The following is a 121,805-nucleotide window of genomic DNA, read 5'->3' on the forward strand; positions in this document are numbered from 1 at the left end:
GTGAGTATCTTTTCGTCAGTTAAACTTTCGCCATGTTTCACATCTTTAGTTTTTTTGTGACCTTGGTTCTTCCTTGTGTATTTTAAAATCATCTTCAGAGTATTCATCCATCAATTCTTCAAAATCAAGTTAATCTATAATATCAGAATCGCTATATTCGCTCATGATGTCGGATACACTAGTTATGCTGTTAAGTGAAGGCTGGCGTTACCGCACTTACCCAAGATTATAATAGGACGTGCGGTAGCTTCTTATTAGGACGACGCTAAATTTACTTACTTAAATATAATTTAATTAATTAGTTTATTATGTACATCTAAATTATATATAATTTAAGTTTCTTTACAGATTGAGAATCACTGCCAATTACTATGAAAAAGTTAAGTGGGCTATTGCGGAATGAATATATATATCGGAATAACCCCAAAGGGGTATTTCCGTAAAAAAAATAAAAACACAGCTAGGACGTTGTGTTTCTCTCACAAATTCGTAAAAAACGATAATCTATCGTAAAAGCAATCACTTATTCAAATAACTTACCAGAATTCCGAGATATGTAAGTTGCGGTAATTACGAATCAGCAAAAATGGCGCGAAAAACACTTCTCCGAAAAAAACTTGATGGTATGCACGCATTGTTGACACTAGTGACTAGCGACGACTGACGAGGCGAGCACAATGAATATGGCGTCTAGACTAAATGTTGCCAAAAGGAAAATATCGCTTCGATTGGTAGAATTTTTGAACTTTCGGAATATACCCATATTCGGAATTACCCCAATGCACCTTATTTACTTATAATTCTAATATTATTCGCAAATCTGCACGTGTTATTGCTGGCCATCAAGGACATGACGTCCAAGATACAGAAGAAAACTAAACATCGCGAAACCGACAAAAAAGTACAGTCCTGTTAAACCTTGTATGTTAATTCTTAATACATTTTGTTTCCAACCAGTGAGCTGATTTTTTTATTCGAATGATATTTTTGTTATTAGGTACTAAGCTTAGGTACCTATTTCTATATAATATACTTAATACATGATTCTCCTCGATTTGCCGCCCTTCAAGAAACTGCCGCCTCCAAGCGACGCTCAATCTGCCTACCCCCACGGGACGTCACTGACTGAATAAAAGTTGATAAGTATCTTACTAATTATCTTACTTATTGATAAAAATTAAATGGTTGGTATCTAAGGTATCTATAAACTGAAATCATGACAATGACTGACAAACACTTAGGTGATGTGAACAATAGTCTTGCATCTCTTTGAGAAGTTTGGGTAAGTCAGGTTGTATGTTGTTGTTTTTAAAAAGACGACTTCCCAATTTACTCTGGCTAAAGTTCATGCTTGAAAAAGATTGTTCGCATAAATGCCGTTTAGGGAAAAACAGCAAAAGTTTTTAAACTGATCATATTATGTCCATATTATTGTACCTTGTTATGCAGAAGATTTACGTACTCACTCTGCATTTAAACTAAAAAATCGTTTAATTGGCGATGTTTAAGAAAATTAGCTATAATTATTCGTGGGTCGGGATGTGAAGTCAGATAAGTCACAAATTGTCATTTTGAGATATAGCAAAAACAAAATTCAAAAAATTCCCTACATTCCCCTTATAGTTATGTTTTTTTATGAGTAGCAAATCAAAGTAAGTACATGTAATTGGCTTTCAATTAAATGTCATAGAAGTATTCTAACTATTTTGTTTCATTAAAACTTAATTGGTTTAAAAAAGGGATTTGACTTATCCAAAGAGATTGGACTTATCTGGATTTGCACAAATAATGATTGACTTACCTACCTTACTACGCATGAATAATATTATTATGTTTCCATAGTAAATCCGACTATTATTAGCAATAAAACACACATTTTATACATAAATCTTATTGGTTTATTGAGCAAAATATATAAAATTAAAATCAGCATTTTTATAACTTTTTTTTAAAACTTTTAAAATTTCACTATTCCCGGTTCATGTTTATTGAATTGAAGCCACTTAACATCTCTCCAAACAAACTTATTCCCATCTGTGTCTATTTTTCTAAGTTGCAAAGGTCCTTCTAATCGATCCGAGTAGTTAAAAAAATCTGCACGAGTCATTTCAGTGACTTTAAAAAGATTTTTTTTTGCAGCCTCGCACATTAATTTCGCCCAATCATGAGGTTGTTCGATCATTCCACCAAATGTCTTTTTCTTCTTCTAAATTATGCGATGGTCACTATCGCACTCCATATTATGTGTGTGGCCAGAGACTAGAAATTTGTGATCAATTTTGTTTAAAGTCTCAGAATGTTTCACTGCTATCATGTATCCCCTCGGTTAAGTATTTGAACAGGCATGAAGCGATATCGTTAGCTCGTTAGCTACTCTATCAGCAAGAGCCTCATGCCATATCAAAAGTGATACATTCAATTTCTCTATTTTCTTTAGCCAAAATAATATCACGTTTAAGATAACGTTGAGCCTTTTCTGCTAAGGCAAGCTGCGTATCATGCTTTGCTTTAAGATCTATCCTTTTATCTTGGTCCATTTCATTCACAACTTGAATTTTGAGTTTGTCGCATAGATTACAAGTAACTTGTCCTCCTCAGATTAAGCGAAGTGTAAAAAATTCTTTTAAATGAAGCAACACTTATCTACTGCGTTTTCTTTTTCCTCGTCTTTATATAGTTCAAATAACTTTGCCAAAGTAATTTCCGGAGGTAAAAACTTTGCCTCGGTAGATTCTCTACAGTAATGCGATTGATATACAGGAATCTGTTTTATAAATTTTATAACGGACTGCGTTGCTGTAAGTGGCAGTTTATTAAATCCTCCCTGGTTGATTCCTCGCTGATCTTTGAGCGGACCAAGTGAAGAACATTTTGTAAGGTACGTGTGAACTGTGCCAGCAGAAATTTGTAATGTCTGACAAAACATCGGACGACAGACTACAGACGAACCCAGTGTGTATGTTCGCGTTTGAATTTTTAGATATTGATCGTGCCATTTCAACAATGCGTCGTCCTCGGCTATCTATTTTTATAAGACTACAATAAAGTACACTTTCTTGTAGACGAGCACAAATATCTGAAGATATCTATTAAAAAATAACAATAGCGACAAAACGTAACACAACCGTCGCTAAAAAACTTTGACGCGAATGACAATGCTTTATTGGCGGGAGCGCAACTGTCAAATTAGGTACCTACATAGAAATTACGTGTATAATGACGTGACCATGTAGAGAATCACGGGTCTGCAGTATGCGTTTATGCCGCCTAGCTAGGCTTCAACAGATTGCGTTTTATGTTGTATTTGAAACTGATTGAAATGCAGTAAGCGATCAACTATCTTTGGTTGTTTTCTGTGTAACATGTGTTTCAATATATTCTATCAACAATACTAATGCTGAAAATAGACAATAGGCTTGGTCATTTTATGCAGATTTAATAAAATGAATATTTGCTTATAAAATTTAATGTAGAATATGATCAACTGACTTTAACTGTTTTATGCAGAATTCAAAATCATCCATATTTTATCGTAATAGTAACTAGAGTGGTGTGATTGTTTTCTGCTGATCACACAAGTGTCCGACTTGTATGATCAGCAGAATATTTCTATAGTACTTTATTTCAAGAATAATTTTTTTGCGGCTTGAAAATTTTCAGCAGAACGTAGAGAAAACCTTCTCGCATCTGATCTATATCATAACTCATTTATTTTATTTTTTGTGGACTGGCTACTTTCTGCATAACTACGTCCACATAGCAATATCCCTGGTAATTATCAAATCCATGCACTGTCAAATAATTTAACATCCATAGCTGTCGTTTGTAAAAGGCCGGGGAAATTTCAACAGCTGGTGTGTGCAGACATTGCTGCATGTCAAATGTTACAATTTGGCAAGAGGGATCTTGCAAGCTGTACTCTTTATCACAACTCTTAGCTGAATATGCAGTCAGCTTCGTCATGATGCTCTTTCAATTCCTCACATTTCTTCTTCTTTTTTTTTTGGCCAAACAAACATTTTATGATTTTACTTATTTATTCATCATGGTTTTACTTATTTATTAACAAATAAAAATTTACATACTATTGTCCGGCAACTTCATCTTGGCTACGTGGCAAAACTGTGAACTACAATCGAACTTCCGGTTTCAAATAAGGAACGCCCCCAAATTATTCATTACATTTTTGATAGTCGTATTGGAGGCATCTATCTATTTACGTAATTTGAAGCTTTTATATTCAAAAGATGTCTAAAACAAGACGAAGTGATGTTCGAAATATTATTAGTAAACTTTTGATGTATTGTGAAAGAAGAAAAAGAGTTGCATTTAAAAGGCGAGCCTATACAATACTTAATCAAGCCCATATCACGGGTGGTGGCTATGTCAGGTATGTCAAAATTCATTGTTGTAATACTAGAAATATTTTCCCAAATACTGGGAATTATGTGTGTTTATTATATAGTTGTGTGTATCGTAATATGTTTTATTAATATTTTTAGACGTATTATAATTAAGTATAAATAATCATTTAAGTACACTGGCAGAGATGTAAAATTTACAAAAATGCTTAAAATTATATAGATACTTATACGAAGTGTATCATTAATTTACAGGAATATCCCCAAGGACAGTTTCGAGAATCAAGAAAGAAATGACTACAGCGAGTGCCTCCTCGTAACGCCTGGAAAAAAACGCCGTGGGAAAAATAAGATTGCATTGGACAGTATGGACTTATGTACCATACGTCAAAAAGTGCAGGAGTTTTATACTGTCCGCAAACAAGTTCCGGTGCTGCGAACTATACTGGTTTCTTTAAGAGAGTGCATGGACTTTCAAGGGAGCAAAGAATTTTTACGGCGATGGTTACATAAGCTAGGGTTTAAATTTATAAAAAGCCTTTCTAAAAGAAATGTTATCATAGAGCAGGGGTTCCCAACCTTTTTGTACTCTAGAGCACATTCTAAAATATCGGTAGGGTGGCGGGCACCACCTATTTTTAATCGACAAACTCCTTCAATAACTTCTCATTTTTCCATAATTTATTTTCTTATATTCATAATTTATTAATAAATAATAAACAAAAATGTTTCAAAATAATAAAACTATTATTCAAATTCCATACACACGGAGAAATGTATTTACAAAACGTAAACAAAGAAAACAAAAAACACAAATACAAAGAAAACATTTTATAAAAAAATAGAATATCAATATGTCAATGTGATCTTTGGCATTGCATATCATTGGCCAGTGCCTCATAATTAGGAGAGTATGACGACAATCCTGTTACAAACAATCATAAAGATGCTCATCGGTGAGTCGAGATCTATATCTTGATTTTATTTTATTAAGTTCATGTTTGAAAACAATGATTCGCATAAATATGTCGAACCGAAAAATGATTCAATTTTATATGCCGCTTTTTTCACAAATGGGAACTTTTCTCTGTCCACTGTATTCCAAAAGTCCTCTGATATTAAAGATTTAAGTAAAATATCATTCTTAAGCTCCAAAATTTCTAACTCTAGTTCTTCTGTTTTACCTTGAACAAAATCTGCAATACATGCGGCCATTTCCATTACATTTATTTGGCAAGTTAAAGGATTGATACAGAAGGAAACAATTGGCTCGATATCTGTAAACTGCAAAAATCTCTCTTTAAATTATTTTTTTAACACTTGAAGATGCTTAATAAATAATGACACGTTTAATTCATTGTTACCTAGCATTTTATTCATATGTGTGAAATGCACGAGAGCGTGAAAATTCTGTCTCTGTCGAATAGTGGCGGGCACATACGAATCGTTCCGCGGGCGCCATGGTGCCCGCGGGCACGGGGTTGGGAACCCCTGTCATAGAGAGACACGACATAGTTGCGTGGAGAGGTAGATATTTCAACACTATGCGATATAATCGACTTGGTGATAATCGTCCTGTGTCCTATGTAGATGAAACATACGTGCACGCATCCTATGTTATGAATAAATGTTGGAATAGTGATGATATTAGAGGAGTTTTGAAACCGGAATCCGCTGGTCCTCGATTATGCATAATACATGTTGGGAGTGAAAATGGGTTTAACAATAATGGATTGGTAGTATTTAAACCTAAATCAAAATCTGGAGACTACCATGACGATATGAATACAGCTAATTTTAAACAATGGGTGGAAACACGCCTTGTTCCAAACATTCCCACAAATTCTATAATAGTTATCGATAATGCCCCTTACCATAGCGTTAAAATAAATAAACCGCCAACTATGGCCAATAAAAAAAGCGTTATGAAAGAATGGCTGAAAGAAAATAATATTATATTCGAAGAAAATATGGTTAAAATTAAATTAAAAGAAATAATTGATAGAAATAAACCACCGCCAAAGTATTTATTCGACGAGCTGACAAAGAAAAAGGCTCAACAGTAGATCGTCTACCACCGTACCACTGTGATCTTAACCCAATAGAATTTATGTGGTCACTTGTGAAAAGAAGAATTGCAAGTAATAATGTTGATTACCAAGCAGCTGACATGCAGAGGCTAACAGAAGATGCTTTTGGAACGATCACACCGGACGATTGGAAAAAACAATTTGATCACACAATACATTTGGAAGAGGATTATATGGTAAAAGATATATGTTGTGAGACTACGAGTGACCGAAGTTTAGTTTTTAGTGTCGATTTTGATAGCAGTAGTGAAAGTGAATTAGTATCGAGTGATGGCGAAGCCAATATGTCTGGTATAGAATACCTCACATGATGATTGGTTTAATCAATTTTTAATGTCGTGTCCTTGGAAATGTACTTTTAAAAGTTGTGTTGATGACCTTAAATAATAATGATGTTATCAATTATCTTAATCTTATTTGTATTTACGGTTAGTTAATTAGTTGTCCTTGTACTTTTAAACTGATAAGTAGGTACATATTGTTTTAAAATTTATAATGTTAGGTGGATATAATTTAATTTACTTATAGAAAAATATTTTCACAGCAGGTATGTGTTTCTACAACAATTTTACTAAAAATACGATTTTAAGTAGTCATTTTTAAATTATAAAAAATGTAATTAGGTCATCAATATAATATTGAATATGTTATATCTTTCACTTCTACTTATTTAGTCATAATTTGTGTTCTCCTAATTATTTAATTCATAAATACCTGCAGCAATATTATCAGTTAATGTGGGTTCAATGATAGATTTCCTTCCAAATTCAATAATAAATTACGCTGTATTAATTAACCAAATATAATAGTAATTAGGTGAAATTATATGAAATATTTTTTCTATTGATACTTATCGAACAATAATTAGACTTATAAATTAATTACTTACTGATAATAGAATTGATATAAATTTAAAACCTAATTTCGCAGGATTTGTTTTCTCAAAAAATGACAACACTGAGAAATATTCTATACGCGACACAGGCGACTTCCTGTTGTCGCCTTAATAATGTTGTCGTACAGTAGGTACATAGTTATTTATAAAAGCAATAACATTGTTATATAAATGAATTCCATGCTTCATCTTTCGTACTTTTGATTTTTCTATAAATTCATGCCCGCCTTGCATTCACACCTCGACACACGGGTCTTTACCTAAAATAAACATTCGACAGCTAATCAAGAAATTCAACTAATTGTTTATTAAACCGCTTGTTTGTGAGATCAGGGTTATATTTAGGACTATACAAATTTGACAATTATTAGCACAGGGAGAAGCCCAAGTGCTGAAGTGTGACAATGAGTCATTTTGTGTTTTTTGAGAGTACAGATTTCCAGAAATCTTTTAAAACACACATACCATTGATGTGGTTTTCACCAGTATGTCGCATTCTATGTATTTTAAGATTACCAATTTGCAGAAATATTATAAAATACCAATAGCATTGATGTGGTTTTTCACCACGTGTCATTTTATGCCTTTATGTGATTAAAATTTGGATGTATATTTTTAAACACACATCACATTGATGTAGTTTTTCGTCAGTTTTTGCCATTTTATGTTTTTTTAGAGTACTAATAACAAGAAATCCAAAAAAAAAACACATCGGATTAATGAGGTTTTTCAGCAGTATGATGTGTCATTTTATGTTTTTTGAGAGAACCAATTTGATTGAATTTTTTAGAGCACACATCGCATTGATGTGGTTTTTCACCAGTATGCGTCATTTTGTGTATTTTGAGATGACTGATTTTCAGAAATCTTTTAAAACACAAATTGCATTTATGTGGTTTTTCACCAGTATGTGTCATTTTATGTTTTTTGAGACAACCGCTTTTCACCAGTGGTTTTTCACCAGTATGCGTCATTTTATGTACTTTGAGATTACCGATTTGCAGAAATTTTTTAAAACACACTTCGCATTGATGAGATTTTTCAGCAGTATGTGTCATTTTATGTTGTTTGAGATGATCGATTCGCAGGAATTTTTTAGAGCACACATCGCATTGATGTGGTTTTTCACCAGTATGCGTCATTTTATGTACTTTGAGATGCCAGATTTGCAGAAATTTTTTAAAACACACTTCGCATTGATGAGATTTTTCAGCAGTATGTGTCATTTTATGTTTTTTGAGATGATCGATTAGCAGAAATCTTTTAAAACACACATCGCATTGATGTGGTTTTTCACCAGTATGTATCAATTTATGTTTTTTGAGATAACCGGTTTGCAGAAATCTTTTAAAACACACATTGCATTGATGTGTTTTTTCACCAGTATGCGTCATTTTATGTCTTTTGAGATAACTGATTTTCAGAAATCTTTTAAAACACACATTGCATTGATGTGGTTTTTCACCTACCATCTTGTGACTAACACGCTTAATTTTATGTGAGCGATCATTCGATTGATATAGTTTTTCCTTTGTATGAGTCTTATCTGATTTAAAATGCTGAGACTTCATGCATGAAATGTAGTGACTATTCAGATGATTTACAGATTCAAACACTCCACAACAATCATTGCAAATAAAGTTATGTGGAAAATATGTAACTCTTCTCAAATTAATTCGAACCACCTTTGGCAAGTATAAATTCTGAACTTCTTTTTTTAAGTTCTGTTCGTCGATAGTTATCTCTGAATGCTGTATCATCATATTTTTGATTTTATCGGTTGCTTGAGTTATGTTGTTAGTGGCCAGATCATTGTTAAGTGTATCTTTACTAACGATGTCCAGTGGATTACTGTGACGTGCTGTGAAACATTGCCGTGTAGAAATCTGTAAAAAAGGTTGGTTCATTTAATTCAAAATTAATATAAAAAAATATGATTGTGTTCCTTAATGTTGCATAAATACTATATTGTGTTGATTGCTATAAATAATGGGGTTTTTTTTAAGATTGAAAAAATAGAACCAATCTGTGATACTGCGCTCACTAGAAATTTATGATGATCATACTAGAGCAACGCTACCAAATTATGAAAATTTACTTTAAAAAACAGACGTCAATTCGCGAAACTTATAATCCCATTTGATTGCAAAATTGCGTTCTGCGAAGAGGCTCATTTTTGCATAACGGGTTAATTAACACTCCCGTAGCTGTGAGGTTGCTACTATTACACAGTTGGTAATTGACACGGCCACAAAATGCAGGCCTTCAGCTAGCATTTTTGTGACGATTTTATGACGTCACAAGTGTTTGGGTCCAACCGTTGATGTCGATTATACACCAAAGTACGGGGCCTACCTCGAGACAAAGCTAAAAGAAACATGTGATAAGTCCTATAGTTCAGTCTAAGTGACTTACAGCGACTCAGAGTGAACTGTGGATGATTTTTTTTTAGGCTGACCAAATGGTCTTTGTAAGAAAAAAAAAATATTTAAAAGTCTACAATATAAGGTTAGAAATAAACAATTTTATGTAAACAACTTAAGCGATATCATTAGCTAAATGCTGTAAACTAAAGCTAATTTATAACTGTATCCTTTGCATTATGTAAAATTATTCTGCGTGTGTGATATTTTGAAACCGCGCGACAAAAAAATGTAAGAGTTCAAACCGCTATGAGATAAAGGGAGAAGCCTCTTTAATAAATACATCCATGCGAGTGAGCGAGCCACTCCTCGGAGTAGAATTAACTTATGAAAATACTTTAATTAATTAAAATATGATATCGGATAATGTTGTAAAGAAAATCAAATGCTTAGATATTGTAAATATTGGCTGCGTAGACCTAATGTAAATAATAAAGTAGTAATTTTGGTCGTAATAAAGTACGTGCGTATTTAGTACATACTTATATAGTGAATAAATAGAAATATAATTATAAGATTATCTACATTACATATTAATTTTTGCAAAAATAAATATACGCACAAAAATTCATGAGTAGGTGAAGGATTAAAATATGTAATAATCTATGGTTAGAAAATAAAATCAATAACGTGATTATCTATTTTTGGGCGATGTAAAATTTAATAAAAATGGTAACATTTGTATAGAATACGATTGGCTGAATGTGAATACATTTCCGATCAATGGGCGACTAGTATAAAATCAAACGTAAATGTCGTCATATAACTGGAATATGATTCGTCATAAATGTTGTCATTTTTCCTCTGTACCCCTCGGACAGCGTCCAGGCTACTGAGTTAAAATTTTTATTAAAAGAGTGGGAAAGAATTGCCTGCAGGCAAAGATCGTGTCAATCCCTCTGCCGAGAAAATGTTGAAAATATTCACTCGGGAAGAAAAGTCGAGATTTAGCCGCATAAATGCATTTATTTGTTTTTCGTGAGAAAGCCCTTGCCACGATTAGACTTCGAAAGGCATTTAAAGTGTTAAGATATCGTAATTGCTTCGATTATCCCGCGTTTATTATTCAAATAAAATATTTTTTTGTTAGTCGGTACCTACGTGTTAATTTATTTATTTAATACTGGGTCGAGAATCAAAATTATTACCCTCAATTGGGACGCAGATCAAAAAGGTTAAGAAACGGTAATCTATCGGACTAAAGACTCATGATTTCAATTTCAATTTAATTTTTTTCAATTACTTATAATTTATTTATTTTTTTAATATAGTGTGGATATTACAAATTATAGGTTTAATATGTTCACAAGATGACATGAAACATTATTATAAAGATGAAAAAGTAAATCAAAAGCGATAAAAATGAAAATATAAAAGGAGAAATTATTATAAACATACAAAAGCAGTGAAAATACAAGTATACATCAATAGAAGTTTAAAGAAGTACACAGAGTTTGCTAAAGAGACCTTATTTTAAAAATTTATTCAATAGCGTCAACCTAAACTCACTTACGCAAGTGGAATATATCAACACTCGAATCAATTTGGTTAAACATAGTTATCGCCCCTCGCAATTGCCATTTATTATCAGTGGCAGGTTGGTTCTTCACCTTAGGAGAATAAACAACTGATGCTCTCTATTTCTAAAATACTTATCAGGGGCACAGGTAAGCACTGCCCAGAGTGACAGAGATCTCCTTATACCTCGTATAAGTACAAAAAATATGTAGCTTGTTAAAGATCTCTTATAAATAAATTGCAGACTGCAGTATGTTAGCAACTGAGTAAGTCAGTTAGATGAATCCACGGATGGTATCCATACAACCTCGAGTAAGGGAGTCTCAAGAATTTCTTCAAATTGAACGTATGTACCTGATGAATTGGTCTGTAATCTGAATGCGAGCATCCCGGTTGAGGATCTTCAGCGTAGAATGGTTGCAATATAATATCTTCAGTAAACTCTCGCTTGATTTCGACTGATGGAAGGTAAATCTCATGTTTACTATCAGTGAGGCCTATGACAGGGAACTGTAAGTAACAAAATTTATTCAAGAAAACAAAACATTGTGGACATAGCAAATCTAAATTAAAGACGTACACAACATGAGATATACATTATAACAAATATTACCCTCACAAGAGAGAAGATAATATAGAAAATAATAACAAAAAAATTAAATAAAATCAAAACATATTTATGTATAATAATTTTACAATATTCGTTTAAAAGTTCAAAATGTGCTACGGGATGTGATCATCAGTCTGATTACATTTAAAACACCAAGAAAAACGACGTTACACACTTTTTTCCGTAGCGGAAGTTTACCGCGATGTCACGTAATAGTACACGACATGCACCATAATATATTTCGTGCTTTACTGATCACATTTTTGACATAGGTATCGACTATAAACAGCTGTCAAATTACCTACTGACTGAAAAACATTGTATCTATGTTAAATTATTGTTCTACTATGGTTTGATCGATGCAATGTCTCTTTATCAACAACAGGTTATTTTACTAGGGCCATCCGCTAACGTGAATACTTAAAAAAGACGAGACTGAAACTCCAGTATTTAGCTAATGTATTTCAATGGCGGCTCGCTGACCGTAAGACTGGAATCTCTCAGTTTCAAAACGTCCGCGACAGAAACCCAAGAGACGCGACTTGCTAGTCTCCCAGTCTCTCAGTTTCCGGTCACCCATAAAACAGTGGTACCAATATCAGTAGATTCGATAAAAAAATATATTTCGTTACAAAAATTCGTAGCACTGAACTGAACTAAACAAGCAATAACAAGTCAAGACGTCAAAAATAAAATTTGGGCGAACCGATTTTTAGTTTAAAATATGTGGCAGATGTTGAGAATACTCCTGCCTGTACAATTACAGGCCGCCAGAATATTACCGTAAAGATATTACGGAAAAAGCTTAGAATGAAGTAGGAAATATAATGGGTTTGACAGTTTGAGGTTATGAGATTATTAGGTTTCAGTAGCGCCGTGTGCGAAGCCAGTTTGTCAGATTTCAGTTTCTTCGTGAGCTGATGGCCTTAGTATTAGGTATATCTGTTAATCAACTGATTTCGTAAATTTGAAGGAAAAATGTTTTTTGTTCCATCCGGTTATAAGAGAATATATCCCAACAATAGAACACTCCGTTTAAAAATTTACTGCACATTTGTCGACAAAATTATAAATATCCGTGCCTAAACAAAATATTAGGAATCCACTTACCCCTTTTAAGGGGACACATTTGCTGTCGTCTTCGATATTTTCCTGTTTGACTGTCACGTCAAATCGACCCTCGCTTTTGAAGTGATTTATGTCTATCCATTGGTATGCAGCGTCTTTGCTTAACTCCGCCGTTTCGTCAGACAATATTTCATCTATTGTTTCGGTTTTTATATCCATTTTATGGTGTATTTGATATCAAAAAGCAGTAAATACCTTCACGACCTCAGACCACGTGTTTTATTCGCAAGACTCTATGGTTTTCTGGCTTGACCATAGACATTTGGACTGCGATCACAATTTATAATTGTCTATGCTGTGTGGGGAACTTTTTATAAAACCACGAAAACATGACAATAAAAATAGTAAACTAAGCAGGTACCTACCTACCTACCACTCTAAGCTATTTTTCTCACTTTAAATGTTCTGATTAGGTAACTACCTAATAACTAATGTTATAAAACAAACTTACCCAATGATTGTGATCGACAATAAATAATTCTCTTTAAGTCTTTCAGACAAAGACTTAATTAATTAGCAATTATCTGGTCCTAAATAATACCTAATTAATATATATATGAATTAATAATATATGCTATGCATTTTAATATATTTTTTTTTAATTTTGGACTCGCTGCCATTCATTTTGGAGAGAGAACGTCTAGCAGGGAACACGTCAATTTGTTTCGTGATGGCGACGGGGGTTTTAATTCTTAAATCGTATAAAGATGAATAAAAACGACACCCATTTACTTGAAAAAGAAAAGATGTCAATGAATATATTTTTTATTGTTACTGATACATAGAATAATAAAGAAAATATTAAATGGACGTTTGATGGATTTATATGACAAAATATATTTCGTTTAGCTTGCGTCATTTGCACACGCGACCCGCAATCCGCGCATCGCCTAGCCACGATCTTTTTAGACCGTGCCACAACTGAGGTATAGCCTTAAAGGAAGCCAGGCGAGAACCGCGCTAATTTTCATTGCCGAATTTCGCAAAATTCGTGAATTTTAATGTAAAATGTAATGAGGCCGACGAAACCGGTTCAGAATAAACAAAAGTGAAATAAGTACCTACCTACGATAAAAAAATCGTTTTCTGAAATTAAATTAACAAAGCTTTTTGTTATTTATATGTTTTATTTTATTGATTGTCGTTTCACAAAACGCAAAGATTATCTGCCAATTTTACGAAAATGGATTTTGAATGTCGAGTAGATAGTTAGATAGATATCTGTATTCAAAAATTCTGAAAAAAAGCGATCATAGGTACCTATAAGTCACGGTTCCCTGCGTGAGATAATATAATGGACACAAAATCTTACATGGCTATTAAGCGCGAACCAAATTGAGGTGCATGTAATGGTGCATGACGCCTATTGCCACGGGCTGCTACGAAGGGCAAACTCATTAGTCAACAGAGCCAAATACCAACAGTACATTTATGTCTTAATTAAACTATAGGTACACTGAATACAGTGACGTCCCTAGACAAAATTCCGCCCCTAGGCAGCGCTAAATTGCCGCCCCATTTTTATACAGCATTTTTTGTCATCCTTACATCACCCCAATGTTTAAGAAATGTATTGTATGGATACATTACTAACAAAATATAATATACCAATTTAAATGCCATCTCCACTTCAATAATCAATATTGTGAGTCCACGGTATCAGATACATTAAAAAATACACCTGACAACTTTCAAAACACGCAAGCTAGGTATATACGTATGTATCTACTTATAATTCTAATATAATTCGCAAATCTGCACGTGTTATTGCTAGCCATCAAGGACGTGACGTCCAAGGTCAACAGAAGAAAATTAAACATCGCGAAACCGACAAAATAATACAGTCCTGTTAAACCTTGTAGGTATGTTACTTCTTAATACATTTTCTTTCCAACCAGTGAGCTGATTTTTTTAATCGAATGATATTTTCGTTATTAGGTACTAAGTTTAGGTACCTATTTCTTTATAATATAGGTACCTAATGATTCTCCTCGATTTGCCACCCTTCAAGTAACTGCCTCCCCCAAGTGACGCTCAATCTGCCTACCCCCACGGGACGGCACTGACTGAATAAAACTTGATAAGTGGCTTACTAATTATCTTACTTATTGATAAAAATTAAATTGTTAGTACCTTAGGTTTCTATAAACTGAAATCATGACAATGACTGACAAACACTTGTCAATAGTCTGTGAACAATAGTCTTGCATCTCTTTGAGAAGTTTGGGTAAGTCAGGTTGAATGTTGTTGTTTTGAAAAAGACGACTTCCCAATTTACTCTGGTTAAAGTTCATGCTTGAAAAAGATTGTTCGCATAAATGCCGTTTAGGGAAAAACAGCAAAAGTTTTTAAACTGATCATATTATGTCCATATTATTGTACCTTGTTAAGCAGAAGATTTACGAACTCACTCTGCATTTAAACTAAAAAATCGTTTAATTGGCGATGTTTAAGAACATTAGCTATAATTCGTGGGTCGGGATGTGAAGTCAGATAAGTCACAAATTGTCATTTTGAGAAATAGCAAAAACAAAATTCAAAAAATTCCCCACATTCCCCTAAGTATAGTTATGTATTTTTATGAGTAACAAATCAAAGTAAGTACATGTAATTGGCTTTCAATTAAGTGTCATAGAAGTATTCTAACTATTTTGTTTCATTAAAACTTAATTGGTTTAAAAAAGGGAATTGACTTATCCAAAATGATTGGACTTATCTGGATTTGCACAAATAATGATTGAATTACCTACCTTACTACGCATGAATAATATTATTATGTTTCCATAGTAAATCCGACTAATATTAGCAATAAAACACACATTTTATACATAAATCTTATTGGTTTATTGAGCAAAATATATAAAATTAAAATCAGCATTTTTATAACTTTTTTTAAAACTTTTAAAATTTCACTATTCCCGGTTCATGTTTGTTGAATTCAAGCCACTTAACATCTCTCCAAACAAACTTATTCCCATCTGTGTCTATTTTTATGAGTTGCAAAGGACCTTTTAATCGATCCGAGTAGTTAAAAAAATCTGCACGAGTCATTTCAGTGACTTTAAAAGGATTTTTTTTTGCAACCTCGCACATTAATTTCGCCCAATCATGAGGATGTTCGATCATTCCACCAAATGTCTTTTTCTTCTTCTAAATTATGCGATGGTCACTATCGCACCGAGTGAAGTGTCCGACTTGTATGATCAGCAGAATATTTCTATAGTATTTTATTTCAAAAATATTTTTTTTGCGGCTTGGATATTTTCAGCAGAACGTAGAGAAAACCTTCTCGCATCTGATCTATATCATAACTCATTTTTTTATTTTTTGTGGACTGGCTACTTTCTGCATAACTTCGTCCACATAGCAATATCCCTGGTTATTATCAAATTCATGCACTGTCAAATAATTTAACATTCATAGCTGTCGTTTGTAATAGGCCAGGGAACTTTCAACAACTGGTGTTTGCAGACATTGCTGCATGTCAAATGTTACAATTTGGCAAGAGGGATCTTGCTAGCTGTACTCTTTATCACAACTCTTAGCTGAATATGCAAAGTCAGCTTCGTCATGATGCTCTTTCAATTCCTCACATTTCTTCTTCTTTTTTTCATTTTTGGCAAGTATCCTTATTTGGCCAAACAAACGACATTTTATGATTTTACATATTTATTAATCATGGTTTTACTTATTTATTAACAAATAAAAATTTACATACTATTGTCCGGCAACTTCATCTTGGCTACGTGGCAAAACTGTGAACTACAATCGAACTTCCGGTTTCAAATCAGCAACGCCCCCAAATTATTCATTACATTTTTGACAGTCGTATTGGACGCATCTATCTATTTACGTAATTTGAAGCTTTTTATATTCAAAAGATGTCTAAAACAATACGAAGTGATGTTCGAAATATTATTAGTAAACTTTTGTTGTATTGTGAAGAAAAAGAGTCGCATTTTAAAGGCGAGCCAATACAATACCTAATCAAGCCCATATCACGGGTGGTGGCTATGTCTTTTTTGTCAAAATTCAGTGTTGTAATACTAGAAATATTTCCCCAAATTCTGGGAATTATGTTTGTTTGTTATATAGTTGTGTGTATCGTAATATGTTTTATTAATATTTTTAGACGTATAATAATTAGGTATAAATGATCATTTAAGTACACTGGCAGTGTAATAATAAATTGGCAAGAAGAATATTTTCAAGAATAAACATTATTGTAATTAAATCAATTATTACAGAGATGTAAAATATACAAAAATGCTTAAAATTATATAGATACTTATACGAAGTGTATCATTAATTTACAGGAATATTCCCAAGGACAGATTCGAGAATCAAGAAGAAATGACTACAGCGAGTGCCTCCTCTTCAAAAATCGTAACGCCTGGAAAAAATAAGATTGCATTGGACAGTATGGACCAAATCGTCAAAAACGTCAAAAAGTGCAGGAGTTTTATACTGTTCGCAAACAAGTTCCGACGCTGCGAACCTTACTTGTTTCTTTAAGAGAGTGCATGGACTTTCAAGGAAGCAAAGAATTTTTACGGCGATGGTTACATAAGCGAGGGTTTAAATTTATAAAAAGCCTTTCTAAAAGAAATGTTATCATAGAGAGACACGACATAGTTGCGTGGAGAGGTAGATATTTGAACACTATGCGAAATAATCGACTTGGTGATAATCGTCCTTTGTTCTATGTAGATGAACATGCGTGCACGCATCCTATGTTATGAATAAATGTTGGCATAGTGATGATATTAGAGGAGTTTTGAAACCGGAATCCGCTGGTCCTCGATTATGCATAATACATGCTGGGAGTGAAAATGGGTTTAATAATAATGGATTGGTAGTATTTAAATCTAAATCAAAATCTGGAGACTACCATGACGATATGAATACAACTAATTTTAAACAATGGGTGGAAACACGCCTTGTTCCAAACATTCCCACAAATTCTATAATAGTTATCGATAATGCCCCTTACCATAGCGTTAAAATAAATAAACCGCCAACTATGGCCAATAAAAAAAGCGTTACGAAAGAAAATATATATTCGAAGAAAATATGGGTAAAATTAAATTAAAAGAAATAATTGATAGAAATAAACCACCATACAACTGTGATCTTAACCCAATAGAATTTATGTGGTCACTTGTGAAAAGAAGAATTGCAAGTAATAATGTTGATTGCCGAGCAGCTGACATGCAGAGGCTAACAGAATATGCTTTTGGAACGATAACACCGGACGATTGGAAAAAACAATGTGAACACACAATACATTTGGAAGAGGATTATATGGTAAAAGATAGATGTTGTGAGACTACGAGTGACTAAAGTTTAGTTTTTAGTGTCGATTTTGATAGCAGTAGTGAAAGTGAATCAGTATCGAGTAATGATGAAGCCAATATGTCTGGTATAGAATACCTCACATGATGATTGGTTTAATCAATTTTTAATGTCGTGTCCTTGGAAATGTACTTTTAAAAGTTGTGTTGATGACCTTACATAATAATGATGTTATCAATTATTTTAATCTTATTTGTATTTACGGTTAGTTAATTAGTTGTCCTTGTACTTTTAAACCGATAAGTAGGTACATATTGTTTTAAAATTTATAATGTTAGGTGGATATAATTTAATTTACTTATAGAAAAATATTTTCACAGCAGGTATGTGTTTCTACAACAATTTTACTAAAAATACGATTTTAAGTAGTCATTTTTAAATTATAAAAAATGTAATTAGGTCATCAATATAATATTGAATATGTTATATCTTTCACTTCTACTTATTTAGTCATAATTTGTGTTCTCCTAATTATTTAATTCATAAATACCTGCAGCAATATTATCAGTTAATGTGGGTTCAATGATAGATTTCCTTCCAAATTCAATAATAAATTACGCTGTATTAATTAACCAAATATAATAGTAATGAGATGAAATTATATGAAATATTTTTTCTATTGATACTTATCGAACAATAATTAGACTTATAAATTAATTACTTACTGATAATAGAATTGATATAAATTAAAAACCTAATTTCGCAGGATTTGTTTTCTCAAAAAATGACAACACTGAGAAATATTCTATACGCGACACACGCGTTTTCCTGTTGTCGCCTAATAATGTTGTCGTACAGTAGGTACATAGTTATTTATAAAAGCAATAACATTGTTATATAAATCAATTCCATGCTTCATCTTTCGTACTTTTGATTTTCCTATAAATTCATGCCCGCCTTGCATTCAAACCTCGACACACGGGTCTTTACCTAAAATAAACATTCGACAGCTAATCAAGAAATTCAACTAATTTTTTATTAAACCGCTTGTTTGTGAGATCAGGGTTATATTTAGGACTATTCAAATTTGGCAATTATTAGCACAGGGAGAAGCGCAAGTGCTGAAGTGTGACAATGAGTCATTTGTGTTTTTTGAGAGTACAGATTTCCAGAAATCTTTTAAAACACACATACCATTGATGTGGTTTTCACCAGTATGTCGCATTCTATGTATTTTAAGATTACCAATTTGCAGAAATATTATAAAATACCAATAGCATTGATGTGATTTTTCACCACGTGTCATTTTATGCCTTTATGTGATTAAAATTTGGATGTATTTTTTTAAACACACATCACATTGATCTAGTTTTTCGTCAGTTTTTGCCATTTTATGTTTTTTTAGAGTACTAATAACAAGAAATCCAAAAAAAAACACACATCGGATTAATGAGGTTTTTCAGCAGTATGATGTGTCATTTTATGTCTTTTGTGACTACCAATTTGATTGAATTTTTTAGAGCACACATCTCATTGATGTGGTTTTTCACCAGCATGTGTCATTTTATGTCTTTTGAAATCACCAATTTGATTGAATTTTTAGAACACACATCGCATTGATGTGGTTTTTCACCAGTATGCGTCATCTTGTATTTTTTGAAAGTAACGATTTCCAGAATTTTTTTAGAACGCACATATCATTGATGTGGTTTATCACCAACATGTGTCATTTTATGTTCTTTGAGATGACCGGTTTGCAGAAATTTTTAAAACACACTTCGCATTGATAAGATTTTTAAGCAGAAAGTGCCAGTTTGTGATTTTTAAGACGAACGATTAGCAGAAATCTTTTAAAACACACTTCGCATTGATGAGATTTTTCAGCAGTATGTGTAATTTTATGTCTTTTGAGACTACCCATTTGATTGAATCTTTTAGAACACACATTGCATTGATGTGGTTTTTCACCAGCATGCGTCATTTTATGTCTTTTGAGATGACCGATTAGCAGAAATCTTTAAAACACACATCGCCTTGATGTGGTTTTTCAGCAGTATGTGTCATTTTATGTCTTGTGATATCACCGATTCACTCAATTTTTTTAAGACATATATCGCATTGATGAGGTTTTTCAGCAGTATGTGTCATTTTATGTGTTTTGAGATGACAGATTTGCAGAAATTTTTTAGAGCACATATCGCATTGATGTGGTCTTTCACCAGTATGTGTCATTTTATGTATTTTGAGAGAACCAATTTGATTGAATTTTTTAGAGCACACATCGCATTGATGTGGTTTTTCACCAGTATGCGTCATTTTGTGTTTTTTTAGAGTATCGATTAGCAGAAATCTTTTAAAACACACATCGCATTGATGTGGTTTTTCACCAGTATGTATCAATTTATGTTTTTTGAGATCACCGGTTTGCAGAAATCTTTTAAAACACACATTGCATTGATGTGGTTTTTCACCAGTATGCGTCATTTTATGTCTTTTGAGATGACTGATTAGCAGAAATTTTTTAAAACATATAACGCATTGATGTGATTTTTCACCAGTATGCGTCATTTTGTGTATTTTTAGAGTACCGATTCGCAGAAAACTTTTAAAACACACATTACATTGATGTGGTTTTTCACCAGTATGTGTCATTTTGTGTATTTTGAGATGACCGATTTTTAAAAATCTTTTAAAACACACATTGCATTGATGTGGTTTTTCACCAGTATGTGTCATTTTATGTTTTTTGAGACAACCGCTTTGATAGAATTTTTTAGAGCACACATCGCATTGATGTGGTTTTTCACCAGTATGTGTCATTTTATGTTTTTTGAGACAACCGCTTTGATAGAATTTTTTAGAGCACACATCGCATTGATGTGGTTTTTCACCAGTATGCGTCATTTTATGTACTTTGAGATTACCGATTTGCTGAAATTTTTTAAAACACACTTCGCATTGATGAGATTTTTCAGCAGTATGTGTCATTTTATGTTGTTTGAGATGATCGATTCGCAGGAATTTTTTAGAGCACACATCGCATTGATGTGGTTTTTCACCAGTATGCGTCATTTTATGTACTTTGAGATGCCAGATTTGCAGAAATTTTTTAAAACACACTTCGCATTGATGAGATTTTTCAGCAGTATGTGTCATTTTATGTTTTTTGAGATGATCGATTAGCAGAAATCTTTTAAAACACACATCGCATTGATGTGGTTTTTCACCAGTATGTATCAATTTATGTTTTTTGAGATAACCGGTTTGCAGAAATCTTTTAAAACACACATTGCATTGATGTGTTTTTTCACCAGTATGCGTCATTTTATGTTCTTTGAGATGACCGATTTTCAGAAATCTTTTAAAACACACATTGCATTGATGTGGTTTTTCACCTACCATCTTGTGACTAACACGCTTAATTTTATGTGAGCGATCATTCGATTGATATAGTTTTTCCTTTGTATGAGTCTTATCTGATTTAAAATGCTGAGACTTCATGCATGAAATGTAGTGACTATTCAGATGATTTACAGATTCAAACACTCCACAACAATCATTGCAAATAAAGTTATGTGGAAAATATGTAACTCTTCTCAAATTAATTCGAACCACCTTTGGCAAGTATAAATTCTGAACTTCTTTTTTTAAGTTCTGTTCGTCGATAGTTATCTCTGAATGCTGTATCATCATATTTTTGATTTTATCGGTTGCTTGTGTTATGTTGTTAGTGGCCAGGTCATTGTTAAGTGTATCTTTACTAACGATGTCCAGTGGATTACTGTGACGTGCTGTGAAACATTGCCGTGTAGAAATCTGTAAAAAAAGGTTGGTTCATTTAATTCAAAATTAATATAAAAAAATATGATTGTGTTCCTTAATGTTGCATAAATACTGTATTGTGTTGATTGCTATAAGTAATGGGGTTTTTTTTAAGATTGAAAAAATAGAACCAATCTGTGATACTGCGCTCACTAGAAATTTATGATGATCATACTAGAGCAACGCTACCAAATTATGAAAATTTACTTTAAAAAACAGACGTCAATTCGCGAAACTTATAATCCCATTTGATTGCAAAATTGCGTTCTGCGAAGAGGCTCATTTTTGCATAACGGGTTAATTAACACTCCCGTAGCTGTGAGGTTGCTACTATTACACAGTTGGTAATTGACACGGCCACAAAATGCAGGCCTTCAGCTAGCATTTTTTGTGACGATTTTATGACGTCACAAGTGTTTGGGTCCAACCGTTGATGTCGATTATACACCAAAGTACGGGGCCTACCTCGAGACAAAGCTAAAAGAAACATGTGATAAGTCCTATAGTTCAGTCTAAGTGACTTACAGCGACTCAGAGTGAACTGTGGATGATTTTTTTTTAGGCTGACCAAATGGTCTTTTTAAGAAAAAAAAAAATATTTAAAAGTCTACAATATAAGATTAGAAATAAACAATTTTATGTAAACAACTTAAGCGATATCATTAGCTAAATGCTGTAAACTAAAGCTAATTTATAACTGTATCCTTTGCATTATGTAAAATTATTCTGCGTGTGTGATATTTTGAAACCGCGCGACAAAAAAATGTAAGAGTTCAAACCGCTATGAGATAAAGGGAGAAGCCTCTTTAATAAATACATCCATGCGAGTGAGCGAGCCACTCCTCGGAGTAGAATTAACTTATGAAAATACTTTAATTAATTAAAATATGATATCGGATAATGTTGTAAAGAAAATCAAATGCTTAGATATTGTAAGTATTGGCTGCGTAGACCTAATGTAAATAATAAAGTAGTAATTTTGGTCGTAATAAAGTACGTGCGTATTTAGTACATACTTATATAGTGAATAAATAGAAATATAATTATAAGATTATCTACATTACATATTAATTTTTGCAAAAATAAATATACGCACAAAAATTCATGAGTAGGTGAAGGATTAAAATATGTAATAATCTCTGGTTAGAAAATAAAATCAATAACGTGATTATCTATTTTTGGGCAATGTAAAATTTAATAAAAATGGTAACATTTGTATAGAATACGATTGGCTGAATGTGAATACATTTCCGATCAATGGGCGACTAGTAAAAAATCAAACGTAAATGTCGTCATATAACTGGAATATGATTCGTCATAAATGTTGTCATTTTTCCTCTGTACCCCTCGGACAGCGTCCAGGCTACTGAGTTAAAATTTTTATTAAAAGAGTGGGAAAGAATTGCCTGCAGGCAAAGATCGTGTCAATCCCTCTGCGGAGAAAATGTTGAAAATATTCACTCGGGAAGAAAAGTCGAGATTTAGCCGCATAAATGCATTTATTTGTTTTTCGTGAGAAAGCCCTTGCCACGATTAGACTTCGAAAGGCATTTAAAGTGTAAAGATATCGTAATTGCTTCGATTATCCCGCGTTTATTATTCAAATAAAATATTTTTTTGTTAGTCGGTACCTACGTGTTAATTTATTTATTTAATACTGGGTCGAGAATCAAAATTATTACCCTCAATTGGGACGCAGATCAAAAAGGTTAAGAAACGGTAATCTATCGGACTAAAGACATGATTTCAATTTCAATTTAATTTTTTTCAATTACTTATAATTTATTTATTTTTTAATATAGTGTGGATATTACAAATTATAGGTTTAATATGTTCACAAGATGACATGAAACATTATTATAAAGATGAAAAAGTAAATCAAAAGCGATAAAAATGAAAATATAAAAGGAGAAATTATTATAAACATACAAAAGCAGTGAAAATACAAGTATACATCAATAGAAGTTTAAAGAAGTACACAGAGTTTGCTAAAGAGACCTTATTTTAAAAATTTATTCAATAGCGTCAACCTAAACTCACTTACGCAAGTGGAATATATCAACACCCGAATCAATTTGGTTAAACATAGTTATCGCCCCTCGCAATTGCCATTTATTATCAGTGGCAGGTTGGTTCTTCACCTTAGGAGAATAAACAACTGATGCTCTCTATTTCTAAAATACTTATCAGGGGCACAGGTAAGCACTGCCCAGAGTGACAGAGATCTCCTTATACCTCGTATAAGTACAAAAAATATGTAGCTTGTTAAAGATCTCTTATAAATAAATTGCAGACTGCAGTATGTTAGCAACTGAGTAAGTCAGTTAGATGAATCCACGGATGGTATCCATACAACCTCGAGTAAGGGAGTCTCAAGAATTTCTTCAAATTGAACGTATGTACCTGATGAATTGGTCTGTAATCTGAATGCGAGCATCCCGGTTGAGGATCTTCAGCGTAGAATGGTTGCAATATAATATCTTCAGTAAACTCTCGCTTGATTTCGACTGATGGAAGGTAAATCTCATGTTTACTATCAGTGAGGCCTATGACAGGCAACTGTAAGTAACAAAATTTATTCAAGAAAACAAAACATTGTGGACATAGCAAATCTAAATTAAAGACGTACACAACATGAGATATACATTATAACAAATATTACCCTCACAAGAGAGAAGATAATATAGAAAATAATAACAAAAAAATTAAATAAAATAAAAACATACTTATGTATAATAATTTTACAATATTCGTTTAAAAGTTCAAAATGTGCTACGGGATGGGATCATCAGTCTGATTACATTTAAAACACCAAGAAAAACGACGTTACACACTTTTTCCCGTAGCGGAAGTTTACCGCGATGTCACGTAATAGTACACGACATGCACCATAATATATTTCGTGCTTTACTGATCACATTTTTGACATAGGTATCGACTATAAACAGCTGTCAAATTACCTACTGACTGAAAAACATTGTATCTATGTTAAATTATTGTTCTACTATGGTTTGATCGATGCAATGTCTCTTTATCAACAACAGGTTATTTTACTAGGGCCATCCGCTAACGTGAATACTTAAAAAAGACGAGACTGAAACTCCAGTATTTAGCTAATGTATTTCAATGGCGGCTCGCTGACCGTAAGACTGGAATCTCTCAGTTTCAAAACGTCCGCGACAGAAACCCAAGAGACGCGACTTGCTAGTCTCCCAGTCTCTCAGTTTCCGGTCGCCCATAAAACAGTGGTACCAATATCAGTAGATTCGATAAAAAAATATATTTCGTTACAAAAATTCGTAGCACTGAACTGAACTAAACAAGCAATCACAAGTCAAGACGTCAAAAATAAAATTTGGGCGAACCGATTTTTAGTTTAAAATATGTGGCAGATGTTGAGAATACTCCTGCCTGTACAATTACAGGCCGCCAGAATATTACCGTAAAGATATTACGGAAAAAGCTTAGAATGAAGTAGGAAATATAATGGGTTTGACAGTTTGAGGTTATGAGATTATTAGGTTTCAGTAGCGCCGTGTGCGAAGCCAGTTTGTCAGATTTCAGTTTCTTCGTGAGCTGATGGCCTTAGTATTAGGTATATCTGTTAGTCAACTGATTTCGTAAATTTGAAGGAAAAACGTTTTTTGTTCCATCCGGTTATAAGAGAATATATCCCAACAATAGAACACTCCGTTTAAAAATTTACTGCACATTTGTCGACAAAATTATAAATATCCGTGCCTAAACAAAATATTAGGAATCCACTTACCCCTTTTAAGGGGACACATTTGCTGTCGTCTTCGATATTTTCCTGTTTGACTGTCACGTCAAATCGACCCTCGCTTTTGAAGTGATTTATGTCTATCCATTGGTATGCAGCGTCTTTGCTTAACTCCGCCGTTTCGTCAGACAATATTTCATCTATTGTTTCGGTTTTTATATCCATTTTATGGTGTATTTGATATCAAAAAGCAGTAAATACCTTCACGACCTCAGACCACGTGTTTTATTCGCAAGACTCTATGGTTTTCTGGCTTTGACCATAGACATTTGGACTGCGATCACAATTTATAATTGTCTATGCTGTGTGGGGAACTTTTTATAAAACCACGAAAACATGACAATAAAAATAGTAAACTAAGCAGGTACCTACCTACCTACCACTCTAAGCTATTTTTCTCACTTTAAATGTTCTGATTAGGTAACTACCTAATAACTAATGTTATAAAACAAACTTACCCAATGATTGTGATCGACAATAAATAATTCTCTTTAAGTCTTTCAGACAAAGACTTAATTAATTAGCAATTATCTGGTCCTAACTGATACCTAATTAATATATATATGAATTAATAATATATGCTATGCATTTTAATATATTTTTTTTTAAATTTTAGACTCGCTGCCATTCATTTCGGAGAGAGAACGTCTAGCAGGGAACACGTCAATTTGTTTCGTGATGGCGACGGGGGTATTAATTCTTAAATCGTATAAAGATGAATAAAAACGACACCCATTTACTTGAAAAAGAAAAGATGTCAATGAATATATTTTTTATTGTTACTGATAGAACAATAAAGAAAATATTAAATGGACGTTTGATGGATTTATATGACAAAATATATTTCGTTTAGCTTGCGTCATTTGCACACGCGACCCGCAATCCGCGCATCGCCTAGCCACGATCTTTTTAGACCGTGCCACAACTGAGGTATAGCCTTAAAGGAAGCCAGGCGAGAACCGCGCTAATTTTCATTGCCGAATTTCGCAAAATTCGTGAATTTTAATGTAAAATGTAATGAGGCCGACGAAACCGGTTCAGAATAAACAAAAGTGAAATAAGTACCTACCTACGATAAAAAAATCGTTTTCTGAAATTGAATTAACAAAGCTTTTTGTTATTTATATGTTTTATTTTATTGATTGTCGTTTCACAAAACGCAAAGATTATCTGCCAATTTTACGAAAATGGAATTTGAATGTCGAGTAGATAGGTAGATAGATATCTGTATTCAAAAACTCTGAAAAAAAGCGATCATAGGTACCTATAAGTCACGGTTCCCTGCGTGAGATAATATAATGGACACAAAATCTTACATGGCTATTAAGCGCGAACCAAATTGAGGTGCATGTAATGGTGCATGACGCCTATTGCCACGGGCTGCTGCGAAGGACAAACTCATTAGTCAATAGAGCCAAATACCAACAGTACATTTATGTCTTAATTAAACTATAGGTACACTGAATACAGTGACGTCCCTAGACAAAATGCCGCCCCTAGGCAGCGCTAAATTGCCGCCCCATTTTTATACAGTATTTTTTGTCATCCTTACATCACCCCAATGTTTAAGAAATGTATTGTATGGATACATTACTAACAATATATAATATACCACTAAATCCAATTTAAATGCCATCTCCACTTCAATAATCAATATTGTGAGTCCACGGTTTCAGATACATTAAAAAATACACCTGACAACTTTCAAAACACGCAAGCTAGGTATATACATATGTATCTATTTATAATTCTAATATAATTCTGCTGGCCATCAAGGACGTGACGTCCAAGGTCAACAGAAGTAAACTAAACATCGCGAAACCGACAAAAAAATACAGTCCTGTTAAACCTTGTAGGTATGTTACTTAATACATTTTCTTTCCAACGAGTGAGCTGATTTTTTTAATCGAATGATATTTTCGTTATTAGGTACTAAGTTTAGGTACCTATTTCTTTATAATATACCTAATGATTCTCCTTGATTTGCCACCCTTCAAGTAACTGCCCCCCTAAGTGACGCTCAATCTGCCTACCCCCACGGGACGTCACTGACTGAATAAAACTTGATAAGTGGCTTACTAATTATCTTACTTATTGATAAAAATTAAATTGTTAGTACCTTAGGTTTCTATAAACTGAAATCATGACAACGACTGACAAACACTTAGGTGATGTGAACAATAGTCTTGCATCTCTTTGAGAAGTTTGGGTAAGTCAGGTTGTATGTTGTTGTTTTTAAAAAGACGACTTCCCAATTTACTCTGGCTAAAGTTCATGCTTGAAAAAGATTGTTCGCATAAATGCCGTTTAGGGAAAAACAGCAAAAGTTTTTGAACTGATCATATTATGTCCATATTATTGTACCTTGTTATGCAGAAGATTTACGTACTCACTCTGCATTTAAACTAAAAAATCGTTTAATTGGCGATGTTTAAGAAAATTAGCTATAATTATTCGTGGGTCGGGATGTGAAGTCAGATAAGTCACAAATTGTCATTTTGAGATATAGCAAAAACAAAATTCAAAAAATTCCCTACATTCCCCTAATAGTTATGTTTTTTTATGAGTAGCAAATCAAAGTAAGTACATGTAATTGGCTTTCAATTAAATGTCATAGAAGTATTCTAACTATTTTGTTTCATTAAAACTTAATTGGTTTAAAAAAGGGATTTGACATATCCAAAGAGATTGGACTTATCTGGATTTGCACAAATAATGATTGACTTACCTACCTTACTACGCATGAATAATATTATTATGTTTCCATAGTAAATCCGACTATTATTAGCAATAAAACACACATTTTATACATAAATCTTATTGGTTTATTGAGCAAAATATATAAAATTAAAATCAGCATTTTTATAACTTTTTTTTTAAACTTTTAAAATTTCACTATTCCCGGTTCATGTTTATGAATTCAAGCCACTTAACATCTCTCCAAACAAACTTATTCCCATCTGTGTCTATTTTTCTAAGTTGCAAAGGTCCTTTTAATCGATCCGAGTAGTTAAAAAAATCTGCACGAGTCATTTCAGTGACTTTAAAAGGTTTTTTTTTTTGCAGCCTCGCACATTAATTTCGCCCAATCATGAGGTTGTTCGATCATTCCACCAAATGTCTTTTTCTTCTTCTAAATTATGCGATGGTCACTATCGCACTCCATATTATGTGTGTGGCCAGAGACTAGAAATTTGTGATCAATTTTGTTTAAAGTCTCAGAATGTTTCACTGCTATCATATTGTATCCCCTCGGTTAAGTATTTGAACAGGCATGAAGCGATATCGTTAGCTCGTTAGCTTCTCTATCAGCAAGAGCCTCATGCCATATCAAAAGTGATACATTCAATTTCTCTATTTTCTTTAGCCAAAATCATATCACGTTTAAGATAACGTTGAGCCTTTTCTGCTAAGGCAAGCTGCGTATCATGCTTTGCTTTAAGATCTATCCTTTTATCTTGGTCCATTTCATTCACAACTTGAATTTTGAGTTTGTCGCATAGATTACAAGTAACTTGTCCTCCTCAGATTAAACGAAGTGTAAAAAATTCTTTTAAATGAAGCAACACTATTATCTACTGCGTTTTCTTTTTCCTCGTCTTTATATAGTTCAAATAACTTTGCCAAAGTAATTTCCGGAGGTAAAAACTTTGCCTCGGTAGATTCTCTACAGTAATGCGATTGATATACAGGAATCTGTTTTATAAATTTTATAACGGACTGCGTTGCTGTAAGTGGCAGTTTATTAAATCCTCCCTGGTTGATTCCTCGCTGATCTTTGAGCGGACCAAGTGAAGAACATTTTGTAAGGTACGTGTGAACTGTGCCAGCAGAAATTTGTAATGTCTGACAAAACATCGGACGACAGACTACAGACGAACCCAGTGTGTATGTTCGCGTTTGAATTTTTAGATATTGATCGTGCCATTTCAACCATGCGTCGTCCTCGGCTATCCATTTTTATAAGACTACAATAAAGTACACTTTCTTGTAGACGAGCACAAATATCTGAAGATATTATCTATTAAAAAATAACAATAGCGACAAAACGTAACACAACCGTCGCTAAAAAACTTTGACGCGAATGACAATGCTTTATTGGCGGGAGCGCAACTGTCAAATTACATAGAAATTACGTGTATAATGACGTGACCATGTAGAGAATCACGGGTCTGCAGTATGCGTTTATGCCGCCTAGCTAGGCTTCAACAGATTGCGTTTTATGTTGTATTTGAAACTGATTGAAATGCAGTAAGCGATCAACTATCTTTGGTTGTTTTCTGTGTAACATGTGTTTCAATATATTCTATCAACAATACTAATGCTGAAAATAGACAATAGGCTTGGTCATTTTATGCAGATTTAATAAAATGAATATTTGCTTATAAAATTAAATGTAGAATATGATCAACTGACTTTGACTGTTTTATGCAGAATTCAAAATCATCCATATTTTATCGTAATAGTAACTAGAGTGGTGTGATTGTTTTCTGCTGATCACACAAGTGTCCGACTTGTATGATCAGCAGAATATTTCTATAGTACTTTATTTCAAGAATAATTTTTTTGCGGCTTGAAAATTTTCAGCAGAACGTAGAGAAAACCCTCTCGCATCTGATCTATATCATAACTCATTTATTTTATTTTTTGTGGACTGGCTACTTTCTGCATAACTACGTCCACATAGCAATATCCCTGGTAATTATCAAATCCATGCACTGTCAAATAATTTAACATCCATAGCTGTCGTTTGTAAAAGGCCGGGGAAATTTCAACAGCTGGTGTGTGCAACAGCGCATGTCAAATGTTACAATTTGGCAAGAGGGATCTTGCAAGCTGTACTCTTTATCACAACTCTTAGCTGAATATGCAGTCAGCTTCGTCATGATGCTCTTTCAATTCCTCACATTTCTTCTTTTTTTTTTTTGGCCAAACAAACATTTTATGATTTTACTTATTTATTAATCATGGTTTTACTTATTTATTAACAAATAAAAATTTACATACTATTGTCCGGCAACTTCATCTTGGCTACGTGGCAAAACTGTGAACTACAATCGAACTTCCGGTTTCAAATAAGGAACGCCCCCAAATTATTCATTACATTTTTGACAGTCGTATTGGAGGCATCTATCTATTTACGTAATTTGAAGCTTTTTTATTCAAAAGATGTCTAAAACAAGACGAAGTGATGTTCGAAATATTATTAGTAAACTTTTGATGTATTGTGAAAGAAGAAAAAGAGTTGCATTTAAAAGGCGAGCCTATACAATACTTAATCAAGCCCATATCACGGGTGGTGGCTATGTCAGGTATGTCAAAATTCATTGTTGTAATACTAGAAATATTTCCCCAAATACTGGGAATTATGTGTGTTTATTATATAGTTGTGTGTATCGTAATATGTTTTATTAATATTTTTAGACGTATTATAATTAAGTATAAATAATCATTTAAGTACACTGGCAGAGATGTAAAATTTACAAAAATGCTTAAAATTATATAGATACTTATACGAAGTGTATCATTAATTTACAGGAATATCCCCAAGGACAGTTTCGAGAATCAAGAAAGAAATGACTACAGCGAGTGCCTCCTCGTAACGCCTGGAAAAAAACGCCGTGGGAAAAATAAGATTGCATTGGACAGTATGGACTTATGTACCATACGTCAAAAAGTGCAGGAGTTTTATACTGTCCGCAAACAAGTTCCGGTGCTGCGAACCTTACTGGTTTCTTTAAGAGAGTGCATGGACTTTCAAGGGAGCAAAGAATTTTTACGGCGATGGTTACATAAGCTAGGGTTTAAATTTATAAAAAGCCTTTCTAAAAGAAATGTTATCATAGAGCAGGGGTTCCCAACCTTTTTGTACTCTAGAGCACATTCTAAAATATCGGTAGGGTGGCGGGCACCACCTATTTTTAATCGACAAACTCCTTCCATAACTTCTCATTTTTCCATAATTTATTTTCTTATATTCATAATTTATTAATAAATAATAAACAAAAATGTTTCAAAATAATAAAACTATTATTCAAATTCCATACACACGGAGAAATGTATTTACAAAACGTAAACAAAGAAAACAAAAAACACAAATACAAAGAAAACATTTTATAAAAAAATAGAATATCAATATGTCAATGTGATCTTTGGCATTGCATATCATTGGCCAGTGCCTCATAATTAGGAGAGTATGACGACAATCCTGTTACAAACAATCATAAAGATGCTCATCGGTGAGTCGAGATCTATATCTTGATTTTATTTTATTAAGTTCATGTTTGAAAACAATGATTCGCATAAATATGTCGAACCGAAAAATGATTCAATTTTATATGCCGCTTTTTTCACAAATGGGAACTTTTCTCTGTCCACTGTATTCCAAAAGTCCTCTGATATTAAAGATTTAAGTAAAATATCATTCTTAAGCTCCAAAATTTCTAACTCTAGTTCTTCTGTCTTACCTTGAACAAAATCTGCAATACATGCGGCCATTTCCATTACATTTATTTGGCAAGTAAAAGGATTGATACAGAAGGAAACAATTGGCTCGATATCTGTAAACTGCAAAAATCTCTCTTTAAATTGTTTTTTTAACACTTGAAGATGCTTAATAAATAATGACACGTTTAATTCATTGTTACCTAGCATTTTATTCATATGTGTGAAATGCACGAGAGCGTGAAAATTCTGTCTCTGTCGAATAGTGGCGGGCACATACGAATCGTTCCGCGGGCGCCATGGTGCCCGCGGGCACGGGGTTGGGAACCCCTGTCATAGAGAGACACGACATAGTTGCGTGGAGAGGTAGATATTTCAACACTATGTGATATAATCGACTTGGTGATAATCGTCCTGTGTCCTATGTAGATGAAACATACGTGCACGCATCCTATGTTATGAATAAATGTTGGCATAGTGATGATATTAGAGGAGTTTTGAAACCGGAATCCGCTGGTCCTCGATTATGCATAATACATGTTGGGAGTGAAAATGGGTTTAATAATAATGGATTGGTAGTATTTAAACCTAAATCAAAATCTGGAGACTACCATGACGATATGAATACAGCTAATTTTAAACAATGGGTGGAAACACGCCTTGTTCCAAACATTCCCACAAATTCTATAATAGTTATCGATAATGCCCCTTACCATAGCGTTAAAATAAATAAACCGCCAACTATGGCCAATAAAAAAAGCGTTATGAAAGAATGGCTGAAAGAAAATAATATTATATTCGAAGAAAATATGGTTAAAATTAAATTAAAAGAAATAATTGATAGAAATAAACCACCGCCAAAGTATTTATTCGACGAGCTGACAAAGAAAAAGGCTCAACAGTAGATCGTCTACCACCGTACCACTGTGATCTTAACCCAATAGAATTTATGTGGTCACTTGTGAAAAGAAGAATTGCAAGTAATAATGTTGATTACCGAGCAGCTGACATGCAGAGGCTAACAGAAGATGCTTTTGGAACGATCACACCGGACGATTGGAAAAAACAATGTGATCACACAATACATTTGGAAGAGGATTATATGGTAAAAGATATATGTTGTGAGACTACGAGTGACCAAAGTTTAGTTTTTAGTGTCGATTTTGATAGCAGTAGTGAAAGTGAATTAGTATCGAGTGATGGCGAAGCCAATATGTCTGGTATAGAATACCTCACATGATGATTGGTTTAATCAATTTTTAATGTCGTGTCCTTGGAAATGTACTTTTAAAAGTTGTGTTGATGACCTTACATAATAATGATGTTATCAATTATCTTAATCTTATTTGTATTTACGGTTAGTTAATTAGTTGTCCTTGTACTTTTAAACTGATAAGTAGGTACATATTGTTTTAAAATTTATAATGTTAGGTGGATATAATTTAATTTACTTATAGAAAAATATTTTCACAGCAGGTATGTGTTTCTACAACAATTTTACTAAAAATACGATTTTAAGTAGTCATTTTTAAATTATAAAAAATGTAATTAGGTCATCAATATAATATTGAATATGTTATATCTTTCACTTCTACTTATTTAGTCATAATTTGTGTTCTCCTAATTATTTAATTCATAAATACCTGCAGCAATATTATCAGTTAATGTGGGTTCAATGATAGATTTCTTCCAAATTCAATAATAAATTACGCTGTATTAATTAACCAAATAAATAGTAATGAGGTGAAATTATATGAAATATTTTTTCTATTGATACTTATCGAACAATAATTAGACTTATAAATTAATTACTTACTGATAATAGAATTGATATAAATTTAAAACCTAATTTCGCAGGATTTGTTTTCTCAAAAAATGACAACACTGAGAAATATTCTATACGCGACACATGCGACTTCCTGTTGTCGCCTTATTAATGTTGTCGTACAGTAGGTACATAGTTATTTATAAAAGCAATAACATTGTTATATAAATGAATTCCATGCTTCATCTTTCGTACTTTTGATTTTTCTATAAATTCATGCCCGCCTTGCATTCACACCTCGACACACGGGTCTTTACCTAAAATAAACATTCGACAGCTAATCAAGAAATTCAACTAATTGTTTATTAAACCGCTTGTTTGTGAGATCAGGGTTATATTTAGGACTATACAAATTTGACAATTATTAGCACAGGGAGAAGCCCAAGTGCTGAAGTGTGACAATGAGTCATTCTGTGTTTTTTGAGAGTACAGATTTCCAGAAATCTTTTAAAACACACATACCATTGATGTGGTTTTCACCAGTATGTCGCATTCTATGTATTTTAAGATTACCAATTTGCAGAAATATTATAAAATACCAATAGCATTGATGTGATTTTTCACCACGTGTCATTTTATGCCTTTATGTGATTAAAATTTGGATGTATTTTTTTTAACACACATCACATTGATGTAGTTTTTCGTCAGTTTTTGCCATTTTATGTTTTTTTAGAGTATTAATAACAAGAAATCCAAAAAAAAACACACATCGGATTAATGAGGTTTTTCAGCAGTATGATGTGTCATTTTATGTCTTTTGTGACTACCAATTTGATTGAATTTTTTAGAGCACACATCTCATTGATGTGGTTTTTCACCAGCATGTGTCATTTTATGTCTTTTGAAATCACCAATTTGCTTGAATTTTTTAGAACACACATCGCATTGATGTGGTTTTTCACCAACATGTGTCATTTTATGTTCTTTGAGATGACCGGTTTGCAGAAATTTTTAAAACACACTTCGCATTGATGTGGTTTTTCAGCAGTATGTGTCATTTTATGTCTTGTGATATCACCAATTCGCTCAATTTTTTTAAGACATATATCGCATTGATGAGGTTTTTCAGCAGTATGTGTCATTTTATGTGTTTTGAGATGACAGATTTGCAGAAATTTTTTAGAGCACATATCGCATTGATGTGGTCTTTCACCATTATGTGTCATTTTATGTATTTTGAGAGAACCAATTTGATTGAATTTTTTAGAGCACACATCGCATTGATGTGGTTTTTCACCAGTATGCGTCATTTTGTGTTTTTTTAGAGTATCGATTAGCAGAAATCTTTTAAAACACACATCGCATTGATGTGGTTTTTCACCAGTATGTATCAATTTATGTTTTTTGAGATCACCGGTTTGCAGAAATCTTTTAAAACACACATTGCATTGATGTGGTTTTTCACCAGTATGCGTCATTTTATGTCTTTTGAGATGACTGATTAGCAGAAATTTTTTAAAACATATAACGCATTGATGTGATTTTTCACCAGTATGCGTCATTTTGTGTATTTTTAGAGTACCGATTCGCAGAAATCTTTTAAAACACACATTACATTGATGTGGTTTTTCACCAGTATGTGTCATTTTGTGTATTTTGAGATGACTGATTTTCAGAAATCTTTTAAAACACACATTGCATTGATGTGGTTTTTCACCAGTATGTGTCATTTTATGTTTTTTGAGACAACCGCTTTGATAGAATTTTTTAGAGCACACATCGCATTGATGTGGTTTTTCACCAGTATGTGTCATTTTATGTTTTTTGAGACAACCGCTTTGATAGAATTTTTTAGAGCACAAATCACATTGATGTGGTTTTTCACCAGTATGCGTCATTTTATGTACTTTGAGATTACCGATTTGCAGAAATTTTTTAAAACACACTTCGCATTGATGAGATTTTTCAGCAGTATGTGTCATTTTATGTTGTTTGAGATGATCGATTCGCAGGAATTTTTTAGAGCACACATCGCATTGATGTGGTTTTTCACCAGTATGCGTCATTTTATGTACTTTGAGATGCCAGATTTGCAGAAATTTTTTAAAACACACTTCGCATTGATGATATTTTTCAGCAGTATGTGTCATTTTATGTTTTTTGAGATGATCGATTAGCAGAAATCTTTTAAAACACACATCGCATTGATGTGGTTTTTCACCAGTATGTATCAATTTATGTTTTTTGAGATAACCGGTTTGCAGAAATCTTTTAAAACACACATTGCATTGATGTGTTTTTTCACCAGTATGCGTCATTTTATGTTCTTTGAGATGACCGATTTTCAGAAATCTTTTAAAACACACAATGCATTGATGTGGTTTTTCACCTACCATCTTGTGACTAACACGCTTAATTTTATGTGAGCGATCATTCGATTGATATAGTTTTTCCTTTGTATGAGTCTTATCTGATTTAAAATGCTGAGACTTCATGCATGAAATGTAGTGACTATTCAGATGATTTACAGATTCAAACACTCCACAACAATCATTGCAAATAAAGTTATGTGGAAAATATGTAACTCTTCTCAAATTAATTCGAACCACCTTTGGCAAGTATAAATTCTGAACTTCTTTTTTTAAGTTCTGTTCGTCGATAGTTATCTCTGAATGCTGTATCATCATATTTTTGATTTTATCGGTTGCTTGTGTTATGTTGTTAGTGGCCAGGTCATTGTTAAGTGTATCTTTACTAACGATGTCCAGTGGATTACTGTGACGTGCTGTGAAACATTGCCGTGTAGAAATCTGTAAAAAAAGGTTGGTTCATTTAATTCAAAATTAATATATAAAAATATGATTGTGTTCCTTAATGTTGCATAAATACTATATTGTGTTGATTGCTATAAATAATGGGGTTTTTTTTAAGATTGAAAAAATAGAACCAATCTGTGATACTGCGCTCACTAGAAATTTATGATGATCATACTAGTGCAACGCTACCAAATTATGAAAATTTACTTTAAAAAACAGACGTCAATTCGCGAAACTTATAATCCCATTTGATTGCAAAATTGCGTTCTGCGAAGAGGCTCATTTTTGCATAACGGGTTAATTAACACTCCCGTAGCTGTGAGGTTGCTACTATTACACAGTTGGTAATTGACACGGCCACAAAATGCAGGCCTTCAGCTAGCATTTTTTGTGACGATTTTATGACGTCACAAGTGTTTGGGTCCAACCGTTGATGTCGATTATACACCAAAGTACGGGGCCTACCTCGAGACAAAGCTAAAAGAAACATGTGATAAGTCCTATAGTTCAGTCTAAGAGACTTACAGCGACTCAGAGTGAACTGTGGATGATTTTTTTTTAGGCTGACCAAATGGTCTTTGTAAGAAAAAAAAAATATTTAAAAGTCTACAATATAAGGTTAGAAATAAACAATTTTATGTAAACAACTTAAGCGATATCATTAGCTAAATGCTGTAAACTAAAGCTAATTTATAACTGTATCCTTTGCATTATGTAAAATTATTCTGCGTGTGTGATATTTTGAAACCGCGCGACAAAAAAATGTAAGAGTTCAAACCGCTATGAGATAAAGGGAGAAGCCTCTTTAATAAATACATCCATGCGAGTGAGCGAGCCACTCCTCGGAGTAGAATTAACTTATGAAAATACTTTAATTAATTAAAATATGATATCGGATAATGTTGTAAAGAAAATCAAATGCTTAGATATTGTAAGTATTGGCTGCGTAGACCTAATGTAAATAATAAAATAGTAATTTTGGTCGTAATAAAGTACGTGCGTATTTAGTACATACTTATATAGTGAATAAATAGAAATATAATTATAAGATTATCTACATTACATATTAATTTTTGCAAAAATAAATATACGCACAAAAATTCATGAGTAGGTGAAGGATTAAAATATGTAATAATCTCTGGTTAGAAAATAAAATCAATAACGTGATTATCTATTTTTGGGCAATGTAAAATTTAATAAAAATGGTAACATTTGTATAGAATACGAGTGGCTGAATGTGAATACATTTCCGATCAATGGGCGACTAGTATAAAATCAAACGTAAATGTCCTCATATAACTGAAATATAGTTCGCCATAAATGTTGTCATTTTTCCTCTGTACCCCTCGGACAGCGTCCAGGCTACTGAGTTAAAATTTTTAATAAAAGAACGGGAAAAAATTGTTCGCAGGCAAAGATCGTGTCAATCCCTCTGCGGAGAAAAAGTTGAAAATATTCACTTGGGAAGAAAAGCCGAGATTTAGCCGCATAAATGCATTTATTTGTTTTTCGTGAGAAAGCCCTTGCCACGATTAGACTTCGAAAGGCATTTAAAGTGTAAAGATATCGTAATTGCTTCGATTATCCCGCGTTTATTATTCAAATAAAATATTTTTTTGTTAGTCGGTACCTACGTGTTAATTTATTTATTTAATACTGGGTCGAGAATCAAAATTATTACCCTCAATTGGGACGCAGATCAAAAAGGTTAAGAAACGGTAATCTATCGGACTAAAGACATGATTTCAATTTCAATTTAATTTTTTTCAATTACTTATAATTTATTTATTTTTTAATATAGTGTGGATATTACAAATTATAGGTTTAATATGTTCACAAGATGACATGAAACATTATTATAAAGATGAAAAAATAAATCAAAAGCGATAAAAATGAAAATATAAAAGGAGAAATTATTATAAACATACAAAAGCAGTGAAAATACAAGTATACATCAATAGAAGTTTAAAGAAGTACACAGAGTTTGCTAAAGAGACCTTATTTTAAAAATTTATTTAATAGCGTCAACCTAAACTCACTTACGCAAGTGGAATATATCAACACCCGAATCAATTTGGTTAAACATAGTTATCGCCCCTCGCAATTGCCATTTATTATCAGTGGCAGGTTGGTTCTTCACCTTAGGAGAATAAACAACTGATGCTCTCTATTTCTAAAATACTTATCAGGGGCACAGGTAAGCACTGCCCAGAGTGACAGAGATCTCCTTATACCTCGTATAAGTACAAAAAATATGTAGCTTGTTAAAGATCTCTTATAAATAAATTGCAGACTGCAGTATGTTAGCAACTAAGTAAGTCAGTTAGATGAATCCACGGATGGTATCCATACAACCTCGAGTAAAGGAGTCTCAAGAATTTCTTCAAATTGAACGTATGTACCTGATGAATTGGTCTGTAATCTGAATGCGAGCATCCCGGTTGAGGATCTTCAGCGTAGAATGGTTGCAATATAATATCTTCAGTAAACTCTCGCTTGATTTCGACTGATGGAAGGTAAATCTCATGTTTACTATCAGTGAGGCCTATGACAGGGAACTGTAAGTAACAAAATTTATTCAAGAAAACAATACATTGTGGACATAGCAAATCTAAATTAAAGACGTACACAACATGAGATATACATTATAACAAATATTACCCTCACAAGAGAGAAGATAATATAGAAAATAATAACAAAAAAATTAAATAAAATAAAAACATACTTATGTATAATAATTTTACAATATTCGTTTAAAAGTTCAAAATGTGCTACGGGATGGGATCATCAGTCTGATTACATTTAAAACACCAAGAAAAACGACGTTACACACTTTTTTCCGTAGCGGAAGTTTACCGCGATGTCACGTAATAGTACACGACATGCACCATAATATATTTCGTGCTTTACTGATCACATTTTTGACATAGGTATCGACTATAAACAGCTGTCAAATTACCTACTGACTGAAAAACATTGTATCTATGTTAAATTATTGTTCTACTATGGTTTGATCGATGCAATGTCTCTTTATCAACAACAGGTTATTTTACTACGGCCATCCGCTAACGTGAATACTTAAAAAAGACGAGACTGAAACTCCAGTATTTAGCTAATGTATTTCAATGGCGGCTCGCTGACCTAAAGACTGGAATCTCTCAGTTTCAAAACGTCCGCGACAGAAACCCAAGAGACGCGACTTGCTAGTCTCCCAGTCTCTCAGTTTCCGGTCACCCATAAAACAGTGGTACCAATATCAGTAGATTCGATAAAAAAATATATTTCGTTACAAAAATTCGTAGCACTGAACTGAACTAAACAAGCAATAACAAGTCAAGACGTCAAAAATAAAATTTGGGCGAACCGATTTTTAGTTTAAAATATGTGGCAGATGTTGAGAATACTCCTGCCTGTACAATTACAGGCCGCCAGAATATTACCGTAAAGATATTACGGAAAAAGCTTAGAATGAAGTAGGAAATATAATGGGTTTGACAGTTTGAGGTTATGAGATTATTAGGTTTCAGTAGCGCCGTGTGCGAAGCCAGTTTGTCAGATTTCAGTTTCTTCGTGAGCTGATGGCCTTAGTATTAGGTATATCTGTTAGTCAACTGATTTCGTAAATTTGAAGGAAAAACGTTTTTTGTTCCATCCGGTTATAAGAGAATATATCCCAACAATAGAACACTACGTTTAAAAATTTACTGCACATTTGTCGACAAAATTATAAATATCCGTGCCTAAACAAAATATTAGGAATCCACTTACCCCTTTTAAGGGGACACATTTGCTGTCGTCTTCGATATTTTCCTGTTTGACTGTCACGTCAAATCGACCCTCGCTTTTGAAGTCATTTATGTCTTTCCATTGGTATGCAGCGTCTTTGCTTAACTCCGCCGTTTCGTCAGACAATATTTCATCTATTGTTTCGGTTTTTATATCCATTTTATGGTGTATTTGATATCAAAAAGCAGTAAATACCTTCACGACCTCAGACCACGTGTTTTATTCGCAAGACTCTATGGTTTTCTGGCTTTGACCATAGACATTTGGACTGCGATCACAATTTATAAATGTCTATGCTGTGTGGGGAACTTTTTATAAAACCACGAAAACATGACAATAAAAATAGTAAACTAAGCAGGTACCTACCTACCTACCACTTTAAGCTATTTTTCTCACTTTAAATGTTCTGATTAGGTAACTACCTAATAACTAATGTTATAAAACAAACTTACCCAATGATTGTGATCGACAATAAATAATTCTCTTTAAGTCTTTCAGACAAAGACTTAATTAATTAGCAATTATCTGGTCCTAACTAATACCTAATTAATATATATATATGCAGGGCTTTTTTTTCCATTTAACGCGGTGGAACGGCGTTCCGGCACCTTTTTTCACGGTTTTATTTCAAAATCAATTAAACGAAAAAATATTTGCGCTTAAGTAATTACAATAATAATTCTTAAAAATGATAAAATAAGGTACAGGTGGAAGCCATTTTGAATGTTGGCGTGTTAGTGTTAGTGAAGTAACCGTATAGTTTAAATAGCAAACATGCGTATGTAACTAGCTTCATACGTATGCTGCGTATTATGATTTTGACAGTTTGACGTTTATCGCATGGCAGCATCTGCGTATATTGTTATTTACGTTTGTTTAGTCAGTTTGTGTTACGATTACGTGTTGTGCAACTATTTTATATATTATTTAGTGCAACCCCAAGTTTAAATATGAAAAAAATTTCCTGTTACTTCTCAACCACCGGCAGCGGCGCCGATTCCGCAAATAAAAAGCTTAAAACAGAAACGATGACAGAAGATATGGAAATATCGGTACATGTAGATGTTCCTGAATCATCTCTAGCTGATCTCGGGGATCAAGGTCGAACTCAAAACGATTGGCCAGACTGCTGGTCATTAGATCAAAAAAACGATATTTGCTCAAAAAACGAATGGTTGAACGTACACAAAATGAAACTTGGCTGCACAATTTGCAGAAACGTTGGAACTCTTGGAACTGAAACGACAATGGGAATGAAAATATCCAAAGAATGGGCCAATAATGAAATCACGTATTCTGGGAAAGAGAGGAAGCTACAATTGGGGTCACTTCGAAAAAAAATTTTCGATCACAGAGGATCTATTGCACACAAAGCAGCGTTAAAAATCATTTCTGAAGCCAAAAAAAAGCAGATTGAAAATACTTTTTTAAAATCGTTATCTCGCGAAAAAGTAATAACAGCAAACATTTTTCGAACTGCATATAAAGTAGCTAAGGAAAATCAATCATTCAATATGTTTGAAAGTGAAATTAATCTCCAAGAACTAAATGGGATCGAAATGGGTCATATTCTCCATTCCACTAACGCATGTGTTAACATTGTAAATCATATATGTGATGAAATGAGAAAAAATGTTTTCAAAGAAATTGTTCAATCGAAAAATATAATTTCTTTGATAATTGATGAGTCTACCACCATAAGCCAAAAAACCACCCTCATTGTGTATGTTCGATGCTGTGTCGAAAGTGTTGGAATGAATTCACCAATTAATTTGTTTTTGGATTTGATTGAACTTAAAGACGTAACGGCAAAAGGAATATTTGAATCATTACTCCAATCTCTTGATTTATATGGGATGACAGAAGAATATTTAAAAAAATATTTAGTTTCGGTTGCATGCGACGGCGCTGCTGTGATGTTAGGTTCTAAAAATGGAGTGAAAAAATTGCTGACAGAAAAATTTCCTTCAATTATAGTTTGGCATTGTACTAATCACAGATTAGAATTATCAGTAAGTGATGTTGTAAAAAAAAATTCAGGGATCAATAGATTCAAATCATTTATTGATAAACTTTATGTTTTATACCACGCGTCGCCGAAAAATAATAGAGAGTTGCATTTATGTGCAGAATCACTAGGCGTTGAGGTACTGAAAATCGGAAGAGTTTTAAGTACCCGATGGGTGGCATCTAGTTTTCGTTCAGTTTCGGCTGTGTGGAATAATTATGAATCCCTTGTGCGTCATTTTGAAGAAGCGATGAATGACCCTACAAGAGATAAAAATGACAAGTGTACTTACAGTGGCTTAAATAACAAAATAACATCAACAGCATTTTTATTGGATCTAGCATTGATGTGCGACGCTCTCCAAGAATTGTCGGAACTTAGTTTGGACCTACAAAATCGCAATGTGAACCTTTACATTGCAAATCGAAAAATAAATGAACTCGTTCAAGTTTTTGAAGAAAGAAAACAGAATTTTGGACCCTATTATAAATGTGCTGCAGCTGCTATAAGCAATCTGCATTTTCGTGGAGTTTTACTTCACGAAAAAGTTTCTAAAAATGATCCTCCTATTGATCCGAAAATATTTTATTCCACGTTGAAAACGTCAATTGAAAAAAGGCTGCTAGATAATAAAGATGTTGAGTTTGCACTTTGGGCTCGCGTACTTGACCAAAAATATTGGCCTGAAGACATTGATAATCGGTTGACATTTGGAGAGATGGAAATTAGAAACATTTCGATCAGGCTACAACTAGATGAACGAGAAATGATTCGTGGATTTCGCGAATACATTCTCGAAAAGACATATTCTGAAAAACTCTTGCGTTTGGTATATGCTCTGAATTCTATTCCCATTTCTTCAAGTGAATGTGAACGGGGGTTTTCGCAAATGAATCTTATTATTACCCCAACAAGAGCTTCGTTAAACACTAAAACAGTTTCGGCACTCTTGTTCATCAAACTCGTGGGACCACCCTTGACACTTTTCGATCCTTCAAAATATGTTGATAGGTGGTTACTTAAAGGAAGACATTCGGCCTTAGACTCTAACACTAAGAAAAGGAATCGAGATGATGTATCAGACGAGAATTGGAAAAAACTTTGGAAATCACTCTAAACTTTTATTCAAGTTCATAAATAAATACATTACATATGTATTTACAATTATATTTTAAAGTTAGTCTTATTTAGTCTTATTTGTACAATATATTTCAAATATAATGTATGTATTTTATTGTTTCTGTAGCTTTGTTTTGACTAAAATAAAAAATTATCGTAAAAATCAACCTTTTTTTGTTCGCTTCGTGGCATAGCTCCTTTAAATTTCATTTAAGTGACATTTGAATATAATTTTATTTAGTAAAAAGCTTGACATGAAGTTAGTTCCGGCACCTTTTTTTTTAAAAAAAGCCCTGTATATATGAATTAATAATATATGCTATGCATTTTAATATATTTTTTTTAAATTTTGGACTCGCTGCCATTCATTTCGGAGAGAGAACGTCTAGCAGGGAACACGTCAATTTGTTTCTTGATGGCGACGGGGGTATTAATTCTTAAATCGTATAAAAATGAATAAAAACGACACCCATTTACTTGAAAAAGAAAAGATGTCAATGAATATATTTTTTATTGTTACTGATAGAACAATAAAGAAAATATTAAATGGACGTTTGATGGATTTATATGACAAAATATATTTCGTTTAGCTTGCGTCATTTGCACACGCGACCCGCAATCCGCGCATCGCCTAGCCACGATCTTTTTAGACCGTGCCACAACTGAGGTATAGCCTTAAAGGAAGCCAGGCGAGAACCGCGCTAATTTTCATTGCCGAATTTCGCAAAATTCGTGAATTTTAATGTAAAATGTAATGAGGCCGACGAAACCGGTTCAGAATAAACAAAAGTGAAATAAGTACCTACCTCCGATAAAAAAATCGTTTTCTGAAATTGAATTAACAAAGCTTTTTGTTATTTATATGTTTTATTTTATTGATTGTCGTTTCACAAAACGCAAAGATTATCTGCCAATTTTACGAAAATGGAATTTGAATGTCGAGTAGATAGGTAGATAGATATCTGTATTCAAAAATTCTGAAAAAAGCGATCATAGGTACCTATAAGTCACGGTTCCCTGCGTGAGATAATATAATGGACACAAAATCTTACATGGCTATTAAGCGCGAACCAAATTGAGGTGCATGTAATGGTGCATGACGCCTATTGCCACGGGCTGCTGCGAAGGACAAACTCATTAGTCAATAGAGCCAAATACCAACAGTACATTTATGTCTTAATTAAACTATAGGTACACTGAATACAGTGACGTCCCTAGACAAAATGCCGCCCCTAGGCAGCGCTAAATTGCCGCCCCATTTTTATACTGTATTTTTTGTCATCCTTACATCACCTCAATGTTTAAGAAATGTATTGTATGGATACATTACTAACAATATATAATATACCACTAAATCCAATTTAAATGCCATCTCCACTTCAATAATCAATATTGTGAGTCCACGGTTTCAGATACATTAAAAAATACACCTGACAACTTTCAAAACACGCAAGCTAGGTATATACATATGTATCTACTTATAATTCTAATATAATTCTGCTGGCCATCAAGGACGTGACGTCCAAGGTCAACAGAAGTAAACTAAACATCGCGAAACCGACAAAAAAATACAGTCCTGTTAAACCTTGTAGGTATGTTACTTAATACATTTTCTTTCCAACGAGTGAGCTGATTTTTTTAATCGAATGATATTTTCGTTATTAGGTACTAAGTTTAGGTACCTATTTCTTTATAATATAGGTACCTAATGATTCTCCTCGATTTGCCACCCTTCAAGTAACTGCCCCCCTAAGTGACGCTCAATCTGCCTACCCCCACGGGACGTCACTGACTGAATAAAACTTGATAAGTGGCTTACTAATTATCTTACTTATTGATAAAAATTAAATTGTTAGTACCTTAGGTTTCTATAAACTGAAATCATGACAATGACTGACAAACACTTAGGTGATGTGAACAATAGTCTTGCATCTCTTTGAGAAGTTTGGGTAAGTCAGGTTGTATGTTGTTGTTTTTAAAAAGACGACTTCCCAATTTACTCTGGCTAAAGTTCATGCTTGAAAAAGATTGTTCGCATAAATGCCGTTTAGGGAAAAACAGCAAAAGTTTTTGGACTGATCATATTATGTCCATATTATTGTACCTTGTTATGCAGAAGATTTACGTACTCACTCTGCATTTAAACTAAAAAATCGTTTAATTGGCGATGTTTAAGAAAATTAGCTATAATTATTCGTGGGTCGGGATGTGAAGTCAGATAAGTCACAAATTGTCATTTTGAGATATAGCAAAAACAAAATTCAAAAAATTCCCTACATTACCCTAATAGTTATGTTTTTTTTATGAGTAGCAAATCAAAGTAAGTACATGTAATTGGCTTTCAATTAAATGTCATAGAAGTATTCTAACTATTTTGTTTCATTAAAACTTAATTGGTTTAAAAAAGGGATTTGACTTATCCAAAGAGATTGGACTTATCTGGATTTGCACAAATAATGATTGACTTACCTACCTTACTACGCATGAATAATATTATAATGTTTCCATAGTAAATCCGACTATTATTAGCAATAAAACACACATTTTATACATAAATCTTATTGGTTTATTGAGCAAAATATATAAAATTAAAATCAGCATTTTTATAACTTTTTTTAAAACTTTTAAAATTTCACTATTCCCGGTTCATGTTTATTGAATTGAAGCCACTTAACATCTCTCCAAACAAACTTATTCCCATCTGTGTCTATTTTTCTAAGTTGCAAAGGTCCTTTTAATCGATCCGAGTAGTTAAAAAAATCTGCACGAGTCATTTCAGTGACTTTAAAAAGATTTTTTTTTTGCAGCCTCGCACATTAATTTCGCCCAATCATGAGGTTGTTCGATCATTCCACCAAATGTCTTTTTCTTCTTCTAAATTATGCGATGGTCACTATCGCACTCCATATTATGTGTGTGGCCAGAGACTAGAAATTTGTGATCAATTTTGTTTAAAGTCTCAGAATGTTTCACTGCTATCATGTATCCCCTCGGTTAAGTATTTGAACAGGCATGAAGCGATATCGTTAGCTCGTTAGCTTCTCTATCAGCAAAAGCCTCATGCCATATCAAAAGTGATACATTCAATTTCTCTATTTTCTTTAGCCAAAATCATATCACGTTTAAGATAACGTTGAGCCTTTTCTGCTAAGGCAAGCTGCGTATCATGCTTTGCTTTAAGATCTATTCTTTTATCTTGGTCCATTTCATTCACAACTTGAATTTTGAGTTTGTCGCATAGATTCAGTGACGTCCCGTGGGGGTAGGCAGATTGAGCGTCGCTTGGGGGCGGCAGATACTCGAAGGGCGGCAAATCGAGGAGAATTATTTGGTATTATATAGAAATAGCTACCTATATTAGTTATATTATAACCAGAGCGTTGGAGATGTTTTTTCCGGATGTTTTTTTTTATCCAGTACTTACTAGAGTACATATTATAGTATGATGTCACCACGCTTCGCGAGAAATTTTTGTTTTATTTTTGACTGCTCGGTTTCGTATACAAATGCCAATAAAAAATATTTTTACTACTCTTGGCACGTAGACACATTAAGAATAATACTACATGTAAAATACCAAAAACCTTAATAAATCAGTCATAATATAATAATATAATGTCATTTACTCAGATTAAAGAGTTCCATTCATAACAGTGATATTATGTAGGTATACGCGCAAAAGCCGTCGCGCCATGTTTCAATACCTACCTCAGTCGCGCCGAACAAGCGACGTAGGTAGGTATTGAAACAAAATAATATTACCTATATAGATTTCAACGTTGGTGAGGAAACAAGGAAAATTATGGTAGAGATTGATAGGTAGGTACATACTTCCGTATTTTTTAATTTATCCAAATATTTTTGCCAGTCACTCCCGAGATATAAAAGTTGCCTGATGTACCTATTGCAAAATAGATATTCATAATCATTATTAATCCATTGACATTTGTCATAATCAATTAGTATTCGTGCATATAATAGTATTTACATTAAGTACCAGCTAATTGTAATAAAAATGTACACTATTAGGTACCTACCTAGATTATATCGTATTTATCGTGCTGTGAATAACAATACCCTCTTTTTAAGTCATTTTCTTGTAAACATATTTTGTGCTGATAATAATGTGGATTTGGGTATTTTATTTCAATCATCAACGGTTGAGTGTTGAGACTATTAATTAATAGTGTATTTATGATTAAAAATAGGTTTATATTAAATAAATAATGAGGAAAATTATTGTGTTTACCTAATGTAGGGTACAATAATAGCATAGAAAAAATGGTGTAAAAATATTACGTCTGCGTAGGTATTACTAAATGGTACAGACCAAATGTGTCAGACATATCAACCAAATGGCATCTCAGACTCTGGTGATTTGGGTAAGTGTTTAACTAATATTATATTTATTCGCTTATTTATTTATTAATATATTAATTTAATATTTTATGATTCAGCTTAGTGGTAGGTATATATTTTGTTAGTAATGTATCCATCCATACCATGCCCCCCACAAGGGGAGGCTGACAGGGCTCTAGCCTGGGTCCCGGGCTCGATAAGTGAAATAGACACATATCACAAATTTGCTCTAATAGCAAAAAATTCACCTGCGGCGCTATTTTCTTCAATAATAGTAATATTTAAAATTATGTGGTTGTACAATACAATTTATAATTGTGTAGCGATACTCAAATACTCCATAATTCAAATGGGTGTATTAAAATATACAAAAAAACACTAAATATACACATCAATTTTAACGCGTACACCATTTGGAAAACATTACTGTAGAGCGTCACACTGCCGTTATCCTTAGTGATAGGTAGGGGGGCTGCCAAAGATCCTAGCCTGGGGGGCCGCTTCAGGATGCGGGGGCCATGCTTCATGCAACACATTTCTTAGATATTGGAGTAATGAAAGGATGATAAAAAAAAATAGGGCGGCATTTTGACGCTGCCTAGGGGCGGCATTTTGTCTAGGGACGTCACTGCATAGATTACAAGTAACTTGTCCTCCTCAGATTAAACGAAGTGTAAAAAATTCTTTTAAATGAAGCAACACTTATCTACTGCGTTTTCTTTTTCCTCGTCTTTATATAGTTCAAATAACTTTGCCAAAGTAATTTCCGGAGGTAAAAACTTTGCCTCGGTAGATTCTCTACAGTAATGCGATTGATATACAGGAATCTGTTTTATAAATTTTATAACGGACTGCGTTGCTGTAAGTGGCAGTTTATTAAATCCTCTGACAAGGCCCCAAAATGTAGGCCCTCAGCCGGCATTTTTCCTTAATAAATTAGTGACGTCACAACTTTTCGATCCGATCGTGAATGTCGATTTTATTTGAAAAATACGTGCCCAATCTCTAAACAAAGCTATAGTTATTGTGTATTGAGTCCCGTAGTGCAGTCTGAGTGACATATAGCCCCTCAGAATGAACTACGGATGAATTTTTTTCAAGGGGACCAAATGGTCTTATAAGGTGGAATGTAAGTAATTGAAATGTATAGGATTAAGGTTAAAAATAGATAATAAATTGTAAACGACTTTTGAGATATCATTTGCTAAACATTGTAAATAAATGTCCATTTCTATTTAATCTGATTTTGAATTATATAAAAATAAATTTTATTTTTCTAAATTAAGTCGCGATGTTTTCGCCGCGGCCAAAGTCAAATGCCTTAAATAAATAAATTATGATATCAAATATTGTCGTAATTAAAATCTAATGATTACGTTTTGTAAGTACTGATTACGCACACTTAATTTAAATAATAAATTAATATTTCGAATCGTAATAAAAAGGGTACCAATTTAAGTACCTACTTTTGTAAAAGTTAAATGAAGGAATTTCGAAAATGGAAATTCTGATAATGTAAGTCTGAGGACTCGGTTGCTCTCTTAATTTACGAATAAAAATTATTCTTTAGATCTGTCAATTAACCTCGACAGATCAATATTAAATTACCCAAAATAGGTAATTTTCAAACTCAATAAATAAAGACTTGTCATAGAAATTTTGATTGAAACTAATGTTATACCTTTAAGTTGAAGTGTTCCATAAATATAATTGAATAAATTTTAATCGCAACCCTTTCCGGCTATCCGTAATTAGCCCGCAAAAGTTCTGCATAAAAGAAACGGACAACTGCGATTTCTGCCAGTCTTATTATATCCATGTTCTTGGACGGTGATTTTAATGACTCACGTCTTTGTTACGTATTATTTTTAGCGAAAATATTTTCATTTTTCCTTTCCGTTAGCTCGATAAACGAACTAACAGATATTTGGACAATTTGTGTCAAAAGCCCTATAAGGACTTTCACGATTGTTATTAAACTTGTACCGCCTATAGGTATTAATTAATTATATATTTTTATTCTATTGAATGATCATAATTTTCCGGAAAAGCCGGGAAATAAACAGCTTTTCTATGATTGGTCCGAAACTCTGGCCATTAGCTCTGTGGAGGAGGTAGAACGATCTCCCATTGGTCCATATTTCGAATGACGTCAAAATCTCGGGTTTTTCCCGCCGGGAGTCTATATAACGGTCCGCACTTTATGTACAGCCAGTCGTCGGTTTTTCAGTATTCCCGGGAGATTGTGCCCGGAGGCGATCTGAATTCGCTTAGTTTTTGGATATTTCTCCGATATTCATTCGTTTACGAAGATTACGTCTGACGTGTCGCGAGTTGAAACGTCATCGTGAACGACACGTGGCTCGAGCTGTCAGATGATATAGTAAACATATCGTCATAGTACACGTCATCTATTCGCGATCTATTATATATATAAAAGGAGCATAGTTTCTTAAAGTATACGGTCGGCGACTCTTAGTTATAAGTGTGTAATCGTACATTAATTAAACATAAAACAATTATAATTGATTAACTTTATTTAATAATTAATTTAAATAAGAGTATAAAATAATTATGTAATTATTCGAAATTAAACTAAAGTGTATGATTGTCGATTATAATTAATTAAGAAAAGAAATTAAATTTGTTATCGAGAATAATTTAATAAATAATTTGAATTGAATTACTAAAAGGAGTTTTCATTTTTATTTTGAAAAACAACCAACGAAACATTTCGTGAAAAGCATCTAATACTAAGAGAAGTGACAGATAGTCAGCTGTCTTTGACGCTTACGTAAACATTTACGAAAATAAGTTCGATCTGAAAGACTATCGGATAATTAATGATCTAGGTGCTAACCTATCACTAGGTAGTGGTCCTAAATAATATAAAGTTAAATAATAATGATCAAGTGCATTCCAAAGGTGTCAATCGAGAACTTTAGTTGATCACCCTCTCCCCGAATAGTATCGAGCTAGCCAAACAAAGGTTCTTAATCGGTCCGAGGGCAGGACCGGTTGCAGATAGAGTACCTTTAGGACTATTCCCGGACCGGGGTGAACGTCACCTCCCTGGTTGATTCCTCGCTGATCTTTGAGCGGACCAAGTGAAGAACATTTTGTAAGGTACGTGTGAACTGTGCCAGCAGAAATTTGTAATGTCTGACAAAACATCGGACGACAGACTACAGACGAACCCAGTGTGTATGTTCGCGTTTGAATTTTTAGATATTGATCGTGCCATTTCAACCATGCGTCGTCCTCGGCTATCCATTTTTATAAGACTACAATAAAGTACACTTTCTTGTAGACGAGCACAAATATCTGAAGATATCTATTAAAAAATAACAATAGCGACAAAACGTAACACAACCGTCGCTAAAAAACTTTGACGCGAATGACAATGCTTTATTGGCGGGAGCGCAACTGTCAAATTACATAGAAATTACGTGTATAATGACGTGACCATGTAGAGAATCACGGGTCTGCAGTATGCGTTTATGCCGCCTAGCTAGGCTTCAACAGATTGCGTTTTATGTTGTATTTGAAACTGATTGAAATGCAGTAAGCGATCAACTATCTTTGGTTGTTTTCTGTGTAACATGTGTTTCAATATATTCTATCAACAATACTAATGCTGAAAATAGACAATAGGCTTGGTCATTTTATGCAGATTTAATAAAATGAATATTTGCTTATAAAATTAAATGTAGAATATGATCAACTGACTTTGACTGTTTTAAACAGAATTCAAAATCATCCATATTTTATCGTAATAGTAACTAGAGTGGTGTGATTGTTTTCTGCTGATCACACAAGTGTCCGACTTGTATGATAAGCAGAATATTTCTATAGTACTTTATTTCAAGAATAATTTTTTTGCGGCTTGAAAATTTTCAGCAGAACGTAGAGAAAACCTTCTCGCATCTGATCTATATCATAACTCATTTATTTAATTTTTTGTGGACTGGCTACTTTCTGCATAACTACGTCCACATAGCAATATCCCTGGTAATTATCAAATCCATGCACTGTCAAATAATTTAACATCCATAGCTGTCGTTTGTAAAAGGCCGGGGAACTTTCAACAGCTGGTGTGGGCAGACATTGCTGCATGTCAAATGTTACAATTTGGCAAGAGGGATCTTGCAAGCTGTACTCTTTATCACAACTCTTAGCTGAATATGCAGTCAGCTTCGTCATGATGCTCTTTCAATTCCTCACATTTCTTCTTCTTTTTTTCATTTTTGGCAAGTATCCTTATTTGGCCATAACAAACATTTTATGATTTTACTTATTTATTAATCATGGTTTTACTTATTTATTAACAAATAAAAATTTACATACTATTGTCCGGCAACTTCATCTTGGCTACGTGGCAAAACTGTGAACTACAATCGAACTTCCGGTTTCAAATAAGGAACGCCCCCAAATTATTCATTACATTTTTGACAGTCGTATTGGAGGCATCTATCTATTTACGTAATTTGAAGCTTTTTTATTCAAAAGATGTCTAAAACAAGACGAAGTGATGTTCGAAATATTATTAGTAAACTTTTGATGTATTGTGAAAGAAGAAAAAGAGTTGCATTTAAAAGGCGAGCCTATACAATACTTAATCAAGCCCATATCACGGGTGGTGGCTATGTCAGGTATGTCAAAATTCATTGTTGTAATACTAGAAATATTTCCCCAAATACTGGGAATTATGTGTGTTTATTATATAGTTGTGTGTATCGTAATATGTTTTATTAATATTTTTAGACGTATTATAATTAAGTATAAATAATCATTTAAGTACACTGGCAGAGATGTAAAATTTACAAAAATGCTTAAAATTATATAGATACTTATACGAAGTGTATCATTAATTTACAGGAATATCCCCAAGGACAGTTTCGAGAATCAAGAAAGAAATGACTACAGCGAGTGCCTCCTCGTAACGCCTGGAAAAAAACGCCGTGGGAAAAATAAGATTGCATTGGACAGTATGGACTTATGTACCATACGTCAAAAAGTGCAGGAGTTTTATACTGTCCGCAAACAAGTTCCGGTGCTGCGAACCTTACTGGTTTCTTTAAGAGAGTGCATGGACTTTCAAGGGAGCAAAGAATTTTTACGGCGATGGTTACATAAGCTAGGGTTTAAATTTATAAAAAGCCTTTCTAAAAGAAATGTTATCATAGAGCAGGGGTTACCAACCTTTTTGTACTCTAGAGCACATTCTAAAATATCGGTAGGGTGGCGGGCACCACCTATTTTTAATCGACAAACTCCTTTCATAACTTCTCATTTTTCCATAATTTATTTTCTTATATTCATAATTTATTAATAAATAATAAACAAAAATGTTTCAAAATAATAAAACTATTATTCAAATTCCATACACACGGAGAAATGTATTTACAAAACGTAAACAAAGAAAACAAAAAACACAAATACAAAGAAAACATTTTATAAAAAAATAGAATATCAATATGTCAATGTGATCTTTGGCATTGCATATCATTGGCCAGTGCCTCATAATTAGGAGAGTATGACGACAATCTTGTTACAAACAATCATAAAGATGCTCATCGGTGAGTCGAGATCTATATCTTGATTTTATTTTATTAAGTTCATGTTTGAAAACAATGATTCGCATAAATATGTCGAACCGAAAAATGATTCAATTTTATATGCCGCTTTTTTCACAAATGGGAACTTTTCTCTGTCCACTGTATTCCAAAAGTCCTCTGATATTAAAGATTTAAGTAAAATATCATTCTTAAGCTCCAAAATTTCTAACTCTAGTTCTTCTGTCTTACCTTGAACAAAATCTGCAATACATGCGGCCATTTCCATTACATTTATTTGGCAAGTAAAAGGATTGATACAGAAGGAAACAATTGGCTCGATATCTGTAAACTGCAAAAATCTCTCTTTAAATTGTTTTTTTAACACTTGAAGATGCTTAATAAATAATGACACGTTTAATTCATTGTTACCTAGCATTTTATTCATATGTGTGAAATGCACGAGAGCGTGAAAATTCTGTCTCTGTCGAATAGTGGCGGGCACATACGAATCGTTCCGCGGGCGCCATGGTGCCCGCGGGCACGGGGTTGGGAACCCCTGTCATAGAGAGACACGACATAGTTGCGTGGAGAGGTAGATATTTCAACACTATGCGAAATAATCGACTTGGTGATAATCGTCCTGTGTCCTATGTAGATGAAACATACGTGCACGCATCCTATGTTATGAATAAATGTTGGCATAGTGATGATATTAGAGGAGTTTTGAAACCGGAATCCGCTGGTCCTCGATTATGCATAATACATGTTGGGAGTGAAAATGGGTTTAATAATAATGGATTGGTAGTATTTAAACCTAAATTAAAATCTGGAGACTACCATGACGATATGAATATAGCTAATTTTAAACAATGGGTGGAAACACGCCTTGTTCCAAACATTCCCACAAATTCTATAATAGTTATCGATAATGCCCCTTACCATAGCGTTAAAATAAATAAACCGCCAACTATGGCCAATAAAAAAAGCGTTATGAAAGAATGGCTGAAAGAAAATAATATTATATTCGAATAAAATATGGTTAAAATTAAATTAAAAGAAATAATTGATAGAAATAAACCACCGCCAAAGTATTTATTCGACGAGCTGACAAAGAAAAAGGCTCAACAGTAGATCGTCTACCACCGTACCACTGTGATCTTAACCCAATAGAATTTATGTGGTCACTTGTGAAAAGAAGAATTGCAAGTAATAATGTTGATTACCGAGCAGCTGACATGCAGAGGCTAACAGAAGATGCTTTTGGAACGATCACACCGGACGATTGGAAAAAACAATGTGATCACACAATACATTTGGAAGAGGATTATATGGTAAAAGATATATGTTGTGAGACTACGAGTGACCAAAGTTTAGTTTTTAGTGTCGATTTTGACAGCAGTAGTGAAAGTGAATTAGTATCGAGTGATGGCGAAGCCAATATGTCTGGTATAGAATACCTCACATGATGATTGGTTTAATCAATTTTTAATGTTGTGTCCTTGGAAATGTACTTTTAAAAGTTGTGTTGATGACCTTACATAATAATGATGTTATCAATTATTTTAATCTTATTTGTATTTACGGTTAATTAATTAGTTGTCATGGAACTTTTAAACCGATAAGTAGGTACATATTGTTTTAAAATTTATAATGTTAGGTGGATATAATTTAATTTACTTATAGAAAAATATTTTCACAGCAGGTATGTGTTTCTACAACAATTTTGCTAAAAATACGATTTAAAGTAGTAATTTTTAAATTATAAAAAAATGTAATTAGGTCATCAATATAATATTGAATATGTTATATCTTTCACTTCTACTTATTTAGTCATAATTTGTGTTCTCCTAATTATTTAATTCATAAATACTTGCAGCAATATTATCAGTTAATGTGGGTTCAATGATGGATTTTCTTCCAAATTCAATAATTACGCTGTATTAATTAACCTAATATAATAGTAATGAGGTGAAATTATTTGAAAAATTTTTCTATTGATACTTATCGAACAATGATTAGACTTATAAATTAATAACTTACTGATAGTAGAATTGATATAAATTAAAAACCTAATTTCGCAGGATTTGTTTTCTCAAAAAATGACAACACTGAGAAATATTCTATACGCGACACGGGCGACTTCCTGTTGTCGCCTTAATAATGTTGTCGTACAGTAGGTACATAGTTATTTATAAAAGCAATACCATTGTTATATAAATCAATTCCATGCTTCATCTTTCGTACTTTTGATTTTTCTATAAATTCATGCCCGCCTTGCATTCAAACCTCGACACACGGGTCTTTACCTAAAATAAACATTGGACAGCTAATCAAGACATTCAACTAATTGTTTATTAAACCGCTTGTTTGTGAGATCAGGGATATATTTAGGACTATTCAAATTTGACAATTATTAGCACAGGGAGAAGCCCAAGTGCTGAAGTGTGACAATGAGTCATTTTGTGTTTTTTGAGAGTACAGATTTCCAGAGATCTTTTAAAACACACATACCATTGATGTGGTTTTCACCAGTATGTCGCATTCTATGTATTTTAAGATTACCAATTTGCAGAAATATTATAAAATACCAATAGCATTGATGTGGTTTTTCACCACGTGTCATTTTATGCATTTATGTGATTAAAATTTGGATGTATTTTTTTAAACACACATCGCATTGATGTAGTTTTTCGTCAGTTTTTGCCATTTTATGTTTTTTTAGAGTACTAATAACAAGAAATCCAAAAAAAAAACACACATCGCATTAATGAGGTTTTTCAGCAGTATGATGTGTCATTTTATGTTTTTTGAGACTACCGCTTTGATAGAATTTTTTAGAGCACACATCGCTTTGATGTTGTTTTTCACCAGTATGCGTCATTTTATGTACTTTGAGATGACCGATTTGCAGAAATTTTTTAAAACACACTTCGCATTGATTAGATTTTTCAGCAGTATGTGTCATTTTATGTTTTTTGAGATGATCTATTCTCAGGAATTTTTTAGAGCACACATCGCATTGATGTGGTCTTTCACCAGTATGTGTCATTTTATGTGTTTTGAGAGAACCAACTTGATTGAATTTTTTAGAGCACACATCGCATTGATGTGGTTTTTCACCAGTATGCGTCATTTTATGTCTTTTGAGACCATCGATTAGCAGAAATCTTTTAAAACACACATCGCATTGATGTGGTTTTTCACCAGTATGTATCAATTTATGTTTTTTGAGATCACCGGTTTGCAGAAATCTTTTAAAACACACATTGCATTGATGTGGTTTTTCACCAGTATGCGTCGTTTTATGTCTTTTGAGATCATTGATTAGCAGAAATTTTTTAAAACATATAACGCATTGATGTGATTTTTCACCAGTATGCGTCATTTTGTGTATTTTTAGAGTACCGATTCGCAGAAATCTTTTAAAACACACATTACATTGATGTGGTTTTTCACCAGTATGTGTCATTTTGTGTATTTTGAGATAACTGATTTTCAGAAATCTTTTAAAACACACATTGCATTGATGTGGTTTTTCACCAGTATGTGTCATTTTATGTTTTTTGAGACAACCGCTTTGATAGAATTTTTTAGAGCACACATCGCATTGATGTGGTTTTTCACCAGTATGCGTCATTTTATGTACTTTGAGATTACCGATTTGCAGAAATTTTTTAAAACACACTTCGCATTGATGAGATTTTTCAGCAGTATGTGTCATTTTATGTTGTTTAAGATGATCGATTCGCAGGAATTTTTTAGAGCACACATCGCATTGATGTGGTTTTTCACCAGTATGCGTCATTTTATGTACTTTGAGATGCCAGATTTGCAGAAATTTTTTAAAACACACTTCGCATTGATGAGATTTTTCAGCAGTATGTGTCATTTTATGTTTTTTGAGATGATCGATTAGCAGAAATCTTTTAAAACACACATCGCATTGATGTGGTTTTTCACCAGTATGTATCAATTTATGTTTTTTGAGATAACCGGTTTGCAGAAATCTTTTAAAACACACATTGCATTGATGTGTTTTTTCACCAGTATGCGTCATTTTATGTTCTTTGAGATGACCGATTTTCAGAAATCTTTTAAAACACACATTGCATTGATGTGGTTTTTCACCTACCATCTTGTGACTAACACGCTTAATTTTATGTGAGCGATCATTCGATTGATATAGTTTTTCCTTTGTATGAGTCTTATCTGATTTAAAATGCTGAGACTTCATGCATGAAATGTAGTGACTATTCAGATGATTTACAGATTCAAACACTCCACAACAATCATTGCAAATAAAGTTATGTGGAAAATATGTAACTCTTCTCAAATTAATTCGAACCACCTTTGGCAAGTATAAATTCTGAACTTCTTTTTTTAAGTTCTGTTCGTCGATAGTTATCTCTGAATGCTGTATCATCATATTTTTGATTTTATCGGTTGCTTGTGTTATGTTGTTAGTGGCCAGGTCATTGTTAAGTGTATCTTTACTAACGATGTCCAGTGGATTACTGTGACGTGCTGTGAAACATTGCCGTGTAGAAATCTGTAAAAAAAGGTTGGTTCATTTAATTCAAAATTAATATAAAAAAATATGATTGTGTTCCTTAATGTTGCATAAATACTATATTGTGTTGATTGCTATAAATAATGGGGTTTTTTTTAAGATTGAAAAAATAGAACCAATCTGTGATACTGCGCTCACTAGAAATTTATGATGATCATACTAGAGCAACGCTACCAAATTATGAAAATTTACTTTAAAAAACAGACGTCAATTCGCGAAACTTATAATCCCATTTGATTGCAAAATTGCGTTCTGCGAAGAGGCTCATTTTTGCATAACGGGTTAATTAACACTCCCGTAGCTGTGAGGTTGCTACTATTACACAGTTGGTAATTGACACGGCCACAAAATGCAGGCCTTCAGCTAGCATTTTTTGTGACGATTTTATGACGTCACAAGTGTTTGGGTCCAACCGTTGATGTCGATTATACACCAAAGTACGGGGCCTACCTCGAGACAAAGCTAAAAGAAACATGTGATAAGTCCTATAGTTCAGTCTAAGTGACTTACAGCGACTCAGAGTGAACTGTGGATGATTTTTTTTTAGGCTGACCAAATGGTCTTTGTAAGAAAAAAAAAAATATTTAAAAGTCTACAATATAAGGTTAGAAATAAACAATTTTATGTAAACAACTTAAGCGATATCATTAGCTAAATGCTGTAAACTAAAGCTAATTTATAACTGTATCTTTTGCATTATGTAAAATTATTCTGCGTGTGTGATATTTTGAAACCGCGCGACAAAAAAATGTAAGAGTTCAAACCGCTATGAGATAAAGGGAGAAGCCTCTTTAATAAATACATCCATGCGAGTGAGCGAGCCACTCCTCGGAGTAGAATTAACTTATGAAAATACTTTAATTAATTAAAATATGATATCGGATAATGTTGTAAAGAAAATCAAATACTTAGATATTGTAAGTATTGGCTGCGTAGACCTAATGTAAATAATAAAGTAGTAAAAGTACGTACGTAATTAGTACATAATTATATAGTAAATAAATAGAAAAATAATTATAAGATTATCTACATTACATATTAATTTTTGCAAAAATAAATATACGCACAAAAATTCATGAGTAGGCGAAGGATTATAATATGTAATAATCTCTGGTAAGAAAATAAAATCAATAACGTGATTATCTATTTTTGAGCAATCGTTACCTTACTTTGAAAATGTTCTAATTGCACTTGACCATGTTTTGAGCTATGAGCGTTTGAAATTTGGAATGGTCATATTTTGAATATAAAAAGACATGTAGATAGAAGTCCGGCATACTGCTAATTCCCACTTTTGACCATAGATGACTCTGAAATGAACGTATATGATAGAACATGGTTAATAGAGCCTTTTCACATCAAAAAGTCATTTTAGGCCAAAATGTCAGTTAGAACCTTTTCAAAGTAAGGTAACGCAATGTAAAATTTAATTAAAATGATGACATTTGTATAGCATACGATTGCCTGCATGTGAATACATTTCCGATCAATGGGCGACTAGTAAGAACGGGAAAAAATTGTCCGCAGGGGAAGGTCGTGTCGATCCCTCTGCGGAGAAAAAGTTGGAAATATTCACTCGGGAAGAAAAGTCGAGATTTAGCCGCAAAAACGAAAGTGCATAAATGCATTTATTTGTTTTTCGTGAGAAAGCCCCTGTCACGATTAGACTTCGAAAGGCATTTAAAATGTAAAGATGTCGTAATTGCTTCGATATAGATACCCGGAGTTCCAGCGGCTAGCTCAAGTGTCCATCAAACTCCGGATTCACAAAAAAAAGAGTTAAACGATTGGAGATGTAAATAAAACACGGTCTTTCGTGCTCGTAACGTGGTCTTTTTATATTTTACATTTTTTATTTACACGTTTACATATTTTGTTTTAACAATAAGCTTCGCAGGTCCGTACACGTTGGAAAAGGGACGCTGACTGACATTTTTTTCTTTTTCAAATCTCGCGTACCCACGCCGTTCAGCAAAAAGGACTCTCGTGATTGGCCAAATTTTACCGCGTGATCCTTTCGATTTGACGAATCACGAGGACCACCTAGGCGCAGGCGCGCGGAGACTTCAACGTTCCCGGCAAAATTTATTAGATTTGAATAAGTACTTATATTTAGTCTTAAAATTATCGCTTTCATCCATCATCATGTATACTTTTTAAATTAAATTAAATGTATCTTAATTACACCTCCGCCCAATATGTGATTTTCACACACCGGACGAAGGCCTTTACTTATGAATAAAAAATACTTACGTGGTTGAGGAAGGAATCAGATTAGATGTTTTATGAAGCCGTTTCTAGAGGTCAGAGTTACGTTTCGACTTATAGCTACTAAATGTTTATTTTACACCGGGAGAAGCCCGCCTGTAATAGGGGTGTATCAAAACGGTAACCTATCGGACTAAAGACTCGTGATTTCAATTTCATTTTTTTTTTCAATTACTTACAATTTATTTATTTTTAAACATAGTGTGGATATTACAAATTATAGGTTTAATAAACATTATTATAAAGATTAAAGAGGAATCAAAGCGATAAAAATGAAGATATAAAAGGAGCAATTTGGTTAAACATAGTTATCGCCCCTCGCAATTGACATTTATTATCAGTGGCAGGTTGGTTCTGCATCTTAGGAGAATAAACAACTGATACTCTCTATTTCTAAAATAGTTATCAGGGGTACAGGTAAACACTGCTCAGAGTGGCAGAGATCTCCTTATACCTCGTATAATGATTTCGACTGATGGAAGGTAAATCTCATGTTTACTATCATTGAGGCCTATGCCAGGGAACTGGAAGTAACAATATTTATTTAAGAAAACAAAACATTATGGACATAACAAATCTAAATTCAAGACGTACACAACATGAGATATACATTATAACAAATATTACCCTCACAAGAGAGAAGAGAAAATAGAAAAAAATAAAATAAAATCAAAACATACTTATGTATAATAATTTAACAATATTCGTTTAAAAGTTCAAAATGTGCTACGGGATGGGATCATCAGTCTGATTACATTTAAAACACCAATAAAAACGACGTTACACTGATCACATTTTTGACATGCTGACTGAAAAACATTGTATCTATGTTAAATTATTGTTCTACTATGGTAAGAACGATGCAATGTCTCTTTATCAACAACAGGTTATTTTAATAGGGCCCTCCGCTCAGGCGAATACTTAAAAAAGACGAGACCGAAACTCCAGTATTTAGCTAATGTATTTCAATGGCGACTCGCTGACGGTAAATCTGGAATATCTCAGTTTCAAAACGTTCGCGAACGAAACCGAAGAGACGCGACATGCTAGTCTTCCAGTCTCTCAGTTTTAAGTCACCCATAGAACAGTGGTACCAATATCATTAGATTCGATAAAAAAACATATTTTCTTACCAAATTGGTAGCACTGAACTGAACTAAAGAAGCAATTACTAGTCAAGACGTCAAAAGTAAAAAATGGGCGACCCGATTTTTAATTAAAAATATGTGGTAGAAGTTGAGAAATACTCTTGCCTATATAATTACAGGCTGTGAGAATATTACCGTAAAGATATTACGGAAAAAGCTTAGATTGGAGTAGGAAAGACAATGGGTTTGACAGTTTGAGGTTATGAGATTTCAGTAGCGCTGTGGGCAAAGCATCAGTCACTGGCAAGTTTATGAGTTCCATCACCATTCAGTTTGTCAGAATTCAGTTTCTGCGTGAGCGGATGGCCTAAGTATTCTGATCTAGTATCTAAAATCTAATTTTGTAAATTCGAAGGAAAAACTATAGGTAGGTAGGTAGTACAAACGTTTTTTGTTCCATTGGATTATAAAACAATATATCCCAGCAATAGAACACTCCGTTTAAAAATTTACTGCACATTTGTCGACAAAATTATAAATATCCGCGCCTAAACAAAATATTAGGAATCTACTTACCTCTTTTAAGAGGACACATTTGCTGTCGTCTTCGATATTTTCCTGTTTGACTGTCACGTCAAATCGACCCTCGCTTTTGAAGTGATTTATGTCTTTCCATTGGTATGCAGCGTCTTTGATTAACTCCGCCGTTTTGTCAGACAATATTTCATCTATCGTTTCGGTTTTTATATCCATTTTAGGGTGTATTTGATATCAAAATCACTAAATACCTTCACGACCTCAGGCCACGTGTTTTATTCGCAATGCACAATGGCTGTCTGGCTTTTACCATAGACATTTGGACTGCGATCACAATTTATAATTGTCTGTGCTGTCTGGTGAACTTTTTATAAATCCACGAAAACATGACAATAAAAATAATAAACTAAGCAAACTATCCTATGAAATATCATAATAATATTATTAAAAGAAAGAAAGTAAGTGTGAAAGTATATTGGTAACTACATGGAATATGTACCGCACCAATGTGTTTTTTTCTAAATGATTTAATTTTATTTCAAAATTAAAAATATAATATACTTAATAATTCCGATATTTCCGTTCCATAATTGGATTCGAATTACAATTGGTAATACAATTTTTAACAAAAAATAATAGAAATTTCGTGACCGCGTACTGAAGTTCGGTGACAAAAAGATGGCAGCACAGTTTGGCACCGTACTGCTATAATTTGTAGTGTGTCTATGCCCAGTTAACGATGTTCCTGTCACTTTGATAATATCACGTCTGCCTAGGTAGGTATTCGCAAAATGGATATTAATAGGGTTTCCATGGAAATAAGCCGAACCGAATGGTTTATGACGGTCTCACCTTACGCCGAAACCGTTTATTGCCGTAATAAAACTTGTCGAGTGTTCACCCACTTATCTTCGGAATTGTATATACGGGTACCGCCCTGTTCCATTATGCTCCATTCAAATAACGGTGTTTGTACATGCGCGTCTATTTGAAACAAGTATTCCTTATATTAAAACAGAAAAATATTTTTTCTTTATGGTCAGTTTTTGATGTCTATGGGCACTTAACTGTCAAATAAATGACAATTTTTCACATTTTGCCGCTAGATATCCCTAGTGGTCCATATATTTTGAACTCGCTATTACATTTACTTTCATATTATTTCTTTTATTTTTCGATTAATACTACATTATGGCCGGATAATCCGAATGCCGAATAAACGTTATTGAATAAATAATCATTACAATATAAACAAATGAAAGTAAATGGTTATCGTGATAGTATACCTACCTACCATATAGGTAATTATTATGCATAAATCGATTCCAGCATAATCATGTGAATTGAGTTGTTGAAAATATTATATTACTTGTATTTATTTGATTTCATGAATCTGCGTCTGATGTGTATTTACTAACGAGACTCTATCTCGTTAACTAGACTAATCGAGACGTCGCCGCTTTTACGAAATTTGCGGCATTGTAGATTAGCTTTATCTACGAAAGCAAAGTTTAGTACCTATAAATAAAGAATTCATGATTGAATAAAACGAAGCACCAATTATAGAATCAATTGTAAAATAGATAGTACCATTACAATAATCAAAATAATACACTGAATCATAATGAAATACGGAAGAAAACAAGTACCTATGACAATTATCAACAAACGCGGGCTGTCAGTTGCGATCTGTCAAAAATGGACTCTGCCGAATTTAGCAATCGGTTCGCTAAACTTATGGTAGAGGGGCATTAGGTGTTCGGGTTCGGCGAGATGCTTATGTACTAAATTTGGATGAACGCAATTATACGGGCGTATTATATATCTGGCGTAAAATCGCATTCGAAAATTTTGGATGAACACCCTATAAACTAGAACATAGACGAAGACAAGATTGATGTTGTAGTAAATCCACATAGCCCAGTTTGTGTCGATGTACCTGTACAGCGTGCAAAAACCTCAGACGGCAATTATTATGTAAAACAAGAGAATGTTTGCAACATTACTACTATTGAGATAGGAACGTTTTGCTATACCTACCTACCTAAAGCTTTGTATTTATTCACTGGATTTTATAATGTTGTTAGTAATCTCATATCTATTATATTAGGTATATAATTATTAATGTAACTATAGGTACCTACTTAAAAGGTGCTATTCGATATTTTTTAAATTAAATCGGTTAAAGTCGGTTTGAGGCGATACATACAGGTGAAACGGCAAATAATTTTCAACTATAGGCGTGACGATATTTTGGACTCGCTGCCATGCGGAGAGATAACGTCTAGCTGGGAACACGTCAATTTGTTTCGTGATGGCGACGTGGGTATTAATTCTTAAATCATAAAAAGTTGACTAAAAACGATAGCTATTTACTTGAAAAAGAAACATGTCAATGAAAATATTATTATTGTTACTGATAGAACATGGTGTGTAAATTCCCACCTCCGCTTCCGTTATGTATATGCAGCCACGTCATACGCGGCCGGCTAACATAACCCTTACGTGTGCCAGATCAAAGAATTTAAGCCCTCATTTTGTCCCGAGCAGAGCCGCACGGGACTGGTGATGCAACCTTGCACCGAAGTGCGAATGCATGTTAATTTATATGACAACTATCAGTGACTTTAATTTGAAGAGTCGCAATGGGAGTCGAGAGTGTCCCGCCCCCCGTACGCTCTTGCGAATTTAGTAAAGGCCGCAAAATTGGCCTCGGTTGCCACCATGTCCGCGTGTCCTATTGGGCCCGAATGGGGTCGGACCCGGGCAAACAACTCCGCTCGTTCGGGGCCCATAAGTGGACAGTCCCACAGGACGTGCTCTGCGTCCTGCTGGTCGTGTCCACATGAGCAATCCGACCCATGTCCTGCCAAACCAAACCCCTGCAGTTTGGCCGCAAAGTTTCCATGGCCAGTCATGAATTGACTAGTCCAGTGGGTCGGCACCAGTCTCCTCGTCATGTGTCTCACCGAGACATCTGTAATGTATAGAAAAGTCTGGCGGCCCGTAGAGGAGGCCACCCATCTCGCCTGCCATGCCGCATATGCGGTCTTGTAGACCAGCTCAGATACAGTCTTTCTGTAGCTCACGCCCTCCACTCTCGATGGCGGTGTCAGATGGACACCGGCGAGAGTTGTATTGATCCTCCTCATAAGGAGAGTGATCGATCCTCTAATTTGAACGTGCAAGTCGAGGGGAAAGACCCCGCAAGGACCGCTAGGGCATCCGAAGATGTGGTCCTATAGGCCTTAGTAAGGCCAATCAGAGCAGCCCTCTGTCCGCTAAGCAGAGCCCTCTTCACAATTGTCAGCGAGGCTTTGGTGTGCCACACGCTGGAGGCATAGCCAGCGATGCCCATGAATATAGCCTCGTAGGCGATTCTCAGGGCCCGAGGCTTTAGGCCCCAATTGTTGCCCGCCAGGCGAGCAACCTTCTAATAGGCTGAGTTGGCCTTAGCCACAATTACTTTAGCATGCGTCAAAAAGGTCTGATTCTCGTCCAGAACGACCCCCAAGTAGGTCGCCTCTCGAGAAAACCTTATAGCAGAGTCGCCGAAGCGCACTTCGGGTGATCGCTTATTTATGTTTATCCTTGAGCTGCCCTTGAGGAGGATAGCTTCCGTTTTGCCAGGTGCAAATACAAGCTTATTAAGCTTACCCAGTTAAGGATTCTCGATAATGCGTCCTTAGCTACGCGCTCGAGTGTCGGACGGCTCGACGAGCCAACTAGTAAAAGAAGGTCATCAGCGTACGCGACGAGCGCGCAGCCCGGAGGCAGAGGTAACGTCAAAACATCGTCAAAAAGTATATTCCATAGCAAGGGGCCAAGCACGGAACCCTGCGGACACCCCATGGTGGTCTCCCTGTAAATCAATTCAGTGCTAGAGTCGTATATAACTTCCCTTTTATTAAAATAGCTTTGCACTAGGGAAAAGAGGTCCCTCGGGATCTGCCGGAGCCGAAGCTTAGATAGAATTAATGGCCACCATGCGGTGCCGAAGGCACCGGCTATGTCCAAAAAGAAGCCTGCCACAATGACTCCTTCTGAGTCCTCAACAAATTTCTGTGCAAATCTGATAGCGTCCTCAGTAGACTTGCCAGATCTGAAGCCAAATTGCCTCTCCGAGATAAGGTAGATTCTCTCAAGGTGGTCCTCCAGTCTTCTGCTGATTAACCGCTCCAATATCTTACCCAGCACTGGCAGAAGAGTGATTGGACGGTACGCTTTTGGGTCATGCGGTGGTCGTGTGCTCATCTTAGGTATAATCCTAAGGAGACCCTTCTTCCAACAGTCCGGGAAGATGCCCCTACTCATGCAGTCAGCATACAGCCCGACTATCTCATGAGGTGCTCGAAGCCACGCCCTTCTGGCAATCACATTGCTGATCCCATCAGGTCCGGGGGCTTTGCCTGCCCTGAGGCCATCAAAAATTAATCCCACCTCCGACTGGGTAAGCTCAGGAAAACGGAGAGTCTCCAACGGCAAGATTGCAGATAGTCGTAGTTGACAGTTTCTGTCATCTTCATGTGCCGTATGTATGTCCTGTGGAATTAGAGCTTCCAGCAGTATGGATGCAGAATCTGCGCTGTCCATTGCAAAGGTGCCATCGGGGCGCCGCATAGCCGCCATGACTTCACCAGGCCTTGAGCCCAGCTTTATCACTAGGAAAGGCGGTCCCCACGGATCATAGCCCCCCATTTCAGAGACAAAATCCCGCCAGTGCTTTTTCTTGGCTTTATTTAACTCTTTTTTGAATTTTGCCCTTGCGGATTTTAAAGCAATCTCCGTAGGTTCGTCATTTCTGGGTAAGTGTTTCTGAGATCTTCTAGCTCTTTGCAATTTTCTTTGGCCAAGTCTCATGGTCCTTCTCAAAGACGTCAATTTTGGTATCCACCATGGCGCAAGGTTGGGTGGCCTCAGAGAGGTTGTACCCAGCGTGGACTCCGCAGTTTGAGTAATGAACGCAGTCAAGTCATTGGCTCTTTGGTGGAGATCGTCAGCCGACATGGCAGAGGCCAGTCCACCAATTTTGACGTCAAAAGCATCCCAATTGACACCGCTTGTCCGAAAGCGCCTGGAAAGTAGTACGCTCTCGGTTTGGCTCAATGGAGCCGCATCTCCCGCAACTCTGAACAAAAATGTGATCAGACGGTGATCGCTAGCCACCGCATCCGTGTGGACCTGCCAGTCCACGGCGCGTCTGGCAACGCCACTGGATGTCAGAGTGACATCAATATGTTACTCACCATTTCTGGTGGAGAAAGTGGCCGGCCCGTTAGGGTCATTTAGCACCGTCAAATCAAAGGCGGCCAAGAGCTCCTCGAGTGGCTCAGGTTTGTCCTTGTTACGTCTGGGCCCAGAGGGGGCTCAGAGCAAGGAATGGACGTTAACGTCCGCCCCAACAATTATCTGCTTGCCTCTGCAAGCATATAAGATTTTCTCCAGTTGTTTTGTGCAATACAGGGTAGAAGAACTGTACTGAAAATACGCAGATATAACTACAATGGAGAGCCCCCTGTTATTAGCAATCTCCGCCACCGCGAAGAGCTTATTGGATAGATGCGAGAGATGCAACACAGTCAGTGCGGTCTCAATCACAAATATGCAAGCTAGAGATTTCGGGGTAGCTTGTATGATACGGCCACCGCTTAGGCCCCGATTGGGACCAAAGGCGTATGGCCCTTGTATCATAATTATGTCCGTATTCTGATCCCGAGCAACCTCAAGCAGCTCGGCAGATGTGGCTCGACCTCTGCCCAAGTTGATCTGAGCGAAGGAGATCATTGCGGACAGTAATCAGTGCGGCTTCTTTCCTCTTCAATAGCGTGTAGGCGCGCGGGACAGTCGGGATCGGTAACCAAGTGACCGTTCGGCTTCTTGTAGCGCGTGCACGCAGGGCACTTGCCCGGTTCGTCAACGGTGGGGCAGTCTGCTCTGTCATGCCCTTATCTAGTGCAGTGGCCGCACGTTGTAACCTTAGCGTTGCAACTCTTCGCCATGTGTCCGTATAAGTGGCACTTTGCACACTTGACAACACCGCAAAAGTCACGCACAGGGAACGAATTCCACCCCATGAAAAGTCTGCCATCATTAAGCAGCGCCTCTCGAGCCTTTCCCGGAATCGACATTATCATATGACAACGTTCGGTCTTCGGTCCCGCCTTGTGGCTCAGTTTGGTTCCAGCGTAACCCTCAGATGCAAGGCCAGACGCCTCCTGGGTATTGTTTATGATTGGCTCCTTGAGCTGCTCTTCTGTCGTCTCAATGGGTACATTAAAAATTATGACGCGGGGAAGCTTTCTCCCCGCGACTTGGGCCTTTAAGCCGGCCTCAGTCAGCCCAGGAGCAGCCATGAGCCGCTTAGCCTTGTCGTCACTTTTGGGATGCACGATGATCCCGCCTCCCCGGATCTTGCGTACCCCGGTGATGTGCACCCCCAAAGTTTCAGGCACAATAGTTTTCAGGACCGCTTCCTTTGTGGCAGTCGATTCTTGGCCCTCCTTAATCGGATAAAACATCACCCCCGACAGTTTTCGGAGGAACTGGTAGCCATTCGGAGACTCTAGTTGGTTGAGCCTCTCTACGGGTTACGTCACTCCAAAGAGCCCTGGGAGGAGCATTAGAAGGAGCCTGGATGATGGCTCTCGTTAAGGAGGCACGATCCTTCACAATTGCCTTGTGCGCCTCCAGCTCTATCGCCATGGCCCACGCTTCAATGATTGCCATCTCAAGCTCCTCGGCTACCGCGTTTACGGTTGCTCTGGCAATACGACTGTTCTTCTCGAGGGTGGCAAGCGCCCTCTTGATGGCAATCGTCGCCCTAGACGCATTTTCCTGAGACTCAGAGAGAATACTCAAAGCCACGGGACTGATCTCCTCGCAAGATGCTGAGGTTGAACCAGCCCTTGACTTAACGCCCTTGCCCTTTGAAGTGGAAGCGCTCTGCTTGTCTTTCTCTTTTTCTTTCTCAGGCCTTTTATCCTTGACCTTGGGGGCCTGCTTTGGGTCACCAATACCCTCAGCCACGTCCGACTTCCGCTTCCTAGTGGACATTCCTTCCAATTGCATGGGGTCCCCTTTGTGGTTGACCATGGCGCTAGGTAACACTCGTCACACGTCACTCACTCAAACACAATTTATCGCACAATAAATATTATTGTTACAATAATTAGGTAACTATTATTAAATGAATTAAAAGTCACAATTCCCGGGAAAGTCCAATGGGAAAACACACCAAAAATTCACAAATCGTATTCCAAGGGCACGCGAAGGTATTAGTAAAGAAACGGGATCAAAAACTTGTGAATAGCGGGGTCAAAATTGAAGATAACGAAAGCGAAATAATAGCGATGCAAAAACACGTCTGCACGGCTCGACAGTTCAGTCGCAACTTCTACTGATAGAACAATAAACAAAATATTAAATGGACGCATTTTGGATTTATATGACAAATTATATTTCGTTTGGCTTGCGTCATTTGCACACGCGACCCGCAATCCGCGCATCGCCTAGCCACGATCTTTTTAGACCGTGCCTCAACTGAGGTATAGCCTTAAGGGAAGCCAGGCGAGAACAGCACTAATTTTCATAGCCGATTTTCGCAAAATTCATGAATTCTAGACGGAAAACCTAACCTAACCTAATGTAACCCCACAAAATTTGACGATTTGGGGGAGGTCTCCTCTGGATACCTACCTATTGAGGCTGGAACCATTTTCGGGTGGGGACTCATAGTAATATGGCAAGGTTAATTGAGCGTAGTTATACACAACCAGCCAAGCCACAATTTTGAAAAAAATGAATTATTGTGATTTTTATAATCTCACACGTTTGTTTTACGCTCTGCACAATTAATCAACCAAGCTGCTGTCATACAAAAATCTCATATAAATGTCCATTAAAGATTTTGCAAATCGCAGAATATGGCATTTTCGATTTGCATAAAGCAACCAAGCTGCTGTGATACAAAAATGTCATAATATGCGTTCGAAAAATATGCCATAATATTCGTTCTGCAAAAAGCAATCAAATGATAATTTATTATGTACTTACTTAATTATTAAAATCCTGACTGTAAGGTGTGTTTTTCTACGTTCAATAATTAATAAACATTATTTTCCCTATTACCTACATTATAAGTTTTTCATTTTATTATATATAATATAATATACAGATTTTTCATATAAAAAATAGTGCCATGCAACTAAATATTAATGTATAATTTACAAGTTTTTTTGAATTATTTTCAGAATTTTGTAATTCCCATAATATAATTGAACTATAAACAAAATACCGACTTACTATAAATATACCAACTTTCAGCCAACTTGGAGTCGCGTGGAGGTCAAAGCTGTATTCTGTGAGGACCATGTCGATGTCTCCGCCGAATCTTAGGGGTACATTGGTACGACCGCGTTACAAACATCCGAGTTCATGAGCAGACACAGCAGCCTTCGGTGATTGAAGTTATCACGAAGATACGCTTTACGTGGCTGGGACACGTATTCCAGATGCCGCCAAAGAGTGCGACACTTCGTACCCTTATGACACTTAAGGGTTCCGTCGCCGTGGCCGGCCCCTCCTCACCCTGCAGCGGTGCTACAAGAGCGACCTACGTGCTGCAGGTCTGACATAGCGAGAGGCGCAAGAATTGGCGACGGACAGAGGGAAGTGGCGCCAACTTGTGCTTGCCCTATGCCTCAATGTTGGGACTTGACAGGGTGGAAAAAGAATACATACACCAAAGTTTATAAAAAAATGAGTTCATGCAAATAAATTTATGCCATAGACAATACTTCGACGTTATATAAGTGTATAAAAATTAAAATAAATAACTGTCATCATCCATTGACGTATACGCCAGGTAATAACTGACTAGATTATTTCAATAAAAAGAATATTATTTTGATTAGGTATATAAATAGTGAATAATATTTCATCGGAGATGTCACTCCAATCTAAGTACCTGGTCCGTTACTATCTGAGTCTCTATATCGCTTCGCACAATATCTTATTGTAGGTACCGAGATGCGGACTTCGGACCCGTCTCATAAGTATTGTAACATAACTACACTTTTATTCGTATGGTTCCTATACCATTCATCCGATTGCGATGAAACTTTCATCAGTTGTTTTGCGCACACCTGCGAAGATTTCTGAATCAGTACAACCATCTCCTTCTTCTTCTATTCGTATGCGTTCCTATACCAAATTTGGAAAATCCATGCTTCTCACATGGACAGCTGTATGTGGCCTGCTCACGCGTTGGAAAACCTTCTGATTTATTCGTGTACGCACCAGACGGAAAAACAAAAAATATTGTGTTTCCAAAAGCACTTAAATTAAAACACAAACACTTTCTTTCTTTGAATGCCTTTGCAACGCATGCCGGGTACTCACTAGTTATATATCTAGTATAAGCTACTTATCTCATCTAGTTAAAGCCTCATACTTTGATAAATCTTGATCAGTCGGGAAAGTAGGCTCCAGAATCCACGTTTGGTATCTCCGTGAAAATACGCAGTAAGACATTTTCGCACGCCGAAGCGACGGATTAATTACGATAACAATGTGTGTGTGACGTTTGCAATGTGGTTATGTATTTATGACTGACCGCCAGTGCTTTTATTGAAATATATAAAATATATACTATCGACAATAATACACTGCCATATGAGTGAATAAGAGAATACATAAGCTTACATTTACCGGCAGTAAAACGTTCAACGGTTAAAAAAACCTACAATATAATTGTTTTGAAACAAAGTTATTTTGCTTCATTCTTATTTAAAAATAAGCTCATTTCGAAACTATTATAATGGAGTTTTATCAATTAAATGCATGTTTTATCAATACGTAACTACAATATAACTTACTATACAATCATACGTCATGTCCCTGTCTCTCTCCTACGTTAACGTGTATGTTCTGTCTTATATTCGGTGTTCTGGTGTTTCAGAATCAGAAAATTTAATGTCTCTATTTTTTACCGTAATGTTTCTATTTTTCGATTTATTGTGTAAGTATGTCGATTTTCCAAATTTAAAATTTACGTTTATAGGTACGTGAAGGTTATTATATTCTTGTGTCGCTCTCTTACACGTGTGCATATTTTTTTCTCTCATGCGTTACAGATAATATAAAATAAGGTAATTTAATTTTCTAATTATGTCATGTTCTCTCAATTTATTTTATTCTTTTCTATGGTATGGAAGTATGGACGCTAAACCAAGAGATGTCACGGAGACTTGAAGCTTTCGAGATGTGGTTATATAGACGCAATTTCAAAATTCCTTGGACTGACTGGGTGACAAATGTTGAAGTTCTCAATCGAATGGAGAAAGATCAAGAAGTTCTACGTAGTATCAAAACCAGGAAACTACAGTACCTCGGCCACATTATGAGAGGACAAAAATACGGCATTCCCCAACATTCAAGGAAAGATCAATGGGAAGCGTAGCAGAGGATGGCGCCGCATTTCGTGGCCTAAGAACCTCCGTGATTGGTAAGAGTGCAGATCCACTGAACTGTTCCGGGTAGCAAACGACAAAGATAAGATCGCCTCGATGGCGGGGATGGCACAATAAGAAGAAGACTGTTACTGATTCCCAATCAGTTATGTAGTGATACCGCCTAATGCATGGCATCTTCATACGATCCAAGGCCATGAAGCCTGAAATATCATTGAGCGGATTCATGCAGACATGACCGACTTGTAGGTACCTAGCAAAGAAATATTTTAATTTAAAGGTAGTAGGCAGTAAAATATCTTTTCGAGCCAGGCGAAAATTTTCGGAAATGCCAACGATACAGTAAAGGGTCTGCTTCGAAATAATCGAAACCCAGATACCTACAAGCTTCGGGTATGTCAGAGGGTGCGAAGCGCGCCTTTTTGTCATTTTCAGTGACAGAATTTGCAGTAGGTATTATTTTATTCTTGCCTGGAGTTGACCTGGCTCCCAAAAAGGTTCTTTCATTCGGTTTTTCTCTCTTGCGTCGGTCGCTCGGAACCGACGCACCTCCGCGAATTTATTTATTTTTTAAATATTTTTGTTCAATGTACCTACATAATATACGTTGTAACTTGCTGTAATCAATGTATTCTGGAATATAAGAATTTTGTTCTTGAAATCCGCGTAGTTAATCAAGCATGTCCCCGAAAGAAGAGCAGCAAGACGAAATCTTCCTCATCTGCCACACTATCAAAGGTCCCGGAAAGGTACCAGATCCTACGTCAGACATTCCCTCATCTTTCGGAGATGACAGTTGATATTGTAAATGTGAATAAGTGTGAAAAGAAATGTGATGTTATTAGGATTTTTTATAAAATGGTAAGTTATTTGTGATTGTTAAATATGTCGTATTTTTTACATTCCAAAATACCACTACCCCAAATTGAATAGTTCATAAGCAAAACGGACTACTCTCCAGCGCTAACACATAGAGATATTGGGTACCTAATGGCGCAGACAAACGCAATAATTGCAATCGATGTGCATATACGTGGTCTTATTTGATTCATATTTCATCCGATCCTATTGGATAAAACAAATCTAATTGGTAATTCTAATCGAATGCAATTGTAATCAAATACAACCCTGCGTCGACTGCAATGCCGCCTAAAAGTTCCCTCCAAACCAACCAGTCCGCACCCCGTTCGGTATAATCGAGCGTATCACGAGAAGAGTTGGGTTTCGGGAATTCTCGAGAAATTTTCTAGATTTTCCATCCCGAATCTCGAGAATTGAAATTTTTAACATTTCGGAAAATCCCGGATCTCGAGAACCTTTTCTCGGGATTTCTTTATTATCAAATATTAATTGAAGAAACGATTTTCTATACGTTAAAAATGGACAGGAAACACAAAACGTTCAAAGACTGATCGGGGCATTTAACACAATTAAGCCAACGTCGACTCAAAATGAGCGGAATTTTTGCATCATCAGGGAATGTTGTGTCTCAAAAGCGAACGCGATTGTCAGACGCCACGATTGACAGTCTGTGTTTTTTGAAATCCTATTTTAATACGTAATGTTTTGAATTATTATTTGTTTTCTTACCCCTATTTTGTTTGTCTTCTTACATAAATAAAAAAATCATATTTTTTTGGAATTTGTTATTTTACAGGAATTTTTGCATTTCCCGATTTCTCGAGAATTCTTTCCTGGAAATCCTGAATATCGAGAATTCAAAATTTCATCATTTCGGGAAATCCCGAATCTCAAGATTGAGATTTTCTCGTGAAATACCCAACTCTTATCAGGAGCTATGGGCTGTTAATAAATTGTAAAATAATAATTATTCAAAGATCTGCGAAAAAACCAGCGATCCTTCAGTCCAGGAGAGTTATCAAGGGCGCCACCTTCCAGTTCTTATTTGTGACAACAAAGATAAACAAAGGAAAAACACAACTGAAAATTTGTTTGACCCACTATGTTCATGAAAAAGCTACATTTTAACAATTACCATTTACAAAAGATCGTCATGCCCTGAGCATTACAAATGTTTCTAGATTGTAACATTCAGACTTTATATCTATATATCTTGGACTGATGCGTAAAATTATCATCAACATTGTAATAACAATTAAAACATTAACAATACCCTAACACATTTTAATACAAATAATTTGAATTTCTTTACTAATATACTATTGTTTTTTTTTGTAATGCCCATATTCCTTAGTCCTTTAAATCGTAACAAGAGTCTATATTGTATTGATTGCGTTTTTTTATTAATGGAGAAGTATGTATTGCTATAACTATTACTCCTTTTCTATAATACTGATGTGTGTTGTTGAATGTGTGAAATCACAAACAGAAGTCTTACAATTAAATATATTTCCTACATAATTTAAAAACACTTCTGAGAAATATTATAGGTACATAACCATTAGAAAAAAATCTTTATTTAAAAAAATACGACACCCAGAAGAAATCGAACCTCAGTGTCTCAGGATTCGCGCCCGCGCACATTGCTGTAGGCTTCTAATCTAATTGCTTCGAATTTTAACTAATGGTTCTTGTGATTCTCAATGGCAATAGTCTTTAATATTTTAAATCAATGTAGGTATTAATTACATACTTTAATCACTAACCGACGTCACGGATCACTCCAAGATTAATTTAACTATCTTTAATAAACAAGTAATTCACAAGATTTAAGAATGTTACTTTCTTAAATCTTGTCAATTATTCATGGAGTAAATAAAATAATTAAACTATATTTCATGTCTCCTGACTCGTCATTCAACTCACGAAGTGCAAAATGTTTCATCGAACGCGGTGACAAAGGACACTGCCTTCTGACTCGTTCCTGTCTTCAGAGCATTAATAAAATACTCTTTTAAAACAGCCTTTCACTAAATCTCTATATTTATAAAAATCTCGTGTCACGATGTTTGTGGTCGAATTCCTCCGAAATGGCTCTACTGATTTTTATGAATTTTTTTATGTATATTTGTTAGGTATGAGAATAGGTCAACAAGTATATTTCATACCGCTAGGTGTTTAGGGATCTCTATCCAGAAAATTTTTTCTTTTATTTTTTTGAAAATTTCTTTTTGTATTTTTTTTATTATTTTGCATTAATAATACCTAAAACCCCAAATTTTCACCCTCCTACCCCCACCATCCCATTTTGTAATCGTGATTTTATTATTTTTGTATAAACAAATTTAATTGTCGTTCGTATTTCAAACAGAACGAAATTATTTGTGTTGTTGAATGACAGATGGCGCTAAGTAGCGAGAAGAATTCAAGGGAAGCGTCGCGTCATTTTGACATTTCATTCGGCATATCACAACGCAGTGCGTGCAAAATTTTGTACGATTTATTTTAATTTATCTATTTTTATGTGTATTACAGTGCACAATGCCATCAAGACGCAAGGAGGGCCATTTGGGCCGTCAAACGAATAAAGCAACAAACATGCGAAATAGTAGAGCAGAAAGAACAGACAAACAAATCCAACAAGATAAGAAAAACGTGCGTGTAAGCATGTCACAATTGCGTGCATCCCAATCACAAGAGGCACGAGCTGAACGAAATCAACAACAATTGGAACGGAGCCAAGCGCGCCGGTTCGGAGTTAACACACGCAGAGCAAATGACCGACAACGCCAACAAGTACATCGAACATTTACATCCGCGTCGTTCCTTCGTCTCCCATTCGAGTACGAGCCAGATATTGAATATTCCGCTCATCCGAAAGTGCTGATTGGTGCTATGGACAAAGAATGTCCTCATTGTCATGCGCTCAAATTCAAACATGAGTCAGCCGGGATGTGTTGCGCATCAGGAAAAGTGCAACTACCAGAAATTGAGATACCACCAGAACCATTGAACGGCTTGCTCATCGGCACGGTTCCAGATTCAAACCTGTTCCTGAAGTCCATTCGCACATTCAATTCATGCTTCCAAAAGACTTCGTTCGGAGCAACAGAAATAGTTCACAATACTGCGGTAAATGGTCAACAATTCCATTCTACGTTCAAAATCAAAGGCCAAGTATACCACAAAGTAGGCTCATTGCTGCCAATGCCAAACGAACCACATAAATTTTTACAAATCTACTTCATGGGTGCGGCGGTGAGAACATCAATCATGTGGATGCACGTTGCGGCTACAATAGCCTCAATTCGCCTAATGCCAGGCGCATCGTCGGCGAACTAGACGCCCTGTTCAATGAGCACAATGAATTATTGAAATTCTTCAAAGCACACATGCACAAATTGCAAAGTGACAATCACGCTATTGTCATCAATCCTGATCAAACACCAGCTGGAGAGCACGTGCGTCGATTCAATGCGCCTGTTGTTGACGACATTGCTGGAATCATGGTTGGCGACCGCACATCGACGCGAGAAATCGTGATTCGAAGAAGAAACAATAATCTGGAGTTCATCGCTGACACACACCATTCATACGACGCTCTCCAATATCCGCTAATTTTCTGGAAGGGACAAGACGGATATTGCATAAACATTAAACAACGAGATCCTGCCACAGGTAATTCATTCATTATGAACATCATTACTCATTTTGAATTGAAAAAATGAATGGTTGATGTTTTTTGTTTTTATCGGCGGTCATCGTCTACAGCGCTCTATTCCTCTTTCTGTCATATATCCCATCCCCACACACTTACGATACATTCGTTATTTTTTATTTAACAACCAAAATATTCACTTATATGGCAGAACAACGTTTGCCGGGTCAGCTAGTAATATATATCAATGAGTGTAATATCTCTTTTTGGTCATTTCCTCTTGGCTGAAAATCGTGACTACACACAGTAAACTTGTTACCAGAGGCTATCAAATAATACCAGTAAATTATTATACAGGTGATATGGTCCGCGCCGAATGATATGTCCAAAAACACCAGAATGCATTTCAGACAATATATCGTCATCGTCGAGAACAGTTTCTTTATCCAGAATCAGAGGGCGATTGATTGGTTTGTCATGTGTGATGTCCAAGAAATAAGGTGCCAAAACTAAATTTCGAAGGTTACCTTAGAGTCCGTGGATTGACATCATACCTACCTACATGACCCCCACGTCCTGAAACGGGCCCCCAGACTAAGATGTTTGGCAGGCCCCCCTACCTATCGCTAAGGGTGAAGGTAGTGTGACGCGCTGCAGTAGCGTTTTCCAAATGATGTACGCGGTAAAATTAAGGTGTATTTTTAGCGATTTTCTGTATTTTTAATATGTACATCCATTAAAATACAGTTAAAAATTGCATCGTACAACAAAATATTTTAAATTATTAATAGCATTGTAGTAAAAGTAGGTGACTTTTTTTACTGTTAGATCAAATTTGTGATCTATGTTTATCTCACTTATCTGGTCGACTGGTCACGCCCGGCCCTTCCTGAGCCCGGGCCCCCAGGCCAGAGCCCTGTCAGCCCCCCCCTTGTGGGGGCCTTGCCTACCTACATCAACATGGAGAACAATAGGTATGTTTGCAAAAGCATTTTTTTCCTGGTAGGTAATCTAAAAGTCTTTATCCTTCTATTTATAGAATGACATTTATCTCGTAGTTCTGGGCAAGCTCTGATGGAATTATTTTGGATCTCGGATAGTACAAATAATAATTACCTAATTCGGTTAAGTACCTAGTTGAGAGTCGGGACAGGTTCAAGTATTAAATGAAATAAACACTTTAAAAGTTAGAATATCTTTCTTTTTATTTTCTTCCCACAGTTACACTTATATAGTATTCGTATTTGTTACCCTTTTTATTCTATTAACCTTAAATTATTTCTTTGTGTTACGTTTATTTGGTTTAATTTTATAATTTATTTTACATTCGAATATATCAATCTTAGTCGTGACTTGCAAAAGTAAAAATTCAAAATGGCTGTTATCGAGTTAACTGTCGCAGCTTCCAAGTCTCCAAGTAATTTCTATGATGCTACGTTCGTGAGGCGAACTTGCATTGTCATCTCTTCTTTTCAGTGACTGCATCAAGAGCGGTACGTTCCCCGACTGCTGGAAGCGGGGCTTACTGAAGGTAATCCCCAAAGCCGACGGACGAGAATCGTCAAGCCCCAAAGCAAAGTGGAATAAGTACTTAATAGAATGTGTTTTATTAAATTACACAATAATACAATGCATTTCCACAATGAATTGGCAGTTGACACAATAAAAGATAAATTATTTCTATAGATTTGCTTGGTTAAATAATTATTGTAAAATATATGATAAATAAAACTGCAACATATCACATTTGGTAAAAATATTATGCATCTATTATGTTTTCTTTGTCGTTTCTTGGCACAATTGTAGATGCCACAGGTAGGTAACGAATAAGTAGTGTTACGTTGGCATTCACCTGTCAGAAATCATTGCCAATAATATCTTTTATGATGAATATTTTATAAAATCTTTTCCGTTTACAAATTTAATATAAACACGCGTCTGAGAAATTTTCAATCATTCAAAAAAAATTGAAAAAATATGACTCCACACGTGCGTTTTTACCACTAAGCTGTACGTGTCCTATCTAATTGCAAGCAAAAATATTTACTAGATAATTCAAAATTAATAATATGACTAAGTGCACGTAAGTCATTACAAAAAATTTTAGTCAACTTGACACCGGTTACTTGATAAGGTAATTTAATAGTTTGATTCAACATAGTCTTTATGAATAAACATTGAATTTGTCATTGTTTGTGCCTAATAAGAACGAAGTCGCGAGCATCTAAATGAACATACCGTCTACTTATAAGGCTACATAGGTTGCCGTTTATATTTCGGGAATTGGCAACACTGGTGTTGCTAGGTGCAATTTAACTTCTGTATTTTGAAGTTTGACATTTTTAACGGTAAAAGTACTGAGAATGTTTTAACAAACAGACGTTTTTTATTTTTTTTAAATTCATTTGAAAAATTTATCTCGGCCAAAAATGGAATTAACTCGTGAAAAATTTCGTGCGATTATTTTTCACAACTTTCGACGTGGATTATCGTGGGAACAGTACATTACTTAAGTTAGTGCTTTATATGGTGATGAAGCACCATCAAAAACTACGGTATATCGCTGGTTCAGCGAATTTATCGTGGTGGTCGTTTGCTCACAGACGAGCCGCGTGAAGGTCGTCCAAAATCGGTTGTTTCTCCAGAAAACATCGATGTTGTGCGTGAACTGACAATGCAAGATCGTCATGTGATATACTGTGAGATTGAGGCATTTCTGGGCATTAGTAACACCAGCGTGTATATGATCTTGCATGGACATTTAGACGTGAAGAAGCTATGTTCGCGATCGATCCCGCATAATTTGACAATCGCACAAAAAAGGCGCGTGTCAATTAATGCAATGAAATGCTCAAAAAATACGATCGAGGTGCTTCAAAAAACGTTTATAAGATTGTTACAGGTCATGAATCTTGGATCTATACGTATGAGCCCGAAAGTAAACAGCAGTCGACCGTATGGGTCTTCCAAAATGAGCTTAAACCAACAAAAGTTGCTCGAGCTCAAGCACTTTGAAGCAAATGGTCGCCGGTTTTTTTCGGAAAAACGGACCATGTCGCAACTGTGCCTTTAGAAAACCGTAGAACAGTCAATTCTGAATGGTACAGAACCATTTTTTTGCCAGAAGTTTTTGGTGAAATAAGGAAAAGCAACCGTCGGCGTCAAATCATCCTTTATCAAGACAATGCGAACTCCCACACATCGGCTCAAACAAGCGCCTATTTGAGTACTCGAAACATCAAATTGATGGGTCATCCGCCGTACAGCTCTAACTTGGCACCAAATGTTTTTTTTTATTCCCGACAGTCAAAGATAAATTGCGTGGTCAACGATTTTCTACACCAGAAGAGGCGGTTGTTGCATTCAAACACCATATTTTGGAGTTACCTTCTGCAAAGTGGCAAAAATGCTTTTCAGATTAGTTCAAACGCATGGAAAAGTGTATAAATTATCGTGGAGAATATTAAAAAAAAAAAAAAACTATTTTCATTAATAAAAAAATCGTTTTTGTTTGTTGTTCCCGATATATAAACGGCTCAGTATGTGACATTTTGTGTTTCTTAGGATCACTTAGTTGCATCACCAGTGTGTGATAGTTCATGTTTTTTAAGATGACTGAGTTTCGAGCATCTATATAAGCATACATTGCATTTATAAGGCTTCTCGTCAGTATGTGTCACGTTGTGTCTTTTAAGATGGCTTAGTTGCGAGCATCTATATGAGCATACATTGCATTTATAAGGTTTTTCACCAGTATGTGTCATTTTATGTATTTTAAGATGGCTTAGTTGCGAGCATCTATATGAGCATACATTGCATTTATAAGGTTTTTCACCAGTATGTGTCATTTTATGTATTTCAAGATGGTTTAGTCGCGAGCATCTATATGAGCAAACATTGCATTTATAGGGTTTTTCACCAGTATGTGTCATTACATGTTTTTTCAGATTGCTATGTTGCGAGCTTCTAAATGAACACACTTTGCATGCATAAGACCTTTCACCAGTGTGTGTCATTTTGTGTGTTTTAAGATGACTTGAATGAGAGCATCTAAAAGAGCATATGTTGCATTTATAAGGTTTCTCACCAGTATGTGTCATTTTGTGTGTTTTAAGATGACTAAACTGAGAGCATCTAAAAGAGCATACATTGCATTTATAAGGTTTTTCGCCAGTATGTATCATTACATGTTTTTTAATATGACAAAGTTGTGAGCCTCTATATGAACACACTTTGCATTGATACGGTTTTTCAATACTTAGTTGCGAGCATCTTTTATAGTATAAATTGCATTTATTAGATGCTTGATTTTCATCAATAATCACGTCCGTGTGAATTATTTTGTGACTTTTTAGGGCACTTCTGCATCCAAATACTGCGTTACAAATGCTGCAAATCAAATAACGTGAGAAATGTATTACTCTTCTCAGAATAAGTCGTAGTTCTTTCGGAGTATCCAGTTCTAAAATTTCTTGTTTTATGTTTTTCTGATCTATCGTCACTTCTGAATACTTTATCATTCTGTCCTGGATTTGATCAGGTGAGGACTGGTGACTCATATTTGTATTGTGATGCCTTGTGTAAAATCCATTGGTGGAAACCTAAAAAAATAATAATACCTAACTCAACATTGTATTTTTTTATTCTATTCATATTAGTATTTGAAACGTAGTCGGTAGTGTGTAGTCAGTGGTGACTAAAGGTGAGTTGGAAATACTGTCACCAGTTTGTGTACTCAAGTTTCAGATGAAACTACCCATACTCAGTATGTGTGGCCCAATAAACTTATTCCAAAATACTTGTGATGATATCATCGCGAGTCGCTGTTCTCTGCACTCGTTAGTTGGTAGACTTTCAACACTATTGACATTAAATGCGCGCGAACGAAATAGCACTTGAATATAAATACTTATATTTTAATTTATTAGTCTATTGCGTTCGAATGTATGAATAATAGGTCATAAATTTTGTGTCGAAGCACAGTGGTGAGATGAGGTGGGCTTGTTATATGACCGCTAAAAACATGTTTAAAATTTTATAATAAATGGGACTTTTCGACAAGCGGAGCTCAGCGTATTTTTAGCGATTCTATTGAAGCCGATACACAGTCTGAGTTCCCTGAGCCGATACGTATTTCAAATACTAATATGGAGTTGGTTTTAGTTGAAATTTATGAAACTTATGTTGTATATGCACGCCACGCGCTCTATCTAGTATTCGAAATACTAGTTAGTATTTTGGAACAAGTTTCTGTAGATTTCACATAGATTATCAACATAATTTTTTATCATAAATATTTCACTATAATAATGTCGACATAAATTATACTAATAGTTTTATAAATGCGTTTAAAAATTAATACATATAAAAAATCTTTACACCACTGCACATGCATGTACTGAAATATGACTATATTCTAAAACATCAGAGCGAGAGGTTTAAAAGAATACGATTTTATGTAATAAAAATACTTTATGCAGTCATCAAATGTTTAAAATAAATATAAAGGATAACGAGGCTTCAAAATTATATAAATAGATTATCTACAACGTTGAAGGAATGTCCAGGATCATGCTTTGAAAATACAATAAAAGCTCCATTCTGACGTACGCTATGCATGTCCGCCCTTAAGCACAAATGTATTCCACGATTTACTATTCCTTAAAAATGCTGCCACTGTGCCACACATAATTATAATATTGTTACAATACAATAATTAATCAGTTAGGTACCCACCTGTGAATCATCAGTTAACATCGGCCCAGTCGAGCAAACACCCAATTCTTTAAATGGATTACAGCTTTCACCGACGTCAGGTTTGATATCAACCTACAAACAAACCAATAATAGTTAATGAGTATGAATACTTACGCCTTACCACTATATGGAAGGATCGGGGAATTTCGATTGCCACAAAAATGATGCTTGTGCAAACATTAGTGTTCTCGATATTTCTATACGGAGTCGAGTCGTGGACCCTGAAGGCAAGAGAACGGAAGGCAATTGATGCCTTTGAGATGTGGTGTTGGCGCCGAATGCTTCGCATTTCTTGGACGAAGCACAGGACGACCAGTCAATCATCCAGAGACTGAAGATAAAGGAACGGCTCTCGACGATATGTCTGAGAAGAATTCTACAGTTTTTTGGACATATTGTCAGGCGCGGACCGGACAACCTGGAGACTGGTAGTTTTGGGTAGCCTCCAGGAAAGGCGAAGCAGAGGAAGAGCGTCTGCGCGATGGAGCGACCAAGTGAAAGAGCTGACTGGGTGCACCATCTATTCTGCCCTGAGAGAAGCGGAAGATCGAGAAGGATGGAAAGTCTTGGTCGGTCAATGGATGGCGAAATTTAAATGTGGTCACGATCCTCAGCCATGAGTGCACGACCAAGAAGAAAAATAATGAATACTTTGTCAATAGAACGTTTCGAAGACAGAGATTGGTTGCAAAAAACATTTTCTAACGCAATAGGTATACATAAATTAAGCAATGTCAAAATAACCTGAGTTGTGTTGTCGTCAACAACTCTTCTGGTGATGATCGATAACCTTCCGGACAAAGCGACTTGATATTTGGTATAATATTATATTCTATAACTGACTTAACGTCTAACAGTTCACTTTTAATGTCCATTTTAATGTCACGAGAGTGAGACACATATCATAATAGGTTATAAAGACTGTCAATCGCTGTAAGTATTGCTATAAGTAGTGACATACTCCTGGACTTCCTGTCTTCAATGGGGAGCCGGAATAAAGTTTTGTAGGCTTAAGCGTGCAGCTTGGTCACATAGTCAATTAACAGAATATGAAAGGCTTATGACGTATCACTTGGCTATCTGGATAAAAAGGAATAGTTTGTAATTATAGGTATGATTTTGCTTTTTGAGTTTAAAAGAGATGGATGTAAGAGATGTAAGCGTGAAAGAGAGTTAGCATGTAAGTCTTTTGTAGCGACTGTACCACTCACTAACTTGTCAAGGGAGATTTTTTTTAAAGACAGTCGAAAAAAATACGTAATCACAAACGGACGTGGAATTGAGTTCGCGAACTCGCGCGCCAAAAATAAAACAAATGTCGGCCATTAATAACTAGAATATAAGTGATATTATGAAATAATTAATTAAGGAACTAAGTTAAGGAACTATAGAAACGATAATAATAAATATCTATGTCACTGTTTAACATAGGTTTCTTTCTTGTAAAAAAAAAAAATAATCATAGAAAAATACAAAGCCACGTCCTTACCAAAAAAACGACTTTTATTTAATTAATTTTTGTGAATCCTGAGTTCGACACAGTTCTGAGCTAGCCCAGAACTCGGGATATCTCAGTAGATAATATAATTTTTACATTACTAACTCATTAATACAGCGAACAACGATCACTATTATATTAAAATATTAAGATTAACACTCATCAATGTGTTTAAATTAGACTTATATTCGAAGAGGATACATTATTTGTTGTGTGTGAGTTGATCAAACGGTGACTTGAATAATTTTATCAAACAATAGGATCGTTCCATTGAAACTCAATCAAACTAATCAACCCGGACGGTTGGATCCATTGGATTTCGGACCATTGGCAGAATTTCCACGGCAACGCGATTTCTGATGACTAATTAGTGTTGCCAGTACTTAAAATTAATTCAATAACTTGTCTCTAAAACAGCAAGATATTTATAATATTAATACTATCGACTGAAGGTACTTGATGGAATTTGAATTTAAATTCTAATGGATTCAAACTCTGTACTATTCTATTTAAGTCGTTTTTTGGACTAATTTAAGACTATTTAAGACTAATATCTCATTAGTTAACTCCATTAATATTTTTTCTTAGAATTGACGATTTACACCTCTTGATTGTAGTATTTTTATTGTTTATTAAGAATAATGATCTATTATTAGGTTTTGACAATGTATTATAATATGCTATCGAGTGTATTGTTATTAATAAGATAGGGTTTTTACTAATTAGGTTTTTTACTGACACCAGCTATTCATAATTTTTTTATTGTATTTTGTAACCTTTGTAGTGATGTATTATATAAGCTAGAGTTAAGAGTGTTCGTTGTCAGTGTGTGTTTACCTTTGGTGAGTGTACACGGCGCCTGAAGATGCCGAAAGGCGAAACGGAATGGAATAGTACAGAGCTTGAATCCATTAGAATTTAAGCAAGATATTTATTGAAATGTCAACTTGTTACGAAATTGTAACCTCCTTTAGATCATCGTCTACAATAACAAAAATTAAACTGTCGTAATATTCATTTATTTTAAATGTACAAAATATAAATAATGCTTCATGAATAGGTAGCTATTTAGTTCATTTATAAGATGTATAGATACCTATGACAAACGTTTTTAAAAATTACTTTTGCCCCAAGGTTTTCATAATCGAACACTTGTATGATTGTTTAGATCATTCCGATCATAAAGCTGATCATTCCGGGTTGATTTTACACAGTTTGTAGTTTAGAATTTTCTTTACAAAATATAAATAAAATGAAAATTAAATTGTTGGTCTGACATGATTATATAGGTCAGGGTTTCCCAAACTTTTTCTGCAGTGGAACACTTCGCAAACCCGGAAATTTTAACGAAACCCTATTTTGTATCTTTTTCATGCGCACGGTGTGAGAAAAAATGGTCCTCCGTTTGTACCTAGATCATGGCCCCCACATCCCGAAGCGAGCCTCCAGGCTAGGATTTTTGGTGGGTCCCCTACTTAACGCTTAGGTTAAAGGCAACGTGACGATGTACAGTTGCATATTCCAAATGGTGTTTAACGAGCTAAAATTAAGGGTATTTTTAGCGATTTTTTGTATTTTTAATACACCCACTTTTGTGTTGATATGCACAATTTATTATTATGGACTTGTCAAAATACCGACAATAATCAAAAAATGTAAGTATGGCAAAACAACATATAATTAAATGTCAAACTAAAGTGGCGACATTTTTTTACTATTAGTGCATGTTTGTGATGTGTGTTTATCTCACTTGGCTGGTCGATCTCTAACGCCGGGCCCCCCGTAAGCCCAGGTCCCCAGGCTAGAGGGCAGTTCCCCCCCCCCCTTGCGGGAGCCATGGCCTATCTAGATACTTGACGCCATAAACATCAGTGGAGATTGATCATCATTCGTCTTTCAATATGGAGTAGATTCTTTAATTATTTTAGTTTTACTACTACTTAGTATAAGATCTTTAAATGTGTTGTAGTGTATAAAACCTTTCCAAATGGTCGCGGAACACCGACCCGACAATCGGGTTGTGAGCACGTCAATTTGTTTTGTGATGGTGTCGGAGGAATTATATTCTTAAATCATGTAAATCTTAAAACTTTATGGATGTACCTACTCGAAAAAGAAAACATGTCAATGAATATACTATTACTAATATGACAATAAACCTAACCTAAATGGACGCATGTTGAATTTTTATGACAATATATGTTCCGTTCGGCACGCATCGTTTGCACAATCCGTGCGTCGCATAGTTACGGTCTTTTTCGACCATGCCTCAGCTGAAGTATGGCCTTAACAAGACGAAGAAATGTAATAGTTTTATGAGAACGGATGGCACTGAATATAAATGGGTATATCAGTAGGTAGCTTTGTTACGCATACAATTTAACGTACCTGTGGTACAGCCCTATGTAAGCATCCGGGTTGAGCATATTCATCATACAATGGCTCGGTGGCATCTTTATCGATCTCACGCTTGATGTCAATCTCAGGCTTGATATCAGCAAGACCCGATGCAGAGAACTGAAATAAACATAGTAATTTGCAAACACCAGTGGCGAAGGGTGGGAGATAGGCTGTTATGCTAGTGCTCCATTGTCGAGCCAAAAGTCCGACATCAATAAATCGTCCAATTTGTCTATGCTCTGATACTAATCAACGAACGAATAAAAAAGTCGAGCCGTCAAAAGTAAAAAGTTGCGATTATCGTAATGTCTTCCGACAATCCTATAATTTTGTGTTATTTATATGAGGACGTGCATAAAATAATATAGCAGTAAAAAATACACAAGTTTTACGTTTACTTTTATGAATTTCATAAATACAAATAAAAAATAATGGATAAATCTCTCATTTTCTAATGTGTAAATTAATAAATTTATCAATGAAAATGTTTAAAACAATTACAGATTTTTTTTCGGTCCGAATGATCGCGTATTAATGTCAAATCTATTTTGCAATGTGATCGACGGACGAAGTATGGCAACTCGGAGAGTAAAATATATTTTTTTAGTAATTAATTAAAATTTTATTATTATTTAGTAATTAAAAAGTCCGCAGATCTGGGGTGTTCCACGCGAAAAAAAGTTCGAAGACTGTAAATCATCTGACTTGCATGCCATTGGAGCGCTGGCATTAAGATTCGACAAAAATAATAGTACAAACGACTCTCTGTCAGTCATACGTATTTGCTTTCATTGAACAAAGAATACAATTATTTTCCGATGGTGCTGGTTTTTTAAAAATTCAATTAAACCTATCCTAAACCGAAACCTAGTGTTTTATGTAAGTATGCTATGAGCGTTCCGACAAACAAAGTGCACACATTTTCAGCCATACTTAATTATTTGTTTTCGTTTAATTAAGAATACATATTACAGATGGTGTCGGTTGGTTTTTTTTTCAAATTCATTAACGGGGGACATGCTCAGCGTAGGTCAAAATGAAGCTTTTGTTCTATTTTCAAAGCATGTTCCTGGACATACCTTAAACGTTGTAGATAATCTATTTATATAATTTTGAAGCCTTATTATCCTTTAAATTTATTTAAAAAAAAATGTTAGGTACATGTTCAAACACACGCGTTAACAAAATTTGACTCCCTACTTCAATTATAGTTTGTCAATTTATGGCTACGGCCATATGTTGTAGCTTAACCACTGGGGAATAGAATTATCTTCAAATATGAATTTTGCCCTTTTTTTGAATATTTAAATGCCTAATTCTTGTCAAATTTGGTATCACAGAGATTATCAATATAATTTTTTATCGTAAATATTTCACTATAATAATGTCGACATAAATTAATGCGTTTAAAAATTAATAAAAGTAAAAAATCTTAACACCACTGCACATGTATATACTGAAATATGACTATATTCCTAAACGTTAGAGCGAGAGATTTAAAAGAATACTATTTTATGTAATAAAAATACTTTATGCAGTCATCAAATGTTTAAAATAAATATAAAGGATAATAAGGCTTCAGAATTTTATAAATAGATTATCTACAGCGTTTAAGGAAAGTCCAGGATCATGCTTTGAAAATAGAATAAAAGCTCTATTTTGACCTACGCTGAGCATGTATCCCCTTAAGCCCTGCCTAAAAAAACCACGAAAGATAAAATATATTTTTCCATTTATGAACTATGTATGATTTAATGGCATAATTTTAGTTATTTTTAGATATATATTATATATATATATATATGTTTCGACTATTATCTAAACCAGTGGTCCCAAACCGCGGACTACCAGTGGTTCGTGAAAGAATTTCGGTGGTCCGCAGAGTAATTTGAATATATTTGCAATTATCGTATTTATTAAAAGGTTTCAGTATGTTCTTGTTAATATTTTTATACACCTCTATGTCGACGTAGAATTCATGTTAATTTAATAATTATATTGATTCTTTTTTAATAAAATGAAATTTAAAATGTTTTTTTTGTATCTTTCGTAATGAATATCTGTGTTAATGAGTTTGTTTATTATAATTCTTTTATCTTTTTCTATTTATTTGACATATCGAATTTTTAACAAGTGTGGAAAAAATACGTGGTAGTGGTCCGCGGGATTCAATATTTTGAGTTTAGTGGTCCGCGAGGTTCAAAAGGTTGGGGACCGCTGATCTAAGCCATGACTTGGATTAGGTATGGATTATATGAATTTTAAGAACTAACAAACACTATCTACACATTGTACTTAGTCCAATGAAAAGAAATGCGTTTGACTGCCAAAGTTTATTGTGCACTGTTCATGTCGAATCTTAACAGCCTACCTCCACCCTTCGCCACTGGCAAACGCAATAAATAATCATTTACAATGTAAACCGATCAACTATATAGTGCTCAAACTGACGCGTTTGTCGTGTTCACTTGTCGGAGTATTCTTAGATTAAGATTTCTTTCAGATTATTTTAACGTATCTTGGAGACCTTGGAGTTCATTTCATTTAGTGGTTCTGTGTTATTAATAATTGGAAGTGACGATCAACGTTAGTAAACTTCTTCTGTGTAAGTATAATAATATCATAATACACTAGGAAGTTTGTCAATGTGACAGTCGATTCTAAAAGACAATAACTAATAACTTATTTTATACTCTTCAGTCATTATACCTAGAATACCAGACTCTGCTTGCAAGTTTTTTTATCAATACATAGTATGGCAGTGGACCACTCGTGCAAAAAGTTATGCTCAGGCTTTAGTAATCTAAAGATGGCGTTGACCTACCACATTAAGTAGGTAATCCATTTAGCACACAATTCGTTTTTCAAACCTTAATGACAATTTTAGTATGATAATATACAATAATATTATTACATACACATACACAAGATACAAACGTATATTACAATTAATTACATTAACACACACCGTCGCATTCTATTCGCATGCATGCACTTGCCTGTGAAATGAATAACTAAGATTACTTTTGAAAACTAACCTCAAAATTGCAACTGGAATCGTCAATACACTCTTGTTTTATATAAACGCGTGTTTCGGGACATTCTGGATGCTCGACAATCGGTATACCATACCAAGGTAGCCCTTTTGCATCAGGTTGGTTTCTGCGTTTGCACTTTTCATCCATGTTTGCGTATTTACAGGATAAACGACTCACGCGTCTGGAGATAGTACTGTCACCGATCACTAGTGTTGGGCTTTTCGAGCAATACTTCAGTACTTGGCATAGATACTTTTCTTCCGATACGGTACCAGTTAGTATCTATCAATAGTTTTTGATTGCTAACGAATCATTTTGTACGTTTTCTCAAGTTGAAATATTCAAATGCCGATTGGAAAATTTAATACAATGCATAGAACTTTTGGAAGCCTTAGGAAGCCTTACGAGGTGAATCGGTGGGTATTATGGTTAATGGCAAACATATTAACAATATACGATATGCCGATGATACTATGCTGATTGCTGATAGTTTAAAGAGTTTACATCAACTGGTAGAAAAGGTTAATGAGGTCAGTAATTCTTATGGCTTAAAGATGAATCTCAAGAAAACAAAACTATTACTAGTAAGTATCAAAAATAGTGAGACCAGACACCACCACAAATTTTGTCATTAACAGCGAACCAATCGAACGTGTGACCCATTATAAATATTTAGGTACATGGGTCAATGAGAAATGGGACCAGTCTCAGGAAATATAAACTAGAATTGAGATTGCAAGGAGCGCCTATCTCAAAATGAGACGCCTCCTTAGCAATCGAGATCTTAACCTAGGTCTGAGACTGCGTATGGTACGTTGTAACGTTCTCTCAATTCTTTTCTATGGTATGGAAGTATGGACGCTAAACCAAGAGATGTCACGGAGACTTAAAGCTCTCGAGATGTGGCTGTACAGACGCATCCTCAAAACACCTTGGACTGACCGGGTGACAAAAGTCGAAGTTCTCAATCGAATGGGAAAGAACCAAGAAGTTCTACGTAGTATCAAAACCAGGAAACTACAGTAGATACCTCGGCCACATTATGAGAGGACAAAAATACGGCATTCCCCAACTTTTCATTCAAGGAAAGATCAATGGGAATCGTAGCAGAGGACGGCGCCGCATTTCGTGGCTTAAGAACCTCCGTGATTGGTACGAGTGCAGCTCCACTGAACTGTACTTCAGAACTGACTTACTGAACTGAATTGTCAAAGCCGATTTTGCAAAATTCATGACTTCAAGAATGAAAACCTACCCTAACCCAACCTTAAAAATAATCCAGTAGGTACCTAAATCGGCTATTTTCAAAATGTGTTTGCCGCTGGCTTCCCCATAACCGACTTGTACCAATATACCTACACTCTTTTGAAGTTGAAGGTCCGGTCCATAGTTCTTCACTGCCAGTACATCCAACAACCTTTATGAGTAAAGTCAGCGCCATCTTTAGATTAATAAAGCCTGAGCATAACTTTTTTCACAAGCAACAAGTGGTCCACTGTTCAGCTGTCAAAATCAGATCCCAGATTGCTTGACATATCGATTCGCTCTTTCTCGTTTCAAATTGAATTACAAACAATTCTCAAATCAAATATAGTAACTACCTATCAGTGCTATTTATAAAATAATATGCATTTCTGTTATTCATCAGCTGTCAAAGTCAGACTAGTCCTTAACAAAAACCGGTGGTAATATCAATTTCCAAAAAGTACCTATGTAGCATTGATCTATGCATTACATTTTTTGTCGAAGGTGTGTTAATGCTAGTTTACTATTTATCATGTAACTCATGATAAGGAGGTACACCAGAGTAGGTACACCAGAGTAGGTACGCGATGTGATAGAGGTCGCTAGGCAATAGGCTGTACATGTCGCTGCTGAATAGACGAACTCATAAAGTTCCGTGGTTGTACGTGGTAGCAAAGAATTTGGTACCGACAAGAGTGGAGTCAGCTAGGGGAGGATTTCTTCCAGCAATGGATCTACCTCGGCTGATGATAATGCTGATAATATAATATGAAGCCCCTAGTTTCAAAATCACCTCAAACGATTTTAGTTGGTAGTTTTGAGAAAAATGAGTAAAACTCATATCTATTAAATCTGTATATATTAATTATTTAGATCGTACTATATTCTAGAAAGTATTTTGGCTTATCAAACGAGATTGGACTGTGCCCCTATGGGCTGACCTATTTTAGCGGTATTTAAAAAGCACACTCAACCATTTTAGCGGGTTTTGAAATTTACAAAAAAAGGAATGAGTGGATAAGGAAGCAGACAAGGATTTGCGATGAAATAGAGTTTATTAAAAGCCTTAAATGGACGTGGGCTGGACACATGGTTCAAAGAAGAGACAATCGTTGGACAAATCTAGTCATCCAGTGGTATCCAAGAAGTACAAAACGTCCACAAGGTAGACCTAGAGGCCGCTGGATCAATGAAACGATAAAGTTCTGCGAAAGTACGTGGCAACGCAATGCACAGAACCGAGAGAAGTGGAAGCAGCTTGAAGAGGTCTTCATCCAGCAGGTGATGATTATGTAACTCAAAATTTTTCAAAAACCGTTTTAGGGGGATTTGAAATTAGGCGCTTCATATATTGGCAGTTAACATTTTTTTTCACACTTTCAATATGGAATTCTCGTGCTTACTGATTGTGTGATAGGATGATAGAAAGAAAACAAATTAGGAACTGCATAGATGAAAGAATCAAATAAAGAAATATCTAACAAGAGAACGATTATTTTATTATCTACATAGTTATAAATTCCACGTCAATAATTAATTCATTACAAAAGATACACGTAGCATTAAATAGACACCTTCCTTAAACGACTCATTTAATATTAATAATAGCAAAAAAAAAACATCTTAGAAGTAAAGAGAAACATTATACAATAATATTATAACCAACGAATGAGAATTACTAGTATTATAACAAGTCACGTGCGAGAATTTCACTTAGACAGTCGAGACAATAATATTGCATTACCGCAATGTGGCTCGCTCAGTGACGTTCCGTGGGGGTGGGCAGATTGAGCGTCGCTTGGGGGCGACAGTAACCCAAAGAGCGGCAAATCGAGGAGAATCACTAGGTATATATAGAAATAGCTATATAAACTTGGTAATAACGTAAATATCTTTCAATTAAAAAATTCACCTCACTGGTTGGAAACAAAGTGTATTAATTAGGTACCTACTATTAAAGTTTTAGCAGGATTTTTTGCCGGGTTCGCGATGTCTAGTTTACTTCCATTATCTTTGGACGTCACGTTCTTGGTGAACACCAATGACACGTGTATACCTAATTTAAAATTTATCCAAATATGTGTGCCAGTCACTCTAATCACAAGTGACAAAATTAATATTGACTGAGTCACCAAATCTGCTATATTATAAACAACAGGTTACTGTTCCTAATCCGCTCTATACAGCCGAATAATCAGACGACACGATTCAAACCATGATTTTTAGCATACGTTTAAATCGCTATACAGACATCACTACCACTAACATCAACATCACCGTAAATGCACGAAACAGTTTTTCGTGATTTACTGGAAATTCAAAAAAACCTCCAGAGCAGTCTTGGCGATCGCTTCTTGTATTTTGATTATATGGCCCATAGCATTGCCCACTGAAGAAGGAAGCCGATACATTACACGACTGGTCCTACTTTTCGCCCCTCCCGTTGTCTATGGATGACCTGTCATTGTCTATAGAGTGCTCATACTGACGCGTCTGTCGTGTTCACTTGTCGGAGTATTCTCAGTTTCAGATTTCTTTCAAATTATTTTAACGTATCTTGGAGACCTTGGAGTTATTTTGATTTAGCCGTGGTACGTGTTATTAATAATTCGAAGTGACGATCAAAGTAAGTAAACTTCATCTGTGTATAATAATATTAAAATACACTAGGTCGTTTGTAACAGTCGATTCTAAACGACAATAACTAATAACTTATTTATACTCTGCAGTCATTATAGAATACCAAACTCTGCTTGCAAGTACGTTATCAACTAATAGTTTGGCAGTGGACCACTCGTTTCTTGTGCAAAAAAGTTATGTTCAGGCTTCATTACTATAAAGATGGCGGTGCCCATAGGCAAGAATGTTAATGAGAAAAGTTATGGTGAGTTTTGTAATGTCAATTTTTCAGATTTCACATCCTCTGGGATTGTCCGAGAATGTGCTCCGAGAGGGAAGAGTTACTCGAGTTGATCCAACCAGCTGTAGGATTTATTGGGCCGTCCAACCTGGTCACCACAAAGCATACAACTAATCTTGCATTTAAAAAAATACGCCGTCTTACTGGGGAAGTTAAGATCTTCTCACATAATTTTGCTGTCCATAAGGGTAGCATCGTTTGTTGTTATATTTATTAAATTCCTTTCTTTTTTGTTAAATTCCTTGTGCTTTTTCTCTCCCCGGCACTTTGCATTAGAGTAAACTCAGTCAAAAGGTCACTTGAGAGCGTAGCGCCGTCTCGGGTGACTGCTCCTGGTTCGTTCACATCAAACGTAGTGCCTCGTGATACGCTCGATTAAGACCGAGTGTAGTGCGAGGCGGTTTGGTTTAGTGGGCGTGTTTGTGTTGTCAATTTTTATTTGATTTAAAATGATTGTTGATAACATTATAATATATGAGCAACCACTGCATTTATATGGTGATTCATATGTATGACTAATTTGATATCCATGAATAACGATTATTTAAGTTGACAAATACCGTACTAATCCGGGTTTTCACTTGTATGTGTCATAGTATGTACTCTAAGTTGACCAATCCGTATGCATTTGAAAGAGCAAACATCGCAATGGAAAGGTTTTTCACCACTATGTGTCAGTTTGTGCCTTGTTAGAGTACTGTGATCCGAAAAACATTTTGAGCACACATCGCATTTATATGGTTTTTCCCCAGTATGTGTTAGTTTATGCCTTTTGAGACCACTGCGCACCGCGAATTTTTTCAAGCATACTTTGCATTGATAAGGTTTTTCGCCAGTATGTGTCAGTTTATGCGTTTTTAGATGACTGGATGACGAGAACTTAAATAAACACACATCGCATTCATATGGCTTTTCACCGTTATGTCTCATTTTATGTATTTTCAGATGACCGGCTTGCGAGCACTTATATGAGCATATATCACACTGAAACGATTTTTCCCCAGAATGTGTCATTTTATGCGTTTTTAGACTACTGCCTAAGGAGCATTTAAACGAGCACACATTACACTGGAATGGTTTTTCACCTGTGTGTATTAAATTATGTCTTTTTAGACTACCGTGCTCCGAGAATCGTTTCGAGCATATGTTGCATTTAAATGCTTTTTCGCCAGTATGTGTCTTATTATGTCTTTTAAGATGACTAACCAGCGAGCATTTAAAAGGGCAAATACTGCAATGATATGGTTTATCACCTTTTTGTTTATTTTTACGGATTTTGATTTCACTGGTATTATTTTCTTCATGGGTTTTAATTTTTTTAGTTACGGTGCTTGAAATATTGTGACTTTTTTCATCAAAAATAATCTCGGGATGCTGTATTATCCTATTGTGGACTTCTTTAGAAACACATTCAAAATTGTCGGGATCATCTTCTTTAATAATTGTGTTTAAATGTATGGGGGGCAGTAGACTCTCACAGTTATTGAAGCTCCCTGGGAACGATCGCTCAGCAGAATTCTACAAAAATATATTAGTTGCTATAGTTTTTAGTCGGTAAAGGACTCGAAATGGATCAGAGTGCACCGGAACACCGTTCTAGTTCGTAAAATCCATAATATTATCGCTCCGTCTCGTGGAAAAAAATATTTTGAACGTCTGAGCTAGATAGGCTATATGACAAAAATATAACAGTTATTTTTTATAAAATACACAAAATCTGATACCTATGTAAATATCTTCTGAAAATTGTCGTGAGCTCCGATTCGTAATCTTTTCTTTTTCGAGCGCTGAGTGGGTATTATAAAAATACAATACAGATGCCATTGGTAAATTGAAAATGATGAAAGCCGTTGTCTTGACAATTGTAGCTCAGTACATCTCTGAGATTTACAATGACAACATTGCAGGATATAAACCTACTATTCGGCTTATAATGTCGTGGGTCCCAGATTCGAATCCTGGGTCTGACAAATACACATATTGTTTATCAATTTGAGTTTGAGTCAAAGTAATCTATCTAATAATAATAAGGCCTAATCGGTTGGGCAAGTGGCTAACATCCATTTCTCGTAAAAACAGAATCTGTTAATACAAACCTCCACTATGTCGTGAGTGGAGAACTACAAGGTTCTAAGTGTTTGTCCTTGGCGAAACAAAAGTAACAATGAGGCAGCTAAGAATAGTACTCTATTGTTGGGTTTATTTTCTCAAGGACGAACACTTAGAACCTTGTAGTATTAGGCTCGCGATGTGGTAAATTAGTCCCATAGGCTCTTTTTCTTCTTTATACAATTATTTTTACATATTTTCACAATACACGGCGGTAAGTACTTATACAGTGAATTATTGGCGATTTTTAATACATCTACTTTAATAATGGAGCTGTCAAGTATCGACACATAATAATCAGAAAATATATTGCACAATTATATAATCTAAAATGTTCATGGCCATTAAGTATAATAGCGTCGCAGGCGACTTTTTTTTACTATTAAAGCTAATTTATGATGTGTGTTGATCTCACTTATCTGGTAAACACGACTAGCTGGGTCCCCGGGCTAGAGCCCCGTCAGCCCTCCCCAGCCATGACCTACACCACTCCGCAATTCGGGTGGACACCGAGATTATTTTCACAGTTCCATTAAGGATTGGGTTTCTAAAAAACCCGACATTAGTGTTTTTAAATTTTGATGTTAGAAATTAAAATCATTTTTTGCCGTGTTTTTATTTGTCTAAGCCCAAGGTAGGCATAGTTAATTGGCTTTCAATTTCAATGTTTAAAATCATTCTGATAATCACCCCTGGGTGCGCCACTGGTCGCCAGACGGTGCCGATAGTAGAAGTGTGCACACGTCGATTTGTTTTGTCATGGCGTCGGATGAATATATTCTTAAATCGTGTAAAGATGAATACAAAACTTTTCATAAGTACTTGAAAAAGAAAACATGTCAATGAATATACTATTATTATTAGTAATAAGTATAACAACAAACATAACATTAAATGGACGCACGTAGAATTTTTATGACAAATTATATTTCGTACGGCACGCGTCATTTTCACAATCCGCGCATCGCCTAGCCACGATTTTTTTAGACCATGCCTCAACTGAATTATAGCCTTAATTAATTAATCTTGAGTTTCCGTTAGTGGCCAGCGCAAGCGTCTCCTGTATTACGTTTGACATAAGTTTGACGTTGACATAATGAAGCCTGCCTAATGCTTCAAATACACTCTATGACGATCGGTCATATATATGTCGAAAAACCCGTTTCTTATGTTAGCGTCCTGTGTCATAGGGTGTCACAGAGTGTAAATACGATGTCATAGCTGTCATACAATATGTATGTATAATATGTCGGAATGGCATAGATTTGATCATAGACACTAAAACGCTCTTAGCATATATGTGCCCGATCGTCATATAGTCTATTTTAACCTTAACATTATTCATTAGGTATTTTAACAGACAATAATAATACAAAACAAAAATAATTCCCTAGTAACCCGTTAAGTACTTGCCTAAATTTCATTTGTTGCTTTATTTATAATTCTTCAGACTTGCAATCGAACGTATATTATGAACCAATCAAATCTATCGCCATCACGATTGAGTTGATACCTACCTAGCTGACGTATCCGGAAATTTGTACGTAAACAGTTCACCGCAGGACACTTATTCGTGCGCCGCAGTACGTAAAACATGAGTTCGTGTAACATTTAATCAAATGATGAGTTCTTCGTTGAACATTTCAACGTGGAGTATATTTGTACGTATGCTACAACGTGTGGCGAATTTTATGAGATGTCTTTACTAGGTTAAGTTAGGTTAGGTTAGGGTTAATCTAATTGGAACAGTACTATTTGCAAACTATCGCCGCATTTTGTAAGATACGTACAAATGTATTCCGCGGTGAAATGTTCAACGCAGAACTCGTTATTTGATAAAATGTTATACGAACTCATGTTTCACGCACTGCGGCGCCCGAATAAGTGTCCCACGATGAACTGCATACGGACAACTTACATGTATCGTTCCATGTGCTTACCTACTATTTAAGTTGACGATTGCTGACGACAATCGTTGAGTCTACTGTTCTAATTAGGGCTTTACAGAAGCGACACTTAGAGGCCATCCATGGACTGAAACCGTATGCGGTTTAGATCCGTGTGCCATACCAAACTTATGATGTTTGTTATCAAAATATTATATTTTCACTACATTTGTAAGTGTAAGTGTATAGTATAAACGGATATGATCAGATGCTTATAATATACTTTGTGAAAATATATTTCCATGAACAGAAGAGATAAGCGTAGTATAGCACACGGTTCTAAGCCGCATACGAGTCCATGGATGGCCTATTATTCTGCTACAGAGAATATTGATCGCACAAGTATATATGGGAAATGAGTCACTTAATAAGGACTCCGACCGAATAGGTCAATTACGGATAGCGATTTGTTCGGACAGATTAGGTCAATTGTGTATTTTGTTGCCGTAACAAAATATATAGTACTAGCCTGGCAGCGTGTCCTTCCCACCCACGTTTCTTCCTATACTGCGCGCGCACTCTCGCGAATCTCGTTCGCCTCGAACGACATATTCAGTTCACCGGGCAGCGTGTCCTTCCCACCCACGTTTCTTCCTATACTCCGCGCGCACTCTCGCGTATCTCGTTCGCCGCGAACGACAAATTCAGTTTGCCGGGCAGCGAATCCTTCGCACCCACGTTTCTTCCTATAATGCGCGCGCACTCTCGCGTATCTCGTTCGCCGCGAACGACAAATTCAGTTCGCCGGGCAGCGTATCCTTCGCACCCACGTTTCTTCCTATACTGCGCGTGCACTCTCGCGAATCTCGTTCGCCTCGAACGACATAAGCGCCAGGTGACACGGGACCGATTTGTTCGCTGGTTATAGATTAGTTTTAAAAGATACGTTCGTTCAAGAACGACGCATGTCTACGCACAAGCGTTATTGGCTTTGTAAACAACATACGGACTAAATTGTTCGATTGGTCATCATCAATGACAGATATCACCCTCAAATACTGTAGGTAGGTCAATGCACCTACTCACACTCAGATAAATAAGTGAAATGGTTGTACGAAGCGTGGATAGCCGATACGACAGGTGAGGACCAAGTAGATGTAGCTAAAACAAAATGGTCACAAACCTATGATGATAGACGTAGCCAACGGAATATAGTGCCACATGTACAATTACCTGCTGTACTGGTCTGTAATCTGAATGCGAACATCCAGCTGGAGGTTCGTCATCATGGAATGAGTTTATTGTGTCAACAAACTCGCATTTAACATCAACCAGCTGGAAACCCGTCTCAGGCTTGATATCAGAGAGACCCGCTGCAGGGTACTGCAAGAAACATAATAACCACTTTTATGTAGTCACATAGGTACCGAACAAATCAATTATTTCTTCGCTCGTGTATTTTACAACGTTTTTCTTAGGTCGTATTCTTATTTGTCCGGTGGTTGTTTGTCCGGTACAAATCTTGCAATAGATTTTTAACCAACTTCCCAACTAGCTAGACATTTGAAACTTTTAGAATTTATCAGAACACGATGCCAATGCATTTTTTAAATACTTTTAGCCATATTTAAGTAGAATTGAATTCATTTTTAGTTAATTCTATTTTGTATGAAAAGTTATTTTGATACCATTATTGGTTGCTAGGGGGTCCTAGCAACTAAATTAATAAATAATATATACGTGCGTTACTATGGAAATCAATATGAAATGACATTTCATTATTCAGTATTTCTATCAAGTACAAATTTTTTTGATCGTTTAAGCTAGTCAAGTCAAGTTTATATGATTCAACAGAAAATTTAAAAACGTTGTAAGTATATAAAAAGTTGCGATTGCGAAAGAACGATAATGGCGAACGAACGAAAAAACGAAATGGTACTCATTTTGAGGTTAACCGATTTTCAATACGTCCTGTCAAAAAAAGTAGCTTAAAATAACAACATCGCGTCTCGCTTACTCTCGAAGAATGAAATTGGAGATACAGTCAAACAGTTATTGTCACGATATTTAAAAATAAGCACTGTTGCCGACAGTAAATCCACGTACGTGTACATGCGCTATTAGGTATCATAGTTTGATCACTGATAAGCGACACCATTTTCCTAATTAGTGGAATAATTGACAATCTAATTAATTTTATTTTATTCTTCAGTAAAGTTATTTATTTAAAAATGTTTTCTCAATGTTAGACAAAAAAATGAACAGAGATATAATATGTGGACAATTCAAAGCTTAATAATAGCTCTCTTGTAAATACTACATTTTGTAGTTAACAGGTCGTGTCCAAAGAAAACCGAATTGTATATATCTAATGAAAGGTTTTGAAATGAAGTTTGTTATTGTTTACGTTCGTATATAGTATGTGAAGAATATAGTAAGTGAAGTATTATATATTACAATGAAAATTATTTTATGAAAACTAACCTTCAAATAGTAACTAGAATCGTCGGTGTTCTCCTGCTTTATATTAGTGCGCGTGTCAGGGCTGTTTTGATGGCTAGCTGTTACATCAAATTTCACTTCAATATCAGACTGGTCTTCGTCAAAATATTCTTGTTTGACTTCCATGTTTATGTATTTAAATGGTAACTACTTATACAATGTAGAGGCGACTTTCTGTTCGGTTTTATATTACATATATATTAAGTGTTGCCAGAATACAGATAATGATATTCCGTATTCCGTATTCCGTATTCCGAAAATGACGTTTCCAAATTAGCGTTTTTTGGCAGATCTAAAGTTTTTTTAATAAACATAATATAGCTTGCAAAATATACATATTATGGCGATTGGCGTTATATCTAAAGTTTTTCGACACTGGAAACAACTTAAAATTAAAAAAAAAAAACAAAAAACGCGAGATATTACACTGATTGGTTGAAAATCAAGTTGGCCTGTTGTATTGTAAATTAATATCGGTAAGTATTTAAATGTACGATATTTTTTTTAAAGTTAACACCAAATTTTGTACCTAGCCATTTGTGTATAATAATTGTATGACTTACCTACGTACATACCTATTTATTATTTACAAAATTTCATTTTGCTTCCATATAATGTACCTAGTAGTTTCTAGTCATTATTATATTTTATAAGAATATCTAGGGTTTTTATCTGCCACATAGCTTATTTTCATTCCTCTAAATGAAATATTTTTGTCATTGGAAGTTAGCAACACTGATTGGAAATTTCCTTTATCTATGGTACAGATATAATTTACTATAAAAATACGTCAGTGACAGGAATGTCATTGCAATTATTATCGACAGAAAAGAATTGAAGTTCATCTTTTACAAAATAGATACGCAGAATGGAGGTAAAACGTGAGCCTGACGAAGGCAAAACTGACGCAGAGAGACAGCAATGGTTTGATGTACCCATATTGTGTCCAAACAATACGAATGTCGACATCTACATTAAACAGGAATGTGTAGACGACGATGACTGTGTGACGCAAATTGAGGTTAGTTATTTTTAAAACAATAACTGTATTGATTTTAAATGACGAATGAAAGAATTTATTTGACAAAAAACTAGTGTCATATCACCACAATCATCAACAGCCCGCTTCATTGCTGGACGAATGCCTCCATTATTGTTGGTCCCCAGTACTACTCCCACGTCCGTCTACCATACTTTGAGTTCGTCTATCCAGCGGGTCTTAGGGTGCCCCTTGGGTACCAGTGTATGACTGTTGTTGAAGTTAACATAGGTACTAATAATTATCGTTGTTTGTGTGTTTTCTCTTGTCCGGAAATTTGTACGTATGCAGTTCGCCGTATCACACTTCACCGTAAAATGGTGTATTAGAAATACATGGTCGTATATTAAAGACCATCCAACTTCTTTAGGTCGTATAATATTGAGATCAAATTCAGAACTATTCTAACTTACATATGATTTTTTTGGTGAGAGAGTTCTTTGAAACAATTTAATTACTGAAGTTATTTATTATTTTAATGGATAAATATATGCATCATATTTTAGTAGGATTATTGATGAAAAAAATGGTGCATACATTTGTCTATATAGATAATAAATAACTGAAGTAGGCTATTTAAAAAAAACTCTTCTGCAAAATATTTCAAATATGAGGAATAGTTCTGAATTCAGCTGACGAAAAATTTAATTTTGAAAATAGTGTAGGTACCTATATACTGGATTATTGCATTATTTGTTAGGTTAGGTGAGGTTAAGTTATGTTCGGTTACCTAGGTTAGGTTTCAATCTTGAATTTTGCCAAAATCAGAGATAAAAGCTCACGGCGAACTGTGCCACGGGAAAATGTTTTACGTACAATTTAAATGTTACCATATTATATTCTGTCTTTTAGTACCCTACGTCTAGACTCACGGATACAACATCTGAGACTGACTTTCAGCCAGTTGATGTCAAGCATGAGTTCATTGAAGATACAATACACCCAATCTATGATGAGGAGCCTCAACCTGGAAGTTCGCATTCAGATTACAGGCCAGTCAATCAGGTAGGTCAGCGCCATCTTTAGATTAATAAAGCCTGAGCATAACTTTTTGCACAAGCAATGAGTGGTCCACTGTTCAGCTATTAAAATCAGATCCCAGATTGCTTGACTTATTATTATTGATTCGCCCTTTCTCGTTTCAAATTGAATTATAAAAAAATCTCAAATCAATTATATTATTAAGTATCAGTGTTATTTTTAAATAATATACATTTCTGTTATTCATCAGCTGTCAAAGTCAGACTAGTCTTCATACACAAACCGGTGGTAATATCGATTTCCAAAAGATATGTAGCATTGATCTATGGATTACATTTGTAGAAGGTGTGTTAATACTAGTGTATTATTTATCATGTAACTTATATATTCAAACCAAACCTTTCCCTGTGTGAACACGACATACGCGTCAGTATGAGCACTCTATAGAAGAATAACAAGCAATGACAGTTCATACCTACATAGACAACAACGGAGTGGAAAAAGTAGGACCAGTCGTTGTGAATGTATCGGCTTTCTACTTGAGTCAGCAATGGGTAGCTTTAATTGTCTAATGACATTATATTATATTTGTCTTGATGTATCTACCTGTTACGTACAACACAACACACAATCTGCGAATTGAAATGTTTACAGGTGGTAAATAATTTGATGCCACGATGGCCGAGCCGTTTAGGCGTCGGCTTATAATGTCGTGGGTCCCAGGTTCAAATTAGAGTATGGACCTGATATGTTGAACTAGTGGCAACATCAATTTCTCGTAAATACAAAAATCTGTTATAACCTCCACTCTGTAAAGACCCATGTTATAATCCTATTAGGATCGCATATGATCAAAAGAAGCAGAAGAAAGGGTTATTTGAAATGAATATTCTGATACTAATTGATATTATTTGTTCATTACCTACTAATCTAGCGTACCTATCCATTTTCTGACACGTGTTAGGTTATTTTGGGGTTTTTTCTAGAATCTAGATAACACGCTACATATCACCAACTTCTAACATAAACACTCAAGCTATTTGTCAGCCGGATAATTTTAATGGATATTTTAACGTATCGTAAAGTAATAGCGCCTGTACACGTGCATAGATTTACTTGCAGCAATAGTGTGTATTTTAAACTATAGCAATAATAACTGTTACCTAATACGTAAAAGTGCTGACTGCCTCGCCAATCTCATTCTTTAAGAGTAGGTAAGCGAGACGCGATGTTGTCATTTTATAGAATTCAGTGACGTCCCGTGAGGGTAGGCAGATTGAGCGTCGCTTGGGGGCGGCAGTTACTCGAAGGGCGGTAAATCGAGGAGAATCATTTGTTATACCTACATATAATTAGCTAGGTACCTAAAATTAGTAATAACGGAAATATCTTTCCATTAAAAAAATCAGCTCACTGGTTGGTAACAAAATGTACCTACCTGTTAATTAACACTTTAAGGTTAACAGAACTTTATTTTTTGTCGGGTTTGCGATGTCTAGTTTATTTCCGTTTTCTTTGGAGGTCACGTCCTTGAAGACCAGCAATGACATGTGCATATTTTCGAATTATAGGTAGGTAGGAACATATATTTACCTATTTTTAAATTTATCCAAACATTTTTGCCAGTCAGTCGCGAGCTTTGGAAGTTGTCAGGTGTATTTTGACGCAGATACGGCATTTAAATTAGATTAAGTGGTATATATTTTATTATTACCTAACTATACAACACATTTCTTATATATTTTAGTCATGAAAGGATGATATGATGATCTATGATGATAGGATGATCTCTAAAGATCTCTCGTTTACTTAGAGGCCATGTTTCACACACATATGTAATTACGGGATACACACACTGGTTCAACACTTTTAGCTTTAGGCACAGAGGGAGGTCATTTTTGAAGACAATGTTCAGGCGGCCAAAAGCACTGATCCATTTTTTTATAGATTACATATTTTTTTAATATTCTTTATAAAGATTAAGTATTAAATTCTTATTACGTGTATTCTGCAGTTTATGGCTCATTAATTAAAAGTAGCTGTAACTATTTAAATATTCACAAAAGGCATACAAAAATAGCATTCAAAGCATAAAATATCACAACAATCTTTAAAATGTAGCAATATTTTATCAACATTTCGAAGTTGTGTGGAAAATATTTATATGATTGTGATGATGGCTACCAATATCGCTATATTAACTGTCAATATTATCTCTGTAACATTTGGGAATATAATCATATTTAATTTATTTAAGGCTTACTTCAATTGTGCCATGGTCTAAAAAGATCGTGGTTAGGCGATGCGTGGATTGTGCAAATGACGCGTGCCGAACGAAATATAATTTGTCATAAAAATTCATCATGCGTCCATGCATTGACATGTTTTCTTTTTCAAGTACATACGAAAAGCTTTTTAATAATCTTTACACGATTTAAGAATATATTCATCCGTCGCCATGACAAAACAAATCGACGTGCGCACACTTCGACTATCGGTCTCTGATTGGCGACGAGTGCCAAATTTCGTCGCAACATACTGTTGAAAATTATTTGCCGTTTCACTGAAGTACGCTCTTAGATACATATTCATTAAATATACCAACCCTATTCTTTTTGTAGATTTCTACCCAGCAATGTTTGACACATAAACCACTGGACATCGTGAGAAAATATACAGGTGACAATAGCCTGGCCAACAACAGAACACCACAAGAAAACAATAAAAACAAAAATATGATGATTCAGCATTCAGATATAACTATGGATGAACATAATGTCAAACAGGAGGTTCAGATATTTAACTTGCCAAAGGTGGTACGAATTAAGTTGAATAGAGTTAAATACTTTCCACGTAACTTTATTTGCAATGATTGTTGTGGAATATTCGAATCTTTAAAGCATCTAAAAAGTCACCACATTTCGTGCATGAAATCTCGGCATCCTAAGTCAAACAAGACGCATACTGCTAAAAGGCTATATAAACGCAATGTAAGGTCATTAAAAAATTCAAAGAGTGGTACCAGTAAGGTACAAAAGCGCGAAAAATCACATCAATGCGATGTGTGTTTTGAAAAATTCCGAAGCATTAGTCATCTAAAAGTACATAAGATGAGACATACAGGTGAAAAACCACATCACTGCGATGTGTGTTTAAAATCATTTATGCAAAGTGGTGATCTCAATAAACATAAATTGATCCATACAGGTGAAAAGCCACACCAATGCGATGTGTGTTTTAAAAATTTTCGGGAACTTGGTAATCTCAAATCACATAAAAAGACACATACTGGTGAAAAAACATACGAATGCGATGTTTGTTATAAAAAGTTCCTGAAAAAGAGTAATCTCAAAATACATCAAATGATACATACTGGTATAAAACCAAATCAATGCGATATTTGTTTTAAAGATTTTCTGCAAATTGGTAATCTCAAAATACATAAATTGACACATACTGGTGAAAAGCCACACCAATGCGATGTGTGTTTTGTACAATTCAAGCAAATGGGTGGTCTGAAGAGACATAAACTGACACATACTGGTGAAAAACCACACCAATGCGGTGTGTGTTTCAAAAGATTCTTGCAAATTGACCATCTCAAAACACATAAAATGACACATTCTGATGAAAAATCATATGATGTTCAATGAAAATCTTGCGTATCAAGCATATTTAAACCTTAAAATGAGACGTCACAGTGAAAGTCGTGTTTTATTTAGATATTCTCATATGACTATTCGCAACATGTTTCCCTCACAAACCATAAAATAATGCACACCGGCCATTGCCCACTGAAGAAGAAAACTGTTACATTACACGACTGTCTGACTTGTCTCGACTTATTCATCAGCTGTCAAAGTCAGACTAGTCCTTCACACAAAAACCGGTGATAATATCGATTTCCAATGTAGCATTGATCTATGCATTATATTTGTAGAAAGTGTATTAATGCTAGTGTATTATTTATCATTTAACTCATCTATCCAAATCAAACCATTCACTGTGTCAAAGCTTACTTTGATCGTCACTTGCAATTATTAATAACACAGAACCACTAAATCAGATGAACTCCAAGGTCTCCAAGATACGTTAAAACAATCTGAAAGAATACTCCAACAAATGAACACGACAGACGCGTAAGTATGAGCACTCTATAGACAATGACAGGTCATTTATAGACAACGGGAGGGACGAAAAGTAGAACCAGTCGTGTAATGTATCGGCTTTCTTCTTCAGTGGGCAATGCTATACCTACATTGTGAATGTCATACGAAAATGAAACACATTATACATATTCAATGGTGTTTGTTGCAAGCTTCAAATATACCAATATTGAATATGCGTCAGTACAATAACCAAGAGTAGTTGTCAGAACGCAGGACAAGCTTAGATTGACGTATTCTTGACACGCTTTACATATTCTTCCACACTCGAGATCGGTTGCCTATAACTCCACATCCGTTATGTCAGTTATGTGTTAGACTATTTATACCGGTGGTAATGAAACAAATGAATCAGCTCAGCATTTAGCACTTAACACATCCACTTCTGTCTCCAAACCACTTCCTAATAAACAACAGTAGGTACAACATAAAATTAATACTTATATAATATCCCCTCCCAACGCACCTGTTCCATCTTCAATTGAAACTCAGGTAGATCGTTATTAGTAAGTAGTTTTTATTTGTGAAATTAAAACTTTGTAACACACCTCTGTAGTTAATAAGTTTTTTAATTTGTATTTTAATTTTCTAATTAAATCAAAAAATAAAGCTTTTCATTCAAGTATAGCGAGTTTTTCTTCTGCACTAACATACTCCCTCATATTTTTGCATGTTTTTTTATGGTATCTTTCACTAAGGTACCTATCTCAAATGAACTGTCATACAGTAGGTAACCCCCGTTTTAGACGGGACACCGGTGTCGCGCTCTTATTTAATAAGAAGGAATATGTATTCGAATAAAGGGGCCTTTGTATTATGTTTATGAACGCCCAGAGCTAATGAGTCAACTCATAATTTCGCGTTATAAATCAGATTATTAATCCGGCTTCGGTAATAAAAACATCTGTATCGGCGGCTTGAGAATGTAGCGGCTGACGGAAAAGTGTACCGGACCATAAACAAAATACAAATGCCCCTTTATTCGAATACAAAGGCCTCCTTATTATATACGAGTGCGACACTGAAGTATCCAGCCACTCGAAACTGCAGCCACCGAATAACTAACTTATCTCTGACGTCAGAGCCAAAGTTACATGTCCACGTTTTTGAATGAGTGACATTTCATTTATTATTTTTTTGGGAATGGGACAACTGGACGCCAGGACAATTGGACGACGCACTGTCGTAGACTCATGAGCAGAACGTAGACTATGAATTTTAATCAGTTTCTATCTACTACTTAATAGTTCTAATTCATTTTACTCTTAACAATAATGTTTTTTTTATTGTGGTTTGAGAATTAGCATACCTTAGGCTTTATATAAAAATAAAAAAACTCATTGGAACTTAAACATATTCACGATTAAATCATCATTACGTGTACATATTTAAATTCTCACCAACTAATCAGAATAAAATAATTTAAATATAAATGATATTAAATATATTTTTTTTAAAGTACTTACGTATAAGTACCTAACGACTATTTATTTTCGAATTGCGTGGCGTCCAGTTGTCCCGGCGCCAAATTGTCCTATACCCGTTTTATTTATATGAACGCCTCAGTAGCGAATGAATCAACGCATATTTTCGCGTCATAAGTTAGAATTACAGGCGGACCTCGACTTACGAACGTTCGACTTTCGCACAATTCGCTATTTCGCACATTTAAAAAAAAATCGTTTTTTTAAAACGTCGCGCTGGCCGTCACTTTGCTTGTGAGCTAGCTAGGATAGGTTTATTCTTGCGCAGGAGCGCGTGCGGGCGTGTCATGTTGTGCGTTTTGCTAATTTTATTCATTTGAAATTTTTCACCCTAAAAATTTATAAACATGAGTGAGAAACGGAAAAACTGCAGTGTTGATACGAACAAAGAGAAATCAAGGATTTATAAACTTCACATGACGTTCTGATTGCGGTGAATCTTTTGCTTCAATCGGACGTTCGTATGATACAAACAGGTCTACTACGATATGTTCAATTTTGAAAAGTAAAAATAAAATTAAGGAATATGTTAGAAATTGTGGAAATATATCTTTAAAGGTTGTTTCCAAAAGACACGGCATAGTTATGGATGAAATGGAAAAATATAAATCTTAAATCTTAATAAAAAATCTTAATAAAAAAGCATAAACCTTCTAAAAACCGATTGACATTGCTTCTTGGTGGAAACTTGGCTGGTGATTTAAAATTGATGCCAATGTTAATTTATCAACCAGAAAATCCCAGAGCATTGAAAGGGAAGGATAAAGAATTGCTTCCAGTAATCAAATAAGAAAGCCTGGGTTTACTGCGTTAATATAAAAAGATTGGTTCACTTTACATTTCGTGCCAGCAGTTAAGCAATATTGTAAATTTAATGATTTACCATTTAAAATATTTTATTTAAAATAAAGAAGAACTTTTTAAGGGTAACACCCGCAAACCCCACTTAAACATGTCTCTTAAACATCTTATAATATTTCAAAATACACACTATTTTTTTTTATTACTTCCCTCTACTTTCGAACATTCAAGATTCGCACACCTTTTCAGGAACCAATTATGTGCGAAAGTCGAGGTCCTCCTGTATAAACAAAGGAGACACAAAAAAAGACTTTTAAGGAATGAGGCGCACACGGGACGGTGTCTCCGTCTGAACATGCCGATCCATTTATGTGTAAATGCAACCTTGCAGCACAGGTGTCCCGTGTGAAACGGATCAAAGATTCACGGAACTCCCTGGACTTCTTTCAACATAAATTATGTAAAGTTAAAGAATGAATTTTCCATGCTTTATCTGTCAGTTACTGTCGGATGGATCGGGTCGGAGGAAATAAGTAAGAACCTACCTACCTTTCATCTCAAAAAACGTTATAAAATTTGAATTCGTCAAAGATCCCATTTTATTTTGTGGATGGGTGATTATTATTGATTAAAATTTTTAAAAATTTTAAATTTTAATGTTTTCTCTAACATTCATTAAATTTTTCGATACATGTGTATTTTTAAGGTGTTTTATATTCATTTAAAAACTTGTATTATTGTAATCTTTAGTTATATACTTAATATCCAATGAAATTTCGGTAGTGATCACAATATTAAAGCTCGATAAAAAAAACTAAGCTTACGAGCATAGCCCCCACAAGAGGGGGGGCTGACAGGGCTATAGCCTGGGGACCCGGGCTAAATGGGGGGCCGGCGTGGCAGATCGACAAGCCAAGTGAGAAACACAAATCACAAAATTGCACCAATAGTAGTGGTTGTGCGATCCAATTTTTTATTATTGTCAAGCTTCAACAACTCCACAATTATTGTGCATAACAACGTAAAATTGGACGTATTAAAAATGCATAAAATCGTTAAAAAATACCCTTAATCGTCGCACTGCTTTAACCTTAGCGAAAGGTAGGGGGCCCGCTTCAAAATGTGGGGGCCCTGCTTACGAGCAATATTATCTCGCGGACAGTAAAATAAAGGCTTCAGGCATAACCGGAGATAACTTCGAGCGTTAACGCGCGTTAACATAATTTTACTCCCTACTTTAATTATAGTTTGTTAATTTATTGCTACAGCCGTATGTTGTAGCTTAACCACTGGGGAATGCCGAAAGAAATGGCGTATTTCAAAAAAACACTACCTTATTCTTAGCTCAATAATTATTATAAAGCAATCATTATTCATAAGATGTTTATCACACTTGAATGGTCAAAGACATAGCTTATAATAAGTATCTTTAGAATCATCTTCAAATGTGTTAATCTTGACGATTTTTTTAATAATAAAATGCCTAATTCTTGTCAAATTTGGGATCACAGAGATTATCAATATATTTTTTTACCGTGAATATTTTACAAAAATTATCTCGTAATAAATTATACTAATGGTTTTATAAATGCGTCTAGAAATTAATACATGTAAGAAATCTTAACACTACTGCACAGTTATGTACCGAAATATGACTATATTCTAAAACATTAGAGCGAGAGGTTTAAAAGAATACTATTTTATGTAACAAAAATACTTTATGCAGTCATCAAATGTTTAAAATAACTATAAAGGATAATAAGGCTTCAAAATTATCTAAATAGATTATCTACAACGTTTAAGGAGTGTCCAGGATCATGGTTTTAAAATACAATAAAAACTCAATTTTGACCTTCGACGAGCATGTCCCCCCTTAATCCAATGAAAAATAAGTATGAATACACGCACCGCCATCTTTAGAGTGAGCATAACTTTGTGCACAAGCAACGAGTGGTCCACTGCCATACTATTTATAGATAACGTACTTGCAAGCAGAGTTTAGTATTCTATAATGACTGAAGAGTATAAATAAGTTATAAGTTATTGCCGTTTAGAATCGACTGTCACATTGACAAACGTCCTAGTGTATTATGATATTATAATACACAGAAGAAGTTTACTTACTTTGATCTTCACTTCCAATTATTAATAATACATAACCACTAAATCAGATGAACTCCAAGGTCTCCAAGATACATTAAAATAATCTGAAACTAATAATACTCTGACAAGTGAACACGACTGACGCGTCAGTATGAGCACTCTATAGACAATGACAGGTCATCCATAGACAACGGGAGGGGTGAATAGTAGGACCAGTCGTGTAATGTATTGGCTTCCTTCTTCAGTGGCCAATGATTCACGACAATTTAAAAAATGTGTTATCACTTGATATTCACCATATATCGATATTTTTATTACGAAATAAAACGTGTAAAACAAATATGTTCAATAGGTACGTAGTGAATACTAAAAAATGATAACCTTGAAATAAAAAATAAAGTTTTGTTTTTATGATTTGTATTTTTGATATGTAAGCAATACATAACCAACAACAAAAACCATGCATATACATAAATATAAATGCAGAAATTAAATCAATACATTAAACCATTTCTTTTTTTCCCAATACAGCATGTACTGGGAATGAAAAAACTTTATGTCGTTCCGGTTAAGGCTATACTTCAGCTGGGGCACGGTCTAAAACGATCGTGACTACGCGACGCGAAGATTGTGCAAATGACGCGTGCAAAACAAAACATAATTTGTCATAAAAAGTCAACATGCGTCCATTTAATGTTATGTCTTCTACTAGGTACTAATAACAATCATTAATATGTTTTCTTTTTCAAGAAAATGGGTAACATTTTTTAGTCATCTTTACACGATTTAAGAATGAATTTCCCCGTCGCCATCACAAAACAAATTGACGTCTTCACAGCTCGACTTTCGCCCTCCGATTGCCAGCCAGTCCCAAATTTCTTCGCACCTATAGTTGAAAATTATTTACCGTTTCACTGAAGTACCGTCTTAACATTAGATAAAAGGTTTACACCAGAATGTGATATTGTATGAGTGAACGAATTCTGGGTGAATTTATATGAACTTACAAGTTAGCATGTAGTGTCGTTTTATGTAGTTTTAGACTACTAGAATACGAAGACGTAAACGAGCAAACATTACATTTAAAAGGTTTCACACCAGTGTGTTTCATTTGATGAATTTTCAAGTGATCCAGCTTTCTGCTTGCAAATGTGCACAGATTGCACTTATGCGGTTTTTTATCGGTATGTGTCAACTCATGTGTTTTTAGATTATTATATCGCAAACACGTATACGCGCAAACATGGCATTTATACGGTTTTTTACCACTATGTGCCATTTTATGTATTTTTAAATAATTAGAAGTTATGCTTGTAAAATCACACTCATCACACTTATAAGGCCTTTCTTTAGTGTGAATCATTTTATGCATTTTTAGAGTATGAGGCTGTGAACACGTGTATGAGCAAATATCGCAATTAAATGGTTTTTCACCAGTATGTGTGATTTTATGCCTTTCTAAGTTTTGTTGCGTTACGCATGCATATGTACATATATCGCATTTAAATGGTTTTTCACCAGTATGTATCATGAAGTGTCTTCTCAACGATCGAGGTGTACTGCCTGCATAGGAACATACATTGCATTTATGTTTTCGCTCTCTAGTATTAGTATTTTTATATAACTCAATCATATTAATTGGTTGTTTTTCATTATCTATTTTTTGAATCTTTACACATTTATTATTTATCGCGTCATTGTGAACATTTTTGTGAATTAATAGAAGACTTCTACATCCAAAGACAGCATTACAAATACTGCAAATAAAATTACGCGGAAAATTTAACACTCTTCTTAACTTTATTTGAACCACCTTCAAAGTATTTATTAGTAAAACTTCCTGTTTAATATTTAGTTCATCTACGGTTATTTCTGAGGTATGTTTCACGTTGCCTTCGATTTTGATAGCTGTAGATTGCACGATTTCATCTGTTTTGCGACATCTTGCAAAATGCGAATCCTACAAAAAATAATTTAAATATTGTTAGTTCTTCTTGGTCGTACCCTCGTGACCGAGGATCGTGACCGCATTTGATTTTTTCATACTTTGAGCTTCCAAGACTTTCCATCTCTCTTGATATTCCACTTCTCTCATAGCATAATGCATGGTGCCCCCAGTCAACTCCACTTGGTAGCTACGACGTTTTTTCTCTGCCTCACTTTTCCTGAAGGCCACCCAAAACAACCAGTATCTTTTGGTTGTCCAGTCCGCGCAAGACAATCGTGGGGATATTGCCAAAAGTTGGTAAATCACTAAATCATATTATGAAGTAATAAATTACAATTTGAAGTTTGATAATAATATGTCCTCTAAAATAAAGAATAATGCTAATTTCTCTGTGCTTTATGTGCATGTTGTATATTATATCGAATGTACTTGATTTATTTTTCTAGCATACATATTAAAGTATAGACACATAAACCGTTGTTAACTCTATATACCTAAATTATCGACTTACCAACTTGTGGCAGCAAAACCACGATATGCAAAAAACTGCAGAATACGCCTGACATATTGTTAAGAGCCGTTTTTTATCTTTCAGTATGTGTTAGTTAATGATAATAATAAACAACTATCAATATCAAAGATATTTCTTTGTTTGATAGTTTAGTTTTTTTTTAAATACTGCGTATTTGTTAAATTGAAAGGTTGTTATATTTTTTTGAAATTGTCAAAATAAAAAAATGGTCGTCCATTAATATTTAGTGGACAAGGGAAGATATAGTTAGGTAAGTTTATTCAATGATCTATTTAAAATATCGAAAGTCGAAATGAAAGTTTACTACAAGACAACTAAAATGGTACCAACCTACCCAGTTTAAAAGTGTCAACGGGAACTGATCAATTGGGTAGTTTTAAAGACGTTATAACTGAAAAAACTTATAGACACGCCCTAATAATAATTGTATTAATAGCATAGATTCTTTTCGCACGTTCTTAGGTGGGCTGGCTGGACTGGTAGTATCTTTTTAGTTTTATGTACTTATCTCAAATCAGATAGTGAAATGACGGCTTCATACGTAGCCGGCAATAACATCGAGCTAGATATACATTGCAAGATTTTACTTATTATAATTTTTTTTTGATCATATCCACTCCTGACTTAGGCCCGTTTCTCAGGACACTGGTGTCTAGACACAGAAGTGGCCAGCTACTAAATAGCTAATGTGAACAAATCCACGTTTTTGCACGAGTCCCATTTTCTTTCTTGTATTATTTTTATGAACACCTCAGTAGCTAATGAGTTAATCCTAAATTAGAAATACAAACAATGGAGACATATGAAAAGGCTGCGGTAATAAAAAGTGTCTCGGCGGCAGGATGCTGTGTCCGTGGCGTGATACAATAGTGTCTTCGTCTGAACGCGCCCATTCATTTATGTGTAAATGAAGCGTCTTGAGACACCCGTGTCCCATGTGAAACGAGCCTTGGAGCATATGGATACCACAATCACTGGCTAATTTTATACAAGTTAGTAAGTAATATAAGAATGAAACTGATACCTGGCCCACTGACTGGCGTTCAGAATACGAACATCCGGCTACTGGTTCATTATATTTCAATGGACGCTTTTTATCTTCATCTGAGTCGTCCGACTTGAAAATCATTTCAGACTTTACCTTGGTGACGTCTACCGGGTAATTCTGAAAATGAAATACAATTAACTTAAAGAACTCTCACGACTCATGTTAAGCAGCCGTTCTAACAAGAAAAACACGTTACATATTATGTTCTTTCTCTCTTCCACTTGGCATTCTTATAAGAACTAGGTACCTATGTTTTTTTTTTTTTTTCTTTATTTGGAAGCAATTGAGCTCTTCTCTGAATGGAAGGCTATTCTGCTTTACAATGGTTTACAAAAGTATACATACATTTTTTTTTTAACGATAGGCATAAATAGTTACATTATTAATGATACAGAATTACATTTTTGTTACACTATACACTAGACATTTACGTTACATTTTTGGAGAAATTCATGTACAATTTTCATAACTGAAATATTTGGTTTTGCCAGGAACGAATTAATCGTAAAAGGAGGGTATAACCTGCATTTCCCCAACTTATTCAATAACACTTCTCTCTCCTCGTCATAGGCATCACATTGCCAGACAATGTGGTTAAGATCTTGAGTGGGATGTCCACACTGACACTGAGGGCTATCTACCACTTTAATTTTGTACAATGATTCGTTGAGACTGTAATGCCCTGTCCTGCTTCTAGCTATTGTCACTATTACATCTCGCTTTATTTTACAATGTTTACTAAACCAAGTTTTAGGAGATCTACTATAAAAGTTTTGATAGTAGTGTGTTCCCTTTTCTTTCCCAAGATTTTCTAAATATTTACCGTTATTTTCGCTCATTGTTTGTTTAAACTGGGCTTTAAAATCTGTGTATGGAATTCTTATATTTTCTGATGGGTATTTTACAGATTTTTTTCATCAGCAATTTCATTGCCATTAATTCCTTTATGTGCTGGAATCCAGTATATCTGTATATTTGTACCGTGTTCGTTACTATTGCTAAATTTGGAAATGTTGGTTCTAATATTAAGAATGTAGTCATTAGTTTTGATGCTGAAATTTGGATTTTCGAGCGAGTGAATCAGACTTAAGGAGTCAGTGAAAATGTTGATATTTTTATTTTTGTAATTAAGTGCAATTTTAGTGGCTTCGCATAAGGCTAAGCACTCTGCTGTATAGATGGAAGTGAATCTGTGGACACTTTTGGCAACCGACGTGTTGGATTGGGGGAAGAACACTGCTACACCTACTGAAGGTGAATCGGGAATTTTGCTTCCATCCGTAAAAATTTGGACTACATTTTGATTGCTAAATTTGGACTTGAATAATAAGTCGGGAGAGTCGGAGTGCGATAGCTCCATTCCTATTTTTGTATTAGTTAAAACGTTATATATAATATCCTCATAGGTATAATTAAAAAAGTTGTAAAAGTCTCTTTTTAAAATCAGATGATCAATACAATTTACAGCTTGGATACTTTCTTTTAAAATTTGAAATCTCTTCGGAGTACGATCTCGCGTTATAGTTGTTTGTAGAAATCTGTTGACATTGTATCTCGTATTAGAAGTACGGTTTGACATACATTTTACCAAGAAGTTTTTACATAGAAATTTAGATCTTTTTTCTAGTAATGTTATCTTGGCTTCGGCAAGTAGTATGTTAGTAGGTGTACTTTTTCTTAGGCCAAGAGCCAATCTGATAGCTTGGTTCTGTAGTCGTTCTAACTGTAGCTTTGCTCCTTTATTTTTTGGGAAGTAAATATAGCTTCCATAGTCCATTATGGATCTGATGTAGCTTTTATAGAAAGTTATTAGAGTGGAAGGGTGTGATCCCCACCAAGCACCTCTGAGGAACTTTATAATGTTGGTGGCTCTATTGACTTTCTGGGCAATGTAATTGACATGTTTATCAAAAGAAAGCTTGAAGTCGAAATAAATACCTAGAAATTTGGCTGAGTCAGTTGATTTAATCATCATATCATTCAATTTAATTTGAAATTCTCCCGGCAGTATTTTGTTTTTGTTGAAATGTACAAATACCGTTTTCTCCGGAGATAGATCCAAACCCAGTTTAAATAGATTATTTCTAATTGTTTCTAGTGCACATTCCATTATATTTTTATCCTGATTGGGGTCTTTAGTTTTAAGGAACAAAGATATATCGTCTGCAAATTGGGAGACTGTTATAGCTTTCGGTATATTGCGAACAATGTGGCTAACGTATATAATGTAAAACAGCGGACTTAAAATTCCTCCTTGAGGAACGTCTTTATACAGTGTCCTCGGAAGATCTATGTTTGAATTAGTATAGATTAATCTCTCGTAGACAAGAAAAAAACAGAATTTAACAAGTTTAAAGGGGCACCCTATTTGTGCCAATATTTCAACGAGAATATCTGATTGAACGTTATTGAAGGCTCCAATCACGTCCAAAAAAATACCTAGCGTATGTTTTTTTTCATTAAAAGATTCTTCAATATACATTGCAACATTTGTTAGGTTATCCGCACAGGAAAAACCTTTCCTGAATCCGGTTTGTGTATCTGGGATAATTTTCCTCTTTCCAGCCACCAGCGAAATCTATTTGCGACCATGATTTCTAAGATTTTGCAGACACATGAGGTCAGTGCAATAGGTCTTAAGCTATCCGAATTAGGTTTATTAATAAAATGTATAAATATGCTTTTCCATTCGTCAGGGAATTCCATGCTATGAAACATGAGGTTGGTACCTATGTATTATGTTTTATCTCATTGAACGTAGGTCGTCGAAATCAACTACGTAAAGTTAGGCGCCTATCTTACGGACTTACGCGCCTAAGTATGGTTCTGCACCGAGCTCTGAATATATTTGATAAACGGTTTTAAAGTGAGGCACTTGTAAATGCCCACACGCCATAACATTGCGAAGTAAATAAATGTATTATTTTCTTCAAAAGACAAATATTATCCAATATTGTAGGATAGTTTATTAACACTTAAGGTTGAAGTATTTATCCAGCGTTCAAAGAGATTAATCAACAATAACGGAAAATACTTCAAACGGTACACGAAAATAAATTAACAAAATAAGATGACTCGCTCGACCAAATAACCAAATGAAATTGTCAAAGAATTAGTTCAGTTCAGGTAGGTATCGCATTTGAGAACGAGATAACCACACTTAACACTAGAAAGAATCTCGATAGTGTAAGTAAGGTGCTCAGTTTCAAAATAAAGAACCTGTATGATCAAAAGGGTCAGATTTTGTCAGACAGCCTGTAAGACTGAGAAAAAAATTACGGAGTAAGCATATAATTAAATACTAATTCGTCTGCATAGCGCTTGCGATGTCCAGTTAATAACCAGCGCCATATGTGGGTCTTTTTTCGAAGTCATGCCGCTAAAGAAACTCTAGAATATTCCAGCAGCCGAATCGCTTTGGCTGTTATGACATATTTATCTGGTGCATATTTTGTATACTGGAAAGAAGACAATGACATGCATAATATACCTAGCTAAACATAAAAAATATAGGTAAATTACCTACCTTTAAGGTATTGTGGAGCAGTGACGTATTGCAGCTTTCCAGTTCAGGTTTGACATCAATCTAATAACAAAAGATTATGTTGATATTGAAAATATTATATTCGTACCTAATGAAATAAATTTAATATATTATATACATACTTCAATAAATCAAATTGACAATTCAGGTGTTCGGTGAAATATTATTGGCCTATTTTATATAATTGTATTAACAAATGAACATAATATAATTGTATATATGTATATATAATTGTACGAACAGGTGAAAAGCTACATCTATCTGGGACAACAAGTATCTATAGATGGATATATATTTGATGAAATTATTCGCAGAGTAAAGCTAGGCTGGAGTGCTTTTGGCCGCCTGAATAATGTCTTCAAAAGTGACCTTCCACTGTGCCTAAAGCGCAAAGTGTTCAACCAGTGTATGCTTCCCGTGATGACATATGCGTGTGAAACATGGACCCTAAGTAAAAGAGAGATCCAGAAACTTAGAGTAGCACAACGTGGTATGGAGAGGTGCATGCTGGGCATAACGCGAAAGGACAAAAAGAGGAATGAGTGGATAAGGAAGCAGACAAGGGTTTGCGATGTAATAGAGTTTATTAAAAGCCTTAAATGGAGATGGGCTGGACACATAGCTCGAAGAAGAGACAATCGTTGGACAAATCTAGTCATCCAGTGGTATCCAAGAAGTACAAAACGTCCACAAGGTAGACCTAGAGGCCGCTGGATCGATGAAATGATAAAGTTCTGCGGAAGTACGTGGCAACGCAATGCACAGGACCGAGAGAAGTGGAAGCAACTTGAAGAGGCCTTCATCCAGCAGTGGATAGATTCAGGCTGATGATGATTAACAAATATTGTAATTGTATTTATTTAAGAAAACAAAAGATTGTCGACATAACAAATCTATATTACAAGAAATGAAAATATAATTAATATTAAATTCTACAGGTTTTTAAAAAAGGTTTGTCAATAGCTATTTCGGTTGTAACACCATTATCAAGACTATTCAGATAGGCCGCTTGCCCTTGCTTAAATACTACACGTGTATAGATAGAAACAGAATACATTATCTTTCTCGTTCCAGCAATATTATGAATTTGTACACTTATTATTAATTGTAATATTATTAATACTTTGAAAACCCTAAGTGGGTTTTTTGATGGATATCAAAATTTATCAAAATTACAGTGTTCGAGATTGACATGAATTTAATTTTAATTATATTTTCATTTCTTGTAAAATGGAATTCTACCAAGTAAATGCTAACTCAATTAATTAATCTATATTAATTAACGACGCTCACAGCACGTGATTAAGGTACCTACATTATAACAAATATTACCCTCACAATAGTATTAAATATAATATATAAATAAAACATACAACTTTATACAGGAAACTATAATTTCGAAAACAAAATACATAGCACGTCACTCCATTCTTGGGGAGCGTGTTGACTATTCTTGCATCGCTCGCTAATGGTGCCTGATAGGCTTAACACGAGGAAACGGTTCCTAATTAGAATAGATCATGGCTGTAACCACGTAGGTAATTTCTTTTATTTTGTTAACTGTCAATGCATGGTAGAACTGCATTGTATTGTTGTTTTAATTTAATAAAACGCATTTTTTTTGTTGCAGCAGTTGAAAATGTCCCTCTGTGGCGGACGAAACCGGTCCTAATCTATTGATTAAAAGTGAAAAAAGTACCTACTACAAAAAAATGCGTATTATTAAATTAAAATAACAATACGTAGGTAATTGACAGGCGCGTGTAAATTCAAATTATTTAGGATACCAGCGCATCTATTCTATACACAAGACTGCTTTCGGTCGTTACGGCAGCTATCTACAGTAGGTTTGTATCGAAGTATTAGAACTTATTGTAACAATCACAATAAGTGCTATATTTTAACAGCACTTTTCTTGGCCGTGCTAAATTTTAGAGCGATATAGACAGTTTTGACTGTTTAGGTGGCTAACTTATTGTAATTGTTACAATAAATGGTAATACTTCGATACAAACCTACCCTAGATAGCTGCCGTAGAGGCCGAAAGCAGGCTTGTGTATAGAATATATGCGCAGGATTAGAAACCATTCCTCGCGAGAACAGGCAAAAATGTCTCAGTGACCTACGAGATTCAAGAGAGTGAAAAGTAATGCATGAGTGAAAGGTAAGCATGCCTTTGTAGAAAGGCAGTCGGAAAATAATCATTTAACGAATTATCGAAAGGAAAATATTTTAAAATAAAGATATCGAAGAATTTTTTTCAAATTATTGTGTCACTCCAACTATAGCAACTAAACAAAACGTAGGTAACTCTTCTGATATCAGAAATATAAAAGACCTAAGTAATTCATCCAATTTAGACTAGACTTGAATTTTGGTACATATAGCTTACAAATAAGATAAGTTAATAAACGTAGATCAATATAAACTACCTATATATTGCCTATTTCTCACGAGATGGTATGTAAAAAGTAGGTACTTAATGATAATAATATGAAAACTAACCTCAAAATTGCAGCTGTCATCGGCATCATTCTCTTGCTTTACGTGAATAAGTAAGTCCTGATTATTTGGATAATTACTAATTATAGGTACATCAAACCCATGATTATCGTCAACGTCAGATTCGCCTGCGTCTAGTTCACGTTTTACTTCCATTTTTTGTTTTCCTTTTAAGGATTATAGTGCCATACTGCCACAGCAAAGACGACCATTGACGCATTACACAGTGTTACCAGCTTTTGTCACCGAATAATGCGCATTGTCTCTGGTCATTGCCGACTCAAGTAGAAAGCCGATATTATTATTCAAAACGACTGTTCTTACTTTTTCCGCCCCTCCCGTTGTTGTCTATGGATGACCTGTCATTGTTCTATAGAGTGCTCATACTGACGCGTCTGTCGTGTTCACACAAGGAATGGTTTAATTTGGATATATGAGTTGCATGATAAATAATACACTAGCATTAACACACCTTCTAAAAATGTAATGCATAGATCAATGCTACATATTTTTTTGGAAATCGATATTAGGTACCACCGGTTTTTGTGTGAATGACTAGTCTGACTAAAACAGCTGATGAATAAAAGGAATGTATATTATTTATAAATAGCACTGATAGTTAAAATATTTGATTTGAGATTTCTTTATAATTCAATTTGAAACGAGAAAGGGCGAATCGATATTTCAAGCAATCTGGTAGGTATCTCAGCTGAAAAGTGGACCACTTTTTGCTTATACAAAAAGTTATGCTCAGGCTTTATTATTATAAAAATGGCGGTGCTCCGGTTGAAAATACATACCTACCGGTACTTAACTAAGTTTTTTGTTTGTCACAAAACAGTAACGAGGATTTGAGAAATTCCATGTCATATTTTTTTACCTTTTCGACTTTACTTCTTTTACCTTTCAGCCCTGAAAAAAATCTGCTTCGTTTTGAGAACTTTTTTTATAAGTGCCTTTCAAATTATTATTCTTCCAAGTTTCAAATGTTTTTTCTCTTAAATTTTCTTCTAATAATTAGTACCAACGGAAATCATCATGAGAACAGTGGCGCACCCAGGATTTAATATTGG

General features: G+C 34.9%; 5 protein-coding genes and 1 long non-coding RNA gene across 6 annotated transcripts; 1 reads left to right on the top strand and 5 right to left on the bottom strand.

Annotated features, from left to right (window-relative positions):
* Positions 1–27,246: 27,246 nt before the first annotated feature.
* On the bottom strand, positions 27,247–40,960 carry LOC147077128 (uncharacterized). Its single transcript, XM_085941002.1, has 4 exons — positions 40,717–40,960; positions 39,351–39,506; positions 36,079–36,942; positions 27,247–27,306 (listed from the first exon to the last, which is right to left on the bottom strand). Exons 1-4 carry the CDS (start codon positions 40,891–40,893, stop codon positions 27,247–27,249), a joined length of 1,257 nt encoding a protein of 418 aa, XP_085797128.1. The 5' UTR covers positions 40,894–40,960.
* A 14,473-nt stretch (positions 40,961–55,433) lies between these two features.
* Positions 55,434–62,457, bottom strand: LOC147077129 (uncharacterized). The gene is made up of 2 exons (XM_085941003.1): positions 62,281–62,457; positions 55,434–58,327 (listed from the first exon to the last, which is right to left on the bottom strand). Exons 1-2 carry the CDS (start codon positions 62,455–62,457, stop codon positions 56,543–56,545), a joined length of 1,962 nt encoding a protein of 653 aa, XP_085797129.1. The 3' UTR covers positions 55,434–56,542.
* A 14,327-nt stretch (positions 62,458–76,784) lies between these two features.
* LOC147077130 (uncharacterized) lies at positions 76,785–90,127 on the bottom strand. The gene is made up of 3 exons (XM_085941442.1): positions 89,923–90,127; positions 86,873–87,001; positions 76,785–81,830 (listed from the first exon to the last, which is right to left on the bottom strand). The coding sequence occupies exons 1-3, from the start codon at positions 90,067–90,069 to the stop codon at positions 80,796–80,798; spliced, it is 1,311 nt and encodes a 436-aa protein (XP_085797568.1). The 5' UTR covers positions 90,070–90,127; the 3' UTR covers positions 76,785–80,795.
* Positions 90,128–92,755: 2,628 nt separating this feature from the next.
* On the bottom strand, positions 92,756–100,781 carry LOC147077131 (uncharacterized). The gene is made up of 3 exons (XM_085941443.1): positions 100,567–100,781; positions 99,316–99,465; positions 92,756–95,605 (listed from the first exon to the last, which is right to left on the bottom strand). The coding sequence occupies exons 1-3, from the start codon at positions 100,708–100,710 to the stop codon at positions 94,652–94,654; spliced, it is 1,248 nt and encodes a 415-aa protein (XP_085797569.1). The 5' UTR covers positions 100,711–100,781; the 3' UTR covers positions 92,756–94,651.
* Positions 100,782–101,385: 604 nt separating this feature from the next.
* LOC147077132 (uncharacterized) lies at positions 101,386–106,393 on the top strand. The gene is made up of 3 exons (XM_085941444.1): positions 101,386–101,605; positions 102,476–102,628; positions 105,226–106,393. The coding sequence occupies exons 1-3, from the start codon at positions 101,453–101,455 to the stop codon at positions 106,255–106,257; spliced, it is 1,338 nt and encodes a 445-aa protein (XP_085797570.1). The 5' UTR covers positions 101,386–101,452; the 3' UTR covers positions 106,258–106,393.
* An 8,312-nt stretch (positions 106,394–114,705) lies between these two features.
* On the bottom strand, positions 114,706–120,861 carry LOC147077133 (uncharacterized). Its single transcript, XR_015069768.1, has 3 exons — positions 120,736–120,861; positions 118,213–118,272; positions 114,706–114,803 (listed from the first exon to the last, which is right to left on the bottom strand). It is a non-coding gene; the product is annotated as an uncharacterized LOC147077133 (long non-coding RNA).
* Positions 120,862–121,805: the final 944 nt, after the last annotated feature.

This window comes from Rhyacophila brunnea, unplaced genomic scaffold, assembly GCF_057557595.1.
Source record: "Rhyacophila brunnea isolate RB1 unplaced genomic scaffold, BYU_Rbru_1.0 scaffold_13, whole genome shotgun sequence".
NCBI lineage: Eukaryota > Metazoa > Arthropoda > Insecta > Trichoptera > Rhyacophilidae > Rhyacophila > Rhyacophila brunnea.

Excerpts from the sequence above, each read along its gene's own strand:
- LOC147077128 (XM_085941002.1), bottom strand. The coding sequence starts at position 40,893 with ATGGATATAAAAACCGAAACAATAGATGAAATATTGTCTGACGAAACG. Across the intron at positions 36,943-39,350 it reads ATTACAGACCAATTCATCAG|ATTTCTACACGGCAATGTTT; the intron begins GTACATACGTTC and ends CTTTTTTTACAG. Across the intron at positions 27,307-36,078 it reads AAAAATCTCATCAATGCGAA|CAGCCCGTGGCAATAGGCGT; the intron begins GTGTGTTTTAAA and ends TGTCCTTCGCAG.
- LOC147077129 (XM_085941003.1), bottom strand. The coding sequence starts at position 62,457 with ATGGATATAAAAACCGAAACGATAGATGAAATATTGTCTGACAAAACG. Across the intron at positions 58,328-62,280 it reads AATGTGTCCTCTTAAAAGAG|ATTTCTACACGGCAATGTTT; the intron begins GTAAGTAGATTC and ends CTTTTTTTACAG.
- LOC147077130 (XM_085941442.1), bottom strand. The coding sequence starts at position 90,069 with ATGGATGAAAAGTGCAAACGCAGAAACCAACCTGATGCAAAAGGGCTA. Across the intron at positions 87,002-89,922 it reads ATTCCAGTTGCAATTTTGAG|TTCTCTGCATCGGGTCTTGC; the intron begins GTTAGTTTTCAA and ends TGTTTATTTCAG. Across the intron at positions 81,831-86,872 it reads TACATAGGGCTGTACCACAG|GTTTCCACCAATGGATTTTA; the intron begins GTACGTTAAATT and ends TTATTTTTTTAG.
- LOC147077131 (XM_085941443.1), bottom strand. The coding sequence starts at position 100,710 with ATGGAAGTCAAACAAGAATATTTTGACGAAGACCAGTCTGATATTGAA. Across the intron at positions 99,466-100,566 it reads ATTCTAGTTACTATTTGAAG|TACCCTGCAGCGGGTCTCTC; the intron begins GTTAGTTTTCAT and ends TGTTTCTTGCAG. Across the intron at positions 95,606-99,315 it reads ATTACAGACCAGTACAGCAG|AATTCTGCTGAGCGATCGTT; the intron begins GTAATTGTACAT and ends ATATTTTTGTAG.
- LOC147077132 (XM_085941444.1), top strand. The coding sequence starts at position 101,453 with ATGGAGGTAAAACGTGAGCCTGACGAAGGCAAAACTGACGCAGAGAGA. Across the intron at positions 101,606-102,475 it reads ACTGTGTGACGCAAATTGAG|TACCCTACGTCTAGACTCAC; the intron begins GTTAGTTATTTT and ends TCTGTCTTTTAG. Across the intron at positions 102,629-105,225 it reads ATTACAGGCCAGTCAATCAG|ATTTCTACCCAGCAATGTTT; the intron begins GTAGGTCAGCGC and ends TTCTTTTTGTAG.